Below are 108933 nucleotides of genomic sequence, written 5' to 3'. Positions count from 1 at the left end.
GTAACTGCAAGGTTGCCTGAAAACCCAGCTGTGCGGTTTAAATCCCTGGGAAAACAGTCTTGCGTCACTCTGCATCTTGTACCACTGCGGGTATGGGGGGCTTGATTTGCTCTGCTTGCCGGGATCCTGGCAAAACAGATAACGAGAGAAAGGTAATTTGCTGCGTGTGGTTCGTGGCTCTCCGGGGAATGAAGAGCAGTGGTGAGGCTGTTGTGAAAGGTTCGCTGGGCGCTGAACCACGGGGCGGAGGGATGACTACAGCCGGGAGGTCCCAGAGGACCAATGGCAGAATCTGGGTTTCCCGTGTCCCCTTGCAGGTCTGATTATTTCAGGAGCAATTTGGGGCATAACAAAGCTTTTTGTGTCTCCTGGTGTGTGATGTCCAGTAACATCACAAGATTTATCCAAGCCCGCTTGTAGGCAGCGCCGCTTCTCATGATGTAGCCACGTGTGCCGATTTCCAAAAAGGCTTTGGCAGATCCTCCTCTGGCACTTCTCTGCAACCGCCCGGCATTTAGTGCAAATGACTAATACTGCCAAAAGGAGCTGACTTTAATAAGATAAGAAATATGGTTTAAAAACCATGTGCATTTGCAGGACATGGGTTTGAGTGAACTGGACAAAATGGTTCATTATAAATACATTATGCATTTCACTTCTAATTTATTAGGACCTGTTTCCATGAAACTTCCAGGTGCATGGAAGTGCATCATTCTATTAGTGTATATTTGATTGATAAAAGCCATGGCTTTTATGTTAATCGTAATACAGTCAGTTTTACTGGAAAACAGAGCTGTAGACCATAAAGTTTAGTGTAGCTAGCTGGTTTGAAAGGAAGGAGTCTCACTGGCTGCTAAAAGTGTTGCTGGATTAAAAAATCCAGATCAAGAAAGAAGATATGTGTTGTAAAGGTAAGCATTGCTTTGGCTTAAAAGTTGTGCTTCCAGTTCCACGCGTCTAAATCTGACAGTAAAGTAACTCCGGGGGAAAAAAGCCATCAAGTAGTAGGGAGGCTGAAGCTACCTGCCTCCAACCCAGCGGGAAAACTCCGTCCCTCTGTGGGAGACGGAAAACCAGACTTGAGATGGTTTTGTGCCATCTGCTGTCAAATAAATGAACTTCATCTTGAGTAGAAGGAAGAAAAATGTAGCTCAAATTCCCCTTTTTCCTTGATGCTTCTGAGGCTCACACCCCATCCGGGTGGGCATCCTGAAACGGGAGGTGGTGAGGGCGGCGTTGCACCCCAAACTGAGACCAGCCCTGACTCCCTTTTTGTTTCAAGGTCCCAGTACGGCTGTTCTCCAGGCATGTGCCCGGTACAGGCATTTTTCCTACCTACGTCTTGCTGGAGCCCCTGAGAACATTGCTCAGGTGCACCCCAGCAAGGCATGGGCCCTGGGGGGGCACTTCATTGGAGGTCTGTGTCAGAGTATTCACGCCGGCAAAGTCCAACACGCTTGAGAGGAAAATTTAAATGGGAAGGGCGAGCTGTGGGTGCGTGGCATCTTTATTAAATCATCTACAAGACATTTTTGTCCCACTTCCGAGAAATCCAATTAATGTCATAAGCAAATTAAAACGCAGTGGTTGTTTTAACAGTTGTTAGCACTTGAAACTGAGATTAAAAACAACCAACCAACCCCCCCCAAATAAAAAAATACAGATGTCACAGGTAATTACAGCTATTTTTGGCAATACAATTATTGGGTTTTTTAAACAGCAAACATTTTTTCTCAAATAAATACAATCTGCTCACACTAAAAAAACATAATAAACAGAACGATACAACAGGTTTAAAATAAAATTTAAAAAAAGTTTTCATTGATAACATCAAGTTTTAAGAGATGTCCACAGAGCGAAACTTCAGAAAATACATTTTAATGGGAAGTAATAGAAAGGAACTGGCTGTGTATTTTCTGTGATGCAGCATGGATGGTTCATGAATATTCCCCAGGGAACAAGTATTTGCGGAAATGGTGAGAAGTAAGTAGTGATTCAGAGCGTATGGAACCAATCACACTTACTGCTTAATGTTTTCGTTTTGTTCATTCAGTCACTGTTTTAAGCATGTCTGCTACCCCCACCGTTTCATAAAGTTCAAATAATTTCCTCTATGCTTAGCCTCTTTTTAAAAAACAAACCAAACCTATTAAACCTCCCTTTCTAAACAGCAGTTTTCATACGGACTTTCAATCCATTTTAAGTTGTGAAGCATCACAAACTGGTTTGCAGCTCTGGGTTTAGATGAGAGTTAGTGGACGACAGCCCAACGCGGTGGTCTAGCGTCCCTCTCTTTGAAATGAACACAAATATAATCAGACACTAAATCTCACCCTAAGTCCGCAAGCATTTCTTAAATCGGGACCGGGAGGGCTCAGCCCCGCACAGACACGAGTGCTCCGAATTCCTCGCTAAGTCCGTGGCGGTCGGGGGGAGCAGCCTGGGGTCGGGCCAGGCTTTGGGCAGCCTCGTCCCAAGCCTGAGGAAGTAACGTGAATTCCTCCTGCTCATTTCCCTGGGCTCTGGGTCGGGCCTTTGTGAGGACCCCCGCGACCCAGGGGCAGAAGCATCAGCTCCTTCTGTGCCGTATGCGGGAGCGAAGCGGGGAGGCTGAGCCCGTCCCGGTGCTGTACACAGCCCCGTCCCCTCACCTTTTTCCCAACGGCCGCAGTTAGGGCGCAGTCAAAGCTGACAGTACCCACGTCCCCGAGAGAGTGCTCCCTGGGGGGCTCAGGGCCGCGGATACAAAATAATAGGCTGGGAAACAGCACTCTAGCCTCCCTTCCACGCCCTTTGCTTTGCAGAGGTACTCGTGTTGCCTTCACTAAAGATAATTCCTGCGGAATTCTTTGTGAACAACCACTTATTTGGTGATGTAAACTATCACTTTCATAAGAACGTTGATGCTAGAAGCTAAGACCAGAGGAGAAGGAGGCTCCTACCACCAGGACTTCTTTCTGAAACCGTTCAGACTGCGTGAAAAGGGAAATACTTTTTTTTTTTTTTTCTGGAGTTATGGCCTGGACCCTCAGTTTGTATAAACAAGCAAAGCTCTGTTGATTTGACTATACAGTCTCATTTTACACTGACGGCTCCGCGCTCAAGAGGATTTAAGTGTTTGGCTGTAGCTGCCACTGCACTAAACGTCAGGGAAATGCGTGGAACTTTTAGACCTGCATTAAACTAGAAAGGTATCCCCAGGCAGAGCTCAAGCCTTGGGGCATCCTGCAGCCCCCTCCCATCCACTTGAGCAGAGGGAGATATAAAGTCCAGTGATAAGGACAAATTTTTGACCAAACCTGAACTTTTTCAAGTGCCCTGGTTTTGACCTTCTGGTGCCAAGTGTCATCCCGCCAGCCGCTGCACTTTGATTCTTGTATTTTTCTAGCTCAACCCTTAAGCTGCAGTTTATGAAAATACTGGTTGACCAACTCATTCTTGCCGGATTTCCAGCTTTGTTCCTTAATTGGGAAGAGAGGGGAAAATCTAGGAACTGCTATTTGCCTCCTATACCCTAATTAAACTGTTGCGATCTGATGCAGCTCACAGTGACGGCAAGGAAAAGACTTGCACGCACTTCAGACAGATCAAGTCTAATGTTCTTCTGGGACAAAACACTGAAGTGACGTTAAATACACATTAATGAGCAGCAATGGAGTGAAAGTGAAGCAGCAATTGTTTTGTATTCTTAACATCTCAAAAATTTAAAAGGAACATTTTTTTTTTCTTCTTTTTTCCCTCCAATAAGCCTTATCATCATGAGATTATTTAACGCAAAACCCCTACGAGAAATCAAAATGCTACAGGAAAATAAGATTTTTCTTTCTGAGATTCTTGACATCTGAAAAATCTATTTTGAGATAAGACTACAATTGTCAAAATACTTTCCCAAACATCAAAAAATATACTCTTTTTTCTAAGAAGAGAGTATTTTAACATCTACCATCTCAAACAGAACACTCTTTTCTATATTACTATATGCAAAGATCAGCTAGTACAATATTCAAATCGTGCATTCAGGTTTTGTTCCCTCTCAGTTTCATGCTTCTGTCTAAATAAACTCCTTGTAATGTCGTTTAACCGCAGTAGGACCTAAGCAGTCTCCACTGTTTTGTATAGGCAATATTTGTTGCCTGAAATTACATCTTGCTGGCCCACAGTGTAAAACAAAAAGCAGTCCAAAGAATTACACATGCATCAGTAACCAAATTCATTTTGGTGTGATTGTCATCCATTTAGTTTTAAACTCTTTGCAAATTTGCAGTGAGTAAGCATGGAGGAAAACAAGCCAGAAATGCTCTTCAGAATGTCTGTACACAGCCAAAAATAGTTTAAATTACAGTTAAAAACTAAAGTGACAGTGGTATAACTGCACAGGAGCAGTTTCTTCTGTCATCTCATAAGTTATCTATCTCCCTGACTTTTCAGTATACATCCCTGGTATAATAATGCACTTACGAACGGCCTACTGTGTATTAAATAGTCATAAATGTATAAATAATGGACTATCGTGACATATTGCACAGGATGAACTCTCTGCTGGCTCAAAATCTGTACAGAATCTGGCGTACTCTCCTTGGCAAGCCCAGTAAAGCCCAGAGACAAAGCTGAGCTATAACCCCTGGAGCTGTGTTGCATCGCAGTTGCAGAGGGTTTGGGCTCTTTAGAAGAGCGACTGCAGTCTGTCCCTCCCCGGCTGCTCTGACTGCTGAAAGCGCAGCTCAGTCAGACCCTGCTGAAGGGCGAGACCAGTCCTGCCGAAGGCTTGATAGGTTAAGAAAACCCAAAACGAGATCAAACTTTGATCTTGCTATGAATAATAAGCCTTTCTCAAAGTTGGCCAGCATAAGCTTCTGTGCCGTAACGCTTTCTGCAGGACTGAAGAGCGGTACCTGGGATGCCAGAATTTCTTTCCTGGTTCTTCTGAACTTGCCTTTGATGGTATTTATGAGAATACCTAGACTTACGGTCCAAACAAAGGAAGGAGTATGCCTAAATCTCTTTCATCCCATTTAAGCACATTTTTAAGTACCTTCTGAAAGCGAGCCTACACTGATAAGACTCGTACAAATGTCTGCAGGAATTTTTTGACCCAAGGCAGATGACTTAAGATAATAGTAATCTAAAAGAAACCTGCTCTGAAGCCAGTTTATACTATAAACTACTATTTTGCATTCTCCTGTGAAGCAGCTGGTATTGGCATCTTGCAGGCTGTTGAACTAAGAGGACACTTGTGATTTCAAAGATTTTAGCTACAGATGGAAACCCTTCTCTTCCCCTTCTCCCCAAAACATAACCCTTCCCCCATCGGAAAATAGCATTTTAATAGGCCTAAGCATGTTGCTCCTAAATTTACATGTACTGTTTTTTCAGCTCTGCTTTGTCTTTATGACAGATAGCACTTAGGAATTAAGGAAGCAAAGCATGCAGCGGACGCTGCATTTCAGCATCTCTTTGATTTCATCGTTACCTCCCGAAGAGAGCTGCTTACTGCAGAACCTCACCAGGGCTGACGGAAAAGCTCACAAGGGACAGAAAGCCACCACTGTGTAAATGACCGGCACAAAATCTCAGTATAAAAAGGAAAATCCTTTTTCAAGATTTTCTGAAGAGAATTTAAAAGACACAAACACTTTAGGCCGGGTCTGTGCACAAGGGTGGATTTCAATAACCTCAATAAAGGACACTCCCCCCCCCCCCACCTTTCTAAATCCTTTAGGTTTGGTTCGAAAAGTCTCATTTCATCTCCACTTAAAGGAAACTGCTCCCAGTCTTTGTTCACAACGGTGCTGTCTTTTGATGTGCAGACTTCATTTGTAACGGAGGCAAAATTCAGAATTTTCTTCTGACGCGGATCAGCGTCCATCAACCTTTGCATCCACGGTGTGCCCAACACAACCCCGAAGGCGGTGCTGAAGTAGAGGAGAGGAATAATCTGCTGCTGCCTGCGAAGGCAATGCTGGACTCTCATTTCCAGCTGGTGGTGGTACGCTTTATAGAAGGTGCTGAGAATTTAGGGGTTGCGAGTGAGGGGTTGTCAACACGTGGTCCTGAACAAGCCTGCTAATGCTTTGCAAAAATACTAGTGAAACTCCCCCCAGCATCCTGAATGCTCAACTTTGACACAGTGCTAGTTGTTTCTAACGCGGTGCAGAAGGCAGTGAAAGTTACTGGTGTTATCAGAGCTCCATTCAAGGGGGGAAAATCTACCTGAGCTACTGCCTAAACGGAGACTCCCTGCTGTGCAAGAGCTTCAATCTGCATCTTTAATATTTTTTCCCTCAAATCACTCCCTTTTGTATTTGCCTAGTTGTACATGAAATTTTTTGCATGGCTGTGGCTGCGTGAGAGATATGCTAGAACAGCTGTTTGTGTGATCCACTGAACATATTATGACTATTTTCTCACTGTCAATAAACACAAGAAAGAAGAGACATTCTCCAACGCTTAGAAAGGCCATGGGTTTTCCTTGCTCGTGTAGCTTTGCCTATTCTTGTAGTAAGGTTTCTCTCCAGTTAAAGCCTCCAGTTGGTCCGTGTGTGAGAGGGAGGATGGGGGGGTCCGTAAGCTGCCAAACACCTGTATCTCCCAGTTCTTCGCACGAACAAAACCCCAGGTACGGAATCTGCGTGAAGAGAGACGGAAATAAAGGCAATGAGCGGGGATCCAGCTGTGCAAGGAGGGAGCTGCCCTAAGGGCTGAAATCCTGCTGTGCTACTGAAGCATTTCACTGTCTTATCTCTTTCTCACTCTCCCCAAAGTCCATTTTCCAAAGACGATTGTAGGACTCAGGTGTGACAGCCAGACTTTGTGCACCATTGTACGTGTAAAACACTGAGGAAGACAGACTATACCTTTGTAAGGTGGTTTAAATATGGGCCAGTTCGAACCAAAGATATCCTGTTGGTTGACATGGTCCCAAACCCTGGAGCCCAGCACAGCCATGGAGGAGAAACGCGGATGCTGCTCTGGCTCAGGTGCCAGCTATGAATATCCCAGAGAGTGTCTGCAAGGCTGGCACTGGACAATGCCCTCTCCTTAGCCAGGGCTGGAGTAAAGGAATGAAGGCAGAAGACCCCATTCTCATTTTCAGTCCTCTTCTCTGACGGTTAACAGCTCTTCCGAGTGAAATGAGAAGGGGAAGGGGCGTAGGGCAGAAGTGCCCCGTTAACTGTGGTTAGGGTGTTGTCAGCACCGGAGGGCCCCTGGTATCTACAAGCATAAAGCAGAGCCCCTGCAAGCCCATTTGCAGGTGGGCATCTGATCCCGTGCTATCTGTTACAGAAGTGACACGTTAAGATAAGCCTCTTAATCCCATCTGCTTTACTCTCGTGACTTGTGAAATGGATGAAAAGCAATAACGGGTATCAGGCGGGAGGAACAAAGTGTCCTCTGCCTGGTTAAGCAGATTGCAAATTTCTTTTCTCTTTGTAAAGCCAGCGAGCTTTACTGCTTGCTGGTAATTACCTTTCGGACCATCTGTACAAAGTCCTTGGAGTTCTGCGGCGAGAGCCCTTGGAGCTGGCAGGTACAAGCCTCCAGGGAGGACGCGTGGGCCACGATCAGGATGTTATTTCCTGAAATAAAGTGAGAAACGCAGGCTGAGGAGGGAGGTGAAGCCAGCTTTAGGGACTGGCGCCCAAGGTCAAGCAGACCAATTAAAATGTTCAAAACGCATTCAGTGTATCATATAACAACATTAAACTATGTGTATTAGGGGTAAAAAGCATCGTTTATTAACTTATATTTAGAGCATTTCTCAGTTTTCAGGATAATGGTTGACTCAGTGCTACTTAAGTTTTAAAATGGCTTTCGGAAGAAAACAAAAAAATTCCAGTGAGATTTCAGCTGTCTTGTGAAGCAAATGCTTTCCTTCTACCCCAAAGTTAATTCTGATTACGACAAGCACTTTAATTTTAGTTGCTGGTTTTCCGCAGCGATAGCTTTAAATTTCCATTTCCAAGATCTTTTACAACCAATGCTACATTGTGCTATTTTGTTTGTGTGCAAACTATTAAAATAAAAGCTTAGAATGCCGAGACAGAGCAGTGAAATTAGTGACATCAGCAGAACTTAGAAACATCCTATTCCTATATGGTGAATGAAAGATAAAAGCTGCAGATTTTTTTTATTCCAAGACTGTGTTTGGAGAAATGTTCTACAGTCTCTATGGGTAATATACTTCTGAAGAGTAGCTCGGGCAGGGGATGGAAGATGCCTCATCCCATCCTGGTAACAGACAGCAGAGTGCAAATGGCTTATTTATTCCCTTGAGAAACGGGTAGCTTGCACTGGGTAGGGATCCCTAAAATACTTCTCCTACTTAAGTCTATGGACCTCTCTTGTAAGCTGAGCATACCTGAACTCATAGTTCTGACACATACAGGAGTTTCCGATGTCTCTGGGAGAGGGGACGAGAGATTCAGGTATGGGGATTCATCTCCAGACTGGTGGGAGTATCGGCATTCACCCCCCAGCCTGTCCTGTTTTTCGCCCCCTCTATAGTACTTACCTTTGCCTTTACATTCACTGATGATTTCTTTTGTTACTTGGTAGCTTCTGCTTATGTATGTATCATAAGATTCGGAAACCACTAACTTGCTGACAGGAATATGAGGTCTGTGAGCAGAAAAACAAGTCAGGTAAATTGGGAGAAGCGATAAAGTTTCCAGTGCCAGTTATAAGTCACCTGAAAGGATCTGTTTCTTCTAATTCCCCAAATCCCCAGAGCTGCGTCTTGTGTCAGGACTGCTGTGATGATTTTTAAAGTTCAAGACAGAGTTGTTTACCATTCCTGCATTAAGATATTTCAGTTAGCTGGGAAAAATGATAACTGCTTCCTCTGATGTGGACCAGTTAGTGGAAGCAGCATGATTATACGACACGCTGATTATGCGACACGCTGATTATACTGCTGTTACTTTTGCAATGGCATGCAGCAACAACGATGCCACTTTGCATTTATTTAGGCATGTGTCCTTTGATTAGCAGATTTCGGGGCTCACCCACCCACATAAAGTTCGTGAATGGTGGGAGAATAAAATCTGTACCCAGCAGGAGCGGGTGAGCAGGGAGGGACAGCGGCACAGGGACGGCGTCGACGCAGCCGCCTGCGGCCAGGCTCTGCTGCCTGGGAGCTGTGGGCTCACAACAGCACGAGAAGCCCACGCCGGCCTTGCCGGACTGAGGTCTGCCCCGTGCTGCCACGGCTTCCAGCTTAGAGGATGGGCCGACAGCATCGGTGCCTGTCTGGGGAGGCTGGGCAGGTACAGGGAGGAAGGTGGAGCGTGGAGGAGGCAGGTGCCGGCTCTCTTCACTGCTTGTGCTGCGACAGCGAAGGGCAGAGGCAAACTGCTGCTTTGGCCGCCTGCAAAGCCGCACGGCTGGGAAACGCCTGGAATTCGCTGGCCTCCTCCTGGGCCAGGGCGTTTCAGTGAATTGCCTGGTGGGACTCTGGCCAGTCTATCAGCTGGAGCAGGCTGATGTGCACAGAGAAGCCAGGGATAGGAGGCAGAAGGCTGTATTTTTGTGCTGTGGTGCAAGGAAAAGACCTTACTTTTCCCTTCATTCAGTGATCTGAAATATCTGCAGGAGCTACCGTTGTGACAGGAGACAGAGAGCACCAGGAGGGCTGTCTCCCAGTCCCCCAGCTAACCAGGTGACCACACAAGAACAGGCTCTTGTATTTGTTATGGTCTTCCCAGAAGGCATGTGTTTTCTGAAGCAGAGGCCCTCCTGTGGTCCAGCTGCTCCGCCAAGTGTTAGCCATGTGATACCCTTTCAGGGATAAATACAGTGTAAGGACTTCTATTTAGATACCCTCAGAGCGTTAGCATTTTAGCTGCAGACCAAAAGGACACAACACAAGTCGTTTATGGTATAATGAGGTATGAAAAAAAAACAGTTTGTTTTTTTTTTTTATATTTTCTTTCTTGTTTTTCTTTTTAATGTTTCAGCTCCTTATTCCATGTGGAGGTTCTTAAACACATGGGTGCACTGGGACGCCGGGGAACACCAGTGTTTCTGATGATACCATAAACCAAGAAAGCCCAGCCACAAAATGTTTGTCACCAAGCCCATGTAGGTGGAACTCTTGGGTATGTATACCATGTGTGTATTATAAATGTTCTGTTTTTATCTGAGATTGTTCAGCTGGCGATCAGGCTCACACTAAGACCGAAAGGGCTAGCCTCTGCAAGAAGGCATAGCGATACAGCTATTTCAGCAGTGAGGTGTGGTGGACTGGAACCGTGTGACCTTTCTGGAGTTTCCTCCTTTGCGGGAGCCCTTTGAGCCCTTGTATAAATGAATCATGAATTTGAGAGTAGGAAGCCTGAACAGATCATCTTGTTTATTCTCTGTCGCATGACTATTTCTGCTGGGTTTTATTTAGCCTTTCTCTCCGCAGCTTACAGTGAAAAGCATTTGTGTGTTAGGCTGGAGGGCACCACGGCTGTGATACTTCACCGGGGAGCCAGAAGGGTCTTCAGGTTCCCTCCAGACTCAGGCTGCTCCCAGCAGCCCTGTGGGGTTTGTTGGCAATGATATCGGGAACGCGGAGGTACGGCCGTGAGGCTGGGTAAAAGGAAAGCAGCAGAGGCTGGCAGCAAGGGCATGAGTTCGGGATACGGAGCCTAACCAGGCACCAGGACGGATCTGTGCAGCCGCGTGGCCGGCAAAAGTGCCGAGCTCTGGGAAGGTCAGCTCGGCGCTTCTGGAGCGGCTGTCAGAGCCCCTGGAAGCCAAGCGCATTCTCTTGGTGTTTCCCTTTTCTGCAAAGTGGGAGGAAAGGTCAGCGGTGCTTATCCATTTGCCATTCAAATGTTTTGTAACCAGACGTTTACTTTGTTTGCTTTCACCAACCGTTTTTTGGTTGAATACCGTGAAAACCTGAGCCATAAACCTGCAATTTTATACACTAGAAACGTTTCAGATGTAACTGCTGAGAAGTGATAAATGCTTAAGGTTTAGCTCTTTGATAGCAAACCTCCAAATTTTGATGTCACAGGAGACCCTGAATTCCTGACAGACGTAAACATGTTCCCCAGGGTGTTGTAAAATTTACAGTTAAGATCCATCACCCTGCTAATCATAATAGAGAGACAGACAAGCTTTTTCCTCCAGGGAAGGGAAGGGCAGGTGTGAATGAGCCCATGAGTGGGTTCAGTTGATGAACAATGCTGGTCAGGGAACTGAGTCACCGAAACCAGTTCTGTTAGCTGAGCCCAAACTCCTAAGTTTTAGGAAAAGGGTTAAAACAAGCAAAAATACTTTGAGGGTTTCCTGGACACCTGAAAGATGCACAGGATGGAAGGAGTAATGGAAAGAGGACCTCAATGATCAGCAATATAGCTGGACCTTGCCAGTGACCTGGGAAATTTGGTTTATAATAAGCCATTCTCAGGTCATGTTCAACACAGCAGCCGCAAGCCTGCTCCAAGTTTATTCTGGGAGCATCAGCAGCTCTTCCAGTCACTGCCTAATTTTAAAAAAATTAACAGCAGTGTCTTACTCTTCAAAAACAAAGCCAAAAAGCAATCCAAGACCCTCTCACCCCCCTTTCTGCTACCTGTAGGTTGTATCAACGCTTAGAGTAGCTGCAGCTAAATCCATGGGGGGAATCCAGGCAGGTAGTGTGTTCCCAGAGACCCACTTGGTCCATTCAAACAAGCCTGGCTCTATTCGAATTTTCAGGTTGTTCTCTTGTTGCATACCTGGAAAAGGGAGAAAGGAGACCAGGTATCAGTGGAAGTAGCTGGGGAGGAAGGCAGCACGACTTTGCAGACTTAATACATAAGTTTGATTGTAAATTTTTTCTTTTGTTCTCTCTAAGTAGTCGGTTGACTAACAGGAGGAATGAAAGAAGGAGTATTTGGTATATGTACTTGGCCTATGATACGCCAAGGAGCGTAAAACTCTGGCTGGCAGCTATGTGCAGTATACCAAACCTAGGTGCGACTGTATTTTGGAGCTGGTTTTTGACTGTTTCCCATGCCGGGGAATCTCATGCCCCTATCACTAGTTCCCTTCCCAGTTTCTGCAGTGAATGAGGGCAGCAAGTTCCTCGGTGGTGGCAATTGCTGTGGGAACACAGAGCAATGAGCAGCCTCGGGCGTGTGAGCAGGCAAGGGCGCAGGGCACGCTCAGCTGGACCTGCGTCCACCCCCCCTGAACACACATCTGGTTTCTGCAGGGGAGGCAACAAACCCAACCCTGACCGGCAGCGGGTGTTAGGGACAGCACTCTGCTTGCCCAAGCACTTGTCACACCATGCAAGAAGAAAAGGGTTCCTTACAGACAGTGTTGCGCTAATGGGAAGTAAACTCCCACGGAAATAATCCTCATCCCAAATTACCATTTACTTGGGTCTCCCATGCCGGGCTCCCTTTCATCTGGTTGGCAGTGTTTGTCCCAGAAAATGAGGGGAATGCCTGTTGGGTTCTTACCTTTCAGGATATTGTGTGCTGTCTGTACACACCGCAGGGATGGGGAGCTGTAGATGTAGTCTACAACGGTGTTCGTTTCTAGCAAGGCTTCACCTGCAAGCAAGTTTCAACACCCGTGAATAAACCCAGACAAATGGCATTCGAACAGCAACAGCAGCGTGCAGGGTATCTGCCACCCAGCGAGGAGCTAAAGCAGCTTCCCAGCTGCACTGCTTGTGTTTTGGGAAAACCCATCGGATTTTTTTTCAGCAGTGTGTTGGGCACTGTCATGTGCACAGCTGTGGAACCAGGATACATTTTCCTGTGTGTGTTGCTCCATGTGTGTCTAGGCACTTAAGCAGTGTGCAAAGAAATCACAGCAGCTTTTGCTCAGTTTCTGCTTCACTTCTATTTAGCCAAGAAGCAAACAGTGTGTTGAGGAAAACTGTAGAGAGCTTGCATTTAATTTTATTTTGTTTATAAGCCGTAAATCAGAATGATTCAAGCTAACTCAAACCCAACTTAATTCAATTGGCTTGATTCTTCACTAGTGTAAATTACTGTTTCATTACACAGGTGGAAGATCACTGAAAATGAGATAAGAATCAACTCTACTATTAGAGTTATTAATATTCCCACAATGCCTAAGGGAACCAAATGAGAACATGAATCTGCTAAGCGTTGCACAGACTTGTAAGAAAGAGTTATATTTTTATTATACTTGAAGAGGCAGGACAAAGAAGTGGGAGCAAGAAGGGGTTATTAACCTCGACTTGGTATGTTTAATGACGGCTGTAACCGTGTCAAACCGATCTATAAATCTCTTGACAGAAGTGGCGTAATTTAGAAGGAGCGGCACATCTAACAGCCCTCCGTCACGGGGAAGCTGCTTGTTTGCTTTAGTCATCAGAGGAATTACGGCTCCGGCAATCGTCAAGGTCGTGCCTGTGCCGCGGCAGCGGGGAGCGGTTGCCTGCAGATGGCTGGCATGCCGCAGCCGCGCTGGCAGGTCGCTGGCGTCTGGGTCACGTATGCAGTTGCGTGCTCGGACCCGTTTAATGATATACCAGCAAAGCGTGCTGTGATTGCTCCCAGATTCGCCTTCTGTTACGTACATATTGCGAACCCCGATGCCATGTGGCCAGGAGTCTGAGCATGCTGCTGTTGTACAGTGATGTATTTTTGTTTAAAAAGCAAGTACAATTTTAGCTGCCCTAGTTTGAATGTGACCAACACAAAGTACTCTGAAGGACCTGCATTTGAGAAAATGCTAAGTACTGCTCTCTGAAGCTCCCCTAATCACAACGCTCAATATGTGCTCCTTGGTGACTAAATAATTTTCTCTCTATACACAAACCAAGAGGCTCAGAAGTCAGGGACAAGGACGGAGGCGTGGGAGAACACTGGAAATAATTTGGACTGTGTTTTGCCACATAAACATAAAGCCAGACGGCTGACAACGGTGTATTGGTGTAGCAAACTGCAGATTGAGATTTAGGATTGCCAAAATCAAGGAAAAAACATATTTTGTACGAGGTGACCGTCACACTGGTGCATTTCTCACCAACATTGGTAATAACAGTGTCTTCCAGTGCGGCACGTTTACAGGGCAGCAGCAAACACTCTGCAACCGCACTGCTGATGGCTCCGAGTTTGTACCACGTCCTAGATTTTGTGCTCTGTCTTTTCTTCAGCTGCAGCAGCTGAAGGAGACAAGGTCTCCTTTGAAAGAGGGGACTTGCCAGTGAAGGTGAAGGGACTTTGCAAAGGTTCCTGAAACGCCTAAATCCCGTTAGTTCAGGGTACCCGATTCCTTTTTTTTCTGCCAGGCGCTTTTTCTTTGGCCGGGTGTGTGGGAGGAAGAAGCAAAGCTTCCCAGGCAAGCTCTTGTAAGCAGAGGACAACTTACCAACAAGCCTTGCCTGCGTACAGCCCAGCACGGTGATGGGCGCGTCTTTTTCATAATCCCTGAAACCGCCGCTTCTTTGAGGTAAGCTGTGAGGCATGTTCAGGTTACTGCGCACATACCGTCCTGTGAGGGAAAGGTTAGAAGCGGTTGCTGGAAGTATTCGATCAGAGAGAGGCAGAGAGCATCATGCCTGTTTCGACCCTCTTTCACCACAACGTCCGCACCTTGCAGGCGCTGCCTAGACCCGGTTGTCGAGCAGTTTCTCCCGTGTAAAACTATCAGGAATCCAACAAAATTAAGTTAAGCAGCTGTATCAGTTCAAAATTGGTGGAGGATGTTGCTAATGTTTTAAAAGTTATCTTTAGGACAGATTTAATGCCCCAAAGGAAAGTGATTTATACTCCACAAAAAAAGAAATCTCCAATGTTACACTTTTACAGGACGCTAAAGTGTCAGAGCTCTTCAAACATAATTTAGAAAGGAAGTACTCGTAAAATCACGCCTTTTCCCAACAACTGTGACTACAAGATATTGTCATTTTTTTAATAGAAAAAAAGACTTTTTGGACAAATTTCCGATCAGCTCTAATGCCAACAGAGCCTGAAGTTACAGTCTGTTAACTACAGTCTGAAACTCGAGCATAGTGCTGGGTTGCAGACTTCAGCCTATGCCCCAAAAGGCATTCTGAACTGTACCTGTAGCGGTGTTCTTTTTATTTAGGACTGAGCGCCAGCCGTGCAAAAGATTTTCTTGATGGTAGTAGACGTTTGCACTCGACACTGACTACTAACATCGTGACACCAGTTCCAAATGAAAATGCTCTTTGGTGACGTTGCTTTAACGTAATCTCTCCTGCAATAGTATTAGCAAATGTAGTATTTGCTCCCTGGCTTCTGCTTCTGCTTCTGACTGCAGCTCTGCCATCACCGCGCTCTGCACCCAGGTGCTCTGCCACTCCTCACTGCTCAAAGCACCGTCTTGTGTTAGGAAACCCCAGCTTCCACCTAAGCTTTGCCCCAGGCACTTGCCGCTCTCCTTCCTTCACCTAAACCTAGAGCCCGAGACGCCTGCGGGAGCCGACTCACCTTTGGCATCAAAACACTGTGACAACCAGTACTTCCCAAAAACGACATCCATCCTTTCCCCATGTCTGCAGACAAACAGGCAGCGTTTCTGAGGCCCGGGCTGGCTGGTTATTCTCAGGGGCTGGGAGAAAAATTACAGGATGTTTGACCTTCACGAAAGTGCAAGGGTTTTTCTGAGATCCGACTCACGAACGCGAGTCGGACCAGGCAGCTCTAGCTTTACCCTCGTGCAAATGCAGGTACAGGAAACTCTTCTGAAGTTGGTAAATTTACGCTCGTATCAAATTGCCAAAGTGAGCGGAGGATGGGGCCCTGATGCCCCACGCTAAGAGCAGGTTTGGGGACAGCGATGTCTTCTGTGCCATTCAAAAGCTTGTAGAGAACTGCAAATTGAAATTTCCAGGGCAGGCAGTGAAAAGAGACCAGAGGATAGTTTTCGGGCAAAACCAGTTGGTGGAAACATGCCACCTAAACCGTGTGATTTATGTGTGTGTGTGGGTCCCTACCTGCACGTTCTGGCAGATGATAGTGAGTGGCCCCGCATCCCCGGGTCCTTGGTCTTCCTGCTGTCTTCTTTCCAGAGCTCCATCAGTAAAGGCTTGAAGGGATGGGGAAGATGTAGTATTCAGAATTGAGTAGGACCTGCCAAAAATAGAAAGATGTTGGCTTTGGGAATGCTTTGGACTTCATGTGCTCAGGCTGCAGTAAGGACATAGTCTTCAGGAACTGATGATGATTACTGTTGTCGTGTTATTACATTACTACTTGTATTTTAGTGCTGCCTAGAGAGCACCTTGCTAGATGATGTACGCACATGAAAAGACAAATCCCATCTCAACAGGCTTTCTGTTTCCTTAGAAACAGTTTCACAGAACAACAGTTCCCAAACTTTGGTCTGCGAGGCTCTGTCAGCCCTCAAATATTCTCATGGAAAATGCCAAGACCTTCCTCACAGCCCCGGGATACTCTCTAACATCATCTGGGGACCAGCTGCACATGACTTACCATGGTCTTGTGGACCAAAGTGTGGAAGCTAATGACTACAGAGCGTTTTCACTCACCTTTGTGGCATAAGCTATTGCTGGAGCACAGCCTCGCCTCTCATGCTGGGCAGTTTTCAGGGTTCCTGTGCACAAAATAGCTTGTATCCCCTGGTAGGGACATGGCATATTCAGTCTGGATGGTTGTTTCTACATTTTTCAGTGCTGTCTATTCCATTTACCATCTACAGTGGGAATTTATTCTCAGCAGTGCTTCCTGTTAAGTGTAGCCAAAGGGATATAATAGATCCCATTCTCCCTCAAGGGGCTTGTCTAATGACGGTCCCTCTGAACAAAGCTCTCGTGCCCAGAGGTTCAAGGACTTCGACCAAGACTCTCAGGAGTACGCCCTGACAGGCAATCACAGAAGCTGCAGTGACCTTCTGCTGATTAGGTTACACTGTATGGGTTACGTTTGCTTAGTCATTAAAAAAAAAATTGCTGTCAGATAATGTATATGGTCATTTACTTCGACAGAAATAGTTGCTGTTGCTTGTACTTTTCAATGCCTTAAATATGTCACAAGTTGCTTCCTGACTAGCACCTAGTTAGGATAAAATCTCAGAGGGGTTTCACAACTGTTAAAATAACACCAAGTGCCTCTACCAATGGAACAAAAATAGGTCATCTACATTTTTGTAAAGAACTGATCTTCTGCGAGATCGTAAGATTTGCATCAGTTTAAAGAAGAAAAAAATACCATGCCGCTGGTCCTGAGGTTGGTCCCTTATCTGGTGGAATTAGGGTGCAAGGGAGACTGCGGTACTGGCTTATTCGGCCAGGTGAGGATGCCACGCAGAGAAGCACGGGTAGGCAATGGGAGCAGGAGGTGGGAACCGGCCATGCCGGGAACAGCACTGTTGATCCCCGTCAATAGCGTGAAGCAGCAGCCTCCTGCTCTGAGTCTTTCAGACCTGACCTTCTAGCGTTACAGGTTCTCATAACTGTATTTATTTTATTCTTGCTGAGTTCCCCGCAAAGGCTGGGCTTGCTCCGAGGAACTGTTCCTCTCACCGCCCAAATGTAGATAGAGCATCAGAGGTCAGGGCAGCAAATACCTCTGGGTTATGCACAGCACAACTCCGAGGTTCAACAGGGGTGGTGGATCTTGAAGAGGAGTTAAATGTAGGCAGGAGACCTTTGTAGATAAGCTGAGGGAAATACTACCAGGTGCTGGGGTGGGAAATCGCGTCTAAGCCTCCTCCTCAGAATATGTGCATGGGATACGTTGCAGGCAGAAGTACAGTCGGACCACGTTTCCAGCTGGCAGGATAAGGCCAACTCTGATCCAAAAGCTGCCCGAGTGCATTAGTATGTGCCAAGCCCAGGGCATCTAAGTGCTGAGCAGGAAGCACGAACAGACATTTATCACTGTATTAAATGGTGAGCTTGGAGTGCGGGTGCAGCTAGCACAGATACATCCTCACTGACCCGAAAACCTGGGCACCTCAATATGAGAAGAATCTGAATGACTTAGCTAGGACCCACCTCTGTTGCTGTACAAAGTGGATACTGAGCCTGAGTATTCTGCCTTTAAGAAGGCAGAAGTTGCAGCTTCCAAGCCCTCCTCCCATCGTAGCCCTTTCCTGCTTTGCCCATATGACAGTCTTTTAAGGACACTGGCCTGGAGAATACTATGGATTTGTTTGGTTACCCCTCCTCCTTTTACCCCCAGGAGCTATTGCACAAGTTCTGGGACTTTCTTTCTCTCTAAGTCCTTATTAAAAGGCCATGGACGCTGTACTATCTATTTATAGATGCTAGGATTTGCTGCGAATGATGATGAGGCAAAGGCATACTATCTTGCTGTATCTGGAGGAGAAGCACCAGACTGACTTCAGTGGCATCTCCTTGATGTTGCTGGAAAACAGAAACCGCTGAAGCTATTTCAGCTTAGTCATCTTCTAAGCATAGGTCATTGTTTGGAAGCTTTTCCCAAAGGCTTGTGGTTCCTCTGCTTGGCAAACAGAGACTGAAGGCGGACAGCAACATTTACTGTCTTCTGGATGACGCCTTGCCCTCACTGCTCTATCAGTGATGCTGCTGTGTCCCTGGAGGCAACGCCCTCCCAGTCAAGAAAGGCCCCTCGAGGAGTGGAGATGCTTGCAGCAGAGCATGGAGAAAGGGTCTCTGTTATGGCACAACAGCGCTGGTCCTCAGCTCTGCGTGGGAAAAGGCTCCTCTGCCACATCACTCATCAGTATCTGGAGGACAGGGATCCCCGGGGTAAATGAACCAGCCGTTGTTGCAGAATGGGAGGAACACAGAGTGGAAAAAGACCTACTGAGGCCCGAATATAGTTTGAAAAATTAGGGCTGTTTTTCCTCCCCCTGGCACTTGTGCCAAGTCTGGTTTCTCAGGCTCATTAAAGCGGCAAGGAATAGCTTTGGCATCTCTCGAGGAACTGGAATAGACAGCAGTGTAACACCTTACAGCACTTCTATCCATTTTGGGGCAGAGGAGGTGACTATTTCTGGCTTTGCTGGTAATGGAAAGCCATTCTGGGTGGTGCTGGGACCACAGATACAAAGATAGCACGCTTACTTCTGCCATATGCCTTTACATGCATAAGTGGAGAGCCCCATAGTCTTGAACGCTTCATTTTTGTGGCTTCTGTGGGGCAAGTAAATTCTTGTACCTTTGCTGGGCTTCTCACTTCCTCTGGGCTCCGTGTGCTGAGGGTGGGGAGTTTCTTCTTTTGACTTGGTAGCCACTAACTTTTAGGTATGAAAGGCAACTTAGAAAATACCCTGCAAGCAGTTTGCTGGGGAGCTTTTAAGGTGGACATATGTACATATATCTTTAATACTGGATGTGTTGTTTCAGCTCACCAGTAGCTTCTGCGGCTGCCGGGAGAGGATTTCCACCTTGATACCATACAGAGGGAAAAGTATTTTGTTTCTAACATACCTATGGCCAGGTCCTCTCCTAGGCTCAGTCAGAACAGATCTCCTGATATAAACACAACCAGTTCCTCCCCTAAGAAGAGTCCAGTGCTTGTTTCAGAGAGGTTTTTTTTCACTCACATACTGAGGGGACGGCAAGAATGGGTTACACAGACTTAGGATCTGGGTTGCATCGTGTGGGATGCTGAAGCAATTTATCTTCAATTATTTTCCAACCTATTGCACTGATCAGAGATTGAGTGTTTCTCCTCACTGTTACCAGCAGGTCCAGTCCTTGGCATGAGAAGAAATCATGCAGTAATGTGCCACAGGCAGCAAAGAAATGTAGTTTAAGTGTACAGAAAATCCTTGGGGTTTGCAGACTAGAAGTGATACCATTCCTATTTTTAGTAGACAGGGAAAGGATTCAGACCTGGGCTCTCTCAAGACACAACCTGGTTTCATGGGAAAGAACTCTGCCTCGAAGGCAAAGCCTCTTCTCCCCTATTAAATGGACCATCAAGCTTTTCTTAGTGTGTCAGCCTGTTGGTCTGCAGCTGACGTACAGACCTCGCTATAGGGTAGGGACATCTTTTTGTTGTACGTGTGTACAGTGCTAGCCAGGAAGGTCTGCGTGCTGGGCAGAACTCTTGAGGCACTGTTTGGATATTAGCCATAAACCCCATGTCCTACAAAGGCCACAGTTCAGCTTCTGTCTCACTTGAGCGGTGCAAGAGGGAAACCTTCTTCAGGTGAAATGTGCAGGAACTAGCAATCTAATTTTGCTGTATTAAAGATTCCATCAAATATCCCAGAATAGCATTTGGCCTGTCATCCCTCTTGCGTGGTATAGCCAGGGTGCTGCAGCCCTGAGTGAACTGTATTTTGTGATGATCTCAATCATGCGTGATTTTCACTTGAAGAATGCAGTCTCTTGTGACTAGGAGGGAAAGCTCCATGGCTGTTATTTCTTTCTTTTCCATCCTCTGCAGGGATAAAATAGGACATGGCTGTGTACACAGAGGCAGCACGAACCAACCCCCAGGACCACAGCATCGCTTGCCCAACAGCAGCCTCTGTCCCAACACCATGAGCTGGGTCCCATCTCCTGCACCGCGGCAGTTCTCCCGCAGTCCTGGTGAGTACTGCCACGCTTACTTTCATGTCTATGAAATGAAGATATCTGTGTGCCACTCTCCTCTTACCACAAGGATCCCACCATGAATACCCTAGCCTAGACAGCAGCGGGGCTTAGGTTATCCTTAGCTTGCTATATTGTTTTGACCACATGACATTCTGTAACCTAATGTTCCCTGCGAGAAGCCGTTGCGTAAAATGAGACTCTTTCCAGGTATGTAATGATGTTTTTAATAAATGCTCCATAGTGCATGCTCCAATTCATCATTTACAGTCTTCAGTGGTAATCAGGGAAGGGACATTTCCTTTCTTTGCTTGTTTGGAGGCAGAGGTGCTGGAGTTACAAACCACTTGGCTTTCCTTTTAGTTGCTGCTGCAATAGTAATTATTTCCCATGTACTCCCTAGGCCTCAAAACTCTTCCAGGCACTGTAAGAAAAAAAAGCAGAATCCACTAGAGCAGGCTGCTGCAGTGCATGTGGACCTGAGACCATTTTGGCGTGCAAATTTTAGGGGAAGAAAGGATGGTCTTGCTGGATTGCAGACTGGAGGGTCTGGATTAAGTCCTGTTTTTCTACAAACACTCTGATTGACTTTGTCCATGTGTCTTGATTTTCATTTCTTTAAGCCCTGGTTACTGGAGGTCTTTTCTTTCCTCGTAATGAAAGATGAGTTGGAGTTTGATAGTGACCGACTCAGTATAGATAGGTTTGTTCTGTTTGGCTAACATACGGATGAAAGCCCTTCATTAGTCGTCATTTCTCAGCGGGCAGGCAAGAAAAGAGTAGATGGTTGTGACAAGAGGGGTAAACGAGTGATTTCTTGCTATGCTTGTCGCTGCCTGATGGACTTCTGGGTTGGGGAGGACTCAGGGCTAAGCCAGGGCTGGTTTACAGAAGAGCGGTGGTCGGTGGCAGTCACATCTGGAAGCCAGCCTGCAAGCTATGATTGCCCTGTGCCTGCTCTCCGTCTGTCACTCACCACATTGCATGTGTTAAGCCTGAAAAGTCACAGGCAAAGAAAAAGACTGCTTGCCCTTTTTGCTCTTTTTGTTTCCTGCATTTTGCTTGATTTGAGGAGTTATTGGATTGGTTTCTGTTAAGTGCTGAGTTAGGTCAGTTCCTCTGGCTGTCCTGTGCTGACATGCGTTACCAAATGCCTTCCCTTTCTGCTCAGACTCTCCCCACAGGTCATGTTTGTCCACTGAAATTTGAACTGTGTTTTGTTCTGTATCTCCATCCCTTCCCTTTGTAACTAACCTGCTCGCTGGCGTGACAGTAACCAAACTTCTGTACCTGCATGGTGCTTAGCAGAGGGGCAGCAAGCAGGAACGTGCCTCTCCCCTCTCCTTGTCATCTTCTGCTCTTAGATACAAACTACTCCCTATGCTCCAAGATTTGTCAAAGGTGTTTGGGTGCTTAGAGATGCAGACAGCCTTGCAGGAGTGTCCAGACCCACCCCTCAAGCACGAGTTTTTTATTGCTGTTTAACTAATTCCCATGAAAATCAAGAGGCATAAGACATAATCTTACTCAAAAGGTGAGGTCTGCATTCTCATTGAAGCCAACAACAGGCAGGCAGCTGCTTCTGAAAATCTTGCTGAGTGTCTTAAGAAACACTGCTGATCCCCAGTCCTTTTCCCTGGGGAATTATACACAGAAGATCTTGCTTCCCAAATAAATGCTCGAATTTAAACCTTCCTGATCCTAGTCCCACCACAGAGGTGTCTACACAGCAGTGGCTCTACAGCGGCCATCTGCTCCAGCTCCATTAACCGGCAGCAGTGACCCCATGAGTAATAGCTGCTGTAACATCTTAGCTAAATAAATCACATTGTCCTCTAATCCCGTGCGCAGGGATAGCATCTGCTCTTCCTTTGCTTATGAGACAGGGCTTTGTGTGCCAGGACACTTCCCCCAAGCGACCTTCTCAGCAGCCCTGGGAGACTCTTCACTTACCCAGGTGAAATCACAGCTGCTGACCCCCCTTTTTACAGTGATGGAAACTGGACTGAGCAGCTTTACCTACCCATGAAACACCCAGGTCCCACATTCATCCGCCTTCGTGATGTAATTTTCAGGCAGTAGCCCAGAACAGCCAGTTGCAAGGGAAATGCCATAAATCCAACCCTCACTTGTACTGGTTTGTTCCACTGGGGACATGAAAATAAAATCCCCTGGGACCAGCTCCAGTTCATCATCATTCTGGGGGGTGTAAGGATAGATCACTTGCAGAGTCTAGGGGAGAAACAGAAGCACAAACGAATGAAAGGATTGTTAATGGAAGGGAACCTTTAGCAGAGCCGGGCAGGAGCACTCTCATACCGGATCTTTAACCTCAGCAAGGTGTGAACAGCTCTCCTTGTAATGCATCACTTTGTGCTCTATCCAGGAAAGCTTTACCTTCAGGGAATTCCTGCCACTTCCCACTCTTTGCTGTTGGAAAGCTTTTCTAGGTATTTACTCCCTCTTTGATTCCAGTCCTGTCTTTGATAACCAGCAGGGAAAGGGGAGTGCGATTTTTTAGAGCAAGCAAAAACATGACCGTGTGCTTAAATCTAAGCACCCTGTTAAAAATGGAACTGAATTCTTATCGGGAGCTGGAATTTACACAGCTCTAGTGGTCAGTGGGCATTTTTGGCTTACCTACTCATGCTTGGTCTAAAAGAGCAGTGCCCCTTGTTGCTAATGCTTTTCACCTTGTTGCTAATGCTTTTCAACACAAAGCAGGGACACTGTCAGGGAGCTAAAAGGTTTGAATCTGTGACACCCTGCTCTCAAAACTGTTCAGGAGAATGCACAGAAAAAAAAATAGGCGGTGAGAAATACCGGGATGTGGCCACATTGTTTTCTTTGTATTTCCTAACATGAACAGAATTACGTTAAAAGGGGGGGAAAAATCAGTGGGTATTAATTTTGTAATCTTCTCTTCACTGGAGCATGAGGAATCCACACATATTAAATGTCTATCAGTAACTTTCCTTGGAAATGGCTACAGCGGTCCCCCATTTCAAAGGAGAACAAACATGTTACTGTCCCTGGCCAAGCCTAACTTCTGCAATGGCACCATGCAAAGAAAAACCAGAATCTGCTGAGCAGCTCTGATCTCCTGATGGTCTCAGCCTGTTTGCTCGCTAATCCTCCTAGACTATTTGTAGTATCTTCAAAGGAAGATGGAAACTAGTCACTGTCACCTGATACCACAAGGCCAAAACTTTCACACATGGCTGCCTGAAGTTAGATATGCAAAGATGTGAACTGGTTCTCGTATCAGTGATAGTGTTGACTACTTGCAGCTTCTAAAGGACCAGATGACTCTCTGGATAGCAAAGGAGGCTGTCACGCATGGGAAGCGTGGCCTGGGCTGGGTCGGAGTGCCGTGCATGAGAGTCTTCAGCTCTCCAGAGGCTTTGGCATCTGTTTACTCTGTGATGTATCATGTGCTGAACTAAAATAACGTTTTCCCACCCCTCCACAGATTTTATGTGTCTGATTCTGGATGATGCACTTTGGTGGGATTAATCAGCCCAAACTCAGGAGTCTAGTTAGCCGCCTGAGCCTGAGCAGGCACCTTCTGGAGGTTCCCTCCTCCAGAAGTTGATTCATCTCGTCCTGAGATAGACATCTTAGATAGGTCAGATGAGACACTTTCTGGAGGTCCTTGTTTCTCCACACCCGAATCTCAGTGCAAAGGCAGCCTCAGCCTGGCTCAGACTTAGAGGTCTAACTTGGGGATATTTACAGGGAGGTGAGAGGAACCTCACGCATGGTTTCTCTATGCCCAACATCCCAATCCACAGAATGGGAATATTTTTTTCCCTGTATATTGGGTTGGACAACAACATTGTTAAGAAAACTATGTTAAGACACTTTGATACTGCAACTATAGAATCCATATGAGTAATTGAAGTATACAGGCCATAAGGGAAAACATTTCTACATGGTGAAACTCAATGCTGTGATTAATAATAATGTCTAGTCTGCACAGAAGAAATGGATAGCGGTCAGGTTAAGATACTGGCCTCGTTCTTGAGAGATCAGACCAGCTTACGTTGAGCTAACAGGAGAGTCATTGTTAGGTTTAATTAATCCAGCAGGAAATTGTTCCCACAAGAAGCAAAAAATGAGGTGGGTGAAATAGCACGTCTAGACAGTATGAATAAAAAGCAGAAAAAAGGTTAGATGGTTTGTTGATTAAGATGACTGGTGGGATGTGGGAGATCTATGTTCTGGGTGTCTTTGTGGGACCTGAGGCAAATTCCTTAATCTCTGTACAGTCTGTGCTCGGTATCCGTACAGCTCTCAGCAGGGGACATGGCAGTCCTCATTCATCTCGCAGCTTGTGAGCACTCTTGAGCTGCAAATGCAGCTAGAAGAGCCTGCCAGTCTGCTAGGTCCTCTTTTTTTTTGGGGGGGGGGACACGACACACGACACTGAAACAAGCTCCAAAAATGTACCTCATGGTTAACAAAGCGTATGTCTCGGGAGAATATCGCGGCGACCCAGTCGCAGCCCAGCTTGACATCGATGTTCTGTGCTAACTTCTCCAGGGTGGGCAGGTGGCTGGTCTGGAAGTGATACGCCAGCGTCACGTGGAGCTGCTTCTTGTGGGGCTCCACGTGAACATCTGCAAGGAGAAGATGTCAGTTAACAACAACTGACTGTCAAGATTAGCAGCTTTTTGAAGGTGTAAGAGTGTCTATCGCCTCTGAACAGGAGCTGGGAGCTGAACTTTTGATAGCTTAAGTGGAACAAATTGTAGGCCAGTTTCTGAAAAGGCTTTGGGGAAGTCAAACATGAGCTCCCTATATATGTTGCACCTTGGATCAACTTATTAAAGATTTGTGGTCTGATTCAGTCCTGAATCACACCAGGGTCGTAGACAAGGCATAATTTTGGCCAAACTGACAAAACTCATGTGCATCCAGAAAACAACGGGTTTCTGGATGGTGTGCTAATAATTATTGTAATTTTGAACCCACTGGGTCTTCTACCAAAACAGACACTTTTCCAGGAAAGGGATGGCATTTCTTTCATTAGCAGATGAGGATCTGTCCAAAATTAGCACGTTAAAAATCGTAATTTTTACTCTCCCTCCTCTGTTCTCTCTCTCCTACAGCAGCAATTACAAATCCATGGAATTTACAGGTTCATGCGAGTTGATTAAATCTTTTCCCTGGATATTAGTTGGATTACCAGTTTTCCCACTGAGGGTGAGGTATTACAAAATTATGGAAACAGACATTGATATGATAATAACTCAAAGTGATCCTGCAGAAAAAGAACCTGCATTAGGAAAAGATTCCAGGAAGCACAAAGGTAAAAGTGTGTGAAATATTGGGACTCTTCCAGTAGATGGGGAAATCACAGGATATGTTGTTTGCATGTAATTTATTCTTGCTTTTTCAACCAAAAGTTGAAATTAAATTTGACTGATTGTTCAGTAAAAACTGCAGCTATTCAGAGACTTGGCTCCAAGTGCCAGCCAGGGGTAGCTTTGCAAGCTCATCCCTCTTTTTTTTTTGATCAGCAAGAAAAAATATGCTCTGGATGTTTGAAAAAGCCCCAGAGACTTTAATGTGATAACCTAACCAAGCTGTGGACTGCAATGCCAGCAATTGGGTTGCCCTAAGAAAGAACAAATTTGCTCTGAATTGGAGCAGTCGCAGGCGCAGAAGCTTGCTGGAAGCCATTGATGCTTCCTTTCTCTGGGCCAGTGTTTCGGGGGTAAGAATTGCCCCTTCTGACTGTGTTGGTTTGGAGGGCACGTCTATGCTGTGCAGGGGAACATCTGTACCGCTCTCACGTGGCTGCAGCAGTCCTCGGACCCGCCTAATGCCTCTGTGCCTGTTGCTGCCTTCCAAAATGTGCTTTTGTAAAGATAACAGCCGTTTCCTCCCTCTTCTAAAGGGAAGAAAAGTTCTAGGTCACTGTCAGGTGAACGTGATGCGTTTCAGAGGTGTGATGAACCTACCACACGTCTGTATCGCTTCCTCTGAACGAGGGGCAGAGCCTTGTAGCTGTTCTGCATGGCAGTGAGGTGCCTGTCTAGCACAGAAACCCCCCAGGGACTCAGAAGTTGATGTATCTTGATGCACTTAACCTCCAGGATAAGTCTGCGATAACGAAGGACTAAACCCGTTGTGTTGTGGCTAGTCCAGGCTGAGCACTGCAGCGATGGAGGGTGGGAGGATTAGTCAGGGGGCTGTTATAGTGCTCCAGGACTTTCTGACTTCCAAGTTTGGAGGTAATCAGAGGACATCCAGAGAGCCTGTTCAGCAGTGGAGACCACTGGACCACGGGGTGCTCTGGTTATTTCCCTGCTCCCAGCTCCTGAAGGGTTCCCCCATCCACCAGCAGTAGAGGACCAGGCAATGGAACTGGCTGTGTCAGTACTGAGACAGGGCTATTTGAAAAGGTTCCCTCCTAGGTTGCCAGAGTACCTAAGGTCTTCTCACAGAGCCCTGTGTGTATCTCAGAAAGGCAGTGAAAAATCAAACACAGCCTTTTACACGGCTGAGGAAAGTTTTGTGACAGTGGCTTGAGGTAGCGAGTGGAGCAGGAAATGCTCAGCCTTGCATACAGAGTGTCTATCTGAAAGGTTAAGGAACCACGAAATGTCAACTTCCCTTTCAGGAGATAACACTTGAGACTAAGTGTGAGTTGATCTTTCAACTGAAAAAGCACTGAAACCCAAGGCACCCGGTGGGGTGTTCCTCTTGGGCTCTTAGCTTTCAGGCCACTTTTAAAAATCAGATATTGGCTTCATGAGCTTCGTTTCTTCGTGCTATCAAAACTTCGGCTTCTGAAAATGCCTAAGCCTTGACCAAGCCGTGAGCTCTTTGTAGCTGCCAGTCACTCACCTGCTTTAGAAGCAGCCTCTGCAGCGAAGTCTGCAGCAAACTTCTTGAGGACCTCAGCACTTTCTTCCTTGACAAAAAGCCCAATGAAGTTTGAGGATGTGTAGAGCTCCAAAGGCAGAGGGGCAGGGAATTTGCATTTCCACCTCATCACGGTGGCCTGCAGAGCTTCAGTAAGAGCATCGACCTTGCTGTCCTCACACTGCCAAAGGAAACAGGACAGGCATTTCTCAGGTGGAGAATCGTTCCTTACGCCTGTGCTATAGCTCTCTAGTGCGCTCGGTAGAGAAAGGAAAGGGTTGGGTGGGTGGGCGTGAATGGTCTACCTTTGCTATAATGTAGTGAGAAGAAGCACAGGGTCATAAGAAAAGGTATGTTCAGAAATCACCTGCCCCTCCCTTGTCCTCAAAGCAGGATCAGCTATCCCCAAGTAACCTTCCTAACCTCACACCCCGCCGTCTATTCTCATGCTAATGATCGCTTGAGATCTGAGAATTTGGTCTTCTGCTGCTGCTCTTCCCTGAAAACAACCTGCTTAAAAACCAGTTACCTCCTCAACAAGCCCAGGCATCAGGTGGTTCTGGTAATAACCCCCCTGAATTCCAAGCACAATCCCTTCTGCAGCGACTGAACGAAGCGTGTAACGTCTGCAGTCTGGACCTGGCAAGGGCTGCTCATGAATGCATGCATAAAGGCAACGGAAAGAGGAGCTCTGGTTTACCATAAAGAACTGGCAAAGGGTGATATGTGGGAAAATGTTGTGAGCTTTGTTCTTCCCACAGATCTGCTTTGACTGCTGCCAGAACTCAGACAGCTTCTGAGCCAGGGGGCCGGTGGGGCGCAGGTAGAGGACGTACTCTCGGGGCAGGGTGTCATCAAGGAATGGGTCACCCACATGGGAGAACAGCCTGAGATGGAGACAGAAATGTTAGATTGATAGATAAAGACTTTTTCCCCCCGCCCCCAGCAACATCAGCTTCCCTTGTCCTCACTCCCTTTTGTTCTTCCTCTATGAAAAAAAATCAGCTCCAGCAGGTCAGGCAGAGAGGTGTACTGTCTCACTTGCAGCCCATTACTACTACTAAGTAATACAGAAAATTGGTTTTTAGTTTCAGACCGAGGCTCTGAAGATCTAACCTGGGTCACTGCTGCTGCCTTTCTGACTTTTGGTGTACAAAACACAGTAAAGAGAATAGTAGAAATTGCTCAACATCTTTGAAAAGGCAGCTTTCAGTTTTCTGTTTAGATGCTAGGGTGGAGAGAGTAGTGGTTCCTTTCTCTCACCTTTTTTTGCTGTTACTCGAGATCACAAACTCTCCCAGCCAAGGCTTGTTTCTGGATTGCTTATTTGCAGCACTTAAATAATGGCTAAATAATTCTTCTAGTGTTTTTCAGGCAATGCCCCTGTGTTTAGACATTCCACCTTCTAATGGCTAAAATCTTAGGCATTAAATTCACTAATTTCTTTTACTCTTTTTAACATTTATTACTTCATACCAACCAGTCGCATGCTGCTTGAACACTTCTTCCACCTGTCGATGCCAGTGCTTTTTGTCTGAGGACAGAACGGAAGAAAAAGAGTATTTCAGTGATGCTGGATTATATGGCTATGGTCACATTTATCGCTTGAACCTGGGTCCTTGCTGGGGAAGGGCTGTAACGGTGTTTTAGAAACCTGCAGGACGCCCTGGGCTTGCTTTCTGACGTGCCGCCTGTCCAATGGTCGTACACACAGGGGCTCAAAGCATGAGATGTGGACCTCTGGGTTTTCCCCGCTTGTTCTTCCGGATAGCGAAGCACCGGCTATTGGCTTTTAATGACCTGTTTGCTGGCCATCTGCTCAGCAGGAAAATCAAAAGGTTTGGGTCTGGGAGTGCAGGCATTGCACCGAGGACAAGAAAAATTCAGCTGCCACCAGGGGGCACAAACCAGAGATTTTTCAGGTTAAAATAACGCCAAAATTTGCTAGCTCCCTGCCGCCCTTGCTACATTGAAAGTGCTCTTTTGCTTATTTCCCTTCAGGATACCTATAACTCCTTTTTCACTCCAGCTAGGAAGCCCCCAGTCTTCTACTCAGCAAGTTTTCCAGTTGCAGAACACGCCAGCACAGTGCTGTTTAACTTGTAGACATATAATAGTGTTTTCCAACTGCTTGACATCAGCATTGAGATGCAGCTGTGGATCAGCTCAGCTTTGTAACACTAGAGACTGCCAAAATGAGGAATTCAGCCAGAATCCAAATGGCATAAATATTTAGCAAAAATTATGAATGAAGGAGGCAGAAAAGGAGAGAAGCATTAGGGTTGTGGGGCAGAAGCGTGGCCCTCAGTTGGATGTCAGGAGGCAAACTCCCCATGAATAGGTGATTTCAGAGCTTCCTGAAGGGAAGAAGGGCAGTATTGCTCTCAAAGAAGTGCTACAGATCTGGCAGGAAGGAGGCCAAAATGAAAGAGATGGTGGTTTAATCTGATTGACCAGCACACACTCGTGCAAAATGGCGTGGATGGAGGAAGGTCTGAAGAGGAAGAAGCCTTTGCAGAAGGCGAGAGCGGGGTATCCAGGCAGCTGTCCCCCAAAGCCAGGGAAGGGGAAGGGATCCCATAAACGAGCAGTGCCAGAAAAGGATCTAAACCCTACAGACCCACCACGCCACACTGGCAGACAGAGGTGTTTTTCCCAGCGTTAGACACAGGGAATGCATTCCGGCACGAGCGCGGCTCCCACCGAAGGTAAAGCTCCGCTGGCTGCCATTTGGCGTGTGAAGCACGAGCAGGGGTACAGACCAGGGACCGACAAAGGCGACAGCCAGTTGTATTCTCCTGTCGTTCCTTTGGCCAAAGCAGCTGCCTCCCTTTTGCTCTGTGGGTTGTACACCGTGTCTCAGAGGTGCCTGCTGTTAGCAACAGAAAATCTGACTGAAGACAGGAAAACTTCTAGGTTACACCAGCTGGCCTCAGCCCTGGGCTTGCTTTACGTAATCTTACTAAAGATGGTATGTTACAGCTTGGTAACAGTGCAAAAGACTTGCTGACATCTTTAAGCTAGAGGGAACATGTCTGACCAAAGGGACAAGATCAATGTACTATACACCCTGTGTTATCTGCTGTGAGAAGATGCTGCTGGTTGGTTATAGGAAGCTTGTCCACGTGAAGGAAAAGGGTCACGGCTCCAGGGTCCAACCTCTGACTCTAGGATTAGGGCAGCTGGGAGCATCCAGGATTCCTTGCTTCTGCCCATGGCACTGTGTAGGATGTTTACTGTGCTCCTGTCGCCCTTTCTATCTGCAGTGATGACTTTTGAAAGCACTCTGATAACCACGCGGGACTATGCAACATTCATTACCCACCAGCTCGTAGACATGTGTTGTTGACTCAGCTGTGTTTCAGCTCTGCCCTTGGCTTCCCCACCCCTTGAATATACATATTTTTGTTCATTTTGAGAGTAAGAGGAAGGCAGAAAGATACTGCTGCAAAAAAGGGCTGTGTTGCAAACGTGTGATTATGAAAATACTTCCTCCTGAAGCACTTTGCTGCACTTATCTGCCAGCATTCATTTGAGATCAGCAGAGTGCTAGTCCAAGCACCTGCCTTCTGGAAGGATGTATCTTGCATGGTCAACGTGGTAGTTTGGTTTGTTCTATCTTGCTGACCTTTCCCTAGTCTGGCTCAGACACACTATGCAAAACAGGCACTGCTTTGCTTTGAAAAGTAGTTCAGTCAAGAGCAAAGAGCAAAAAGCTCTCCCCTTGCCCAGGCTGGGAACCTTTGAGGGAGGTCGCTCCTTGAGCAGAGCAACATCCAGCTGCCTCAGCTGGTCAGCCGAGGGTCTCCCCTGCCCTGGTTTCATCATCCATTTCTGTTACGTTGCCTTTGCTCAGTTCACCTCCCCTCTAGCCTGGTTGTTTATGCTCTTTAGAACACAACTAAAATGTGCCTCTTCTAACCATACGTCGTGTCACCGAAGTGTGTCTGTCTGTGTTGCATCCGAGGCAGTGAATTAACAACGCCCTCCCAGTAAAGCTCTGGCTTTGAAATGAGCAGTTTCTCCCGTTGCGAAGGGAGGGCAGACAAGCTGACTCCCACCCGCTATTTACTCTCTCCAGACCCCCGAGCAGATCTCTGAAGGAGTCATGCACAATCTAGCAGGACAGACGGTTCTGCCACCCACCCTTGTTGACTTGTTCGCTTAATGAATTGATGTTTCCTTGGAACACATGGCACAATAGAGCTCTGCTGGAATTGACTGCAGCTCCTGGACCCCAAAGGGCGTTTGAAAACATTAGGCTGGGCGCCACACACGATTGTTCATGTGTGATTTCAAAAGGTGCCTATCTCTTCCACAGGGGCAATAAACTCCCTTTTCAATTTAATTTTCAGTGTGAGGAGGAAATACTGCATAAAGCAAACAAAAGCCAAGGTATATTTTTATCACAGGACCCGAAGCTGAAAGACTTTTGGTTTTTTTTGTTTTGTTTTGTTAATTTTTTTCATTTAGTGCTGGGAAGGGTGATAATGACTGATAGACTCTGGTTAGTCACGAAACAGGGCATGCACTGCATCCTTTCCCAAATACTCGCCTCTGTAGCCACCAGCCAGAACCTGGCGAGGACCCATCCTCTGGGTGCTTCAGCTCCCAGGCCCTGTCAAGATCAACCGTTTTTAAAAGTCGAATACTCAAAACTGGTCACAGCTATGTTTGGCCACTTACAAAAGTGGCCTGATTTTCACAACTGCTGAGTGCAGTGGGAGCTGGAAGACATATTCTGCTCCTGAGAAAATCAGGTCACCTAATTAGGTGACTAGTGATGGCTTAGGTGCTCAGATTTACTCACGCTGGATAGCAACTGTTGGCTGTAGTATTGCATCTAGTGGTAGTAAGTGGTTTTGTGACGCAGTTGCACGAGAAAAGAAGAAAAGTCAGAAAATAATTTATTTTTCAGAATCTACCAAACTGTCATCGCACAGTAACCATTTCTGGTTATGCAAAAATTGCAGCTGGATTCAGATAGGAGGTAAAAAGTGTTATGCAGCATCAGTAGTCCCTTGAGCCACCCAGTTCCTCCATCTCTTAACTTCTCCTGTCTCTGAGATGAAGCACAAGGCAATCATTTAACAATGCACAGCACCATGTAAGAGCAATTTTGAACAGACAGCAAAGGGAGATGCTATGTCCAACTGCAGGCCTGGAGATGGAGAGTTTAGGGAAGGAGAAAGCAGATCCTAACAGCAGTGTCTTCCAAAAGCACTGCAGGTATTTTAGCCAGCACAGAAAATCCGATTTTTTTGATTCTTAACCTCAAAGGCCTCCCTGTGACAGTCCTCAATGTCAAGTCACAAGGAAAGTCTTCTACTTAATCACTGGTTAAACAGTATCAAAATATTGCCAGGACGCGTCCCAGCTAAACAGCTGACCCCTTAGCTGGAAACATTACAGCAGAACTGGTGTTGCTGTCCTGGCATACATGTTAATGTGTAAACGGTGCCCATTTTAACCCCAGCCCACTTAATCGGAGAGCACACAGCTCTGCATGCTACAGAACTTAACTCATTACCGTTGAAGGATATTTGGCTTCCTGCAATTTCAGGGTAGAAAAGAAAAGAAGGCAACAGGGGAATGTCAATTCAGCTAGGAAATACATATCAATATACATAAAGTAGAATGGCAAAATCCCATTTACTTCAGAGGAAATGACTGTAATGGGGAATGATGCATTAACCATAAAGAGAACCTTCAGTCTCAGAAGCACCACACGGAAATCCTTCCCGTGTAAGTCCTCAGCTTTCTTATTCTTGGCCAGTTGGAAAAAAGAGGTGCCGACGGTGCCGTGGTCTGTGGGGTAATGAACTGCCATGCGGGAAAGTTAGTGCAAACGCGAGCAAGGGACGGGAGTGAACTATTTTGAGATAGGTCTCTATCGGCACCTGCGTTACTTTTTAGTGATAAAAAGGTAGGCAAACTTCGGGGCGTTGACACCCAGAGTGGAGACGGCCAACATGCAAGGCGCTGTGCCGGGGCAGGGGAGATGCATGCGTGCACCGTGGCCGTGCGGGTGCCCAGGCTGGCTGCGGTGCAGGCTGGGCTGCAGGCGCCGAGCCATGCACGCCCTCAGCGCTGGCCCTTTGGGCACGTACGGAGCGGAGACCGCTGCGGGCAACCTCCTCTCCTCCTCTCATGTTCACATAGACCGAGGCCGAGTCACGCGGCTGGTTTGCACCCTGGGGTCCAGAGAGCCCATTTGTTCTCCAGAAGCAACGTCTAGTTCCTGTAAAGTTGGCCCCTCTGGCTGCTGCTTAGGACTGAATTTCCCCGTTTCCGCTGGCTCTCCCTTTGCTATAATAAGCAGGGATTCAAACCCTGCCGTCGGCAGAGCTGACCTCTCTCTGTTTGTACGGGGGAGCTGGCTCTGCTGCGTGCTGCTGCTCAGAGGCAGTAGAAAATGCTAGCGGCAGCCTCTACCTCAGATCCACCTACGAGCTGTCTGCCTACGGAGGCACCGAGGGATTTGTGAATGAGCAATGGAAAGATGGAGGCAGCCTGTAAAAGAAAGGGAATGACTAAACCTTCCCTTTCATTATGTGCCTCAAGCCTAGACAAACTTCTTATCCGTGAACAAAACCCCTCGGAGGGATGAATTCATCATTTCAAGTAGCCCTGAATCCTTGGCCCATAAAATATTTAACTGTGTCAATAAAGTGTTTTTGGAAACCGCATTAAACATGCTGGAGGTACTTGGCTCTCCTCAGCATTAGGTTCAGTTCGAAGGACTGCCTGACATGATAAGATAGGAATTATGGATTATAATTTATGCCAAATGAGTCTGAAAGAAGAATGCTGTCAAATAGGACATTTTTTTAGGCTTATAAAATAGACACCTTTATTTTTGCATGTGTGTGTGTGTAAAATATGTATTTATGTAACCATATATTCCAATAGGTATATGTATCTATTTAAAGCTTGACTTTTTTCAGTCTATGTTGGTTTATGGTAAAAGAATAGAAAACAAAATGCTGTCTGGCTCCAGGGAATGGCAAAAAATAGGCCTTTTCTAGCTGTGGCTGCAGTTGCTGTTTGGAGCATGCCTGTCAGTCCAGGTACAGGTCAGAAGCCCAACAGTTAACCCCCCCTTAGCCTACATGTGAAACTCAGCCCTGGTGTGGGAGGTCCTGAATTCAAACCCTGCTGTATAGCACTACGTATAGGGAAGCCGTTATAAATTCTCTGCATGCAGTAAGATTCTCAGCTTTGTGTGTGTGTGTGTTTCCAGACTGCCCATTAAGTGACTTTGCAGATTCCTTCATTTTTGCAGTTTTCATCGTTTATACCATTAACAGTACAGTAGTGGAAACATGTCTATTTTAGGCTTTCAATAAACAATTGCACACTGAAGAACAGTTTTGCAAGCAAAACTTCTGTCCATCTAATGACTTCATTGTTTGGTGTAGGGAAAGAGACACAAATTCCAAATAACTAACTGCGTGGCTCGGGAATTGTGTAGTTGCTCTACACACACAAATGGCCACAGTGAGGTGTTCTTTCCGAATGGTTGCTGATGTGGGTTATTCAAACGCGTTCCTCTGAATTCTCAATATGCAGAATTCAGTTGGTCACCAAAAGTCATATGATATTCTTTCTGTTCTTATTTGGGTGACCTGACTACTATAAATAGGGACAGGACAGGAAGATATCACTAGGGATCAAGTTCCTGTTTAAAGTAGGGGGTTGGGTAGGTTCCTTTTCTCCAGTTTGCTAAGAAACCCCCCCCAAAACTTGGGTGTTTTTGCAAGACAGGAACCACTCTAACATAAGTGCATGGCAGAAGAACTACTTTTTCTTCTCTTCACTGAGCTTTGGCTCAATCCTTCAAGCATTACCGTAGCTTATCCTTCTGTTGCTTTCTGCACATGATGGAGGACAGAAAGTCCTCCTCACATTTATTGAGTGACTCTAATTGCAGTCACATCCTCCACAAAACGCGAGTTCGTCGCCGTACGGAGATCCCCTGAGGAACACGCCGTTCGGTACAACATCCCCAATTGAGGTCAGCGAATGCTGTAAGCAGAGCAGCGCCATGTAAAGATGCAGGTCTTGCCCGAAATACAGGAACTTTCAGAGGAGTTCGGGGAACTGCCTGACTGCACAGTGGCTACGGAGGCTGCAAGATTTCAAACTGTGCTATATCCTGTAGGTCACATAAATATTTATAGAAGGTGCCTGACAGTGTGATAGTGCTCGGTAGTTCTCTTCCTCCTCCTTCCCGAGGGGTGGCCGCTTATTCCCAGCTATTGAGTACCAAGCTCTGGTAATAGGGAAGCGAGAGAAATGGGAAACGCCATCAGAAATAAGTTTGGGAAATGCGCTGCTATGTATTTCTAGTTTCCATAATTTAAAATGTTTGTTTTTTTCAGAGGACAGGCCAGCTGGCAAACTGCAGTCTGGCCACATGATGATGATGATGATTTTTAAGTGCAAAGAGGGAGGGCCTGGGTGTGTGTGTCTGCTTTATGTGTTTATTTTTTTAAGTTATGTAAGATTTTGAAGGCAGATTGCCCCCCCGCTTCTTCAGCACATGTGCACTAAGTCATTCCCCTAATCCTCTGCTTAGCTGGCTTGTTAAATCAAAAGAAGAGGGAAGTACAGGCTCATAAAAAGTGTCTGGGATAAAGGCAGGAATGTAGCAGTCATTTAACATTTTTAAAGAGATACACACTTCAAAAAGGCAACAGGATATGATTTTCTTCAGAGCAGTAACAGTACAACTTTTTACGAGGCATGGACTTAGATGTCAAAGTCCTGAGCTCGCAGTTGCCAGCCACTCCACCGGGTCCCCATGTTGCGGAGAAGGAATGAGGCGCAGGTATTTTGGCTGATTTGAATTAGTCGCACACCATCAAAATTCCTCTGTCCTTTTATTCTCCCCTTCAGCCTCAGGTGGAAAAACTTGTCATTAGTTTTGCTTACAATGATGATATTGTTTTTCTTTTTAGTTCTTGGTATGGATTACGTTTGTTGTCTGGCTTCCTAGTTCACGTCCTTAAGCTTTTCTCCCTATGTGCGAATCTAGAAGTGTACTGCTGCTCAAAGAGAGAGCAGCAGGCTCTGAAAATAACAGGAGTCCTGAAGCTGGAGATTTAAGAAAATGATGCCTGGCGATTCCCTGATAAAACCTGAGAGTTGGCAGCACCTCAAGCTGGCTGATTCAGAGAGGTTCAAAGTTTTGATGCTGAGCAGTCACTGGAAAGGGGTGGCAGGGTTAAGGAAGACAGGTGATAACCGCTGCTGTTAAAGGGTTTGCGGGATTCTGAATATTAGCAAAACACAAACAAATTCAAATAGAAGGTGGTTATAACTGGAGCACATTCAGCAGAGGCTCATCCCCTTCAAACGCCTACTTTTAATACTGGCCAGAATGCTGCAGAATGACCAAGATTTCATTATTCAAATAGTGCAGGCAGGAGAGCAGGAGCTTTCATCCCAATACTATTAATACATTTTTAGCTAGCCAGGAAGACAATGTCTGTGCAAGGAGCCAAGTCAGAGGTTTAAGTATGCTCAAATGTACCATCTGGAGCTTCAGTGATAGCCAGAAAAGGAAGCAGTTGTCACGCCGATTGGAAATAAGTAAGTTCCCTCGCAGCATTTAAGACAAACACGACGCTTTCTTCTGTCTAATTGCTCCTCTTCCTACAGAGAAATGAGCTGGGCTGGAACAGAGATTGGCCATCTCTCTGTTTGCTGCATCAAGGTCCTCTTATAGCTAGGGCCTCGCTTTCCCGCCACGGGAGGGTTTTGGGCAGAGTGTGGATCTGCCGCATGGCTTGGCCGGAGCGGGAGGCCAGGCCAGGTGGCTGCTCGTGGCACGTGGTGCCGGCTGCGCGCCGCTCAACGCGCGAATCGCGGCTGTCCCGCTGCCGCTTCCTCAGCACCTTCCCCTCCATCTGTCACCTCACCGCTGACTCCGAGCGGCACAGCTCGCCCTCGGCGACCGCCATTTCAGCAGGCGTCCGCGGCGCCCAGCGCGGCTCCAGCTGGCAGCGCCAGGACCTGCTGCCGAAAGCCTTACCCATAGCCGCGGCAACGGCGCACCCCCCATACACCCTAATTCGGAGAGGGCGAGACGGGAGCTGGAGAGACAGGGAGCTACCTCGTGTCACGCACATCGTGGAAGAGGGGATGGTTTTGCTACGGGTGCTCTGCCGTGCCGTGCTCTGCCTGGCTTGGGACTCCCTGGGGAGACACGTGCTGCTTTTCTGCCCCCAGCTCCTTAACGCGGCCCCACTTTACTCCTTTCTATGTAGACTTTTTTAGTATCAAATAGATCTTTAGGAAGAAGAAAAAAAAGCAAAAAAAGCCGCAACTAGCACTTTAAAGTGCCGGTGTTAACATTTTCCAGCTTCTTGGGGTTTCAAAACAGGAAGTTTGGGGGCGGAGCAGTTGCACAGTTTGCCAGAAAGCTGCCGTTCTGGGCAGCCGATGACACTAGGCTGCACCGGGAGCTGAGCCCCGCAGGCCACCAAGGCCTCGTCTGCTGGGACTAAATCCCAGCGCGATGCGAGGAGGTTTTGATGTGCTGCTCCTAGGAGTAGGAGCCTTGTGGTTTTAGCTCCCCTTGACTGCCAGTGGAGAATTGACTTCTTCTCCAGAGTAAACCTTAGAGCTAAGGGAAAGTTTTCGCAGCCCAACAAGGAGGAAGCGGGTAGCGATAGCCCAGACTGACGTTAACGTGGTATAGCTAAAGTCTGAAAACAAAGCGTTGAGCGACTCGGTTTGGATCTTGTGATGAAACTTGTAATGCAAGCTTCCTTCCAGGTTACAGTCCAGGTCTTTTTATCATGTATCCTCAGAGGGAGAGTTTGAATGTTTGTCTCAACTTGCTCTGACTTGACAGCAATGAGATTTGGACTATACCGTCCACGTATGTGCAAACAACGAGCACCCCCCAAAGTTTTGTTCAAAGACGGGGAAGCATCAGGTTGGGGCTTGCATAGCCAAACCCATTCACTGTTTCAGTCCCTTTCCATCTAGTAGAGGGAAAGGAATATATCACAACTAAATCCCACTGTGGGCTCTACAGTAAGGCTTCATGGGCCTATCTGCAGTTTAATATTAAAGTTGGCCAGTGCAGGAGATGGAATAGCTTTCTACCGAGAGGAACGGCGACGGTTAATATCAAAGCAATGCTATTTTGTGGTTAGTCTGAATATCTGTTTGCTGGAGATGGAAGAGTTAAGACACCCATGTTCTGACAGCTGGACTTGGCAAGCTTCATTTGGTATTCTTTGCATTAGTCAGTTTTTGCATTATTTACTGCATTTGCATGAGCCTAGCTGTGTTCATTCTGACACATTATTTTCTTCTCAAGTAGTTATTTTCTCTTCCTTATGGGCAATGTCTGTTTGTCATGAGGAATCTTACATGTTGTATGTACTAATGGACTCACAACTTTGCTGAAAAGGCAAACCCCAGAGACAAAAAATGGGAAGTAGATGCCTAGTGAGAAGCTAACCATGATCTCACACTTAAAATAGACTCATGTAAAGCAACAAGAAGGAAGTCTAAGGAATTAAGGAAGGTGGAAGGAAGAAGGGTGGGGTGCTGAGATAGTTGGGTTAAAGGCAAAAAGAGATACTCGCAAATAACCTCCTGCTCTAGACAGCTCTGTTCAGGAAATTCTTTAAGCCTTGCTGTTTTCAATTATACAAATATTTCAAAATATTTTAAGTAAATATTCCTCGCTTACTGTTTCTCGCCATCTAGATAGGACCAAGTTATGCCAATATTCATATGGGAGACCTGGGCAAGAACCCCAAAGTGCTGTAGGAAATAGGGGACAGGAGGGTTACTGCAGCAGATGATGAGGCACACTTGCCACTGACTCAAGGCTAAAACACCCCCACAAACAGTATTGGGGCTGGAAGTGCCATGGTACTAGAAGCACTTCTCACCTCGGGGTGAGAAGCCACACACAGGTCTCAGCCTCTTGCCTCAGAGATTTTGAAGTGTGTGGTTAAACCAGTAAGCTAAAGCTAATGTCAAAGTTTCCATTAGGGGCCAAAAAAAAAAAAAAAGGTAGTTAGCAAGCTCTGGTCCAAATTTAAATTTGGGTAACTGTATTTGGTCATCTTCAGATGGCTCTGTAGTCCTCAGCTGACACAAGTCTTTGCCAGTTGTGGTGAACTCCCTAAAGTAATCCTGCAGACCAGGAATCATGAAAACTGCAGTCAAATGAAACTGTAACAAAAACTTTGGAGGAGATCTTTAAGTTAGCTCAGCTTTGGCTTGCCTCTTCTACTTCTTGTTGCAAGAGAAGGAAATGTAGGCAAATGTGGATGCTTTTGAGAGTCCTGTACACTAAAGTAAGGTGGGATATCCAAATTGGAATGAAGCATTACTGTGTTAATATCTGTCCTTTACCAGCCTCAAGTGGCAGAAGCTGTGAAAATACACAACTGTGCATTTTAGAATTATTATTTATTAAATTATTTAATAATAAATTATTTAGCTGTTATTAATTAATAACAATGCGGAGTCATAAACTCTTGGCCAGACTTTAAACTCTAATACCAGATTATAGATTAAAAATGTCCTTGTAGTGTCCGGTTAAGTTATCTGGAATTTGTACATGAGGTCTAGCCAAGAGTCTCTGAAAGTTTTAAGTACTAACTATGGACGGGTTAAAAAAAGCCACATTAAAAATATATATGTTTGAAGTCTAAAAGGGAACAGGAAATGAAGAATTGTGATAAACTAAGAAACAATGAGATAAAGAAGGATCTGAGAATGTAATGAGAAAACTTTACCACAGACTGGGACTATTTCCCTGCATACTTTTCTGATTTTCTTACGGCCTGTCATTTCTAACTGTACAGTCTTCATTCTCATATCTGATCATATTCTTGCAGAATAAGTAAGTGAATTACAAAAAAGAAAATAGGAAGACCTTAATGAGACCTGGATTTAGTAATTATCCCTATACCAAAGAGTGCTCATGCATATATTTAACTTCAAGCACGTACTTACAGACTTCAGCAAGGCATATGCACACGCCAACTGCTCTTCTGCAAAGCATGTGCTGAAAGGTTATTGCAAATCAAGGCTTTGGGTCTGTTCTTTCTTCCAGCAGGATTTTTAAGGATTTTAAAACAAATCTGCCATGGTAAAAGTAACTTTTTTCAGTTCACTGAAAACCTAGGGATTTGATGCTAGCAAGTAACAAATGGATGTGTATTTACTGGACCAGGACTGTACTCAACATCCTCACCCCCTTCCCCAAAAAACCCCAAAGCAGAATACGTGACCAAAGGTCAGTCGCAACCTTTGGCACAGCCCATCACCCGCACAGCCCTGCTCTGTCCCCTCGCCACGGGAATCTCCTTGACCCAGTTCATAGCCTTCAATTAAGGGCTCCCAAATCTAGCGGGCATCGTGGTGCACTGGTTTCTTAGTGCTCAGTTCTCATGTTTGTGGAGGAATAAATTCACCTTTCTGAGATGGCCGTTTAACACTGTAAAATGCTCTTTGCAGCTGTCTGGCACGGTGGGGCTCAGAGACCTCAGCAGAGCACAACTGCAGTATAGATCACGAAACATCAGCTCAGCGGGTCTCTCCCACAATCGTCGCAGTCTCTTCTGAGCCATCTGAGTAAACGCAAGCAGCATTAGGTCTTAAAAAGTGCTCAGCACAGTTCCGTCCGACCTCAGGGGATGGGAATTCCCAGGGGCTAAGCACTGATGAAACTCTGCAAACTCCACAGCGCCAACCGTAAAGGTGCTCAACTCCTATTCTGTGTTTTGCACATCAAGAGTCAGTGTGAAGCCGGTCCCACAGCCTAGTTATGTCTCCTTCCTTCTCCTCCTCTCAGCATTATCATTTTAATTTCTGACACCCAAGAAGTCAAGTATTGGGAGCAAGGGACTGGGAACAGCTAAGGAGATAGTCCTTGCTCCTTTTGCCTGAACAAAGCTCGTTGTGTATGTGTATGAGGATCGAGACAGAACCTGGCCTGTCCTCTGCCTTCTCTATTCGTATGCTTGGCCAGTATGACTACTGATGTTTTGTGATTGCTCAGGTGCCTAAACGCTGGGAGATTTGGGGCTTCCCTTTAGTTTTGACCATAAGGATTCTCAGACGAGATGCGTTGTCTGAATACAAAGTGTTTTTTCTCCTGATTTTTCCTTTGCTAGTCACCAGAGGCAGTTAGCACTTTGCCTTAGCGCTTTACCAGAAGCCTCTCCCATGTGGAGGCACATTTCATCCTATTTCCAGGGTTGTGTAGGAGGCCAAGTCTTGGATGCTTGCCTTGAAGACCTTGTTATCCAGATTGATCTTTTCAGGCAGGTATTGTTAGACAGACAGACACACATACACGCTAGCATCACCTCATTTCCGTAGTGTAGCTCTCCCCCGCGCTGGAGTACAAGTACTGGTGTGGGGGTGTATTTTCAAAATTATTCACAATGCAAATCTTTTACAACTGATCCCCATCTTATCTATTTTGCCTGTGTGTCTGATATTTTGAAAGCATACTAAGCAGTGCAATTTTTTTTTCCTTAAATGCAGAAGGAATGGTAATAATACTGCGCCTTGTCTTTCCATCACGCTGATGAGGTAGCCTGTCGTGTGCTCTATGTCACTGACCCACCTCAGCTCTCGCCAGCCAGGCAGCGGTCACTAACAGCAGCATTAGCAAGTGCAGCACGTCAGCGGCGGTACCCCAGAAGAGCACCTTGTAGCATCGGTACTGTAAAATAAGAGCAGTGCTTGCAGCGAGACCCCCTCTCCTTACTCTGTCAGAGTGGGCTCTTGGGACATGAAATAAGAGCGAGCTATAAATTAAACGAATGACAGGTGCTTAGTGTGGATAGGGATGAGTTATAAAGTCCTCTTGGTTTTTAAAGTGTACTCTGTTAGGCAGGTTCCTGTGATTATGGTAGGGGACCTAGACCAACATGAGCTTCCTTCTTGGTAAATAAATTTAAGACTACCTGCCTTGTTAGAAGTAGTAAAGAAAGAAGAATACTAGGTATCAGTTAACAATAATTCTTTGCAGTAAATTTCAGAGGCTATTAGCAAGGCACGTATGGTAAATCGTGCATATAAGTGTGCTGTAAGAGGTGGGAGAGCCTTTCTGGAGTCCAGAATCCCATTCTTCCAAGAGACACACTCATTCCAGTGTGTTTCACAGGAACAGAAAGCTGCAGCCCTGCTTTTATCCCTGCCCAGTGTTACCTTCTGAATGCAAACATATTCAGGGAGTCGCTGCCCGTTCGAGCTGCAGCCCAAATCAGCTGCAGGCTTGCCATCACCAAACCAGGAGACAGGCTTAGAGATCCTCAGATTGAGGCAAAAAGAGAAAATTAAAAATTTTAAGTGGAAGGAGTTGAAAAAATGGAACCCACTTCTCAAAAATATTGAAAAGGAAGACATTGTGATTTCTTCTTGCATTTTTTCTAGGTCTTATAATTTGAGGGTATCCTGGGAACGTTTCTAGCTCTTCTCTGCAGTGAGGCCTTCCTTTAGTCTGATTTTCAAAGGAGCTGAGGCTTACAGGACCATGCTGTGTCCATGTGTGTGTCTGTGAGTCCCTCCAACTTCCTACAATAGCTTCTGAACCTACTAGTATATTTAAACTCAGTGTGACAGAGACGTATAGCTATCAAGGATATTTCATGTCTTGCGATTATGTAAAAATAGGTTTCTGGATAGCCATAAGTAACCTTAGGAGTGCATCAGCTGGAAAGACTGTGAAGTGAGCTTACTTGTTATTAGACATCAGAGGATCCTCACAGAAGCAAGCCCTATGAAACGCTGCAGTCATAAGAAAAGCATCAACCATCAGAAAGACATGTGCACAAAAGGAGGCTTTGTGAGTTCAGGCATTCCTGGAGCTGGTTGTTCAAAGACAGTGAGGGTTCAAAGGCAGCTACGGCATGCTCTACACATTTTTCTGCTGTAGATCCATCAGGTTAGGCAGGGCTTTTGTGCTGACAGTCAAAGCCCGAGGAAGATCAGGACTGTACAGGAGTTCAGATCTGAAAGTGCATAAACTATACCAACACAAGCACTTTTATACTGCCACAGTTGCAGATATATTGGTAAAGTTTTGCAGAAACTGCTATCCTGGGAAAGCCAGAAGAGCAGAATGTGTGGTTCAACAAGACATATGTGTCTGGGGGATCCTACAACTACAGGAGCTGAGGCTTGGAGAAAGTCAACAACTATAGCAGAATAATGGCCCCCAGCTGCAGATCTGCAGGCTCCTGTGCTCTTGGTGCTGGAGGCTGCTGTTCCATGTGCGTATGGGCACGTGAAGTAACATAACCTTTCCTCAGTCCTTCCCTGTTCTCTGAGCAGACCTGCTTCTGCTAGCCTTTCACTGCTGCTACCTCTCTCAACAATTTCACTAAAAACCCTTGGGAGCACAGATAAAATTTTTCATTCCATGAAATGTGAATTGTTGCGTGCGTGCAGGCGTCTTCTCTGTCTCCCTCTGTCCGTCTCACCCGTGGCAATACATGATTTCAGGCTGTAGCTGAAAACAGACCTTTCTCGGTGCATTCCTCTCTGCACCTTCTGCAGTTTAGCATGTAACGCTTTATCTCCACAGAGCACGTTGGCAGACGGGTTTCTATACAGCGTGAAAATAAATTGCATGGAGCGAGGCTGAAGTGAATAAATATCAGGGCAAATTCTGTTGGTAGGAGACAGACCTCGGTACCATTTTCTGCTGCTCAGCACTTACTCTTTCCTGCATTAAGGTTTTGGGACGTTTGTGGATGCTAAGCCCAGTTCTGCATGGATTCCTGTGTGGACAGACTGAACTGCACAGAAGTTACTCCATCCAGTAAGACAGATAAACATGCAGTGTGCTAAACTGCATCAAGACCACAAGCTCAAGAAGAGCTCAGCATTAGCCTAATTTTGCTCCCAGTGGTATTGAATGAGGCAGAATTAGGCTAGAGCTGAGCTTCTGAAAGCTGTACCCTATCTTCCTCTTGCTGTGGTTGTCTAAAAATGAGTTCAATTAAATCAACAGCAGTATGAAGTATGAGGGAATGTATAATTAATTAAAAAAATCAAAGGCTCTCTTACAGCACTGATCAGCATTTAGCAATCCTGCCACCAGCTCTTACTCTTTTCATTCTTCCTTTTTAATCAGTGACTATTGTTGTATCCCCTTACATTACGATCACATATTCTGATAGTATTTCAACATGACTGTGTCCACCGGGAGCAGTAAACCTAGTCACAGGAGGAAAACGAGAAACTCCATTGAAAGAGGAAGTGAAAAATACATTAGCAGCCCCAGCGCTGGTCCTGACACCTACTAACTGAAGCCCTGGTATCAGTGAAAGATAAAAATTTGCTTACTTTGATAGTCAAGGCTTTCATTTGCAACACAGCCCTGACGAGGAACTAAAGCCTGACAGATAAGAAATGGCATGTCCAAAGTCGCCTCCGCAGTAGCTTTGTGGGAAGGGGAGTAAGGGGAGCTGCACTAGCTCAGAGCTATTGCTCTCCCTATTGCTATTGTTCTGTGTCTAGCATCCCCAAATAAAAACACTGGGCTATTTTTGGTCTACCAAGAGCGTGTAAGGCAGTCACCTGTGAGCACAGGGCTTTGACACCTCCCAAACAAGTGTTTCACACTTTCACTCTTGCAGTGCAGCTGGAGAGGATGTGCTCTTCTCAGTTATCCTGGCAGGAATCCTCAGAAACTGTGCTGGATTCACAGCAAATCTGGAGTGACTCCATCTGGGTCGCCAGGAGCAGAATCTGGCTTATATTTGGAGTGCCAGCTGTTAGTGGGAAGCAGTAAGGCAACGGGGAAGGAGAATCCATATCATTCCCTTCTGGTGGCTCTTTATCGGTTTATGCCTAGATTTCTCCATCTTCCCTTTGTCTAGTCAAATTTCAGATCGAATCTGTTTCTTTGTGGCAGTAGACGTGGGCAGTTGCGATATGGCAGTAGCGTAAGGACGGCCTTTTGCCTCAAGGAAAGGTTGAGGGGGATTCTCTCCGTTAAACCAACAGCGCTGGCACCAATTGCTCACTTTGTGGGTAGTTTCAGTGAAGTGAATGAATCTTGCGGTGGTGGCATCTTTCCTTTTAAATAGAGTTATTCATACTGTAGGTGCCTGCATCTAGACTTGTCTTTACAGGCAATGGAGGCACTTGTAGGGCACGTTTACTTTTGGCGAGGGTGGGCAATTCAAATAGGTCGGATGACTCACGCCTGTTTCTCCCCATTGCCTGGAAAAAGCGTGAGACTACTAGTCCAGACACGGGCATCACATACTGACACGTAAGGTTACGTGAAAGTACGCCTGCCCTGTATCTTCCTGTGCCTCTTCTCTGTCTCATGTTGGTGCGCTCTATCCTTTTCTCCTGTATATTTAGATCATAAATTCCGCTCGGCACTGTCAGCTCCTGTAACGTGTGACGTCAGCGTGACAGTATCTTGGGATCTTTCAGCGGTGCCGTCACAAAAATAACAGTACAATACTTTCCGATTAGTATATACAGAGAGAAAAAAAGCTCAGTTGTGAGAGACAAACTATTCACAGTGTGGTCTTTACGCTATCAAGAGGGGGATGTTCTTTTACGTTAAGCCATGCAAGCAGCTTTCACGTATGACTCACAGTTTCTTTATCCTCAACTAAATACCCCTTGTACGAAGCCTGATAGAAATTATTAGTAAAAGATCATCCATCTCTAGGTTTCAGTGAAGTTTAGTAGAAAGTTATATCCCTGCTGTAGATTGGTGTAGAACAGCTCAAGGAGGACTAAAAGGGATTGCGTTCTCGTAGAGCTCTCCGAGATTTCAAAATGATAATTTTAGGACTGGTACCTGTACAAATGTCTGCCCTGGGCCATATTATAGCGGTGTAGCTGTTAAACAGAAGGGATTATCTTCTTTTTGGTTGAGCTACAATTTCAGCTAGTTAGTTCCTGGACTGTTGATTTGCAATGTCCTTTTTGGATATCCAGTCATACAGGAATGAAGAGTTCACTACTGCAAACCTGGCTGCCCTGCATGCAAGACTTGTCTATTTTGTTGAACGTATTTCTGAAGGATCACCCCCTCAGATAAGTCCTTCAAATAGATTCAGCATTCCAGGATATAGCCCTGCTGCCAGATTTAGAAAGAAAGATCTCTACCAGTTATTTTTTTATGTAGGGAAGGGTAATTTTTACTCCTCTGCTGCCTTTGCTGACTGGGCACTCATTTCCTGCTATGGGCTGCTGCTCTGGATTACGCATTTGAAGTTATTTTTGAAATGCATTATTACCCTCAAGTTGCATCTCTCCCTTTTTGATGCATAATTTAGATTTTAGCTTCTTATAAATTACATGCCTAAGGAACTGCTGATGCTTCTGGGAAAAAACAACAATAATAAAACTGTACAAAGTATCCTTTGTGGAGACTGTTCTGGATATAAATACATTTATACTTCTCTGAGTTTCCCCTATTTTTGTGTCTGGGGTGTTTACATGAATACAGACCCTCTGTTGTTTGGCAATTCACCCATATGGATGAGATCTCATGAATTCCTGCTGCACATTATCCACGTCATGAAATCACAGTTCTTTGTGGTGCCCCGATGGATGGATGAATGCATGGATGGACAGAAGGACTACGGGTGGAAAAGAAATTAGAAGGAGCTTTTTTTCTAATGGAGGAGCTGCTTCATTGCAGAAAAGGAAGGCCAAGAAAAACTCAGGGAGAAACATGACTATTAAAGTCGTGAGGGGGCCTGGGTAGCTAGATGGAGTGCTGGATTTGGTTCTCTTTTGCTGGTTGATGTTGACAAATCTATTTATTTCTGGGCGCATTTTATACTGTGCTCAAAATAGAGCTAGTGAGGTCTCGGGCTGCTTCTGCTATTCTTTAGGTTACCATAGATTTATTCCAAAATCTACTGAAGCCCACAGAAGAAAATAAAAAAAAAGCCTTTGGGACATCTATATAAATTGGTCTGACTCTTTCAGGATGGGTGAAAGGATTGTTTTATGTGTAGCCAACATGGCTACATGGAGGGAGGGATCTGCTTCTCTGCATTTGCTTTCAGCATCTGTAAGATGGAGGAGGGTTTTATAAGCTGTGGGCTGCAGAAGGCACTCTGAATTTGGATTATTTGGGCTAAACATTTCAAATGTCGGTCACTGAGGTCAGGCATCTCGAATAAGAACCTAATCAAAATCGCCTTGATTTTCAAATGTGTTGTTAAAATCTGTGGCTCTGAGGATCAGCAGGAACTCAACATTTTTATTGAATCGGGTTGCTTTTTTTTTTCTTCATATGGATGTTGCTGCTTAACTTAACAAACCCAGGCCTGAATGTCTTTGGCTTTAATATCTCTAATTAAAGGTGTAGGCATTTTGGATCCCACAGAATGCGAAATGCCACTGCTCCCTACTGAACTTGTCTTAAAATTAGTAATACCAAGTCTGAAGTTAATTAAAATCACAGATAATAAACATTCTGTTGAAAAACAACTAGAGGGACTGAAGATTTAAGATGGCTCTGCATTATATGTCATAGCTGATTGTAACTGAGTTCATCTGTGCTGCTCCTGAGGTTAAAAAAAAAAAATTGCCTGAAAGTATCCGTCGAAGTAAAATTGAGATACAGTGAGGAATGGAAAGAAAAGTCTAAAAAGCGATGTCTTTTTAAGTATTGGAGGCAACATCAGCAGGTTTTTGAGTATGTAATTTATAGGGGAAGTGACTCAAATGAAATGATGCACTTTAAAAAATCAGCAGTGTTGAGGGCCTAATAACCTTTGAAGAATTTTAAAAGCCCTTTCATCTTTGTATTCTTAGAGCTCCTCAAGCCTGTAATTTTACTTCCTTTTCTTTTTTTTTTTTTAATGGCACAGCTCCTAATATCAAGTGATTATTCAGAATCAATGAGTTTCTTCCTGGCTGGGGAGAAAAGCTTAAGAAAACAGCTTATGTGTATCCTAAAACCTCAGAGACCATGATGAAAAAAATTTTCAAGTTTTAATGTCCTGGTTCTTAAATCTCACTGTCTTTAAGCCAATCTCATGAGCTTCAGTCCTTAAGCCCTAAGCTTTGCAGTCCTCTATTGGAGTAGGTGCAAGATGGAGAGAAAAGGGGGTCAGAAACTCCAGTTCTTCCATCCCTCAAACTTTGTAGCAGGTCAGTTGAAAAGATATAGCAGTTTATGGTGAGGATGTGGCTAATTTTTTGTGTGCCCCCATCCCATTAATAGGGAGACCTGAAAGAGCATTTTTTTGGGGCAATCCACTACCATTGTGAGAATCTACTCACTATATTACAATCCCCATCGTTTTCCTCCTCTCTTCTCTCAAATCAAGGCGGCTTGAATTAATTCAGACATTACTGATACAGAAAAGGCAAAAAAGTCTGTACTTCCTGAAAAAACCTTCTCTAGGAGCATTCTAATCCACTGTTGATTTTTTGTTTTAATTGCCGTATTTGACACTCGATCTTTGTGATACTTGAGAAGCGTTATAGCAGATCGGATAAAAGGCCCATTATTTTCTCCTGTTCCGTAGCCAGCAGTGAGTACTTAAAACCAGTATAAAAGCAGGCACATAGGAGTTGTCTTGTCTTGTCCGTACCTTTGCGCCTGCCCAGCATTCAACCATTGGCAGTTTAAGCACTTCTTGAGCGCATCTGAATAAACGATCCCTGAACCCACGTTCACCTTCCCCCTTTCCCACACTCTGCCTCTGTGACTTCCATCCCGTAGTCACCCGTGGCGTTGAAAAGTTCTTCCCGGAGCTTGTTTTAAGCCTTTTGCCTCCTGCACCAGCTGTAGGACCCAGGCAGCCTCTCACATTGCTCGTGGTCAAAGCAATGCGCAAAACGGTAACTGTATGTGGTGTACATATAATGGTATTATATGGTATTAGATGGATGGTATACCATCAGCATAGTAGAGTAGGGAGCTACAGACCAAGTGAGGACCTTTACTAAGACCAGAACACATGATCCTGGGTAAAAGCCCCAAATAAGTGACAGCTTCACACCTTGTCTGTTTCCATGAAGATTAAGCATTTTATGTAGCCTGAAAATCCACTTTCTTCCTGGCTGAGAGCTACATGTTTGCAAACAAACCATGCATTTTGGTCCTTGTTGAAAAGAGCTGAAAATGTTCTGTTTTCAAACTTGGATTTATTTTTCACGAATGGGTTTTCTGATGAAAATAGAAAATTCCGATAAACTCTCCTACTGAACATTTCAGCCTTTCCTTGCCTTTGTAATAGAAACCATGGTTTGGTAGGGGTTTCTGAAGGGTCACCTGGAGGAAGGTTGACTTTGTTATCCTCTAGACTATCTCTGGTGGATGAAAGGTAATGCCACTGAATAAACTCCCTTCTGCCTTTGACCCAAAGATTGCAAACACCCTAGACAAAGGGGCTGGAATTTGCTTCAAAAGGAGTCAAACAATAACCTTTCAATGGATTCCATCACTTCCGTAATAAACAAAACATGATTCCCTCTCAAGCTTATCTCTGTGCCAAGTTCTGTGGTTACAATACAATAGCTGTATTGTTCTTGTATGCTGCAGGCTAAAATGTATTTTGGTAACTGCTGCTCTTTATAACACAATTGTCTGATGACAGTTATTCTAGCAAACCATTAACTCCTTCAGCCCCAGAGGACCTCTTCCAAGCAGGCTGAATAAGCCTCAAGAAGTTGATTTCTCCCACTGAGCACGGAATAGAACAGAAAGTAACATAAACTTGGGACTCTCAGTGTTAGATAACATGTAAATTATGGTGACTCATAGTGGAAAATCGTAGATAAAAATTACACAAAGACTTATTTCACCACCATCTTATGACTTTTTCCCTGCACATGAGTGTGTGAGATGTACTCACACATACTTCAGAATAATGCTACTATTTGTCCATCCCCCCCGCCCCGTAGCTGCCTTGGAAGATATGAGATACAGAAGAAAAATGTACATACATATTCATATCCACCTCACATTCCCCACTGAGGCATGAATGAACCCTGAAACAGTTTTAATCACTGGTACATTTGTGACAAATATCCTAATTCCCACAGTTACACTCTAACAATAAAGCTTGCTAGAGTGCCTGGGTTACTAGTGGGATATTCCCATTTCACACTTTGGAAAACAGACCTAAGGGAAATCCAAGAAGTTCATGGGTGATCCTAAGCAGTGAGAAGACTGGAGATAGATTCAAGGTGATGGTTTCCCAGGCTTCCCCCTGAACTAAACTACAAGAGCCACACAAGCCTGCAAGAGCTGCCTGGAAAGAAGGCCAGAACACAGAATATCTGGCTCTTTATGGCAGGAAACATTGAGAATAGTTTTTTTTTTTTTTTTCCTAGTGTGTGCATGTGGTATTTTTGCAATTCGAGCTCAAGTCACAGCCAAACTCTGAAAACAAACGAAAAATAAGAGCCAAATATGTTAACATGAGTTGGAGACCAATTCCAGCAGTGACTGAGAGTTTAAGGACAGGAGATAGTTCTCTCTCCTGAATCAGTAAAGCCTGTGCTAACATCCTAAACTATGCTAAGGAAACATGCCAGTGAGGAGAGAGAGAACAGCTTGGCAAAAACAACAAAAAAATAGGTTTTAATTTCTCAAGGACACAGGTTCATAAAGAAGTGCCAGAAACTGCAGCTGGATTTCTAGAGAAAGGCTGAAAAAATGCATTATATTGTAGAGAAGTTTCCATATTACTCATCCTGCCCATCTCCCAGACAGCACAGGATTGTTCCTGGTAGTATCATCTCATTTGCCTTCTTCAGCTCAGTATTCAGAGGCTCAAGGAACGAGGCCAGCCGACCTTCCAATTAGAAATGTTCTTCCTAATATTCCGCTGTAATTTGTCTTCGCTCATTTTCATGCATTAGCCTTTATGATCTTCACGAGGCAGCCTTAATTGCATTCCCTTCTGGCTGCTTAGGGCAGGACTTCTTTTGCGTGGATTGGAAGCAGGGTTTGGAGCCAGGGTCCTCAGAGCCAGAGCACAGAGCTTCGGCAGCCGCATCAAGGGAGCGCAGCCACTAACCGGTAACAGCACTGGGCTCTTCGTCCCACGTACCAGCCGCTTCCCCAGCCTCTGATGCTCCAGCAAGGGCACGGAGCAGCAGCCAACGTACTCGGCCAATGTACATTTTATTCCTTCCATTCATTCGCTGCAGCTTTTCTCTGGATTTCCTTGCTTTGTCGATAGCTCTCTGCTGTAGTAGGTACTTCAGCAGATCAAAGTCCTTGACGGTTTTGTTCTTCCTGTGCATTCTGCAGCACCTGAGCTGGGATTTTTTTCTGGCACGCTGAAGTGTGTGCTTCCCAAAACAACTTTGGTTTTAAAAATCACCTTGTTTTGCAAAGATCTAAATTGCTAACTTCTTTAGCCTCCTCGGAAAACCCCACCCCTGAAAGACTTTGTAAGTTAGAGCTCATCTATCGAGTCCACGCTGTGCAGGCTGAAATGTAGCTCGGTGCGGGGTCAGTAACTTGCAGAGGAAATAAATAGCATTACACATACGTGGTACGATACCAGGGCTAACATTTCTGTCCTTCTAGGAAGCTCTGTGGATAGACAACTCGCAGTCCTGCCCTCCCACTTGCCACGCAAAGCCCATCCCTGTATGGGAGGATGAAGCGGGCAGGTCTTCCCGTGCTGCAGTCCCCACCTTTCCTTGCACTTCCCTGGCTGTATTCACATGGTGTGACCTCTCCATTACTTAGGTGGAGGTTTTTGTAGCAAAGGGCATCAATATATGTATGAGCAGTGCTTTCTAGCTTGTGACCTTGATGTCAGAAGGAAGCTTTTTGGTTCTACCAGCATATGCATTATTAATGCAAATATCATAACAACTAGTTCTGAGGAACCAGAATTTTCTTCCCGTGTATTATGGTATATAAGGTCTGTGAGGATAGATCAAGCAGCTTCATTTGCATTTGCTGTGTCTAAGTTAGAGCTCCTTAAAAATGCTGGCATTTTCAAAACTTCAGTAGATTTTTCTTATTAACTTGAGAAATTGTTTTTAAAATCGGGAGCATTTTTTATGTCCAGTCAACAAAATCTGATTGTGGTCGTGCTGTATGGGGACTAGCAGATTATAGCTGTGGACAAAGACAGAAAATGTATGCTAGGCTCATATGTAGTTTCAGCGAAGCAACTCATAAACCAATACACCTTAAAAGCCATTTACAGGACTGATATATTCAGCTTTCATGTGTCAAGTGTATGTGTCTGCCCTCGGTGCGTAAGTCTGTGTAGTTGCTTCTCAATCCAGCTCCAAGTCAACTGCAACTGTATTTTTTGATCCTGTAAGAACACTTCTGATAATTTTTTTTTTCCAGAGACTCATCACTTTTCATCTTCTAGCATTGCTATTTTTCTGCTTCTCTCTGAAACTAAATCCTATTCGTACTAAATTAATTTGCTAACGTTTTGGGGGCTTTTTTTGTTAAAAAGAAAAAGGCAAAATTGTCTGTTATGAATTTTTCCTAACCAACAAGTTTTAGAAGAGAAAATAGACAGTGAAGTGTGGCAAAAAGGACAAGTCGGTATCGAGGTTTATGTAATTTGCTCCATCTCCTGCAGCGGGAATGTTTGTACCTGGGTACTGCAGTGATCTGACGTGTGATAGATGGGGAGAGATATTGGCACTGAATTTGGGGTTCATTAAGGAACATTCACAGGGTTGTAATTCAGGCTTAGGAACGATTTTTGAGTTTTGGTTAAAGACAGATGAAGTTTCATGAAAAAAGCCACTAGGATCCCATGGAAATGATATGTTTTAATCCTTAAATAAAAAGGACAGAAGTCAAGAGTCTGACAAGCCTTCTGAAGTGTAAGGAGTCCCTCCCGGCCTCTCATCACGTCACTGACGGGACAGGGCGAAGCTGCTTTTGCAAGCCGACATTTTCAAGGTGCATAAACAGGCCTGAGAAAACTCCGGAATAAACTCTCTCAACCTCCCAAAAAGTTTGATCGAAACGAGCTCAATTGTCTGTATCACACAGAGGAGTTAGAAAGACAAAAAAATGCTTGTGCAAAAGAGGGGAGAAATGTAAAGGCTAAAGGCTGCTCTAACCACCAAGTATCAACTTCATCGCCCACCTGCCTCCCACACACAACTAGAAATAACTTTAAATAATTTATTTAAGTGTGTCTATATTGCAGTTACATATTTAATGACTTAAATTGAAGGGAAGCAGGAGTAACCTGCACCCTGTTCTCTGAGAATTTCAGAATGCTTTACAGAACTCAGTGGATTAAACTACGCTGTTGTCTCAGGTAGTCATTATCCTTATCAACAGAGAGAAAACCACGGCACGAATGGGTTTAGTAGCTAAACTTAGAACACAGTAATTCAGTGAGAGAACAAGGAATGAGCTAGTTCCCCTGTTCCACTCGCTGAACGTTAGAAGAAAAAAAAAACCTCTCATCTTTTTTCTGTTCCTATTGTTTGTTGCCTCAAGAATTGTCTTTTTATAGATAATAATAAAATCAGGAACTTAAGGGCAGAAAGTTAAGCAGGAACGTTAGTGGCAGAATGATGGGGACATCATCTATAGAGGAAAAAAAGGAAGCATATACAGTAAAAGTTTATGTTGGAATTCTCTAAGCTCATTAGAGATGAAAACATCTCACTGTGTCATGTTATGAATTTTACTCATAATGGTGAACAGGTCACATAGCTGGAGTTGTCTGTCCTTTTCTGATAACCTTGCCTTGATAATGCTCACAGTTTGGTCCAGCAGTTCCAGGAAATTCTGATTTTCATGTGTTGAGCATATCAGTACATTTGTAAAAATTAATTTGGGCTTTATCAGCACAGGAATAATCCTGACTCTGCTTTTTGGGGAGGCTCCCAGTCATTTTGACCTTGCAAATGGGCAGGAGAGCTGACGAAACCGAGCTCTGGCTTGCTTGCTTTTTTACCACACCGTGTGCTGACTGCTTTGAAAGAGAGAAAAAGAACCAAAAAAATCCAACAAGCTTAGTTGGTCATTTCTGTGCTTACAGCTTGCTAGGGACAGTACACCTCCAGAAAAGGGAGAAGGCTTAAACTTCTACTTCTGGTGTCATTTTCCCCATCTGAAAAGAGCCCAGTGCCCTCATGGTGGGATGCTGCATTCCAGCGCAGTGAGGCACCGCAGAGGTATCGCGGCACAGATAACGTCCCAGTGCGGTGCCACGGATGTGTCCTTCAGCCTCCAGCTATGGCTGGGGTTTGGCAACCCTCTATGGAAATACCGAAAAGCATCACAGTCTAAACACGCAGCTATTTATAAATTCACACAAAGTTCCTCAAGTCCCGTTAAATTCCTCTCTCCTTTACCCAAGCGCTGCCCCGGCTCCCGTGCCCCCCTTCGCATGACTTCACAGAGACCAAAGTATCTCTTCTTTCTGCCAGCACTCAATCCATCCGCCTTGCATCGGATGGTTCTCGTTCCCTTTTTCTCCCTCCGCGCTTAGATTAAGACCATGATGGAACAGGCACTGCCCTTGTCTGTAGGCTGGGATATATGGTGGCTGTCCCCATATGAGTATATTTTATACAGAGAGAGTATAATATATACATTGTCTGTAGGCTGGGATGTATTGCGGGTGTCCCCGTACGAGTATAATTCCCCTGACCTTTTGGTCTGGACCCGGAGTGTGACTTTTGGGGACTGCTGCCTTGGGGAGTACTTCCTTCTTGTAGTTGTCTAGGAAATACGCAGAGAACCACTTCCTGTGCTAGCAATGGGGCCAGATGATCGGTACTGCGGCTCTTGCATTCATCTCAGCCCTGGAAGACCCAGCAAAGAGCAAACAGCATGTGGTACAACCATTTTGTTAGCAGAGGGAAAATCATGATCTTTAAAGAAGCGTTTTCCCCTGTATAAATACATGGTGCAGAAAAGCTAATTATAGCCCCCAGGCTGACAATTATCAATGACAAACACAAAACCCCAAACAAACCCAACAGTTTCTCATTTTCAAGAAGTCATAGAAATGCTCTTTTAATGGCACAATACCTGAACTCTGTGTCAGCTTTCTTTTCTGCTGATGCTTACCTAGAACGAAACACTGCTTAGAGGGAAAGCAGAAAGCAAGGAGGCAGTCAAGCCCTAGCAGCCGTCTGAATCTCAAGCATCTTGTTTTAATTTCCCTTTCTTGGTGGCAGATGGTAGCTTTGCAGGGGTGTTAAATCTGCTCATAACTAATAGTGTGTTGTTTCTTCAAATGCTCCATGTATTTCTACAGGAACAAACCATCAATTCTCACTGTAACATGGCACAACCATGTTAAGAAACATAGTCAAGAAACTACGATTTGACTGGGGAAAAAAAAATTCACACTACCTACATCCCCAAAACCCCTATCAAATAAACAGTAATGACCCAGAGTTGTTTACTATACTTTCTCCCTTCTTGAGTATTCTCTTACTGTAAGAGCTGAACCCGGTGTGCCGTTCCCGGAGCTTTCACAGCCAGGCCCCTCAGGCACGCGAAAATACACAAGCTGAAAGAGATGCTTTAATTTCCTTTAGCCCCCGAGCTGCTGCTTGTTCAAAAGACAAGACACAATCCCTGCTCTGAAGGACTCACAGCTTAAACAGAGAAGACAGAGATGGAGTAAACATTATATAATCCTTGGGACCTCCTAGCATCAAAGAGGGAGCAGTCAGATGTGTTGCGTAGGTCTCAGCCCTTGTCGTACTAAGCTTTTTTTTTCACAAAGCAGTGTAATTTCTGCAGTAGCACTATCATTTTGCTTATTCCCCTTCCACATAAGCTAGCACAGCCCTTAGCTACACCTGGGAGCGTTCAGCTGCCCGGCAAGCCACCAAATAGGTAAATCTGTAATGGCTCAAGCTGCTGCGAGGAACTGAAAGCAAAGTTTGAACACGGAGCCCACAGCACTCTTCCGGACAGGCAACAGCCCAGGTCTGGGGGACAACTCCCCTGCCTGGAACGCAGCTTTCACACAGGACATCCCACTCTGACACCCCTGTCATGCAGGACTCCAAAACGCTCCGAGGCTCTTCCAGATAAAAGACTGTTGTGTCAGCGGAATCACTCTACGCAATAGGTAGAGGGGCTTTATATGGCAAATACTGAGATTTATCATCTCCCAGCACAAATATCCAAGAAAGCCGTCTACGTGATGCTGTAATCTACAGGCCTAGCTGCGGGCTCTAACAGAAGCCAATGGACTAATTATCTCCCTTGAGTATTTCCCCAAATTTTAATCCTATAGACTTTGACACCCGCCCCGGTCTAAGACGTGTGCAGGATGTGTGACTGTGGCGGGGGTGGGGAGCCAGCGGTTATAAAACTGCCCAATACTTGGTCATTCACGTGACTTTCAGCTTCGCTCCAAAACTGAAAAGTGACCTGTTTGTGTGAAGCTTTTTCCGTCCCATCAGCAGCAGAGTCTCCTGTTGGCTACAACCACTGCACCTGCTAAGAGCAGAACCACCAGAGATCACAGCAAAGTAGCCTTCAAACGCTGCTGAGCTTTGAAGTGGCCCATGTTTAGACTTTATTCTGCCTTCCTACGACCGTTGGGAAAAGTTTCAGTTTTAATCCCAGCATCTGGTGTGCATTTGGTTGCAGAATAAAGGTTCATTCATACTACGCGTGCAGATTTCAGTCTTCACTGTCAAAGTGCTTCCGCCCAAACTCATCTGGGTAGAGTCCTTATCCTGGTAGCCCTGCAATTGTCCCTGAACTTTTGGCCTCTCCTGTTTTGCCAAGGATCATCTTTTTCTTGCAAACTATGCTCAGGCAAAATCCTCTTGCAATTGAAGTGAGTTGTTCTGAAGAAAGGGGGGTAAAAGTGCAGATAGCATGAAGTCACTGGTGGTCATAGCATGATTTCATGGCCTTCGTTGCGCTCACCTGCGCACCCAGCTGAGGGTCCACACACTGCCAGCGGCTCAGGGGACAAGCCACAGCCTTTAGAGCAAGGTCTGTTATCAAGCACCCGGAACGAATGAATAGACAAAAGAGACACCAAATAGAAGTAAGGCGTTTTCCCACCCACACAGCAGGTACAATGACACCTTCTTCTGCTACCGAAGACAGCCCAGCTGTTTATTAGTCTTAGTCACTTTTAAAATGTAGAGGTTGTGACCCTTCCATTCAGGTCGAAGGAAATCGAATGGCAGGGATCCCAGTGATTTCACGGTTTGGCTCTTGTTCAGATTGTAAACTATGTTAACTGCAGGACAAATTCTGAGGTCCTTCCAGGTTCTTCGTTGTGCAGATGTAAGCTCACATGAGGGTACTTTCTTCTGGATACCCTGCACAGACCGAAGGGACCGACTTTGCTTCCAACTATTCCTGTATCTTGCCCCCCCCCCCCCATTCAATTAACCTTTATCATCTATCCAATAACAAGCTCAGCTAAGAATCAAAGGAATTAGGCGCTGGGATTAGCTTATATCACACTTTTACATGATTCTGTAAACTGGTTTATAATTCTGTTCATCCCAGAGCTGGCTCAGAGAAGAAACACATGACTGCTTTGCCTGATAAGGGCTCGCTCCTGTTCTTGCTGAGAGCTTTCTGGGGCGTTCAACCTAGGCTGAGTTCAGAATACTTTAATACTGAAGCACTACACAGCCCTCGTTGCAGACTGGAGAATCAGGGAATCCCAAGCAGCAGGCAGGAGACAAGATTCTGCTGCTGAAACTTCAAGCTCATTTTTTATCTAAAAGGAGGAGAGGGGATTTCCCACTTCTACTGGATGCCTTTTTGCTTCCCAATAAAAGAGAATGCAGCTAAATAATAGCCACTGATCTCTGTTTGTCTTGACTCTTGCAGTAACTTGCATCCTCAGGTTCTCTCCATTTCCTTCAGAAATCAATAAGATCGGACTTCTGAACTGTGTTCTCTATGATTTGATTACAAGTGAGAACTGTGCTCCCATTGATTTTCATGTGGCTTTGCAGTGTTGTCTTTGAAACCTCTCCATACGTGCTCATGGCCTCAGTGTAGTACTTGATGGACTTACAGCAAGCAGATGCCCAGCCCAGATGAACTATGGATTTATTAATACCCACTGAAGGCCAGGATTAAAGTGTATCTGATCTAATACTTTTTGTGCTGTCAAAACTTATACTAAGACTAATAACTAAGTTTTGTCAAATGCATTTAAAAGAACTAAGGGCATGCCACGTCCATGCTTTTTCCCAGGTCTATCAATTTTAAAAATATACAAGCAGCACCCACAGGAGTGGCTGAGGAATAAGGGGCTTAGGTATCTTTGGGAAGAGTGGAAAGGCAGACGTTCACCTTTTTTTACCAGTAAAATTCAGGCCTCTGCTGAATCTTGTTTGCTTAACTCAGGTTTGGATGCTTCTCACATAACCAGGTGTGTTTAACTAAGACACATAAAATAAAAGCTAAGGAACTTTGGGCACCCTCTGGAGTTGATTTAGATGGTTATTCAGGCAGCCCGAGATCTGAGCTTAAAAGAGTCAAGGTCTTTTGTATTTGAACACATAAGCGAACAAACTCAAGTACTGTTAAGATAATGCGTTACTGAGTGGTGAAAATCACTGGCACAGAGTGTTGTGGAGGTCAAAGGATAAATGCATTAAGAAAAGGAAATATAAAATAGGATTGGCTTAGTGATGGCTTTCAAGCCTCTTGGGCCAAATGCAAGGTTTGGCTCAGGAAATTTCCAAGTTGCTGACTGGCACAGACTAAGAACAGGAGAACTACTTAGTGGTGTATTAAGCTAAATGAACCTTTCATCTAACAGGCTGTGCGTATTTTTATGCGTGCGCATTAGAGGAAGGGCAAGCCGTTATTCTTTACAGCACGGGCGAATGATTTCTGACATCCCTCGTATCGTGGCAGGCCAGGACTCATTGCTGGGTGCAGTGTGATAACCCTGGCAGAGGGAATTCGGACTGCTCGTTTATCACTGTGCGAATGTGATCAGAATTAAGCCCATTCATTTCCTGAAACCACTGGCTCACATCCTGTCTGTGTTCAACCACGCAATGGCGTGCATCTCTTAGATGAAACCGCAGAAAACGAGGCCTTGCAAGACAATATGTACGCACCACTTTCCCCAAAGCACTGTTCATCTTGGTGAGGGTCTGAGGGTGATTTGCTGAGTGTCCTGTTCTTTTTAAGCCCTGTGCTATATATTCTTTGACAACAGCCTGCTGTTAAGCCAGGCCACAACTTGCAAAGCATGGGTGAAATAGTAATGTAATACGTTGTGCAAACATGGGATTTTATTAATCAGGCATCAAGTTCCTACGAGTGTGGTCAGGAAGACATACTTCATCAGAAGAAGTATGTTGTAGGACAGGTTTGAGTTTCTGGTGCCAGCCCTCGTGCACGCTTTTCTTGTGGTCCGAATCGCTGAACGCCGCAGACCCTCCGCAGTAGTCTGCTGGCTGGTTGGGTTGTGCCGTTCAGTTTTGGTTAGTGCTGTTTGTCGTCAATCTCCAGGTTCTTTTCTGAACCAACAAGCTCTCCTGGCTTCTACTTGCTAATTCTGATGGTTCGGTTTGTATTGTAGAGAGGGGGGGAAAAAAAGAAAACCACACATTAGCCACAAATTACTGCCTAACTTCAACTGTACGTAGCCTGCATACTTCATTGTATATAGTGTAGGAACATACGCTTGCGTATGCATATATAAACGTGTGCATATGCCTGTGTATATATAGTAAGTAGGTACATCACTGTGTATTTTTATAGCTACTAGCCCTAAGTAATCTCAGGGATTTTCAGCATTATGGATACGTTGTATTTGAATAGATACGCAATTGCCTTAAGATGTTTTGGGTGAGCTAGATAGTTGCAGAAGGGTTGAGGAGATGAAAGAGGCCCTTTCCTTTCCTTCCCAGATTCAGAAATACATGGGAGACAGACTGCCCCTGTGCTGTGCTCCCCAGGATGGGAGTACCAGTGCTCGGGTGGAGGAAGGTATCTTCTAGGTACTCTGTGCTTCTGTTATGGCTCGTAAAGATTATGGAAGTGAGGAGGAGTCAGAAGTGCTCCAGGGGCTGCCCTGGCCTTGGCAAGAAACCAGAAGAACGTGACTGGGAAAAAGTCATAGCAGTTTTAAACCTTGCGGAGTTCAGGGGGGAGAATTATTGTTTCCTTTGAAGGTGTCACAAAGAGGAGGGTAGAGGACGACACAAAAATCCTGTCTTTCGACATTTCTTTTCACCTAGGGTGGGCCAGCGAAATCACCTTGCACCAGAGCGTATTTCTGTAACCGGAGCTAAAACCAGATATGGCCGCGGGTGGCAGATTTACAGCTCCAGGTTCCTGACCTTCCTTTCCTGCCCAGAGCAAGGACAGTTGCGTGCTGCGCTCTGTGCGACGCGCTCCTGGGAGAGGAAAGGGATGGAAAGGAAGCCAGGGACTGGGTTTCTGGGACGCGTTCAATGCTGCTTTGCTGTGAGCTATCACACCACAGGAACACGGGATTCTGCAAAAGCGGAGACCCTGAGAAGAGAAAAATTGCACACGATAGCCCCGGCAAAAGTTGCTGGTGGAGTGTGCCCGGAAAGCATTAGCATGGCGGGGAGGAAAGGTTTCCTACGTGTTTGCATGAATGCTGAATGACCTCTGCAGGGAGGGAAGGCAGCGAGAGATACGCTCTGCAGCTGGACGAGAGGTCACGATGGCTACGGCCCCTCCACATCTGCTCTTCTTGTTTCCCCAAACGTCACTTGCAGAGACAAACCTCTGCAAACACGTCAGCTGGCACGGAAAGGCCTGTGGGGAGAAAATGGCACAAAGCTGGATGCTCACAGAGACTCGGAAACCTCCTCAGGGCCAAACCCTCCAGCCCCTGCAGCGCCTTCTGAAAACTTTAACTGGTGTGGGTAAAGCACTCCGCGCTCTGAAACCTGGAGGGTTGGGTTTCCTACTGCCATTTGCTTTATGCAGCCATTTTGAACGCATGCAAAGTGGGGAAACGACTCCTGTTCTGACAGGCTGCCCGCTGTGCTTTGCTTGCACGGGGAGGGAGACAGCAAAATATTTCTCTACCTCAGTCCAATCCATTCACTGGAATCAATGGGATGCAAACATGTGTTTAGGGCTTTCTTGAATGGGAACCTAAATGTCCTTGTCTGCATGTCTTAAGAGATACCATTCAGCCATCAGCATAGAAGATTCACTGTCACCAGTTATTGCAAACATTTACACGTTCTCTTCTCAGCCTGGTCTTCTGACCAGCTGAAGCCATGCCAATCTCGCTGGCCGGGCTAATCCCATCTCCTGGCTGAAGCTACTTTATAGATGACTTGGATATCACTAGCACACAAGTGAGGGAGAAAAATCAATGCTTACAACCCGATTCAAAGGCTGCTGAATCCAAGGGAATGATTCCTCTTCAAGTCAGCACACTCTGAATGAGGGTAGACAAAAGAAGGCTTTGATAGCGATTGATTTTTGCGGGAAAGGAGCTGTGTCTTTTGCTCAGTTTGAAAATGAGTTGTTTAAAAGTAAAGGCAAAATCCATGCTGGCTTGGGAAGGTGATTGTGGCTGTGCAGAGGCTGCGATGACGAGAAGCAGGCAGGCTCCAGTCTCTAATGAAGAGAATTGAGAGGGGCTGTGCTGGATATACAGAAGTACTCTATTGCGAGAAATGAGACATGAGAACTGATAATGAGAATGAAGAACTTCCTTTGATTATTGTTTCTCATTTCCTATAATGCAATCTACATCTTTAAAGAAAGCTCTTCTGTTAGATGTTAGATCCCCTTGCCTCCTCCGTGTGGTTAGAAGATCTCAAGCACTAGTATTGAAAAAGAAAGGTTAACCTGAATAAGGTTATAATAAGAATATAAGCCTCTTTCTTCCGACTTGTATGCCGCATTAATGCAGTGTAGCACCACAGGTATTTCAGACGTACAGCAAAATCTGGCAGGCAGGAAAGCGCAGAATGGTACGTGGTAGCAGCCAACACGGTGCTGAGAGAATTGCTGAGAATGAACAGGAGGTGATGGCTGAACCCATCCTGGGTTGGTCCTGGATTTCACACGGGGACCGGAGCAGGACTGCACCTGGGGTTTCTTTTAAAAATATAGTTGGGAACAAGATGGTGTGTCTAGATGCCTAACTACTTCTGAAAATCTAGCCCCAAATCACCTTTGAAAATAGCTATTGAATTCATAGATTATGTTAGACATGTCATACCAGGTTGCATATGCAAATCGGACTTGCAGTTTGGCTTTGGACAAATTACAGAGACTCAGCTTGTCAAAAGCAGGTGCTGACTTTGAATGCTTCCATTTCAGTTATGCAAGGATTTTCAGAGATGGTGAGTGTGATGCACCTGGGACTGGATGTGCGAGCACTCACACATGCCTGTTTTTACATGTTTAAAACCGAAGAACTAAAAGCCAGTTTTGAAAACAGACTCTTAATCCTTCTGTACTTGCAGTTTCCGTAACTGTGAAATGGGGATGGCAATAAAACTTATCACCCTGCTGATGGCAAAGCAAGTTGCCGGAAATTTCTCTGCCTTCCTTACACTGCAGTGGGGGGCAGAGCACTCACAGTTATCATGGGGCAATGTCTGTGCTTAAACCCTGTTCCCTTACAAGCAGCAGATCAGGGACATGGGCAACAGCACGGGCAGTGGGTACAGCCATAATTAGAGCCAAGGAATGGAATTGCACATTTCAGAACAAACCGGATGCACATACACACATAAGAGCAAAAACCTTCTTGATTAACACCCAAGAGGAAATGAAATTAGAGACACTAATCCAGATAACCAAATCAAGCAGTTCTAACGTGGGATGGCAGTTAGCTAATGGTAACAACAGCAAAGGACTATCAGCAAAACTCCACCCTGCACCACAGTATTTAAAACCAAATTGTTTCAAAGGCCACAAGCTAGCCGTGCATTTACACACCTGAGTAATCTCAATTAAACCCAGTGGAACTATTCATGTGTTTGAACTTGAGCGACAAGTTTGAATCCTTTCCCAGACTGGCACCTAAATTCATCCCAGTTTCCTCCTCGAACGCGGGGCCCGGCGGGGCAGCCTGTGGAAACCTGTGTGGCTCCTCGGAGCGCGCTGTTGGAAGGATGACGTTTCCGCTGCCCAGCGTGCTGCTGCAAAGCTCCTCTTTGCCTTAAACTTCAAAAGCCGCAGGGATGTTTGTACGCTGGGCGTACCTTAAACTGCTCTTCAGCAGTGGGAACAACTCTGCCCAGACCCTGGAGGGCGTAGATGGGGTGCTGCTAGGATTCCCCGATTGTTTTTGCACTCACTGCCGATAACAATAACAAAAAAGCCAGTAACAATAACAAAAAAGGCATAGTTTTCAGGAATTTTCATTCCAACCGAAAACTTTTCTCTGCTTTGACGCATACCTTGAAGCAAAGGGACAATTATCTAGTCACAACATTCAATCCCATTTGCATAATCTCATCTAAATTGTTCAACTACTTCAAATACTTTTGTGATTAGAAAGATACTCCACAAATAAACTGACTGAATGTTCCTGACACTCAAAACTAATGTGTTGCAAGTAAGTGAAAGATAAAGCAGCATGGAAAAAGGGTTCCTTCCTTACCATTACTTACACCCAGCCTATGAAACCACAAAATTTCATGTCTATTATTGGAATGAAAGTCACATCAAAGGTCCTGTAAGACTGGGGGATATGCTGCAGCAAAATTGAAATAATATTTAGTAGGTGGAAAGTTGAGCTAGATGCCTGGAACAGTATCTAATTGCCACATAGGAGTACATTTTTGTGTTAGTTATGGCCTGATGGCAAATCCAAATTACCAAGATCTAAACCCAGTACTGCAAGAAACTCTTTTTGCATCCTCAGGCAAATACCTTATAACGCTTTCGTGCTTGTTGGGAGGTGTTTAATTTGCAGAGACACTGAGCATCAGTTACCCAAGATTTTCCAAAGTGGTCGCTGACCTTAGGTAATCCACTCTGGACCTCTGAAAAGGGCTTGGTTTCCAGACTCAGGTTTCATGGTTAGTTTCTTTTAGTGAATCAACTCTCATTTGGAAGGAAAAAAAAAAACCCCAAACCCATCAATACAACTTTCTCCTGTGTGCTGCTAAGTAATACGCGGGGGTTTTTTTTTTGGCTTTTGGGGATCCGAGGGAGAATCATGCCCTCTTTGTGGTCCGTATACAACCCCTGTGCCCCATCACTACCATAGCTCGCAGCTTTATATTCCCAGTCTTTAACGTATCGAAGCTCCGAAACACCCGAGGGGCAGGGAGTTACTACACTCCGCCGCCGCCGGGCGCCTGAAGCCAAAAGGAAGACGCGCCTTGCCCCTGGAGCCGGCTGCGGTGCGAGGAAGCGAGGCAGACGTCTCTCCTGCCCAGCCGGCGGCCGGGCTCCCTGCAGCGGCACTCGCTGCAGCTTCCGGCTTGACCTGACAAGGTTTTCCACTGGCCTTTAGACGTCGGAAAGGACGATCAACAGACGCGGCGGCTGCGTCCCCGCCGCTGCCCCCCACACCCACAGAAGTAAGACGGGGTGTCAGGTGCTGGGCCCGGGCCTCGCGCATCCCTTCCCGTCTCCGCACAGCCCCGTGGGCTGTCAGGAAGGGCTGAAATGGCGTCTCCGCCATCCTTCTCCCCCAGAACAAGCTGGTGACAGCAGGCATGTAAAATTCTTAACCTGTCGCCCTGTGACACCTCTGCAAGTCCTACGGCTGAAAAGAGGCAGCGGCAGCAGCAGCAACGGGGGGAATTTTATCTCCTTTTGTCATGCAGACTGGGGGAGCAGAGGTGCGGGGCGAATGGAGGGAGCAGAGATCGTTAAGACATGGCAGTCCTGTTCCAGGCTAAGGGATCGCTAAGCCCGAAGGCTCCCCGCACCTACTTCCAAATGTAGTTCTGCCAGTCTGGCTCTTGCGGCCCCTTTCTCTGTCATCCCAAAAGACCTATTAATTTTTTCCTGCCTGTCATCACGTTTTAGCTGGGTGGCCGTGGCTCTACCCGTTTGAAGTTTACCCTGCAGCAGATGGGCCTACCTAAACACCAGGCGCGAGCGCAGAGACCAGCAGCTGGTCGCGGCAGTTTCCTAGGAGAACGTGAAAAGGATGGCGGCGGGCTGCCCGGCGCCCATGCTCAGGCTGCCTGACACACGAAGCCTGGCAGACATCTTTGTGGGGCACTCGAACCGCCGAGACACAGCCCGGGCTGAAGTCGCAGGGGCGAGGCCCTCGCAGAAGCTCCTCTCCGCGCGGCGCGCTTTCGGAGGAGTTGAAGGCTGCACGGGTGATGGCTGTCAGATGTTGGCAGGCATATGGGAATCGAACAAAACCCCGATCCCACCACGCGCTTCTCACACGCCATTCTCCCCCCTTAGAATTCCCAAGGGCTTAAAATCCTTTGATCCCGATGAGGATCAGCAGCTTTGGGGCAGGAAGTGGCAGAAGTTGGAAAGATGCATTGACCCCCAAAGTCAGGGTCTTCATAGGAAGTTAATTCCTCTCTCAGAGATGGCATCTGATGAACTTCTTCGGGAAGCTGGATGATGAAATGGAGAATTTTTATGAATCCTGACCTTTCCATTTGCAAGTAGAAAATTTTACCTTAGGGAGAAAAGAGGCAATACCACGGGGGAGTGGGTCATATTCCCCCTCTCCCCACAATTGCGCTATTTTTATCGAATCAAAGTGAGACTTAAAAAGCCCCCGTACAGCCGGTTTCAGGTTGGCGTAAGGGGTCCCAGTTGTGCAACTCACAACAGGAGGCCTCTTCTTAACCCTCTTCTCAGGGTTAACTCTGAGAAGAGAGGGGATTACACAGGATAGAGGATGGATGCTCATGGAGCTGTGAACCGCTGGAATACTGGAAGGGAACAGCATCAGCTCTCCCGCGCCACCGCAGCACGAGCTATCTGCCCGCTGCGGGGAGCGTGCACGATTCAGGTCTCTGTGGACCCATCTTGACTCATCTTCTCCCCAGCCTGCTACGCTTGGCTGACGCGTTTCAGACCCAAATAATCAGGGTACCTGGGGAGCCAGCCGCACCCGCGCTGCCCGGGAAAACGTTATGGTGTGCAGCAGCTCCGGAAAGCGCTCCGAGGGCCCGCAGCCCCCCGAGCACACAGCAGCGGGGCAGCGAGCAGCCGTGCCGTGGTGCTGAGCTGGAGCCGCTGCTTATAAAGGACTCTGCAGCCCCAACGTATAAATGCGCTATAAAGAGGCGAGAAACACCTCAGGTTTATATTTTTCTCCCAGAGGCTTTGGTACCAACTCTTATTTATACGCAAGCTCTTTGCATTACCTGAATGGTGTAAAAAACCTGTTTCTATAAAGGAAGCTTTCGTAGCAATGAAAGTTGGGTTATTGCTGGGTAAGATCCTCAGCTGGTGTGTATTAGCATCGCTCCAACTACATAAACGGTGCTGGGCGGATTTACATGACCAGAGGTTTTGCCCTTCAGAACATGAATGCCTTAATGATACAGCTACGCTACGGGAGGGGGTCGAAGAGACTGTACAGGGAATATAAATGTGTCCTGTAAGGTGCAGCTGTAAGTTACGGCTTGTTTCTGTTGCCCGTGCACTAGTGTGAATATGAACCAGATCCAGTTCTTGTTTAGTTTGAGATTTCTTTGAACGGTGCCTGGGAGAACTTATCCATGGGTGATATATTGTGATTTGACACTTGCTAGGACCTGGCAGCTACTCTCAGAAAGAAATATTGATTGTGAAGAATAAATTTGATATAATAGTAGAACAAGGGAGCAGGACATCATTGACACCATTTACAGCCTGCAATTCTGCAGCGCCCTTTGTCTCGAGCGGATGGCAAATGTTAATTAAGGTGCCCTCTCTGGCATCAAGTGACTTGATGTATTGTCTCATTTTAAATTTTTCTGTCTGTAAAATGGGAATGATACGTATTTCAAAGTAGCTGTTCATAGCAGTGACATTCTCATGAAGCTGTGAATTCACCCATCAATCTAACTCGCTGTAACTATGGGTAACGACTGGGAGTAAAGGATTTTGGAGGCAAGGCTGGGATCACTGCCTGTCAGCAGGAGATGATACTGTCTGCTTCCTCATGTGGCCTCTCCCTACCCTCCTCTCTCGAGACATTTGCTCTTTCTGGCTCGTATTTAGATTGCCGGCTCCTGGAGCAGGGACGATGTTTTCCCTTTCTGTTTGCGCAGCCCCCAGCACAACAGGGTTGCGGTGCCTAAAAATCAGGCTTCTATTCACCAGTGCCATTCAAGGGAAAAACGATACTTGGTCTTTCATGTCAGCGCAAACCCAGGGCTTGAAATTTGCCTCGTGAAACAGATGCAATCGCTCTCAATAAAATGAGGAACAGCTTAGAAGAAAAACAGTCCCACTTCATCTATTTCAGGTATTTCCAATGTCATTTAATGCATCCCCCTTCATCCTCGTTAGAAATCTATCGAACATCTTGATCTCAGCCATTCAAGAGAAGCACATGCTCAAGGGCTTTGCCGAACCGGGCCATTAATGAGATCTGTCTCATGTAAGAACTCGCTGTATTTCATTAGGTAGAGGAGAAAGAAAATAGTCATTTTTACAAACCAAGAGATGAAAACATTTCTCTGAAAACACACATGCCTCTACACTGACAATTATTTCACAGTCACCAACCATGAATGATTAATTCTGCACTATCATGAACTGCAGAGCCTAGCTAATACTACATGAAAGGGAAAACAGTGGCATTTGCCTTGCATTTGATAATAGCAGCGGGGTGATGGGTGAGAGCGAAACGCAGTTAAAACTTCTTTCGAGGTCAGGCTGTGAAAGGCCAGGGTGTTTATCAGCGTTACATACCTTTGGGTATGCCTCTGCATCTCTAGCACAGAAGACAGCCCAGCGTTCCCTCAGGGCTGCTGTTTGCTCGGCCACCGGCATAACCCTTCGCTAGCACCTTCGTGCTCATCCCCTGCCGACAGCGACTGGCCTGCAAGGCGTTCGTGCTGGCAACGACGGGAGACGTCGGCCCCAGGCACTCGAGTTTGGCATCTGGGGAAAGCAAAGGCACCAAACACGTCTCCTTTCACTCATCCCAGGTTCCAGTTTACAATTGCTCGCTTCCTGTTTAAATTTTACGCTGCTGCTTGGTGGGTGACAGACACCACTCAGGTCCTGACAGTACCTGTCAGGATATTGTCACAGCTGCACGTGCAACTCTGCTCTCCGTGCCGATGCTCATTCTTTCGGGAATCCTCGTCTAAAAAAAAAAGGGGAGGCCGAGGCTTCCTGGGGAACGGAGGAGCTCCTGCTCCCTAGGTCTGCGAGATCAACACCTCTTAGCTGCATACTGTGAGTTGTGGGTATTTGGGGGTACCTGAAAAAGCACCTTTTGCTGATGGAACTTGTCAAAGCTTCGGGAGAAATACTGGGACTTGAAAGGGCAGCACTTGTGTCTTATGAACATAGACAAGAGGTACAAGATGTCTAAAACGCTGTTTATGTAGGTTGTCAGCTGCTTTGTTGCAGTGACTTTAGCAATTCAATCAACCCACCCATTACTTCTTGCTGTTGGTTTTCTCCTTCCGCTGCAGGCTGCTCTCTGGATTCGGTCTTTGTGCACGACCGGGCAGTGTAGGACATGGTGGGGACAGAATAACGCCAAGCAAAGCCGAGGCCGGTTCTTTTCAGGGCTCTGTATATAGGGGGTGAGTAAGGCACAGGCGCCGCGGCGCACCCCATTGTAACGCACAAAGCCCACAGCGAGCCTCGGTGATGGAATCCAAAACGCTGTCAGCTGCTAAACTACAGCTCTTTTGATGACTCTGCTTGTTGAGGATAATTAGACTGGTGCAGTACAGACACACACACGGATGTCTCCATTCTTTTTGCAGTTGCAGAGCACATGCTGTGAATCCACTATGAGCACCAGTTAAAACCTAGGGCAACGTTTTCAAGTGTGAGCAAGACTTAGTCTGAGATTCACTTTCCAAGGTGACTTAAAAACGCAAGAATCATCAGGAGGCAGCAGGGTTAGAACTTGACATTTAGAAGGACCAATTTTTTTTTTTTTCCCCGAACATTTCCTTGCGATCTTTCAAAGAGTGGGATTCCCCCCTGACTTCTGTCGGTGTATTTAATCAGGAGGTCCCGAGGGCTGGCAGCACCCTTCCAGCACGGGCTCTTGCAGAGAAAAATGGCAGCAGTAATTTAGGAGTAAACTTCCAGAGGGCTTTATAAGGAAGTGCTGCAGAATTCTGCAGAAACGGGCCAACACGCTGCCACTGTCACCTCCAAGGGGGAAGAATAATCAGCATTTTATGCAAAGAAGGCTCCAATCAAATAGTCCATGCTGAATATCTGAAATCATGTGTTTCTCTAGCAAGTCTTTGTCTTGACAATCTCATCAGTAAATTTATAGTGGCTCCTGACAGTAGTATCAGGTCGGTGAAATGAGAGAGAGAGAAAAAGGGACAGAAAAGATAACACTGGTATCTATCACTTGAAACTGATACGTAGCTTGAAAGAGAATTGCATACTAAGGATCAAGTTATTAACTGCTTGGGTTTTTGACACAAGGCACAAAGTAATTTTTTAAGTTCTGTCAGTGACATGTGGGGTCCGGGTTGCATTTTCTGAAGCTCCTCTCCTTCCTAGTGTAGAGGGTAGGATCGAGTTCAGGACCTTTGCTCTAAGACAAAAAAATCATCAGAGAGCACAAGCAAATGTTTTCTTGTCACCGTGTCATTTTAATACCAAAACAAACAAAGCACACAGGGACCAGGAAACTGCCTAACATCACTTACAGTGTTTGCCAAAGTTAGATATCCCTGAAAAATACATCTCAGAAATCCAGGGATTGCTGTCTTCTGGCTGACTTGCCGCTGAACCAGGAACTCACTGCCTATGGTGATGCTGCTTAGACCTTTAAATATGAGATCCCAGCGAAGCACGGTGTGTGAAGGCACTGTGGTTTTTTCTCCCCTGAACACGTGCAAGCTTGCTTTCTGGGCAGCTAGCACTTCTGCAGCAAGTACTGCAGTAACTCACTGACCTTGGCTCTATTGCGAGCAATCTTTGTATAGAGATGCTCTGTCCTTAAACAATTTTCTTGATGTTTGTGGCAGAAGCATTTTCTTTGTTGATATCGGACCTGAATATCTGACTGTTTCACTTCTCCCAACTATCAGATACGGTCAATGGCAGTTATGTATACAGTATCCTGAATCGCTGAGGTAATATGGCATGCTACTGCTGCCATTATCATTTTAGAGTGGGATCTTATCACAGGAATGTCTTCTTCAGCCTCTGATAAGAGAAGGTCCCTCTCCATTTGAAAATTTTATACAATGTCATGGAAATAGATATTCTACTTAGACTAGATATCTAAGTCTTGTTATTAAGCTAATAGACTGAAACTCTGCACATTTAGGTGCGAGTGCCAGCCTAACTGCAGATTTGACATCGATTTCTAAGCTCTGTGCCTCAGTTTCCAGACTATACAGTGGACATAAAGAGCTCTCTATGTTTTATCACTTTAGATCTTTAAAGTAAGGAACTGTCTGATAGAGATCTCCCTCACACCAAACACAACGGAGCCACTGGCACGTAACAGTCTGAATACCGCAGCAATCATCTCTCAGCCCCACAGCAGAAATCTGCAATAAAGCCAATGAAAAAAAAAATCCATATGCAGAGGAGCCATGGGACTTAGTCCCAAATGTATGTCTGCTCAAGCCTTTCCCCACTGCACCTTTCCTGGCAGCTGCTAACTCGATTGCAGTATCCATGTTCCACTGCGCAGTGCAGACCTGTTGGATCCCTTCCAGCACAGATGTACAAAATTGTTCAGAGGCCTCAATGCTGAACCTAGGAATTGCAGTACATGAACGAGCCCAGTTAATTGCCCAAACTCTTGCTCAAGTTACAATGCAGAGTATCATCCGTTAAACCCGAGCACGGGCTAAAAGCTGCACGCCTCACAACTTCTGACAAAAATTTAAACAGGCACATGGAAAGGGAGGGTCCCAGTAGGGAAAGCAGGTCTTGTCCGAGTCATCTGCCAAAGGGTGCACTTCTAGCAAGTTCTTCCTCTTTCCCTATTTGTAAACAAGTCACAACTGCTTCCTACGAAGCTCCTACTTAAAAATGTCCATTGGCCTGACGGCTGATATGCAGTACTGGAAATGGAAGTATTTTGATTAAATTGTTTCTTATACTGCACAGTCCAGTGGCTCTATCCAAGTCCGAAAACCATTCTCTTGAATGATGGGCACAGACAGAGCATGAGGGGAAGCGTTTGCCTAAGTCCGTGACGCTACAACGCCTGGATTTTCTATTCAGTAGCTGAAGATTGCCTCCAGTGCCGTTAACAAACTGGGAAATCCACATCCAACATAGCCTTTTACTGTTGCTTCTAGAAACGCTTCTATGCATCAACTACTTTACTTGGGATGGGGTTTCCCTCCACACCCCAGGCCAATGCAAGTCACTGTGAGTCATGAAAACCCTTCTAAAGCTTGGGCTCAGGTGGGATTTATGGGATGCCTATGGTCCTTATGGATGCCTATGGGCTGGTCCTTTGGCAGTAGGATGAATTTCAGCCAAAAGTATTTGCAGAAAACAAACACCCTGAAGGCAAGGCCGTGAAGGAACAGAAACTGCTTCAAAATTCAAAGACTCTCTGCAGCACTTTTCTTCCACGCAGTATTTTCCCAAATCCAGCTCAAACCCTGAAGGAATGAGAGACTTTGCAGCCTTTCTGTGCTGAAATACTGCTGTGTTGCTGAGACTGTTACTAGGCAAAACATGTTTTAGCAGCCTAGAAAACATTTTCAAAACACAAGAGAAGATTTTACTGTTTGTAAACGGGATCTGAGCTTCTTTTCTTTGAGAATAATGAAACTCTTTAATACTCCTAAATTCTCATAGTTACTGAGAAACAAAATCAGAATCAGACTGGCTTGGTTCTATTCAGGACCTGGAGAAATGTGGTACAGCTTTGTGAATTAACTCCTCTCCATGCCCACAGAGTTAAACCCAGGTGGTCTTTTGTGGGAGGGAGGAAGGAGGAAATGCGTCGCATAGGGGAAGCAGCGAAGTTGATTCATGGTAAACTGTACGATATTCCCGTCTATCCCATTTTTATGAGGGGGAAGTGTTTGCAATTATGTCTAGCGTCAGCAGATCCACCCAGGAGCACAGCACTACACACTGAACCAACATCACGGACCTGTTTGTGGAGGATGGTTCCCTCTTTTCAGGCTGAGATGATGGGAAGGAAGATCAGCTTAGTTTGGGAAAGCTTTGCCATCTGTGTCAAGAACAGTGCTCATCTCTTACGCTTATCCCTCAGAGCATGGCAACCAAAGAAGTACAATGCCTGTAACTTAAGTGTTCTGTTTATGGGCAGTGATTTACCCAGTTTGAGTAATGACAGGGACCAGAGAATTATCTTCATTTTTATAGGTCTGGATCTCTTCTGAAACAGTACCTCGGGGCTGTGGCTTGAATTCAGAATTGTATGCAGAAACTCAAGTAACGCTTTAAATTTTATATTTTTATGTATGCCTGCACATATGCACACACAGAACTAAAACAAAGAAAGCAGATTTTTTTCTCACACTAGAATTTTAACTTTCTGTTTTTGAGGATGTTTTGGAGGAGTTTAAATTCTGACATGAAACTTTTAAACTGTGAGCGACTGGACTTGCAGGATCTGGAGCCACACTGATTTCCGCACCATGCAGGCTGGAGGATTTCAACTGCTTATCCCTATATTAGTTCCAATAACTTAAGTTTGGTCAAAGGCCTTCTTCCATCCTAAAAGAAACTGCAGTCCATCACTGAATTTTCCTATACTTAGAGATACATGTGCGGCATAGATATTTTTAATCTCTCATACATGCATAATAGTTTTAAGTGATCCCCTGTGGTTTCAAAGGCTGGTAAACTACATTGTGCTTCCCCTTGTATTTCCTCTCAGGAAGACTATCAACACCTATATAGGGATTATGACACAAAAATGAAAGATGCTGGCAGTCAGATTAGATCTGTGGGTGCAACCACTGACACTAGACCCATAACAAGACGAGGTACAGTATTTCAGGGCAACTGGGAAATAACAGTTGTGCGAAATCTCTTTCTAGAGGAGGCCTGTTCTTGTCCTTAGGGTCTTAAGACGCTGGGGATCTGGTTAGACTTTTGTGTGACCCTGGGTAAAATGCTTGTCTCAGTGCCCAAGTTGCAAAATGGCAAATAGCATCACCTCTGCCTTCCTTCCTTGTTTAAAGCAGAAACTACTTGGGATAGGGACAGCCTCCTCCTGTGTGACTAGACAGTATGTAATATAATGGGCTAATTGCAAAATAGAAAAATGATGATTGTGTGCTGACAAAAAATACCCCAAAATAGAAGAGCTCTTCATGGTAATAGTCCAGAGCAATGACATACTACAGTGGTTTGAGCAATTGCCATCCACAGGTAAATGCATCCAAAAGGTGGTTTGTACATCACTGCATCACCATGTAATTTAGAGTAGCCCAGCTAAAGTGAGGCTCTTGCTGGGAAGGAAGAAAAGAGAAGACAGACATCTGTCCAGCAGCACACCACAGAGCTGCTCTTCTACCTGTGCCGACAAGGACTTTGGTGGGGGAGCGGGTAAAACCTGCAGGGTCTCAGTCTGTGTTGTGGGACATCGACATCAGTAGAGCCCCGTTCATTTCAATACTTGCTCTCAATTGAGCTTAGCTCAGAAAGGAAGGATATGTCCTTCTTTGATGGACCCTTTATCCCCAGTCCCCCATAAAGCACATGCAGGATGGACAAATAAAAGCTTATTTAATAATGCCTTGATTTGAACAAAAGATCTATGGCAGTTTTGCGCTTGATACCTGAAGCGTAAATGCCTATGACATCCTGGCCATTTCAGCCTGGCTCATACCATTTCTTCCCTTAACTGAGCTAGTCTATACTAACCATCCAGTAATACTTGGAAATCCTGTTTAGTCTTTCACCTTTGATTATTTTAGCATACATAGGGTGGAAGTGCCTTGCCCAAAGTAGCACAGAACCAGGAAAATAAAATGAACATGAGAATCCTCAGCTCCTGTCAGTGCTGCAAGCGCAGGATCATCCTGGCCATCTGAGCTCTTACTGCTGTTATAAACTCTAAGCGTGGAGAAGAATTATCAAATAACTAACGATTGCAGTTTTGAAGAGAAAAAAGCTGACCTGTCCCTCGGTATGGCCGTGAGGTACAGGAAGTTACTCGAGCTCAATTAGAAGCTGAAAGTTAGGCAATGTGAGTACTCCCCAGGATCTCAGTACTGTCTCGGTACCACACCTGAAAGCAGCACTCTTGTGATCTCCAGGTAGCTCCTGTGTCTCTTACCCCAGCTTCAGCAGTCCCCTCTGTCCCCCGCCCCAGTCAGTCCCCGCCGCCTTTAACAAGAAGCCAGGAGGCACTGATGCCAACAGCAATGGCACTTTGTGACATTCCTGTCAGACTCAAGTCTGACAACTTGGAGCTTTGTTTTGCCTAAGCCATCCAAACAGATGGTCACCACTTTTAAGTATCAGCCCGGCTTGTATTTGTATGCAGGATCTACAGGCACAGACCTGAAATCCCCCATTTCGCGGAATTCTCTGTTGCCTGTTGGAACTGCGGCTTTGGGATAGAAAACAGGGGTGGGAGAGTTTTGGCAGAATACTCAAAAGGGCTTTACTCTAAGGCTACTTCTCAATAACATCTTTTGAGGGAGAGGGTGTTTTTTACCTCCTTGGCAATTCAGTAATCTCTTTCATTCACACTTGCACAGTAATATGCTGTGAGTCAAAAAGCAGCTTCTGGGAAGCAGTGACCTTTGGGGAACGTCTTTTTAGCCATGCAGTCTTACCTCTCACGCTTCCAAACCTGTGTGCCGTTCCACTGTATGCCCTTGGTGGCAGTACTTAGTGGTTTGCTTTTATTTCCATTTTGCTTCTTATCTGCATTTTAATGATGAATTGTTTGTAGTATTTCCAGCAGGCTGGAACAGGGGAACTAATCACCACTTCAGATTGGGAAAGTCATCCCCCTCCCAGCAGAGAGCTGAGCTGTCAAACAGGGCTCTATCACAGTATCTTGAACTTAATATCAAGCCAGTTTTACCCAGCTGGCTGGTTATATTGGCAATAAGTACTCTTTGCAGTCAGGGATATTTTGTCGCTTTCTCGGGCTTGCTTTCTGTGTCTAACCTTCCCTATCTTGTATGATGAAGCTTTGGGTCCATTTTTTTTGTCAAATGTTAGTGGTTTCTTGGCCAAGAATATGAACCATAGACATAGTTTCTCAGCTAACAGTTAGGTAAGACCAGGGCTGACTGTCAGCCTTGATGGCACTGTTGTACAGGTAATAACTAGTTTCATTCATAGTATCAAGCTGTTTTTTTTCTCTACCTACACTGAAAGATGCACATCTGTTTTTCCAAATGAGCAGAGCATGACGTCATCAGTCTCCTACTATCTCTGTTTGCAGGCATTGTATATAAATGCTGTATCTTGATTTCAGCAGATAACTATAGATCACTGACAGATATAAGAAGCCTAAGTAGGACAACAGAAAAAACACGTTAGATTTTCTTATGTGCTAGTGGATCCACAGCAATCTCACGAATCCATAGATGACATACGTCCTTAAAACTGCATGTGTGTATCTCCATTATTTATAAAAAAACTGCACAAAGACAGGCTGCAAACCCACGCGTTCTCATTGGTATCAACAACAAAAGGAAAAACTTAAGCAGATCAAGGAATCATCCAAATCCCCGCTGGTTTCATTTGCATCCTAAAGCGCACAGTCCCACTTCAGGAGTCACTATGTTTAAAACTGGGAGAATCATTATTAAGTTATCATTAGGTTGCTGCCTAATTAATTTAAAGCATAAGCACATGCAGGGAGATTACACCAGGGCATTGCTAAATCGGGCAAGAAAAACCTACCACTTTGGACTATGGAAATTTTCTTCTATTGCTCCGTTCCTTTTTGGTTGACTTGTACGCGGATTAAAGAAAATCTCCCGGGTGACCGAGTCAGCCAAAGCAGTTGCGCCAAGGACTCCTTATGTTCAAAGCACGGGAACGACGGGCTCCGAGTTCAGTCGGGGGGTGCAGAAAATTGCCTCCCTGCCCATCCCAAACTTTGCAGGGATGCCTGCTCGGGGCAGCGCCGAGGCCCTTCAGCACCGCGGGGTCCCGCCGGCGGCGGGGACGGGACGCGGCGCCCCCCGGGACGGCACCTGCCGCCCCCCCGCCCGCCCCCGGCACCTCGCCGCCTCCCTCGCCCCCCGGGGCCGGGGCAGCGCTGCGACCCGGCGCGTCCCGCGGCCCGTACAGCATCCCCGGGCCGCTCCGGCGGCGCATCCCCGGGCCGCCCGCCGCGGCCGGGGCTCCCTGCCGCGGGCTCCGCGTCGTGCCGGCCGCCTGCGGCGGTCTGGGGCGGCGGAGCAGAGAGGCGCCCGCCGCCTCCCGCCGCCGTAAAACGCAAGGGGGACGAGCCGCGGGGGAAAAGGGGCCGTGCGGCGACTTACGCCCGGGCTTTGGGGAAGCCCATTGACAGCAGGATCTCCAGCGACGAGCCATGTTTGATGGTCCCCGCGCGGTGCTGCCGGTTCCGCCGGGGGATGACTTTGCTGTACAGCTCCTCTTTGGCAGCCATGGCGTGCGGTGCGGGCTGCCCGCGCTGGGCCATCACGCAGCCATCGCCGCCCGCGCAGGGCCATGCACACCCGCAGCGCCCAGCGCCCCGCCGGGGGCCGCGGCCGGGGCGAGGGCCCTCCCCCGCGCCCAGCCCAGCCCGCAGCGCCGCGCAGCGCAGCGCGCCCACCCGCGGCCCCGGCCGCTGCCACACGTGCGCGCCCCGCGCAGCCCACGCCGCCTCCGACAAAGCGCCGCGGCCCCCCGCAGCCCGCCCCCGCTCTTAAAGCCGCCTCCGGGCGAGCGGTGGGGCGGGGGGGGGGGGGGCAGCCCCGGCCGGCAGCCAGCCCCACGCCGTCTCCCGGGGGCTCGGTGCGTGGGAGGCGGTCGGGGCGCCCACTCGCCGCGGGGTCTGCTCCGGGGCCGACCCACGGGGGGAGGCGCCGGGCAGGGCCGCTCAGGGGGATGAAGGCTTACGTGAAAAGACAAAAGCCCGTGCACGAACGGTTAATTTGGGGTGTTTTTTGGGTGAAGCTCTGCGCGACAGTGACCTAACGCTGCAGGAGGGAGCGCACGGGGAGGCGGGGAGCTCCGCACGGTAACGCTGAGGGACCTGAGGGGCTCTGGCCGCCGCTGGCCGCGGCTTTGATGTGGTGGCACTAGCGGCGAAAGTAGTCGGAGTTAGAGGCGAGAGTTGGGCTCCAAAATTTCCAACCTCAGCCTTGTGCTTCTGCACCTTTCTCGGCCCTCGCAATACGTGGCCTCAGAGGGGGGCTGCCCTTCCCAGGGTAAGGTCTGCTGTGGCACCGGGCTCTGCTCCTCTCCCCTGCTCCCCTCCCTCGCAAGAGCTGTGTGTTCCTTTGGGCTGCGTGGGACAAATGATGCTGCTTTCTTCCTAGTTGCATTTCAGTTCAGATTTCAGTTTGGGTTGTAAACCAAGGGGTTTATCTGGCATCCTCCTTCTCCTTTGTCTTTTTTCTGACATCCCTTTCTTCCCTCCTCCCTCCCACACCCCACAGCCTCCCTGCTTCACTTTTAAAGACAAGCAGATACCGCCACGGATCTTCCCAGAGCAGGCCCAGCTCGCAGGACTGTAGAGAACATGAAATTACAACTCTGCAAATAAATTAAAACCATTAAGAGGCGTTTTTAAAAAGTACAATTGTTTATGTTGGGGAAGGAAAGCAATGTTGGCAATGACAAATCTATCACTACGGTTATTATTATTAGCATTAGGGAAAACAAACAGCCCATTTCCATTTTGTTGCATCAGTGAAGCCAGAGATGGGAAAAAATCCCTTCCCAGCTATCCACTCATTCCCCTCCTGTGCCAGTGTATTTTCTGCTGCTTTATCCAAAGGCGTGATGAGAAACGGCCGCATGCTGCAGGCAGCACTCCCGTCCTACACTGGGGTCTGTGTTCCCACAGGGGCGACAGGCCGGCAAATCATCCTCGCGCTGGCTGAACGAACAAGCGCCACGAAAATTCAAGCTCCAGAAGGACATTGCACAAAGCACTACTTGTTCGTTTCTTGAAGTCACTTTTAACTCCTTTGATGTTGCTGAGGCACTGATTCTTTCGTTTACCCCCACTATTAATTGGCAAGGACTTCATTAAAGTCAGTGGGTGAAACCAAGAAGCGTTTAGTCATGGATTTCAGCTGCGTTAGACATTTTGCAACCGTGAAATCAGGATCAGGCACCCAATCTATTCCATTTTAACCGAGGAGGAGAGTTAAGGATTATTAGTAACAATATTTGCACTGAAACATATATTGCCAGAGCCCCGGTCACAGACAGACCCATACCCCGTCATGCTGGGAGCACCACAAAGATACAACTAGTTCTGGACCTGTGAAAGGGGACGAGGAAAATCCCACGTTACCACTGACCCCACCCTCCCACCTCCCAGACAAGCTCTGCAGACAATTCCCAGGAGAATCTGATCACTGTACAGGGGTTTGCAGCCAACAGAAATCTGCAAGGATTGTTGTCTTTTGACTCGATATGCTTCACTCATGCATGTTTTTTTGCTCCAGCTGTATTACTCAATCAGGAAATAACAATAAAATGTAATTTGCTATGGAAGCAGCTTCCAGGGACTTTTCCCACATGAGAATCTGTTTCCTTAGCTGTGACAGATTCACATGATCAATTAAAAAAATTCACATTACGGAAGTTATAATATTGAAGTTTTGTTGGTTGGATGATTTGCTACAACTAACGCCACTGGAAGCATCGGAGGTGTTACAACAAACAAGAAGGAACAGAAATAGGATGTTTACACATCTAGGCTAGCTGAGGGTGTAATTCGTAGTCCATCAGTGAAGCTGGCTGCATACTGGCTTGAAATGATTTTTCAAGCCTGCTAAGAGAACCACCTCATGTCCTTGTAACTTTAGCGAGTGTCTCTGCATTTGCTCTGTCTATTCTTTTTTTACATTAAACCCCTTTCATTGGGAAGCAGTCCCTTTTTTCCCCCCAACAATTAAATACGTGCCTTGAAATAATGCTTCCTCCCACCTTTTTTTGATTGAAAGCTGAACATGAAAGCTGTTTTAGTGATCAAATAGGAAGAGGAAAGAAAATAAAAGTAGAAAGCAAATTTTTTGAAAAGCAAACTCCCAGAAAATTGTGTGTCAGTGCCCCAAATTAACAATAGTTTTGGTGAAAAAATTGAAATATAGGAAAGGATGTGCCTCTATGAAATCGGTGATATGCAGTTTATTTTAAAATGCTGTTAGGTTGTCACATAAAACCTTTCTCGTTTTATTTTTTTTCACATGGCCTTCCCTCTGCTGGCCTCATCCTAGAAATTTATATGTGTGCTTAACTTATTACTGCTAATCATTTTCCTGACTTCAGTGCAACAGCTTCCGCGTGCCCGAAGCCAGGCAAATGTCTGAGCTCCTGCAGCAACAGGCTTGTCTCTGTTCTTTGCGCTCTACTACTACGTTCCTGAGTGAAACTCAAATATTATCCCTTTACCTACAGGAAAATGCGTTCTTAGGGGATTATTTCTATCACTTCCTTCAATGCAGCACAGAATTAATTGGCGGGGGAGAACATTTAAAAATGCTGCACTGGACAGCGAGTGGGAGTGTTGCTATATACTTCAGTAGGAAGAGGTCAGGCTCCTAAGGAATTTGAGCCAAATTTAGCTTGTCTTCCCAGCCTGATACTACCTCCTCGTGTTCGCATGCGAAGGGTTTACTCTCTAACAATGGAAATATTATGAAATAAATAGCACAACAGCAGGAAACAGAGCAGGGGGTTTGCTTTCCTCCTTCCTAACTCCCTCCCTCCCTTAAAAAAAGGGGTCAGATGCTTTCAGAAAGTCCTTGTTCAAGACTCTGCTTTTGAATTATTACCGATTGAGTTGCATTGTTGCCCCAGGGACAGGATGTGGAGCTCCTCCGGGGCCAGCACCTCCTTTGTAGGTGCGGACAGACTGTCCCTTCTCCCTCCCGCCCCCCGAGAAGAGAAAGAGAAAAGTCTACCCTAAGGCAAACGTTGAGTAAAAGCTGAACAATGAAGGACACAGCAAGATCGCTGGTTCCTCGACTTTGAGCCTGATCTTGCAATGATTTGCATTTTTAAGACATTTTACATACACAGATATTCCACCTGGCAACTTCGGGCCCACTGGCAGCTGTGGGGAAGGAGGGCTACCGCTGTCCCCCTTATCTTGCTTTGGCAAGTCCATCCTTCCATTATTTGCTTGCATGTTGAAGTGATGTCAACACGCCTTTGGGGCTAAGCATCTGAATGTGCTAAATAATTAAAAATAATATTGAGTCCACCCTCAGCACTTTTTCCCCTCTCTTATTTTGTCTCTCGAGTTTCCCGATGTCAAGAATTTGTGATTTATCACTGAGAAAAATGAACAGCTGCCTCACACTTGGTTCAAAACAGCATGAAAATTGAGTAAAAATTATTAGTCAGAGTTTTTTCAAAGCTAAGACCAAAGAAACTTCAGCAAACTTCAGCCCATTTCCTATGTAGCTGGTAATTGCTCTGTGGGCAGTGTTTTGTGACTGCTTGAGCTTTGTGTTATAACACCCATCTGAGCATGTTTGGAACAACTGCTGAGCCTTGGTGAAAGTGGAAGAACAACATTCCTGAAAGCAGCTTAGTCTTAAAGCCTAAAACACCTTTGTCCAGATATTTTACCTGTTTGGGCTTCGAAAATTGAGCTGCAATGAGCATTTATTTGTGGTTTCATCCCGCAGGGGTAGTTTCCTTCCTTTGCTAAGCATCCATCTGCCTAGGTACTTACACTGGCCTCCTCTTCTCTCATCACCGCAATATTTGAGTCCCTCCAGAGTATTTAAAAATAGAAAGAGCAGCTGGTTTATAGGAGAACAGGATTCTGTATTTTGTCCAGAAGGCTGTGAAAGGACTTTCCCACCACTCATCATATCTACCTCACCTCAAACCTCTGCCGTGAGATTTGGGCTCTGGGAGGATTCATTAGGGCTGCAGAGCACTCCCTAAGGACCAGGGATTTTTTATCCATCTCTAGGTTTTTATTGCCTTGAGGCTGTAACTCCAAACCCTGCTGCAGGCAGGGAGGTGTGGGGGTGGATTGGGGTCCAGGGCTGGTCACAGCTCTATTGGCTTCATTAGAGAGCAGCTGGGGCTTGGGCCTGGAGGATCCAAGCTGGCCACAGGCACAGGAGAATTTGCTTTTCTGGCTTGGACTTCCGTCAAATTTGGAGCGTATTTTCCTCATTACAAACAAAATCCACTTTAATTTCATCATAATCCGAGCAGGACCGTCAGGTATGAGCCAAGAGGCTCATACATTCAGATGTCCTTCAGATGTTGCACTTTGAGAGCGGAGGGGCAGGAGATGGCATCTAGAGCAGCTTGCATAACCTTCCAGCCCAGTTCTCAATGTAAGAGAAAAATAACATACGTATTTTAAAATTCTTTGAGCTATTTTTGGTTAGAAGGCAACAGAGGATTCTGTGTGAGGAAGGACTCCTGGCTTTCTTGCTGGATGTGCATAGGAAATGATTTACTGCGCCAGCTCTTCTCCTCTGGTTCCAGTTCTCTCAGTTCGGTGGCCCCGTGGAGTCAGGGTACTCGGGGTACCTGAGAGCAGAATTTGCCTGCCGGGAGGGATGGCAGCTTCAGTTCGGCAGTCGTAGCAGAATGGCCTTTCACGAGTCATTAGAAAATGAACAAACCACGGATGTAGGAGTAGAGAGTAGCTGAGGCTTTGCAAAGACGGCGCTTATCCTCTCCTAACCTGTGCAGCACTGCCTTCTTTCATATATTTGGCAAATAGTTGCATGCAGCAAATCTTCCTTTTAATTTCTCCTTGCAGACTTGCTTGCCGCAGCAGCGCAGCTGAGCGGGAGAAATGCGTGTACGGTGTTGCAGACTGGTCAGTAACATAGGTGGGGTTTTCAACGGGAGCTAAAGCCACCGGCGAATTAGCGTATCTGTATGAAATCCACTTACGCCGGGCTTAAGAAGCATGGTTAGCTAGTTCCTGCCATGGTCTGCTCTCTCTAATCCTGGTCTCTGTAGATGGAAGAAGAGTTAAGCAAAGAAAAGATTAATAGACTCCCAGGTTCTAGCCCATGTGCAAGAAACATCTTGAGCATTGGCTGTCTTATCTTTTGGAGTTCATGTCTGTTTCTGCTACACTTGTATGACTCTAGTTTATTACGATGATTATTTATTTGCTTGGGAACGAGCCAAGAAATAACGAGATACAATAGAGAACTGTTGGGACTTCCCCAGCTCCCACACACGGTAAAATATGCTGATCTGCAGGAGGTTGTACAAAGTCTGCAGCGTTTCTACAAAGGCCTTTCTTTTTGACTATTGCTTCTGTTATAATAATTATTTTTTGTTGTGATTTGTTTAGCTGCATTCCTGTATCCTTAAAAGGGCCCTTGTCGGGTTCCTTCAAGAAAAACACATTTGTTTGATACAGTATTGAAAAAGAAGTGTTTAAAAGTGTTTAAAAGAAGTGTTTTTTTATTGAAAAAGGGTGTTTATGGTCACTTGAAATCTTCCTAATTCTTTTGTAGAATTGTTTGAAAAGATATGAAGATTAGTGATTTGTTTTAGTCTCAAAGGCAATAACAAACTAAAATCAGTGGAGTGACACTAAGGATTGCTTTGGTTCCTTTTCTCATTTTTCTTTAGTTATTTTTGTTTTTTAACTGTCTTCTCTGGTTATGGCAACAGCCTTTGAATGGAGAAGAGAGTGAAAGTACTTACAAGCAAAAGTGAAAATGATTAATCAAGTTTCACAAAGTTCATTGAAACAGAAATAATAAAACTGCAATAAAACAGGAATGTTAGAGCTAAGCAAAATTTGAAAAAAGTATTTCCAATGTAGTCATCAAACATGCTTAGGAACGTTAGAGACCAATTTTTAATGCTTATGATAAGAATTTTATCTGGAAAACAGCACTTTAATAATGCACATCTTTTTATTACAGAGGGGGATTGTTTTGCATGTATGTGTATGTCCACTTTGGATACATTTACGTAGCTTGAGAGGAACTTAAAGATACATTTTCAATATGAATGAACATCATCCAACATCCTGCTTCAGCTGCAAGTGTTTGCAATTTATTTCATATTTTGATCTTCATTATATGAATGGCTAAAAGATAGAGGCTGTTCTCTGTAAATTAAATTCCACCGTATGTGGCTCCACGTGTAACCCCTTGCAATCATTTTCTAAAATGTTACATTCATACTTAAAGCATGAATTTACATGGTGCTTTGATTTCAGCAGCTACTGTCTTTATCTGACTGCGCCACGCAGCAAATTAAACACGCTCAGTCAAAACTGTAATCTCTACTAATAATACTTAGCATAAACCTTGCTCTTGTCATCTGCAAAAAGAGTAATTAAGATTTACTGGTTAAGGCCACAGTCCTAAAAGTGTACACATATGTTTAGCTTTACTGCTCAGCAGAGCCTCATTGTGCTCCCAGCAATGAAATTAAGTCCATGCATCAGCATCTGCTGGACTGGGGCCCAAGGTAAGACTTGATGCTTTACTCAACACATCACGTAAAAATAAATGTGTTGCTTTGTCAGTGCTTTGTAGTTTCTGTTTATCCAGCTCTGCTAGTATGAAGTAGCTTGCAGTTGTATTATCCTACTTGTGTTTCTTGTTAGGATTTTGAGGGGTAAACAAAACAAGGCAAGCAAACAAGGGAAGAAGAGAGTTCCTGTTTGCAAATAATTTCCCATCTGTTTCTCATTCTGTTTGACTCCGGGGAACATTTCCACACTGTATACATCTCATTTTAAAGAACACAAAGTCTGGATGAACGCTTTGAGCTTCCTACTTCTGAACTGGATTCCTATTTCACTCGGATCTGTGTAAAGGGCCCGTGGCCCTGCAGGAATCCTTGGTGTTACGCTGAGCTAAAAGCAACCCTGGAGTAATTACAACCGAGCTGCTGCCTGAGAGAGGTGCAGGGGCTGACACTTACTGCACACCTCGTGAAGCATAATGCTCAGAAAGAGGAAAGAGTAGGAAATGGAAGAGTGACTGCAGTAGGGCTCGGTGGCCAGACCAGGAGCCTGGGGCAGGGGAGAGCTCAAGGAGTGCTGAGGAACACGCACCAGAGCCACTGAGGCTGCTGCTCCGGAGCCTTCTGCCCCAGCAAGCTCGCCAGCTGTTGCCCCTTCATTTCTCTGTCTGGACTGATGTGATGTTTCAGTGAAAACGTGGTAATGAAGCATGAGGAACTTTCATCTCTGAGATGGGGTCTTTGGAGAACTGCTAGAGTTCCTAGAGAACGGTCCCTTGGGTTTTCTGGAAATACAAAAGGATCCTGCATTAATTCTTTTTACAACTTAAAAATAACAAGAACAACCAAAGATATTGTAAGGTTTTGTTGGACAAAGGGTTTTGAATCATAGAATCATAGAATAGTTTGGGTTGGAAGGGACCTTTAAAGGCCATCTAGTCCAACCCACCACAGTGAGCAGGGATGTCTTCAACTCGAGCAGGTTGCTCAGAGCTCCGTCCAACCTGACCTTGAATGTTTCCAGGGATGGGGCATCTACCACTTCTCTGGGCAACCTGGGCCAGGGTTTCACCACCTCATTGCAAAAAATTCCTTCCTCATATCTAGTCTAAATTTGCCCTCTTTTAGTTTAAAACCATTGCCCCTTGCCCTATCACTCCAGGCCCTGCTAAAAAGTCTGTCCCCATTTTTCTTATAAACCCCCTTTAAGTCCTGGCAGGCTGCAATAAGGTCTCCCTGGAGCCTTCTCTGCTCCAGGCTGAACAACCCCAACTCTCAAATCATTCTGTAGCATCGTTAAGATGGAGAATTGTTGTGGCTGTGTTCAAAGTACAGTCTGAAAACTCCCTATGTGCATTAAATCTGGTAGGATTTCCCACATCAACCTCTGAAATGCTGAAGACAAAATCCTAAGCGGCTGGATTCAGATTCTTGCTCTAGAGTCTAGTAACATTGGCTTTTTAGAGGCATCCTGTCAAAGAGTAACAGATCAAATAGTTGCATTTAGACAAGCAAAAATATAGATAATTGCAACTGTACCTTCAGTAGAACTTGCATTCCAGTTGAATTTAACATTGGGCTTAAATGACAGCATTTGCTTCAGTAGTTGGAGGCTATGGTTACAATGCATCTTGCACCCAGCCTGAGCTTGCAACGTTCACTAAAACGGTCTCCTTGAAGCCACGTAGAGCAAATGAGATTCTTCATGGGTCCAGGCATCAGCACAAGGGGATGGGGAAAAAGGCTCTACCGTGAAATCACCCATCTTCTGTACCATTGTGGCCCAGTGTGTGAGCACAAACCTTTAAGCTGAGACTGAAAGCCTGTTGCTTTTTCCCCGCAACGGGCTTGATTTTGATGCTGCACTTCCCTCTTGTGTTTGCTGATAATACTGTATTTCATCCCTGCCTGCTTGCAAGACACACAAGAGTGGCTTATGTGTCATGTGGCTGAGGTCACAAGAAGAGGAGTTGCCTTGGGACAGTGACATTTTGACTTTTTAATGAAAGAAAATTCCATGTAAGGGAACACTGATTTCTCCCAAGAGGGCAGGGTCCTGCCAAGGTCCTCCCAAGAGGAAAGGTCCCCTTTCACACTCCAGTCCATGGGGTTTAAACCAGCCTATAAACAATGGCAAAATCAGGGTCTGGTATCCTCACTTTTTTTAGGCAAGAGATGAAGTGATGAGTTTTTCTGTCAGCAGTTGTGTTCCAGCACGTTTTTCTAATTTTTGCTTTAAAAAAAAATCATGCAGTAGTGAAAACTCCGTAACTAACTCCGGTGACTCTAGTAAATTACTTCTTATCAGGATGAATAAGGAGGTTGGAGCTGCTTAATTAGTGTGACTAATAGTGGTTTTTTTTCTGTGGTTTTGCTGTTCCTAAGCTATTTGCCACAGGTTAAAGTCTCAGACCACCAGTACTCCCACAGAGGTATTTCAAAGTGGGCAGCTGCCACAGCATATATGGAAATGCCGCTTTATTTCTGAAAAATTTTCCTGCATTGTTCACAATATTTGGGTACTTTTTTGACAAATCCAAAACCCCCAACAAATCCAAACACATCGTTTTATAGCAGATGGGGCGCATAAGATCAGGCATCCTTCTAGCATATACAGACAGATGCCTGTCTTCCCCCTCAGCTCTGGGTTTGACACCATAAGGAAGGCAGGCATACGAGTTGGGATCAGCTTCCCTTACTTAACTACGCTGAAAGGGACTTCTAACACTGAATATTGCATAGAAGTATTTTCCAGTCGTGTCTTCAAAAGACTGGGAGTTGCTCTGCTGAAATTTATCTGTCTCTGTGGTGAAATGCAGTTACCTGTTTGGCAAAAGTTCCCCTAGGGCATTTAAGTATGGACTTTCTATTCTTCCCATACAAGGTAGGTTTGCTTGATGCTATTTAGTGTGCACCATGCTGCTCTCGGCTATTGATTTGGAGCAAGGCTGAAGAGGAAGTTTCCAGCAGGTCAGGTAAAGAGAGATGAGAGCACTTGATTTTAATGCAGGCCTCAAATGACTTGTTTCCATTTATCCTCCTCCTCGAAAGCCTGGCAATTATTTATTACAAAACAAAGGGGGGAAAAAATGAATCGAGGTACAGTATCCGCAGGCCAAGTGTGTGATTGAAGATGAGGTTTTCAGACATGACGTGAGACCTTTAATGGGGCTGCATTAGTATATTTAGCTAGAATGGGATCGTGAGCCACACGCTGCCTCTCGGGGTGCTGCAAGGTGCTTTGGTGCTGGGGGAGAAAGGGTTGCAGCTTGTTAGCGATGAATTGTCATCCTTGGAGGTACATGAGAGCTTTCAGCCTAGAAATAAGAAACCCAAGCCAGTCTGAACCACAGGCAAGGCAAAATAAATTAACTGGCTTCATTCACTCGTACGTGCTCTGATTCGGCTGGGGAGTTAGCATTCAGCCCGTTCGTTAGTCCCGCCGAGCGTGGGCTGAAGATTTCTTATTGCCTGCCTTAAACTTGCCCCTGTTCAAACGTTAGCGTGACCCTGACCAGGAGCAGCTGCGTGATAGCGAGAAGTACAGGATTACGGCGAGTCGGCTCGTTCCAGTTTGGGCGCTGAATTGGGCTTTTCCGTACGAATGGGTCATTTTCAAGAAGTCTGTTGGAAGTGAGGAGTCGCTGCAGGAGGGAGGCGAAGGCACGAAGCAGGTTGAAGGAAGCAAAAAGTTAACTTTTGTGCAAGGTTTTGCACAGGTGTTTGGTATAACAAGAAATGGGCAATCAGGCACCCAGCAGAGACCAGAGCTGTGCTATAAAAAGAGCTACAGGGACACAGCAACTGTTTTGGTGAATCAGATCTTCCTGGCTTTGGAGAGTGGAAGTTCACGGTAACTCAAACTGAGGTTTTGTTTGATTTTTGTTCGTGGAGCTTTGCCAAGTTTTATTTTGTTTCTTGTAACGTGGTCTCATTAAAGCATAAAGAAGAAAAGAAGCCTTTTGAGGTGGGAAAATTTCATTAATCAGCTGGTAATTCTGGGTGTGGGTTGATGGTCTTTCCATGGGAGAGGAGACTGTGGTGATTAGAAAGCTCATTTGTAGCATGTGGCTATACTGACATTATTTTGTTATGTACAGACTGGGGTCTGATGCCCGCTCCCGTTGTTGCAGGAATTGCTAGGAGGGAGACGCGGGAGGCGTGTGCCTGTAAAGCCTTGGTTTCTGAGTGCTGGACAAGCTGCTGATCTGGGGTGGCAGGGCTTGGAATTACGGTGCGGTTGGTAATGGCGTTTCAGCCTGCAGAACCTACCTGATACCTGAACTTCATCCTCCAAGTGTTTTCCAGGAAGATTTTGGGAAAGGACCGTCCCAGTGTGTCAGCAACCTGGAGTTTCTTTCTGGATGGCCCGTGGGAGATCAGTGGAGGCTTCTCCATAATTCTTACTTGTTTCTAATGGGCTTTGCATCAGGATTCGGCGCTTTGCGTTCGTGGCCTCATCAAGTCGATGCGTCATTTGCTAATATTGCTATGTGTAAATTCCTGCATCCTAGAAGCATAAAAACTGGAGGACGTTGCTTGCTTTGGCAGCTTGTTAGTGCAGTACTAGTGAATATATGTAATTCGTTCCTATGCTGTACCTGAAATCACTCTGACTAGAATATCATGCTCCTTCTGTGAAAGGCAAATACCGATGATGCTGAAGGGGGAGAAATGCAGCTTCTGGAGCAATTCCTTGTAAAGCAGATGTCCTGATCCCCCCTCTCAGGGACATCAACGGTGTAATTCAACGGGGGGTGAACAGAGTTACTCCATATGTGGTGCAGCTGAGTACAGAGCCCAACCTAAAACACTTTGTAATACCAACACTGTCTAGACAAAAGGCTCTCGTATGGCCAAAGCAGCAGGGCCTTAAGATGAAGGCAACAGTCCGAGCTTAGCAAATGGTTTGGCGCACTAAGCGATGTAAAACGTTTGTGCAGGAGGGAAATTTTTGGCAGGGGAAGAGTTGAGGTCCTTTCCTTTCCTCTAGCTAGTTTTGGCTTCTTGGGAGCTGAGGGTCTGCGTGGGGTTCATGGCACCTGAACATGCTGAGCTGTCAGTCGGGGCAGCTCTGTGCCATGGACGTGTATTTCTGCAAAGCATTGTGTCCGTCCTTCCTCTGCAACGTCACGGTGGTGCAAAGGAGCCCCTGCACACCAGCCTCATCAGAAGATCCCTTTCCTGAGTGACAGCTTTGACCTGGAGTCTAGGTTTGGCTCGGTTATTTAATTCCTGGCTGTGGTAATTCAGGCCTGGCAGGTCAGTCTATATGTGGGGAATATGGGAACGCAGCCAAGGCACTGGGCTGCTCCAGCCTGGAGCAATTTTAGAAGTTAAAAAAACAGCTTAGCACCCAGAGCTCTTTCTGCCCTGGCCTTCTCCCTAGTCGTATGGGCCAGGTGAAACTGTAGTGAAAGCAGCACCTGGAGAGCTGTCTTTTTAAAAACAGAATATATCTTTTTGCCCCATCTAGTGGGTACACTATGTATTGAGCCTGGAGTTTGTTGTATTTTAATTCCAGCATTCAACTTACCGAGTGCAGCTCTCAGTCCCCGATTTCAGTTTTGCCTTCTGGCTGTTTAAGCAATGCTTGTACATGTTAAATACACAGAGAGAGTTAGTTCTCACACAGAGAAATAGCTCAGGCATCAGTTATTGAAAGGAAGTGGTGAATGAGTAGGGCATGTTTTTTGCAGAATGGGATTACAAAAAGAGGAAAATGTGAAGATTTTTCTAGGTGAGGGTATATGGTTAAAAGAATGGGTATTCAGAACTAGGAAAGAACAAAACAAAACATAGAGAATATAAAACGTGTTCATCTGAAACCCAACAAGTTTCAGAGGAAGAGTTCCCTCAGGTGGGTATTTTAATCAAGAACATTCAAATGACGAATGCTTGGTGGCTCTGGCTGTAACCTTGCTACGGTGGTGATGCTCTGTTGTGTACCACATTTGTGTGTCTTCTGCTTTTGAAGAAATAAGGGTTTGTTTTGCCTCAGAGCAAAAGGCAAGACAAGGTGGGTGAAACGAGGACTTACTGTAGACATGGAAAGTATATTATGGGTCTTTCCCTGTCCTCCTACTTGTAAGGAAGAGGAGAATTGGGACCATGAAGCTGAGCCCCCTGTTTTTTGGCCAAGAAAGCGAGTGTTTGACCAAGCAGGGTGTGTGCGAGCCTTTCCGTGTCACTGAGCTCTGCCCAGCTGTGATAGAAATGCAGCTGAGCTCTGATGTCCCCTTGGCCTTGGTAGAGGTCACACGTGATGTGACTCTCCTGTTTACCTACTGCGAGCACGTGGCCTGTCAAGGAGGAGCTAGTAAGTCCCAGGAGACCCTAGTGAGGGATAGAAAGGGGAGAGGACAAGTTGGTCACGTCCACTGGAGGCAGCTAGGATGGGATAGCTGTTCCTGGGCTGATGCTTTTGTAGCCTGGTTTTCATAAGAGTGCTGCATGTTGTTCTCCCTTGTGTGATGGGTTGGGGAGGTCTTTCCCCTTCCTCCTCCCTTTCCCAGAACAGCTATTTCTCACACGGAGAAGGTACCTCCTTTAAAAAGTTAATGCTAAGGGCTGAGTCATGTTGCAGTTTTAAATGGTGCAAGGGGACTCTTCAGTGTGTGATGAGGCTGTTCTTGGCATTTATGAGAATAAATAAGAATAAAATAGTTTTCTTAATTGTTAAGCAAATTCACTTGGATCCAGGGTAAAGAATTAAAATGCTGGCACAAAATTAACCTTGCTTTCTTGGGGATGCTGTAAGTGTACTTAATGTCTGATATTCCCTATCTGACCTCAGTATTGTTTGGTATTTTGCAATACTGCTATGGAGCTGACATCTGAGACCTGAAGGTTCCTCCCCACCTTCCTCTCTGTCACTGACTCCCTCCAGACTTCTCTGTGAAGCTTGTAATGGTCCTGTGCTCCAGAAAACGCCTGGCAGGGCCAGCCCGTAGCGGTGCCAAGATGTGAATTGTATGGCAGCTCTGCCATCTGCCAGGAGGGAGAAATCATTTTCAAACCTCAGTAGAGAGAAGGATATTTCTTGCAAGAAATTTTGTTAACGTGTTTAGCTCCCGAGCCAAAGAGGTCAGTTTGTACTAAAGGGCCATCTGGCTTGAGGGTCGGCAGAGGATTTTAGATGGAAGAAACTGCATAATCAGTGTGGTGCAAGGGTTGAGGGCAGTGACTGTCTTATGGGTGGCTGTGGGTTAGGAGTCACTCCCGAACCTTCACTTTGGAAAGCATGTTAAGAACCCCACTACCACTGGAAAGTAACGTGAACTGCAAGGTCTTGAGACACTTCTGAAAACAGAACTGAAGCTCCTAGTTCAGTTGTGTGCTTTCCAAAGCTTCTCTGCTCTGCTAATGACTCAGTAACACTTGCAAATCAGGCATATTTCCTACCCAGCAGAGTGCATAGAGGCTGTAGTATTATGTACAGTGGCCAATTCTTAGTCTTTTGATTCCACCAAGGGGGAATATTTCCTACCTTATAGAGATTGAGTCTTAATTTAATACACGTAAAATATTATTACAATTCTCAGAGAAAAAGTCAGAGTGGTAAGGGGACAATTATTATTTCATTTACTCTAATGCGCTAAACCAGTCGTCTTTCAGGCATACTTTTAATCTGGTTAAATATTGGACACAATACACCGCAAGGGTAATAACAGTGTTTCAAGTAGGAAAGAACTAGAGGAATGAGGACTTACCGTTATAAAGTGCAGTAACTCTGAGTTTGTTCTGGTTACATTAATCTTTCCTTGCTGCTTAAGTCCCTACCTCCTCATCTTTGGAAAGCAGTAGTTTGCTGACAATGATCTGTGCTAAGGGTAGTATTTTCGGTTGTTGCCTAGAGGAATAGGGAACCAAAGTAACAACATTAGGTCTTTAGAGGATGAGATTAATTTACACATAGACCCTGGACACATCCTGCCTCTCCCTTCTCAGATCCTGTGCTCAATTTTCAGTTGCCCAAAGGCTGATTGCTGGGAAGGCGTGCTGAACACAGAGCCAGTGTCCCCATTCATTGCAAAAATGACATAGGACTTGCACAGCATCCAGCTTTCTAGTCCATAGAGTGGAGAGCAAGATCAGGTGGGAGATGAGCAGCACAGAGAGAACTGTTGTGTTTTACAAGGACCTAAGGAACAGGCTCGCAGAATTTCTCATGGCTGTTGGAGCATGGACAGTGTCCTGAGCTGCTTCAGCCTAGAGAGGGGGGACCTGCACCTCCCGTTGTGCTGTTAGTCAGCAGCGGAGTAAAGCGGAATGGGGCTGTTTCCATTTGACTGGGAATATAGTTTATCGCTTGGCGAGAGGGACTCTCTGTCAGATTCCCTATATTTGTGACTGTGCCCTGTGTTTTCCGTGCATCTCCAGGCATGTACAAAGTACTTTGTACTTTGGTTACCTACCTTGCAGGGGTCTGAGAGCAATGGTTAATAAGTGATTGCAAAGCGCTTTGAGATCTCTGGATGGAAGGAGCTATAGAAATGCAAACTATTATTGTTTTCTAGGTCAGGGGAAGAAAGCAATTGCTTGTAGTCCAATAATTTTCTTTTTCTATTTTATCCTTGCAAATGAATGTGAATAGAGGACAGCAGCAATTACACTGATGGCATGGAAAAAGGCTTTCCAACTTCTCTTGGACTATCTGTTATTTTTATTTTCTATTCACTTTGAATTTCCTTTGAGGTGGGAAGTTTAGTTTTAACCTGGTGTAAACTCTGTCTGAGAAAATCCCCAAAGTGCCTGTGTCCAAGGCTGGAAAGAGAGAGTGTGGGAGGTTCTTTCCGTACGTATTCCTATATTCTTCCCTAGTACCATGCTCATGCAGGATGCTTGGACTAGATGGGCTATTGATCTTACGTGCATTGCATCCCCTCCATGTACACACCAGTATGCGCACACATGCTTGCCTGCATCGTGTCTCTTGGGAGAACCAGATGTAACATCTGATCTGGGCTGCCTTCAGATGAAACAACCATAACTCTTTGGTGAGATATCTTCCATGCAAACCTAACTATTTTCCTGTACTGGAAGTTTGAGGCGGGGCAGAAAATTTTGTCGTGTCTTAAGATTGTTTAGCAGTAGCTGCTGGTCTCCGTGTGTTAGGATGTGTTAATAAACTGTTCACACGTGGGTGGAATTGCAAATCATCATCCATTCGAAAAGGTGCTAAACATCCATGGTTGGCTGGAATTCAAGAATGACAAGTTGCTTAAAAAAGCCTGAGTTTTTATCACTTTCTTCCATCCAGATGTGAGGCTAAGCTGTGATTTTTAGAAAACTTATGTATGGAAGTGAGACTCCTTGAACAGAGCAGCTGCTGGCCCAGTGAGTCAGGTTCTCACCTGGGATGTGGAAGTCTCCAGTCCAAGCCTGAGTCAGAAAACAGATCTGAACCTAAGCATGGCATTTTCTGAATAACAGGCTCAATCACAAGGGTATTTGGCTGGATAGGGGTCAGTGTCTCCCTGAGACTAAGATCCATCCATCAGAGAAGAGCCAACTCAACATCCTTCATGGCTTTTTTTGTTCAGACAAACTAGTATTTCTCAATGAAAGTTGTAATAAAAAATCCAGACCAGCTGCGATAGCTACTGCCAGCCAGTAATTGCCTTGCTAGTTCTGATGATAAGGACACAGCTGCTAACAGGAGAGAAAAAAAAATCTAGCAAAGGAAAAGGGCCTTGACTGTTGATTTGCATTTAGCTGGAGTCTGAAAGAGTCATTCTGGATTTGGACCAATTCTAATATGTTGGTGGACAATGGGATTCAGGTCACTAAGAGGTATCAGTTGGGATTTATCAACTACTTGGTGTATCTTTTTTGTCCTTAGACGTCCTTGTGAATCTGGGCCATTGCCTGCATCAGTTGCAGGGGGCATGAAACCAGATAGCAAAGAAGGTTAAAATAATAATAACAAAACACTCTTTGTTTCATAGTCTAATAAAACATACAAGACTCAAGGGATCTCCTTGGTCAAAGTTCAGTTCCTCCCACTTACAGTCAAGTCTAGGACAGAGGTGTAGTTTAGAGGGCTCCACAGAACATCTGGTTCATGCTTCATCAGTCACAAAATATCCAGTAACAAATTGAAGAGCTGCAGTAAAGATGTGAAAAGTCACAATCACAAAGCACTGCACAAAAAAAAAAAAAGAGGAAATCAATGCTATTGCCAGTGTCCTAAGGTCTTTCCATTGATGATATACGCATTAAATAAAGTTCCCAGATTATCACAAGAACTGGCGCGTGGTCTGAGATGTCATTAACACATTAACATAGTACTGGAATAGTATACCTCTTGTCTGTGCAAGCAGCTATATTGAAAGCCTGCAAACTTGAAGAAAACGACAGAAACAGTGGAAAGGAAATTAATTCTCTGCCTCAGAGCACAACAGATGGGTCACTTCTATTGTAGATCATTTCTCATATTTGTGGCCAGCATGAAGCAGACCTAGAAATGTCACTGTGAGGTAGCTGTAAAACTGTTGCATGCAACCACAGACTCTTTTGTCACCAATGTTAGAGGTTTTCATTCTGTCTGTCATCTGAGATTGGAGATCCATTGTAACAGGTTTTGTTGCAGTGTATAACAAGAGATACTGTCTGTTCTTAGGAAGTTGAATACAAATAGCTCAGAGAGTGGTAGGCACAGCAGAAGCAATAGCCTTCAGTTGCTGGTGGATAGGTGAGGAACACAGAGGTGGCTAAGGGTTGCCACTTGAAAGATATAACTGTAGATACCTTTAAAGCATGGTCCTCTGGGATTTGTTCAAGGTCATGCAAGGAGTTTGTAGCAGAGTCAGGGCCTGCATCCAGATCTGCTGACTCTCAGTGTGATGCCTTAAGTATAAAGGCTATCTTTCATCTAAATTAAAACCCCGCAATTTTACAGAAGCTTCAGGGCCTCTGTCTAATCTATTCACATGGCATTCATCACCACGGCATCTAGGTGCCACTCTCCTCATCTCTTAACCTTGCCAGAGTCTATCATGAATATCCTGAGCATCTAGATTGGCTTCCAAATGAGACGAACATGCTTTTCCACCCCCTGCCTTGGCTTTCACTTTACACAGACAGTCTATATGTCTAATAAACCCCATCCGTTATAGCTTAAAAAAAAAAAAGACAAACAACCAAGAGGATGTCCAATTAGCAAATATCGCACTTAGCCATATTTTGGAGCATCTCTTCTACCTTCTCCATTAGAACTTATGCACTATGACAACATGGCCTGTCACTGTGCAGCCTGCCAGCTGCATAAAATCAAGGCATCAGGCTTTTTTAATTGAATGCATAATGAGTTGACTGGCAGGTTTAATTAACAAAACTTGTCCTGTGTATGCACCTGGAGGTGAAAATAAGTTTAATCAAGAGGAGCTGGCAAGTGCCAACAGCTCTGTCATGGTTTTTTTTTTCTCCCCTGTCTCATTTTGGTTTGTTTCAACCAGGCTTTGTATTTGCAAAAATGGCTCTGGGTGCGGATTAATTATCTTTTGCCCAAGATTGATGAGTTGTTGCAACCTGTCTTGTAATGAGAACTACTGCTCCTGGAAAGGCTGCACCGAAATCTTTAACATTCAGTCTGCCTTAGATAAACTACTTATGGCAAATATTCAAGGTGCCTGAACGTGGCCCTATTACAGTAACCTTTGAGGACCTCATCCATGTGAGGAAAATGTGTTCTTAAAATGCATTGGCTGGCATATTATTGCTAAGAGAAGGTGGATTCCTAGTGAAGATAGTGGTGTGTAGCTTTCTTAGAAGTTACAAGGTTGAGGCAGAAACCATGAGAAATCTAGTTACTTAGCTTGAATTACTTCTGTTTTGAAACAGCAATTAAAGCATCTTCGGTGGGACCTCTATTTGGTTAACAGTTGTAGTGAAAAGGTAAGAAAATGCCTTCCCTCCTCCTGAAGACAAGGCTAGAGGACATATTCTCATGCGTAAAGTCAACCTGTGCTATCATTCCCTCTCTCTACAAGATAGGACACTCACACTGTTTCAGACATCCACTTTGGCCCTTCTGAATCCAAGCTCAAGGCACACAGCGAGGAGGGTGGAGATGGAGAGATGCACCCCAGAGGTGACTATGGGCAAATGCATCTCCCCTGCCTACCAAAATGGGCCCCTGGACAGCTGAGGCCTCTGGGTGTGCCTGATAGAGCTGCTGGAGTCCCTTGCTCTTTGCCCGGCATGTGGAAGGTATCTACCAAGCCAAGTTCTAGCAAAGGTTGTGGGTGTTCTACAGGGAGGTTAATGCATTCAAGCTGTCAAAATATTCTTCCTGCTATTCACCCAGTTAACATGCCCTCTCTTTCTTTTGCCTGAAAAGGCATTTGCTATGGTGTTCTAATACATGGTCTGTGTTCAAGATGTTAGTGACAGCTGTTGTATGACTACAGGAAGGAAATTATGACTCCCTAATGATAACATGTCACGGCATGTCTCTCTGCTTTTCTTTTCCTTTAGACGTACATTTCTTCTGCCAATGCCTCCGTCATTGCACACATGCAGTTAATTGTGTATCAATGACATGTATACCGTGTGTTGAGAACAGGGCTTTAAAAAAGAATCTTCTGAATGCTGCTGCCTTGTCTTTAAATAAATGTGGAGCTGGCAGAGAAGATGCCCCATGTGGTAACCTGATCTTTTGTACTTTGAGATGCTTCATATCCGAACATCAATGTTGCCATACGGCTTTCCTTAAGGGTGATAGAGCTACAATATGCTCAGTTAAGGTTCGAGCATTCAGGGTTATGAATGTGTGCACTCAGGTATACTGTCAGTTTAACCTCTTACGTGACTTCTATGGCTTTACCCTGGTAAATTCTGGAAGGGCTGATAGCTGTTGGAGAACGAGCCTGTTAAACACATGGAGGTGGCTGTCTGGACGGACCACCACAAGCCCCTCTGTGCTGTGTTTCAGCCGTGATCTAACACCTCCAGCCTTTGCAGGGAATCTTGTCACAAAACTCTAATGAGAAGTGACCAAAAAAAGTCTTTTGCATCTGCTTTAAGGAACTTACTGGAGTGACAAGTATGTTTAACCTAGTTTTTAATTCCCTCGATATAGGAAAGTTTCTGTGCCCAGGCAGAAGGCCCAGAAGGGTTATGCATCATTTACAACCCACTGTTCAAAATGAGGGGCAGGCTGGGAGTGAAAATGTAGGTTTATAATTCTCAGCTCAGCAGGAGCCACTGCTCTGCACAGGGGCAAACCCCAGCTGATTAACAGCTTCTGGCAAGGGCAGCCGTTCCTGGTTCCCTCTCGCTTCCTGCTCGCACGGCAGAGAAAGCATCCTTTCACTAAGGCAAGTTACCGCTGTCAGCTGTGCGTACCCTCTGTACAGCTTCCAAGCCATATCTGCAGGACCTTGTCTGGTTTTGGGGTCACCCAGGGCAAGCCAACAGGTATGGGTTTGCTCTGTGAGACGCAGTGGTGCCTCCTGATTTCCCATTGCATTTAGGAGGCAGCAATTTGTCTTTGAGTGGTGTGTTTCTGCTGTTCAGTAGAAAAATCTTCTAATGCCAGGCTGCTTTAAAAAGGATACTTAAAATATTTGAAACAAGGCAGGAACAGCAACAACAAAAAGTGTGTGGTGATAGTACAGGACATACACTCTGTGGGTAGTCAAACTGTGGCTCCTGGGAACGTGTGTGTGGCTCCCGTGAGCACGGGAGTCGGGCAGTACGGGGCTGGGTGCTGCTGAGCATCCCAGAGGGTGTCCGAGAGCACGGCTGAGGCCAGCATCACCTTGTGCTTGGCTCAGCTGTGCAGCCAGGCTTACCATAGTCCTGAACGCAGAAATTCCCTGGGGGATCCGCTGTCGTTGTCTTCCTGCACAGTGACCCCAGAGCCCTCTCCATCTTGGGCTCTTGGAGAGTTGAGGCATGTGTCTTGGGACTGTTGTATGGGGATATTAGTCTGCTGCCAAGAGGGTCTCCCCACTCCCAACACGCTCTGTGTGGTGCCAGACAGAAAACAGAGCTCTTCAGGAACAAGCTTGCTTGTGAAATTAAGGCAGGTAATCCTGTGAATGCAGGCCAGACATTTTTTGAGTAGGACTTAGCTTTTGAAAGTCTTTACCATGGCGACCTTCTAAAAGGTTGAATTTGCTGTGGGATTCCTTGCTTCTGTGAGCTCTGAGCTGTATGGCAGGCCTGCATGATTTCTCAGGTGGAAACTCATGGACAATCTGCATTTGTCTCCCAGAAGGGATGTTCATACTGCCTGTGGTAAAAGAGCATAAGCTTGCAGGAAGAGAAAAAACACTGTAGAAGTTGTTTCAACACCTGGTAGCTGTGACCACCATAAAAACCTGAACAAGCTGCCTTCCCACTTAATTGCTCAGAAGAGCAGTATCTGTGGGAATGACTGTACATCCTGGCTTCCCCGGCCCCCCTTCTGGCACAGGCAGGATGCCCTTTCTGTTTCAATTTAGGCAGCCATGAGAAAAAACAGAAATCGCTTTAACGTTGCCACTGAACTATGGGTGGAATTCATCTGTGTGTAGATGCCTTCACAAGGGCCCTGCACAGTGCAAGCCTGGTTTTGTAGAAATAGCTGTCTCTGTCCCTCTGTCAGGGACTAGCTTTATCTCCTAAAGGTGTCTTCTTTTGGGACTGGCGCCAGGGGTTGAGTAAGGGCAAGCTTTCCTTCATCCTCTCTTGTGGTGATGGACGCATGGAAGACAACACAAACAGAGGGAGGTGCACAGAGAGAGTTTTTCAGCCCCTTTTGCCCAGGTAGTCTGAATAATCAGCTGGCCGGGGTGGGGGGAAGAGCCTGGGTCGTGCCTGAGGAGCGGCAGCCACAGGAGGTCAGTGTTGCACTGTGGATCCGGCTGCAAAAAGGCAGCGTGGCCTTGGAGGAAAACTTGACCCAGAAGGCAGGGTTAATTCGTCTTGGGTAGTTTGCCACCCTGGTTTAATTCTGCGTTCAGCAAGATCCGGTGCTAGTCAGGAATATGTCCCTGGAAGGAAGGGGGATTTGTCGCAAGGGTGAAAGGAAAACTGCGAAATGGGCGCAGTCCGGATTTCTCGCCTCTGCGGAGGCAGGGAGCTGGGAACCGACGCTAGATGGCTCAGGGCTGAATCGGTCCTGGGAGCCGCAGGCTTTCGCCTCCAAACCATCGCCTTCTTTTTGGCCCAAGTGTTTCCTTGCCGCCTCGGACAGCTGTTTGGTGGAGGCGAAGCGGTTTGGCAGACGCGGGCCAGCTGGAACGGAGGGCATCCAACCTCCCGGCGTCCGCGGCGCAGGTGGCCTGCTCGTTGGCAGCGAGTTATCAGGGCTGAAAAGCCCTCTGCGCCTGAGCTCAGCTCCTCGGCCTGCAATTTATCCTTCCAGGGTGGTCCGGGGGCAGGTTGGAGCAGGAGGCACGAGGGATGCTTGCACGGCTACTGTCTGGTTGCTGAAAGAAGATTTGCATTCCAGGAGTGTCCAGCCACTGCCTTCCCCCAGGGCTCGGTCCTCTGAAACATGTTTTAAGGCCCCTTCCTAGGGAGCTCTGGCAGCTATTTGATGTGGTCGCAGTGCTTTTAGAGAATGGCTGGGACAATGACAGAAGCGAAACTCAAATATTCTCCAGTAGGCTCTGTGGTTCCTTCATTAAAAACAGACAGATAAACAAACAAATTACAGCCCATTATGAGCATGTCCTTCAATTCCTCTTCAAACAGCTTTTTGCTGTTTTAAAAAGCTTTAAATAAGGACACAGCCTCCTGAGTCTTGGCTGTAAACTGTTGGATTTAAGCTTTCCTTGTGCTTCTAGGTCCGTTGCCTTTGCTGTCTTCTAACTGTCTGATGTAAGCTTTTCATTCGTTTGGCTTTTCCTGGTGAGAGGCTTCAGAATAAGATTCCTTGTGTGCAGTCTTTGATGTTACACCACAAAGAATCTCCCCTTTTTCCTAATGCTCTGCTGAACCCCCATTAAAAAAAAAAAAAAGTTTTATGTAACTAGGTTGAGAGGAAGTGGGGTGACCCATGCAAATAGTTTTTGTGTCACTTACAAAGGCTCAGATGCTATGGTGATGGGTTCAGCGAAAAGATCTGAACTCATTTAGACAGGGCTGAGCTGAGATGTCTCTGCATTGCGCTGCCTGAAAGGCAGAGGAGACACAGCTAGGGTATAAAGGCGTCCCTGCCAAGCTAGGCTAGCACAGTCCATCCTTTCAAGAGCGGTGTGCGGACCTGACCAGTTTGCTGTCTCTTTTCTGCGTGGCTGTGCTCTGGCAACACTGATTTTAAGAATGCAGAGAACATGCAGTCCCCAGTCTTGAAAACATGAGGTGAAATACACTGTGGAAACTCAGCCGGGATTTTTCTTCCTTCAAAAGTAGATGAATAGCTGTTATGCTTCATTTGACACTTAGCGGCTTCTGGTTTATTGCTTTGTTGACACCGGGCTCCTGATATTAGGACTTGTCCTTGTTCCCCATGTCTTACGTCTTCTAGTGCTTTTGAATTTGGGCATCTCGGATTCTTCCCAGGCACAGTATTCTTAAAGCCGAGGGAGAGGGAAAACGATTGTCTTCCTCATAGATTAAAATAAAGCTCTTGATTTTTATGGTCAGTGTCTTTGCCTTTGCAATCTGGTTTGCTGGCTGAAGGCATGGTGCTTTGGGAGTATTTTGTTTGGGCCCCTGCCTGTAGGCTAAAAACAAAAGAGGTGCCATTGGTGTAGCGTGTGAATCTTCAGCTTCACGAAAAAGCTTTGTTCTAAGTGTGGTTTTGGACGGGAGCAACCTATGCACTGACCCTTTTCAGTATCATCTGATGCATGCACCATGATTAGAAAGAGTAGGGGAAGTTAAAAATAACCTGTGGAGGAGGCATTCTAATGAGCAATTATCATTCCTTTCCATTGACTTTTGCAGCAAGACTCTCCATGTGTTTAGTCTTCTCGAAAGAACATGCCAGATGTTAGAGTGACTTGTTAAGTCCCTGAATACTATTCTCACTGGCGTACTGAACCATTGTCCTTTTTTTTTTTTTTTTTAATAACTATTAAAATAATTGGGCCCTGAGCATTCTGACCTGATAACGTGAAAGAATCTTGGCTGGCTTTCCTCAGGGTCACGTTTGTGAATAGAAAACTCAGGGAGTGTTTGCCAGAACAAAGAAATGTTTCTGCATGCAAAGATCTTCAATAACTTAATCTGAGGTGGAATCATCTGGCTTCAGAAATCATGCCTCCTGGCAAAATCTGACTTTTGCATTTCAACATCCTGAACTTTAAGGAAGCAACAAGGAAGCTTTTGTGCTTGTGGGGCTCTGCTATCCTCCCAAAAGAGAGTTCTTTAGAAATGATTGACGACAAGACCAATTTCTACCTTTGCAAAATTTAAATATGGGGAAAGCAATGAGGAAAGCAGACGTCCCTTTACAAAGTGACTGAAACCCTTTGCCGCCCCTGCTCGCACACAGGAATCTTAATTGGATTAAAATATAAATCTGTATATTGTGATTTTGCATGCAATGGATCCCACCCTCTTGTTTTTAGCCACATTGGCCAAACTCAATGAAGTGCACGGTCAATGTTTTAGCTTTGCCTTTGGTGTCCCTCGGTTGGAGCTCATTAAGCATTCGGGGAATAATAATTCTGGGACTTGAACTTTGATCTGAGGAATCTGGGAAAGAAAGGGCCGGAAATTGCAGCAGCTTGATTAGCTACCCCAAGTTGATCAACTTTTCTGCCAGATGCAGGCAGAGCTCGCAGAGGCTGAGAGACAATAGCGCGAGCGAGGGAGAGCTGCCTTCGCCGTGTTGTGTCTGCGCTCCTATCACATCCCATTACCGTCTCTAATGCAGATGGCAGTTTGAACCACTTCGCACACACCCGCAGCCAACCAGAATCTTTGTCCAAAATATCCACTTGGCAGAAAAATAATTATAACGTGTTTTTTTTAACCCTGAGTGTTTGCTAATTTTCATGCATTTGGGACTCTTGTGGTTTCATCTAGGACTGGAAACATCTATATCTTGAGAGAAGCTCAGCCAAAGCTCTGAGGGAAAGGGTATCTCGAGTTTGACTCTGAACTTGTGGGCATTTCAGAGGGACAATATGAATTACAGTGCAGTGAGACCGGGATAGACTCAGTGTGCCAGAGTTTTACACGATGAACAGTACTTTCCTCCTCAGGAGGAAATTCAGATTGGGATATAAAATGCAAAATGCTTATATTCAGAGCAAGGCAGAGTTTGTCATATATTTTCATTTTCCCAAAAATATCATGAGAATTTCAATTCAAATTCAAATACATGTTGTGACAACCTAAATTTGATGACAAACCAGCTTTCGCACTCGGCTGCGTCTGACTGGAAATTTTTTGACATTGGCGATTGAAAAATCCCAGCTGTAATTGAATGAAAAGTGAAATAAAGTTGTTTCTCACAAAGCAGAGTTTGAGACTCAGATAATTCCTTTCTTCTCGTAAAGTAGATGGAAGATGTACCTGCCACCTTCAGAATACCTTGAAAATACTGAAATTTTGAACCTTCCATCTTTGGAAAGCTTTCCTTATCTTTGTCACTTTTTCTTAAAACTCTTTACACTTCCAATTTCTGTCAAGAGACGCATCAAATGTCTACCTCAATATCTAAGGGAAATAAATACCCACAAGCAACTGCTGTCTCGTGCCATGTTTCTGAATGCTTGTCCAGCTGGCAAAGGAGGAACGGGATGTGGAGCTTTTCCAGAAGAGCTTCTGAAGAAGAAAAAAAATTTTTTGTTCCTGCTAGAAAGCAAACATTAAATATTGTAGTTGAAAATCCAGATGACCTATGTTCCAGAAATAAGACATCATGGTGTCTTATGAACTGTAATGACAATGCTTCTTCATCCCTCTTTATATGGGAGACACCTTACTCCCTCTCCCATGATGCTCCCCAGCCTCCCATCTCAGGCGTGGAGTGATGCAGTGGTCTGTCAAATTGAAATGTACTCAGGATGTTTTTCAGGAGGAAAATCACTGTCCTTGCAAATAATGTTGTTTGAAAGAAAGTTTCCTTTTCAAATGAAAAATGTCATATAATTTTGGCAAACTCCCATTTGCCTTCCATTCCAGATCTTCCATTCCAGACAATCCATGTTATGGTTGTGTGTAGTATCAGAAACTATCTTTAATAGGATTTTGGAAATTCTATGTACAGTGACTGGGTCTCAGTTTTCATGACGGAGAGGTGTCCCCATGTCAGAGCCAAATGTTCTGTCAGATTTAAAGTTCTCTATCCCTATGTAAAGCTGAGTGTTAGTTTGAGGCAGGAGGCACAGTGACTGAGGAAGCTGGTGCTACTCCAGCACGTTGTTCATATCCTGAACTCTTTTAATTTCCCCTGGCTGCTGTTGCAATAGCACCGTTTCACTGAATAAATTAATCAGAACCTAAGATTTGTTGAATATGAAGACTCAAAAAACAGGTTACACTTGTGACTTTGATAAAGCTGCTATACTTGGTGGTTAGTCATTATTCTTCCCTCTATGGGTGAAACGGTTACAAGAACCTCAGCTATTGTTGCTAGAAAAAGTGGCTTCCTGTGATATAAAGTAATTTTTTAAAATAGGAAACATATGGCTGGTTCCTAACAACAAAGTAATATTCAGGTGCTGATGGCATATGTCTCCAGTCCTATTACAGGAAGCTATCTTGGAAATCTGGTGGCAGAGGCTTATACACTAATTTTCAGGAAGTGGGGTGGGGGGAAGGAATCTGAAACTGATACCAGAAATACATTTACGTTTTTAATTTCACTGGAAGTTCTTTACTATTCCTACTTTAAAAATCTCTGATATTCGTTCCCTGTTAGCTATAGCGAACAAATACCGTGCGAGGTCTGCATTGCTCCATTTAATACTCATCTGTGGGGAAAAACCCCCGGTAATTTCACAATGAGAGCCCCTCTCAGGACTCGGTGTCTCTCATAATTACCTCTCTTTACCAAAGTTTGCCACCTCTGCAGGATGGAGGAGTTAAATTTTTTTTTGCTTTATAATTACAAGGTTAGAAGGGATGCTCTGCAGTCCATCACTACTCTACAGGACAGGATCACATGGCCCAGATTGTCCCTTGGCAGTTTTCCCACTTAGAGTTTTGTTGGAGGCTCTACTGAATCCCCCGGTGGGAAGATTTGGTGTCCCTTGTACCGAGAGCAAGAAGCCTCTTGTTCTAAATAATCATGATTCTCTTCCTTTTTGTGCCGAAGGTTGGGTGTTGCTGTAGCATTAGCTCTTGTTTTGCATTTGCCTGCCTGTTTCATAGCTCGCTGCAAGCTCGGACGGCCACTGGCGGTTACCACGCACGTGCCGAGTTGTGTTGCTCTTGCCGTGGTTCATGCGTTAACAGAGCCAGGCTTCAGGGAAGGAACCTGGACTGAGCCGTAGTTGGGGATTTTATTTTTGTCCTCCACTGCTGGCATTTTTGCCTATCTGCTTGTGATAATTAATAATATTTACCTTTGTGTCCTCAGCACTGAAACCTGAGCCAAACTACAAACTTTTCTTTTCCTTGGGCTTTGGCAGAAAACTTTAGATGTGCTGTTCCAGCACAGCCCCAATATTCAGGTCCCTTCTCAGCTGGAGGCTTGGGTTGGGCTCACAGCCCAAAGGAATGTGGGTCAACAGAACCTGATACAGTTTGATTTGCTCTCCGTGTACTTCTAGAGAGATGTGGCAAACAAATGAGGGATGTATGGAATTGGCCTCACCGGTGGCGTAATCTCCTTGAGCTCAGTGGGAATTGCTTGTGTTGGGTGCAGGGCAGTGTCAAGCCACTAAACTTCATTGTGGTTTTATCTTCGTTCACAGAATCTCACACTTGCGATTGTTCAGTCTACTGCAAAAACCCCTTTCCACCATCCCCTGTTCTCGCTTTCATTATTGTTCAGTTATCCAATTAGTGCACTCATACCTGCAGCGTCGTCTTCATCTACAAATGTGCCATTGCTTTAACCCTTTGGAGGGCCACAGCTGGAGAAATGTCAGTACGTGAGAAATAGATCTCTGGATTTGGAGTGACTTTTGTGTAAAGGAAGGACATTTGAATTTTTTTTATCCCTTTGTTTGAGGTCTTGACACCTAAGCAAAGTAGGGAGTGATTTTTGTCTGGCAGTGATTTTTGTCTGGCAGTGAGCTCGTCTGAGGGGGCAAATGGCACTATGAAAAGTCTTAACTTTCAGCACTAGAAAACACAGAGACAGGCAAGAGTCCCGAGGTTCTCTAGTGAAGACTCTGAATCATGTAGGAATCTTCTTCAGAGTTGCAGCAAGTTGCGAAGAGACATAACAGCTCAGTGGGATTGATTAAGTGTCTACAACTATGCGTCTAAGATAGTGCTATAATAAAAGTGACAAATGAGGAAGAATAGTGTGTCTGCTAGAAACTTAGCATGACTGAATGAAAAAAATGCACAGTATAATTTATTGTCAATGAAGAACCATCAGCAGGAGAGAGTGAACCTAATTCATCCCGATTAATTAGGTATGGGACTTAAACCTTGGTCTTCCACAGCTCTAGCCACAGAGTCACTTGGTATCTCAGAGGACTTTGAACTCTGACTACAAAATCTTAAAATGAATTTTAAGTTGTTGGTTCGAATGTCTGCCAGAACAATAGCCAAGAAAAGCTCTCTGAACATCCCTTGTGTGGAAATGTCACCATTATCAGCAGTTTCCAGAGGCTTCACCTGGGCATTTTTCCGCACGTCCAGAGCTATGTTAGCGCTAGTTTTAAATAGCTTGTGCCGTTCAAAGCAGCCGTGCGTCTCCTCGCGGGAGGCAGGCGGCCGGTCTGCGTGGCAGCGAGCGTTTGCCGTGGGGCTGTCGGTGGCAGGCACAGCGGAGGAGACGGCTAGCGCGGGGTGGCAACAGCCTTCTCCGGCGTGCGGCTGGGCAGGGCTTCGTGTCACCCGCTGGTTTGGCTGCCGTCCACCCGGACTCCAAGCAGCCTCCCCCCCCCCCCCCCCCCCAAACCTGCAGGTAGTTTAACAACCGTCCTCCCCTCCCCAGCCCAATAAACGAAGCGTCCTGCTGCTAACAAAGAAAAGTGTAGTCATTCCCCAGGTAATTTTCCCTTCTCCCCAGCCTTAGGAAGCACTAAATCCGTGCGGGTATGGCGGGATGGGGAGGGAGCAAACAGCGGCGCCTTTTGCATGCGTGGCCAGAAAACCCGTTCTCAGGCATAAAGCACAAAAGAAGATGTTTTTCTGAGGCTGGGTGAGGCTGCTGCACGCTGAAGGGATCCCACCATGCCCAGACGCTGCAAAAAGGATAATTTTATGTGATGTAATTCCCAACATGGTCTGCACTCCGCTGAAGCTTCAGGCAAAATCAGTGTGGTCAGCTTGAGGTTGGAGCGGCTGGGGGGAGAGCACAGAGGCGGAGGGCATCCCAGAGCAGGAATGTTTTTACAAATAAAGCTGGGCTGGGGAGGGAATCCACTAAAGCTCGTCCTCCCCTGACAGTTTGTCGGCAGTGCCTGGGTTATGTGTGCAATCTCCGCATGAGCCAGTCGCTTGTCCTACAAAAATGATTTGTTAGACAAGGATAGCCAGAGTTGAGAGCAGGGGGAGGTGGAAGGAGTTGGGGTGGAGGGGGAACCTTGGAATGGATTCAGGAATGACTGATGGGCTTGACTGAAAATTTCATCCGACTACTACCTTATGGAGGGGGGCTGAGAAGTGGAAAGGGGAGAAGTGAGAAAAGGCAAATGGAGAAAGGCTGGGCTGTCTGCTCTAGCATCATGATATTTTATTTTTCACCACTAAATGCAAAATTGATTTTTTTTTAGATGCGTAAAAGGAAAGGAAAAAAAAAAGAGCCTCTACTCTCTTATAATTCCCAGACAAAGGAAGCTGAAGCAGACACCCCAGACAATGGATAGTCCTTTCTCCCTTAAGCGTTTGCCTTTCTCAGCAGTTAAGGTTAAAAAAAAAAAAGGGGGGAAAAAAAAACCAAACCAGAAAAACCTCATTGAAGGAATGAATTTAAAAGATGACCCTGGAAAATGTGGCAGCCTTTTTATTTGATGAGGAATCAAGTTCATAGAGTGTGTCACCAGAGGTGCTGTGATTTGGTCTTTTATTTGTTTCCTGGCAATAAGAACATTCCTTTTTAGTCTGATATCATCCTCTCATCTTCTCCCTCCCTCTTTCTATCCTCTTCTTCCTCTTCTCGCATCCTTTTTCCTTCCTCCCTTTTTTCTCTCTAACCCCCTCGCCCTTTTTTTCTCTTTGCTTGCCAGTTCAGGCATTCTCACATACATTACCCCTTCCTTTCATCTCCGGAATGACCTGAAATGACCTTTTGCCTGGCACTAGACGTGACTTAACTGATAATAGCAGATACTTGGGGGCCTCAAGCGGTGGCTTGTCTGAGCACGTAGAGGGAGGGGGAAAAAAAAAAAAATCCCCTTTTTTTTTTTTCTTCATACGGAAAGCATGCTTTTCTCTTTGTAGCAGCATTTCCTGCAAGGTAGCAATTAATGACACTTTGTGCTGCTTATTGCCCGTTGGATAAAATCCTTCAAAAGCTTTCCTTATAGTGTCTATCCCAAAGCTATTATACAAGCGAGGGAGGGGAAGAGAAATCTGTCTGCAAGTGGTTAAAAACTCCACACCATAATTTTTATGCCACTGGCTACTAGTGCTCTGCATTGCGTCTTCTCTGTCTTTGTGCTCCCGTCTCAGCCAAATACTTGTTGAAACAGCACAAATGTCCTTCTGTCTTAAATAATCGACACTTTTAGGTGACTAATCTGAGCAAAAGGTTATTATTTTGCTTCTTAATGTCCCTTGAAGCCATCACGGTGAAGATAAGATTGCAGTCAGACCCACCGGGTTTCTGATTTTATTTTTTAATTTTAACTATTTATTTGGATACGCGGTGAGGTTGGCTGAGTTACCACAGCAACGACTCTGAGTCTTGAACATGAAAGGGCTCTTATTGTGCCATGTGGTGCCTCAGAGATACAGAGAAAGAAGGAGGCGGGGAGGAGAATTCCTCTTTAAAGAAACAATAGCGAGACATTATGTGAACTTTTGGGGTGTTATAATAAAGTTTGAAGGAAAAAAAGGGACTACAACGGTCTGCGGTCAAAAAATGTGCCGACTTACAAAACTTTGGAAAAAGAAGTGTATATGTTTATAGAAATCTTAATTCATTAACTGTTGAATAAAAGCTTAATATATATACATATGTATTTAGTTCTTTCCTCTGACAGATCATTTAGCTAGTCGGGCTGTCGGACTGCCCAAGCAGATCAGAGCTCAGGGTCACAACCCAAGATATGGTTTTTATTTAATTTTATTTTTTGAACTTTGTTCTGCCCTTTCTTTCAAGAGAAAGGAAAAGGGGTGGGTGTTAAAATGTCAAGAAAGGTACCATAGTGCAGTCTGTTTTCCATTGTCCAAAATAATGGGGCGACTGCAACTCCAGACAATGGGAAAATGTGGATAATAGGGTTCCTAAAGGATGCAGAGCAGAAATACGTGAATGGCTGCATGCGGAAGCAAGTTAGGTGCAGGGGAACTGATTAGTTCAGGTTTTCCGCTACCTTGACCAGATCCAGTCTGTGACTGAACAAGGTGCCACTCGAGTGTCCCTGTGTTAGGCTCGCTGTGTTCCGGAAGGGTTTACTTGCTCCAGACCGAGCTGGCCCCATGCCTGTGCTGAGCCCTGTCTCTGGCTTTACCCTACCAGACTTGTGCTAGTATGGGGCCAAGAAGGAGTTTCTCTCAAAGAGCAAAGAGCCCCTGTTCTGTTACGTACAGCTGTACCTAGAAATGGCTGCTGCTCTGAAGACCTCACCATCACCACACCTTTTGTCGTTAAAATAACCTTTCCCAGATGTGCTGACCGTAGAAAATAGAGTCATTTAATGAATTGTAGTCTTCCATTGGAAGGTCCTTGTAGCGGTAGCCCCCGTAAGCAGGGTGGCAGCACTTTGCTTGGGTTATTGTA

The 108933-nt window shown here is 45.6% G+C and overlaps 1 protein-coding gene across 1 annotated transcript; it reads right to left on the bottom strand.

Annotated features, from left to right (window-relative positions):
* Window positions 1–6487: 6487 nt before the first annotated feature.
* UBASH3B (ubiquitin associated and SH3 domain containing B) lies at window positions 6488–77004 on the bottom strand (the record flags this gene model as incomplete). Its single annotated transcript, XM_082010003.1, has 14 exons — window positions 6488–6625; window positions 7468–7577; window positions 8513–8619; window positions 11570–11714; window positions 12447–12539; window positions 14335–14457; window positions 15420–15540; window positions 15926–16061; window positions 22509–22717; window positions 24938–25107; window positions 27344–27542; window positions 28062–28248; window positions 28842–28895; window positions 76844–77004. The coding sequence occupies 14 exons, from the start codon at window positions 77002–77004 to the stop codon at window positions 6488–6490; spliced, it is 1953 nt and encodes a 650-aa protein (XP_081866129.1).
* Window positions 77005–108933: the final 31929 nt, after the last annotated feature.

Source organism: Phaethon aethereus (genome assembly GCF_964289735.1).
Source record: "Phaethon aethereus genome assembly, chromosome: 23".
Taxonomy (NCBI): domain Eukaryota; kingdom Metazoa; phylum Chordata; class Aves; order Phaethontiformes; family Phaethontidae; genus Phaethon; species Phaethon aethereus.
The sequence above is the reverse complement of the archived record's forward strand: the minus strand, read 5'-3'. Positions and strand labels throughout refer to the sequence as shown.